At 39.3% G+C, this 127231-nt stretch overlaps 5 protein-coding genes across 14 annotated transcripts; 3 read left to right on the top strand and 2 right to left on the bottom strand.

Moving 5' to 3' along the window:
* Nucleotides 1–9234: 9234 nt before the first annotated feature.
* Nucleotides 9235–15477, bottom strand: mks1 (MKS transition zone complex subunit 1). Of its 2 annotated transcripts, XM_043239363.1 has the most exons (18): nucleotides 15190–15477; nucleotides 14877–15004; nucleotides 14744–14796; nucleotides 14067–14222; nucleotides 12812–12909; nucleotides 12575–12703; nucleotides 12373–12477; nucleotides 12181–12289; nucleotides 11832–11888; nucleotides 11693–11735; nucleotides 11511–11573; nucleotides 11228–11298; nucleotides 11084–11153; nucleotides 10860–10967; nucleotides 10085–10218; nucleotides 9916–9998; nucleotides 9730–9827; nucleotides 9238–9600 (listed from the first exon to the last, which is right to left on the bottom strand). In XM_043239363.1, exons 1-18 carry the CDS (start codon nucleotides 15264–15266, stop codon nucleotides 9497–9499), a joined length of 1686 nt encoding a protein of 561 aa, XP_043095298.1. In that variant the 5' UTR covers nucleotides 15267–15477; the 3' UTR covers nucleotides 9238–9496. The 2 variants fall into 2 exon arrangements, with proteins under 2 accessions (XP_043095299.1, XP_043095298.1); XM_043239364.1 differs by lacking the exons at nucleotides 14744–14796; nucleotides 14877–15004; nucleotides 15190–15477 and having other exon boundaries at nucleotides 9235–9600; nucleotides 12812–12937; nucleotides 14067–14166.
* A 55-nt stretch (nucleotides 15478–15532) lies between these two features.
* On the top strand, nucleotides 15533–18564 carry mrm1 (mitochondrial rRNA methyltransferase 1 homolog (S. cerevisiae)). Its single transcript, XM_043239404.1, has 5 exons — nucleotides 15533–16730; nucleotides 16851–16944; nucleotides 17352–17472; nucleotides 17564–17683; nucleotides 18112–18564. Exons 1-5 carry the CDS (start codon nucleotides 15937–15939, stop codon nucleotides 18153–18155), a joined length of 1173 nt encoding a protein of 390 aa, XP_043095339.1. The 5' UTR covers nucleotides 15533–15936; the 3' UTR covers nucleotides 18156–18564.
* A 43429-nt stretch (nucleotides 18565–61993) lies between these two features.
* On the top strand, nucleotides 61994–66979 carry lhx1b (LIM homeobox 1b). Its single transcript, XM_043239401.1, has 5 exons — nucleotides 61994–62591; nucleotides 63840–64063; nucleotides 64252–64526; nucleotides 65230–65395; nucleotides 65845–66979. The coding sequence occupies exons 1-5, from the start codon at nucleotides 62422–62424 to the stop codon at nucleotides 66204–66206; spliced, it is 1197 nt and encodes a 398-aa protein (XP_043095336.1). The 5' UTR covers nucleotides 61994–62421; the 3' UTR covers nucleotides 66207–66979.
* A 790-nt stretch (nucleotides 66980–67769) lies between these two features.
* Nucleotides 67770–77521, top strand: aatf (apoptosis antagonizing transcription factor). Of its 2 annotated transcripts, none has more exons than XM_043239366.1 (12): nucleotides 67770–67925; nucleotides 68547–68717; nucleotides 68865–69260; nucleotides 69364–69501; nucleotides 71733–71847; nucleotides 72075–72306; nucleotides 72428–72592; nucleotides 72763–72846; nucleotides 72954–73021; nucleotides 73095–73175; nucleotides 73302–73373; nucleotides 76417–77521. In XM_043239366.1, exons 1-12 carry the CDS (start codon nucleotides 67841–67843, stop codon nucleotides 76466–76468), a joined length of 1659 nt encoding a protein of 552 aa, XP_043095301.1. In that variant the 5' UTR covers nucleotides 67770–67840; the 3' UTR covers nucleotides 76469–77521. The 2 variants fall into 2 exon arrangements, with proteins under 2 accessions (XP_043095301.1, XP_043095300.1); XM_043239365.1 differs by having other exon boundaries at nucleotides 68862–69260.
* On the bottom strand, nucleotides 77520–116349 carry acaca (acetyl-CoA carboxylase alpha). Of its 8 annotated transcripts, XM_043239321.1 has the most exons (54): nucleotides 116165–116348; nucleotides 114433–114688; nucleotides 111533–111665; nucleotides 111198–111336; nucleotides 110786–110895; nucleotides 110400–110481; nucleotides 110193–110291; nucleotides 108635–108741; nucleotides 108442–108552; nucleotides 108151–108360; nucleotides 107802–107972; nucleotides 106931–107092; nucleotides 106020–106183; nucleotides 105682–105832; nucleotides 105405–105508; nucleotides 104959–105186; nucleotides 104282–104432; nucleotides 103924–104058; nucleotides 103673–103819; nucleotides 102524–102712; nucleotides 102331–102431; nucleotides 102151–102239; nucleotides 101410–101534; nucleotides 101036–101263; nucleotides 100463–100552; nucleotides 100249–100367; nucleotides 98485–98508; nucleotides 97862–97963; nucleotides 96211–96354; nucleotides 95946–96048; nucleotides 95318–95425; nucleotides 95163–95219; nucleotides 94931–94975; nucleotides 93972–94013; nucleotides 92855–93070; nucleotides 92619–92774; nucleotides 92315–92539; nucleotides 89584–89739; nucleotides 89149–89295; nucleotides 88526–88795; nucleotides 88330–88427; nucleotides 88057–88177; nucleotides 87533–87643; nucleotides 83518–83661; nucleotides 83325–83445; nucleotides 82669–82765; nucleotides 81771–81867; nucleotides 81553–81688; nucleotides 81299–81476; nucleotides 80921–81033; nucleotides 80033–80187; nucleotides 79743–79913; nucleotides 78892–79028; nucleotides 77520–78594 (listed from the first exon to the last, which is right to left on the bottom strand). In XM_043239321.1, the coding sequence occupies exons 2-54, from the start codon at nucleotides 114657–114659 to the stop codon at nucleotides 78531–78533; spliced, it is 7110 nt and encodes a 2369-aa protein (XP_043095256.1). In that variant the 5' UTR covers nucleotides 114660–114688; nucleotides 116165–116348; the 3' UTR covers nucleotides 77520–78530. The 8 variants fall into 8 exon arrangements, with proteins under 8 accessions (XP_043095256.1, XP_043095257.1, XP_043095259.1 ...); XM_043239322.1 differs by lacking the exon at nucleotides 94931–94975 and having other exon boundaries at nucleotides 116165–116349; XM_043239324.1 differs by lacking the exon at nucleotides 97862–97963.
* Nucleotides 116350–127231: the final 10882 nt, after the last annotated feature.

Raw genomic sequence — 127231 nt, 5'->3', positions numbered from 1 at the left:
TGAGATCTTTGGGTCTCTTAATACTACAGAAGCTTTAGTGAAAGAGATTATATGGCCATGCTTACACCACTATTATACAAAACCCAGTGCATCCACCATGCAGTTGTCCCTAAAATTAAGATTCCTGTTTGATTCAATCTTCTCATACCACATGTTACCGAACAGCTGCTGTGCAAAAAAAAAAAATTAATAAAAAAATTTAAGCGGAGGGGAGGCAATGCATTTATCACAGTGGGTGTCCTGGGAGGCCATTGTCCCTGCCAGAGACTGACACTAAATGTTCCCAACAAAGTTTTTCCTCAGTAGAACCCCATCATTATTAGCTAACAAACAAAGACTATAAAAATGGCACATTTATATGCTTATTTGCTATCGTTGATATAAAAAAGGTTCATAGCCTTAAGATGTATAATGTGCAAACGTGAAATGGTTTAAGATGATCAAACTTAAATGACATTTCTAAAACAGTGATATAGGCCATTTGCTGACAATAGCTACAATAACTGTTTTTCAACACAGGCAGAAATAATCAAATCACCACGGTCCAGAGATTCAGTACTCCTTCAGGAGATGTGTATGTGTCCCCTACAGGGAAAGAGTTCAACTTCACTGGCTAGCTTGTCCTCTCCTGTTTGTACTATAAACTTGAATAATACTTAAAATTGTGCAACTTTTTAAGAGTGGTCTTTTATATTTGTTGCAATTAGACATAAGATTAATGGCATATCAGGGAGAAAAATGTCATTGAGACCTGGGTGGGCTTTTTTGACTTATAATTTAATTGACCACACTTTCTCTTTTTTTCCAGACACGTCCTGGACACGACTATACTTTAAAATTGCTCCTGTGGTACTTTAATGACATGCACCATTTGGTCTGCACAGTGCTGCTTTAATATGAGCACATTTATATATTTATATTTATATTACAGAAACTATGTACAGACTTCTCAGCATTGGTCTTTGGTCAGGTGATGTCTACAGTGGTAGTCCAGGAATGCCATCTTTGGCTGAACCTGGCTAGATTCGAAATGCAGTTGAAGTTTATTTTCTTATTGTTCCCATCGCCCAGGCTCTTTGGCCTCATTAGCAATACTGTCAAAGGCTTCTCCTAGGAGTTTTCTGCAGTCCAGAAGCAGATGGATTCTGTTTCCAATGCGCCTCCAAGCTTGCTTCCTTTCCACCATTCCACCAGGTGCTCTCTTTTACAATGTGCCATGAGGCCACTACCTACACACAAGCTCTTGGCCAATACACTGTGGGGTCTGGGAAACCAGGTAGGAGTTGCACTACACTCTCTAGATTCACAGGCTCATTTCTCCTCGCTGCTCCACTGCTGGTGTGTTGGGGCCTGTCCAATGCTATCTCCCTGGCTTATTCAGAAGATTCGACCAAATGGTTCAATCTCCTGTCCTGTGTGCAGAAACTGCAGTCCTCTTAGTGAAGGATGAAATGGAGCTTGGTTCTCAAGTCGTGATGAGGTCTGGGTTTTACAGCCCATTCCTGAGAAAGGTAAATGTAATCAATGATGGCATGACTTAAAAATGATTGTGCCCAGTCAGTGCTGGCCTGACTGAATTAATAGAGAGGGAAGACTGAAATAACTTCTGAAATAATGTTTGATTGGTGTAGTGATTTGCCTCCTGCAAGAAAAGTTGGAGCAGAAGCCACATGCCCTCATGGCTACATCCCACCTTGGGATCTCTCTGTGGTCCTTGCTGGATTGCACAGAGCCCCCTTTGAGCCCCTGAGTCAGTTGAGCTTAATACCTTAAGACAGCACTACTGACTGTGCTCACTTCCATCAAGAGGGTGAGGGACCTGCAGGCATATTCAGTCAACGGAACGTGTCTTGAGTATAGGCCGGCTGATTCTCTCGTAATCCTCAGACCCTGATTGCTATATGTGCTCAAAATTCCCACCACTCCTTTTCAGGATCAAGTAGTAAACTTGCAAGCAATACCCTTGAAGGAGGCATTCTCAGCCCTTGCATGTTTGCATTTACTTGGAGCTTTAGCTCAGGTAATTCATTTTTCCATGGTTGGTTTCCCCTTTCTGGGGATCCGGTGCCTTTCCTCTGACAGTTCCTCTGTCTGCTCCTGCACTCCTAGCTGTTCTATTCCTAGAAACTACAGTGCAGTGCTTTCTATATGTTGTACTATTCTCCAACAGTTATTGCATCTGTCTTGGCATGCTTACTTGCCAGCACCTGCATCACTAATCCTCATAAACACAGTTCTTGGTTGTGGTACTTTCCATAGGGACCCAATAATGTCAGTGTTGACGTAACATTGAACATGACTGACTGAAAGGGGTCATCATAGTTACGTACATAACCCTCATTGCCTGAAGGAATGAACAGAAACATTATGTCCCTTATGCCACAACATTGAAATACATCTGACTGGAACTAATTCTTAGCTCATCAAGCACAAATCTGAATGATGATGTATTCTTATATACCTGTATGTTTGAGAGTGACTCACTTCAGACCATTTTTCATACTTCTCAGAGGTGATTGGGCTCCCAAGTGACACCACATAACATTAGTATCTCTGTTCCCTCCTTTAGAAAGTGAGGGTTACATAAGTAGCCGAGACACTTTCAAAATGCTGTAGATCTCACATAAATTTTGCGAACAATGACAACAAAACAGACAGCTACACAGAACAGAAGTCACAAGAGCTTGACCAAAGCTCTCCGCCGTTGTTGTGCATAAAGGCACAAAGGAAACAGGATCTTTACTTGGCAGGCGGCCTACACAGTGTTTTAATCCTCTCTTTGACAACACATTACCAGACGTACAAACACACTCTCTCTCCCCGCCAGACCACTGAGAGTAAGACATGGCCCTCTGGTATTGTGTGACAAGCCACCATATGTGAGCGTACATTGACAAAAATAGGATTAAGTCACCCAGAGGGTCATATGCCATTCAGAGTGAAGAATTGCTTGCTTGCTAGGCAGGGATTAAAGATATCCTTTGAGGCTTGGAGAATAAGAGGCATGCTGCAATGCCTTAGATTTATGCCCAAGAGGACCGACATAATTACAGTAATAGCATTAAAGGAATACTTTATCCAACAATAACTATTTTGTCATCATTTACTCCTCCTCCAAATATCCAAGCTGCTCTTTTACACATAATGTATATAATATAAATGGATGGCGACCAATACTTTAAAACTTTGATTCTAAAATTTTAATCTTTAAAAGTCTAGTGGGAAATATAAAGTCAGTGTCAAAAGAAAATTAAGTTGTTTTTAAAATGCACGAATCTTCCGAGCAATTTAAATTTTTCTCTCTCTCTCTCTCTCTCTCTCTCTCTCTCTCTCTCTCTCTCTCTCTCTCTCTCTCTCTCTCTCTCTCTCTCTCACACACACACACACACATTATCATTTTTAATCAAAATGTGAAAACACCTGACTTCTAATGGCTTACATTCATCTGCTTCCCTTTTTGGGTGCAATGCCCACACTTCATTGTTACATACATGCTAGGCTCCACTGCACTTATCACTCATCAGTGCACCAATTCAGTTCACAATAAAGTTCACACTCACAATTCATTCAGTGACTGGCCTCATATGGAAGACTCTTTCACTCAATCCTAGACTTCGCATTCAATTATCCTGTGATCTCCTGTTATCTCTAGTGTTTTCTCCTACAAATCTCCAATGATCTCCAGCGTCTTCTCCTATTGCTCTCCAACAATGTCTCTTTTGTATATACCCTTGTCTAATACTCTGCGCATGTCATCCACTCCAATCATCATCTGCACTCAAGTTTGTCTTCATTTCATTTTACTTGATTCTATAAAAAGCTGTGGTTCACTTACCTTCTTACCTTACCTCCACCTTACCTTACAATTAATGGAATAAATGTATGTATTAAAATGTAATGTCATTATTGCAAATGTGTACATAAGTTGCATGAAATATTAGTTCCTACAAATGCTTGTCAGTACGTTCTGCAGTAACATTACAACTAATTGTATTTGTTATAAATTCCACTTTAATACCAAAACTAAACTGCTTTCATTCTAACCCTAATAATGGTGATAGAGGCCGACTAGCATTATTTATAATCATCTTCTTAAGAGTCTGGGAACTGTACTTTCTGTGGCATGAATTCAGTTGAGAGTTCTTGATTTTTAGCTGGCACAGACTCGGCTGTGGCCTTGAATGCCAGCACACTCCAGCGCCTCTGGAAAACTCTACTGTGGGTTTCCGTGCCTCAAGTCAGTTCTTGAACTGAATCCGAATGGATCTCTACATACAGAAGCTGTTTGTCTCAAACTTTGCCTGAACCAGATGTACTGTAACCGAAAGTGGGTTTAATCTGAACTATGCAGCCACAAAAACACAGTTTCATCCGTGTATTTACTTTCCTTAATGGATCCCTGTAACTGACCCAGAGACGTTTATTTGCAAAGCTGATTTGTGGAAACAGGAATGCATTCCTTGCAGACATCAATATTTGCTTTTTGATTATCCCCTTTTTGATAGCTGGAGCGAGGTGGCGTGTGAAGTCGCAGGGCGTTGGGAAAAAGAAAAGCCGTTCACTTCTACAGTATTAACATCACAGACGTGGTGCTGAAGGTAATGCTGCTGCTCACAAAATTTGAGCTGTCGGATCACAACCCAACCTGTGTCCTTCCCCTATTCCCACACTTTCCTGTCTCTTTTACTGCTCTGGGTCTGATGGCTGAAATAATAATCATTCAGAAAATATTGTCCTTTAGTGTGTTTTTCATTGTACTGATCCTTTACCCAAATGTAAATTGTTTATGGAGCGAAGGCAAAGCACATGACATGCAAAAAATATTGTGGCCACAAATGAAGAATCTGCTCCCACTTGTATTAATTCATGGTAATAGTTCATTCATTTGTTCCTAGTAATGATTTGGCTAAAATGAGGGAACTAATTTTTAATTCATGGCCACTTTTTTTTTTTTTTTTTTTTTTTCCTCGTGTCACGTGCAGGGCTCTGCAAATGTTTGCAAAGATAAAAATGTATTGACAACAATTTTTTTTTTTTTTATCCAGAGAGCTTATTTCCTAATTTTACTTAAAATACTACAATAAGAGTTGATGTGATTTCTTTTAAGTCAATATTTACATTTAATTTTTTTTTTGTTTGTATTTTTTAAAGAACTTTTTCTATATTTTAAACTTCATCATTGTTATGTTATATTCTTTCTTGCTTTTTTTTCTTAATTTGCTTTAGATTTTATGGCTGCCAAGTTAATGCATTAACTAATTTCAGTTTAGATAAAATTAAACATCAGTTTTACCTCTTAAGACCCTGCATCCTCATGTGAGGACATTATATTGTATTAGTGAATTTCTCTTATATATAACTTATATTTAAAAAAAAATAACCACTTACTTATGAAGCAGCACGTTGATTTCATTCAAATTCAAATTCAAATTTTATTTGTCACATACACATACATACATGGTACGACATGCAGTGAAATGTTCTTTACAACCGTCCAGCATTAAAATAGAAACAAAATTTAAATGTGTATATATAAATATAAAATATAAGAAATATGTATAAAAAAGAAGTGTGTAAAGTAGAATATAAAAAAATAAATTAGAATATAATATAAAGTATAAGATATAAAGTGTAAAGTGTATAAAGTGTCAGTGCAAAGTGGCTAGTGCAATCATACATATCTTCATATGAGGACACGGGACTAAAAGCATGTTTATAATGCATTTTGGGAGACATAATAAATGAATAGGGAAATAAATTGTATTTCAGTAAAAAAATGTATTGGTGATTTTAAAGTCCTGATGTCTTCAATATATATATATACATTTTATTTTTAGATAATATTTATTTGATTTTAATCGACATAAATGTTGCAAATGTTAAGAATAATATCACCGTTTACTGCTAGTAACTTTCAGTACATTTTCGTGTACCTGTTATCATGTCTAAAGGTTTCAAATGTACAATAATATATGTGTCAAAAGCTAAAAAAAATAAGTGGTTGCTTTTATTTAGTTTTCCTAAACAGTAATACCACTGCCTGGAACTTTTAAATTACCACAGCAAAATAGAGCACGGACTGATTTGGGATGCCTTTGTGTTGTCCTTGTTCCCTGGAGATATGTCCCAGCTGTAACGGAGCGGCTGGGCTCCAGAGCCAGGGTGTAAAAATAAAGAACAGAACAGTTGCTCACAGCTGTGAGCTCTACTTTCACCCTTCACAGCTGCGCCGCTTCTCTTCTTCTGCTTTTCTCCCCGCCCACCCACCAGCGTGACTTTTCATCAGCGCTCTGCTATGTTACAAGTGTGAATGTAAATACTTTACTAGAGTTCTTTGGATGCTCTTTCCCACCATAGTAAATGTTTCCAGCAATAATAGTCTAATATAGACTTGCTTAGACTGAATGTTGTGGACCGGTGTGTGAGTTTGGGGTGGGACCGTCTTGGCTCGCTACGGCTAACAATCCCTTACTGTTTCTCATAGTTAGGGTTAAGGATTGAAGAACCCCCTAACTCTGCATATTCATTCGGTGGAGACATGAATAATACAGTACGTCAAATTATGCAAATTGTGGAGAAGATGCTGAAGCCCATGCGGATTCTGATTAGACCCTCGAATTTGTTTATTTATCATCACGAAAAAAGTCTTGATTTCAGTAATATCAATTTATTGTGTTATTTCTGTGTGTGCACTTATAGTACTTATTAAAAAAAGAACAAAACTGCTTTATAGCATGCTTTATAGCATCCTTGGAGTGATTTAAAAAAAGCAAGAAGAAAACAGAAGAAAAAAAATCTGTTCTTTTTCGAGCTATTGTTACAGAAATTGCACACTTAATAGGGACTCTGCATGCTTTCATGCGACTTCCCTTTTCGGTGGTGTGAGATACCAGTTCATCCCTATAGACAGAGCATGGCCATAACTTGCATTCTGGCGGCTGATCATTGGAGAGCGGGGACAGAGATGGGACTCGAGGTCAGCTGGTAATCAGCAGACAGCAGCGGGCCTCTCTAATGAAGATGCCTGGCATGGCTGACAAGCTAAAGCAGAAGCAGGGGGGATGAATGAGACAGAGACATATGCTAATAGATGTCACTGTGATGACAGGATGAGGTCATGCTGTGCTAGGCATGTCGCCTCAATGCCAGCCACCAGGAATTCCATTCCAATCCGCTTTGCGTTGTTTGCCATTACGATGATATTCTTTCTTTTGAATTTTTAGAACCCTCATTCAGAAATGGACAGAGAATTCCGTCGTATCTAAATGGCACAACGTTGACATATTCCAAAATCACCTCCGTTAATTATTTGGTTAAACTCTCATCTGTGTTACTTGTATTTTTGGAGATGTTGAGCCTGTGGCGTTGGTGTTGTATTAATACGATAGACTTTGCAGCACTATATATAGAGGCCATCAGCAGCTCTCCTGCCATGTACTGGGTACAGTGCCTATGACAATTTCATTAGAGACGACTGAACAATACATAGAGAAGACCTGTCTGCCTTCGACGGCCATCGGGACAAGACCACAGAAACCAGACCAGTCCTCTGCACAATCTCACTTTAAACCGCTGGATTCCTCTGGACAGCGAAGAACGGAGGAGTTTTAGAAGAGTTTTTTTTTTTTTTTTTTTTACTTGACACAAACTATATTGTAAAAACTGCTACATAAATATAGTGACTGGACTTTACTTGACTCTGTCGAACCAACACCTGTTTAATATTTCTAATATTTCTTCCTGACTTCATTATTATTTTCAAACAATTGTGAATTTTTTATTATTTAAACAAATGTAATGTTTTTACAACTTACAAATGTAATGTTTAATTTAAATAATTAATAATACAATAATAATATATATATATATATATATATATATATATATATATATATATATATATATATATATATATATATATATATATATTTTTTTTTTTTTTTATTTATTTTTTTCTTTACTAACCCTAAGGCCATCCCAGATGTCAGTGATTTTTTTACAGTGAAGATTTTTATCTGAAATGCTGATCCTCGGCGATTATACAAATGCAGATTGTTACTCATTATAATATGCGTTACACTGTTTGCGTTTTAGTGATTGTTACCAGTTAATAATTTCCTTAAATTCAGTATAAAATATAACTAAATAACTAGTTACACGGCAATTTCTTATGATGGCCAAATAATAAATCTGAGGTAAAATATAAACACACGGATATATAACTGACACAATTTGCTTTAGTTTTTTCATGTTTGACCGATTAAAACATTTTCATTAAACGTACACTTTGAAGACTAGTCACTAAATAATAATTAGTCGAAACCGCTGATTACGTTTATATGTGAATTTATAAATAATTATAAATAAACCAATTGTGTTTCTTCAGAAGACTCGTTTTCACAGTAAAAATAGTAGTGGCAGGACAAACAAATATGGCTATATATGGACGTTTTAATTTTTATAGCCTCTTTTCTAAAACAAAGAACTTCTGTGCGATGTTCCGTGGATTTCGACGGTTCTTCACGGAACTGTAGACCCTGACAAGGAACCATTTAAAACCCGTTATTTTTAAGAATGAGAACGGAGAAGGCTTCACACAGCAGCAGGTTTCTCTTCACTTTACACATGGACAGGTGTTCTGAGGGACAGCGAGCGGTGTTTTAATCCGCCTCAGAGGCGTCCTCTCTATATCACCCACGTCTGACGAAGGCCGTGTGATCGCGCGACGGTAACAAATCCCAAAAATCACGTCTTCGTTTTTATGACGTTTGGCTCATGTTTATAGATTAAATAGCGCCCTCTGCTGTTTGTTTATGTGCTTAGCACGTAAAGTGAGCTGGTCTGCAGCATAAGTTCACCCTAACCACAGATGCGGTTCATCACGTGTTCACGACCCACAAAGTGTACCGAGAGGGAAATAATTCAAACATAATAAGCCTCGCTGCGTGAAATTTCAGTTTGTGAAACATGCACAATTAGGCTCAGATTTAACTAGCGCGATCCCGTTAGCATTGAAACGCTACTGTCAGGATGTACTAAAAACAGAGACAGATTAGGGTTTGGACAGAGTTTCCCTGTCAGATGGAAAATGTATTGGAGAACTTTTAAATAAACCATGCGATGTGATTTACTTGGGTTTGGCAGCGTTATTTAATGCCCAAAAGCAGCATGTCGTGCTCTTGACATGGATGTGACTGTTACCAACATGAGTGTGTTCTTTCTTTGAGACTTCTCAGTCTTGATAACTTACCAAAGCAGTCCGGATTCGTTTTTACAGTACAGTACTATACAATATTACAATACAATACTATTTTTATTAAGTAAATTTGCAAAAAGTGAAAACTTTACCGAATTTACATACGTTAAGACAAGCAATGCATAAAACACCACTGGAAAAAAAATGTATACGTTTCAAACTATACAAAAAATGTACTGTACACATATAAACACTAATACTGTGAATAGTATTATTGCACACGTCCCACGTGTACTGTTGCTATGCCGAAGACTCAGAGTTTAACTGGGCAGAGGTGTTGATGAGATCTCTGGGTAAAGTCTCTCTTGCCTCCTGCATGCGCTTACGTGCTCTCTGAAATGCCTCTGAAATCACAAACGCAGAGCGTATATACATCTTGTGAAATATATATTTGTTTAAATCTCTAACTCTGAACAGTGACTGTAGCAAGTGGCACTAATTGATAGCAATAAAGCCATTTCGTCTTGTCTTACCCAGAACATTATGGACAGAGCCCTGCTGACTGTGTCCGCCCAGCTGATCCAGAACAGTCTGCCTCCTTTTCTTCAGGGTGTTGGCATCAATAAAGGCCCTGAATACAATACAAACAGCTCTTACGGTCTTAAAGGGGCAAAATAGTACTGCCGCAATCAGAAAATTGAGTAATTGCGTTGGCCAACCTGGCATGCTGGATACAATTAAGAGTAAAGGTCACGCTTCCAGTGGTTTGAGTGCGAAAGCCAATGCGACTCAACCGCTCGCCCTTAAAATAGAAGCAAGAGAACATTAAATTGTTAAACTGAATTACTGGGTAGAGCAGATCTTTACAGCAGGAAATGTATGAGTCACCTTGAAAGTGCCTGGCACTCTGACATAACTGATGTCCTCGAGTTCAGGTGCTCCACCGATGAAGAAGCGTCTCAGTTCAGCCACCGTACCAGACTGGAGCGGTCTCCATGTGTGGCAAGTCATCCTGTGATAACCTGAAAACATCGAGTCACTACTGAACAAGCTCATACATACATACATACATACATATACATATATATATACACACATACATGTATACACACACACGCACATATATATAAAAACTGTTCATTATATAAATGATGTCCGGAGTTTAAAATCTTTTAACACAAGTGCATTGTTGCCATTAATAAAGTGGGTCACCCAGGGGGTACATTTATTTATTTATTTGAAATAAAAATAGTTTATATTAAAAGCAGATACACATGTCTCAATTTGACCATGAATGTATTTTTACCAGATGCATTTTACAAAGATGTCTGTTTACAAATCGGTATGTATAATCATTTTATTAATTGTTCTCATTGGTGTTGAGGAAATTACACATGAATTTAAACGAATGTTTGTTAAAAAGTTTATGGTCGATATACAATTTAAATATGAAATATCTGTGCTATATATGGTAAATTGAACTAAACAACCTGTCAGATGTATATGGCGTTAATGTCACCCACATCACAATTTAATTTGGTTTTTCCAAACAAAATGAATGCTTTGCGAACTGGTTATCATTAGAAAGAAAAGTTTTAGGAGAACATCAGACATGAATGACACATTACAGTTTGAGATACGTCAGAACAAAAGACTGTCCTACCCGGCGTTGAGGGAACGACCAGGAAGCCATAGCCTTCAGTTCTGTAGCGCTGCCAGAAATCCAACGAGAGGACTTTGAAATACAGCACCGGCCACTGAGGTAACGAGCCTGAGCAGATTATCAGCATCTGTGTTTATTCACTGGTCATTTATTTTCATATCTTCAGGACGCTGTCCGTGTAATGTATTTTTCTATTCTTTAGTTACGTATGTTCTAGATCTCACCATCAGACTCATCTTCCTTATGAAAGAAGGACTCAAAGCTGAATGGATAGGAGAAGAAGGCAACGTCCTCCTATAAAACAGAGAACATGTTTAGCACAGTTCCGTGAGAACCGGTTCACGGGGTTTACTGAAAGGACATCTCACCTTTCCCACGCTGCGTGTTCGACACGTCTGAGTCACACCGGACAGACAGTGAAAGGGAACACTGGACCAATCTGAGGAACATAGAACAACCTCAACATTAATTACTGACGTCTGGCCACTTAATTCACGCTTAAACGTCAGAATGCCGTTTCGTTCATTTAAAAACCTGAATGTGCACCTCTGTTTTCATTTAAAAAAAACTGGCAATGCATACATTTATAAATGAGACTTAACTGTTTTATATTTTCTCCATTGTGTGTGGTTGAGAGTACTGTTGACTTACTATTTGGTAAATCCAGGAAGAAATGGACATAAAGATTGTCATACTCATAGCCCTGAGCAGAAACTGAGAGGAAAATTAGCATATTATGATGTGAACAATAAGTTCTTGGACTGTAATTTAAGCATGTGTTTAATGTAGTGATGTTACACTGCTTTGAGCACAATAAATCTGTCAATGCTCACCAATCTCTCCATTCACAATCAGGCGAAGGATCCCTAGAGGTGGCTAAAGAAAACGTTTGCGCAATCAGAATGAAAATGTTTTTTTTATTTAAATTACACGTATGAGACCGTAAGTCTGATTAAAAACTGTAGTTCTTACCATTTCAAAGTCTTGGCCGACCAGGCTGTTGAGGTAATCTTTGTGACGTGTGTACAGCTAAAAAAAAAAAAAAAAAGGAAAAATGTGTGAGAATGATGACTCCGATGATGAAGATGCTCGGGATAGACAGAGCTTATTTTAGCTCATTTTTTCTGCCTAAAAACAGAACAGAACATTTTTTCTGCCTTGTTTTTGCCAAAAATCTAACAGCATATCCTAAGTGAGTACTATATATAATAGTGTCAATAAATGACCGTTACTAGGAGTGCTTCAAATCTATCCCTCGTGTGACTCCGGGTCAGGATGCTGCCTTTCACTGTCTGAGCGAGTCAAGGACGAAGGGACCTACGTCTCTGTACATGCGCTGCTCTCTCTCTCTCTCCTCTGAATGAATATGTGCCGAGGCGTTCTCCAGATACAGCCTCCACACCTCCCTCTTCTCCCCCTGCGTTTCCAGCCTGGTGAGAGAGAAAGTCGGATACACCTTCTGCAATCGCAATATTTACTCCCAAGAGAAATCCCCAGAAGCGGTAGATCTTGCCTGTAGGCTCCTCTGCTGTTGTTAAAGTCTGGTTTTACTGTGATTACCCCATTACCATCTGCTTTTATGGCGCATAATACATATTCATTCTCTTTCAGGCCCAACCTGTAAAACACAGTCACGTGTCTGGTTATTTCACACGAATTTAAATGCATTATTAATGCCTCTACGGTCAAATAAAGAAGTGGATCGTCACGCTTACTTCCCTGAAGGGCCGAGATCTCCCATGATGTACATGGTCTGCACTGGTGTGTTGATAATGTGACTGTTCTTTATGAACTCCTCCGAAGGCTCCCATGTGATTAAACGGGACTTGGGAACATTAGCCTCTCTTAATCGTGCAAAAAAAAAAAAAAAAAAACAGTTAAACCTCCTTAACTTTACAAATATGATTAAGACAGAAAACTAACTATATTATATGCTTCTGGTGTACACTCACACAGGACGTCTCTCTTGTCTCCTGTGTCTAACGTTAGCCATGCGTTCCGCTAAAAAGGTTGGCGTAGGCTGAGCTGGGATCAGCAGGCTCTGAGCTTGCTGTCAATACAATCACAACCTCAGAAAACTGCAAAAAATACATCTATACGTCTATTGGTGAATCTCACCAAACCTGTAGAAACAGTGTCTGAGTCATATCTGACACCAAGTAGTTCATTACTTATTAAATAAATAAAAAATAAATAGTTCATTTTGAAATATTGAGTTTCTTTATTGCGAACAGGAAAATCTATTCCAGTCCATCCTACTTTCATTATATCAGCAAAACCAATCCAGTTCAAGTCACCGAGAACGGAAACTGTTTGGTTAACAGCATTCTTCAAAACAGTGCTGTGCAACGATTAATCACATCCAAAATAAGAGATTTTGTTTGCATGTGTGTAATATATCAAATGTGTAATCTGTATATTTATTTCGTCTATATAAACACACAGACATACAGTATATCTTTAGAAAGTATTTACATTTATACATCTACAATTTATATAGAAATGTATTTAATACATAAACATAACATTTTTCTTAAATATATAGATTATAGATTTTCTCTTACTCCAAATAGAAGGACGTTTACATAGTTAAACATTTTTAAAAAGAAAACAGGTCTTATTTTCATAGATGATTTTTTTCTTATTTTATATTATTCATATAATTATTATACACTTAATCCATTACACAAGCCGGCTAAGTTTTAATGTAATTATTAAGCTTTTATTTTAAATGAATATAAACATATAGATAATATGAATATAATACGGTACCAACAAAGCCAGATCGGACTGGTCTGGTTTTGTCAAAACTAATCCTGCAAATCCTGAAAGTTTGTTCAATCTCCATCACGTCACAGAACCCAATACTAGTATTTACATGTATATATTTTAATGATATAATTAATATTATTATTTTCTTAAATATATCCATGCATGTGTATTTATATACACAGAACACACACATATCTTTTGTAAAGAAAAAGATTATTTTAGATTTTGCACAGCGCTCTATTAAAATGTAGTTTTTTGTGTTCAGCAAAGATGTTTGGAATGCAATGGAGTGAAATTTAATTTATTATTTAGGGTGGACCGTCCCTTTAATGGTCCCAAAATTATGCTTTATTTTCTTTATGCAAATTACTTCTTTTGAAACACGTATGCATGTTCTTGTCGGGTTCATAAAAGAAAATGGTGTCGTGAAGTCACCTCTTCCCATTTGGAAAAGCGATCAAAGTCTGTGTAGGTGAAAATGCGCTGGTTTTGTCTTCTTTTTGATCTTTCCATTGCCACGATGTCTGTGTGATACTGACGCTCCAGAGGTGTTTGACAGTTTGCCTCTGTTTGATAAAGGTCCACTTCATACTGCACATGAACGACAAAGCACAACTCATCAGACGCACTATGAAAAAGTCATATTTAGTATAGAATGACCAGATGTGCTCATTTTCAGCCCTAGTTTTTGCCCTCGACTCGAACCAGCGTGGTTCAAAATAGCCAATAAAATGTACACTTGTAAAGCATTAAGTACTGCACAAACAGAAAATGATTAAAATACCTACAGTATTTATCATATGTTCTTATATAATGTGTTTTTGTAGTCATAATTGAATTTTAATATTGTTTTGCACTGCTTTCTTTTCACTGTGATTACCATCAACTATTCGCACAGTGTGAAAAATCATAATAATCAAACTAATAGAATAACACTTATATATTGTAATTAAAGAACAGAAAACCCGTAACAGTTAAAACACAAACTCTGGTTTGTCTGCTTTTTTTTTTTTAATTCTTTCCCCGATATTTTGCCCCACCATTTAAATAGAACATGTCCCCATTTTTGAAATCTGGTGGCACTCACAGCTTTTCCCTCACTAGCGGCCTACCTGACTAAAGAACTTCTCTTGCCAACCAACCACCAGTTCTTCCGCATCTGTGTCTGCGTTAGAAAGAAAAAGACAAAATTATTATCCGCTACATGGCAGCGAATTGTGGTTTATATCAGCATCCTTGACGTACTGGAAGCTGCTTGGGTCTGAGAGCTGAAGGTGTCCAGCTCTATAACTCCTCTCTCCTGCTGAGAAAGCACTTGCTGATGGAGATGTTGAGTCAAAGCAGCTGTGGAGGTCACACGTTGTATGCGCACTCTAAAACATAAACTGTAGTATTTTAGTGACTTGAAGTGCCACGCGCAGTAAATACAATCGCACATGGACTTCGTGGTAAGATGGGCATACTATGGTACATAGAAATGAAATTCACCTATTTACTTTGTTCTAGACGTCGTTTATAAGAATACCATAGTAGTAGACATGGTAAAGACGACACTTACCGTATTCGTAAGTTTTTAACTGCATCCCGGGAACGGTAAACCGATTCGCCAGTGTCGGAGCACCAACCGTCCGCCATGTCTGACACTCGGCCTCGAAAGATAGAAGTGTTCAGCTTCAGCGTGTCATTCGCATTGACTGACTATTTCAAAAACTCAAAGCAAGCGTGGAGGATGAACATCTTTACTTTTTAACGCAACGCTCCTGTAGGAAGACAATACTACACACCAGAGCGTCTCGTTGCATAGTAACGCACTGACGTTACCGGAAGCAGCCGGAAGTCAGTCAGTCACGCGCATGCTCGGCGCGCATATAACTACCGCTGTGTTCTCAGATCAGCCAGCGTCGGGCTTTGACGCGGTACCTCAGAGCGGAAGTGATGCCGTCGAACCGAAAGCTGTCCCACGTGTTTTTGTTTGTTGTTGAAAAACGAATATAATGAAGTGGAGTAGATATACCTGAGGTCGGTTTTATTTGATATCGCATTTTACGCTGCTAATGTTGAAAATTCTGCCTTATTTAATGAGCATAAAGTGATGCCGGTGCTTTGATTCTGAAGGGCATCGTATCCTGTTGGTTAGCAGCAGCTACTGTTTCATTAATAATTAGATTTTTAATAAATAAATAAATAATCTGTTAAAAGCCACATAAATTGTCGATATGAACCATGTAACTAGATTTTTTAGGCCAGCAAAAACCGACAAACCGTCTTAAAATGATTTAAGGTTCTGATTTTTATTGGGGGATATATGAGCAAGTTATTAAAAGCAAATATGCAGGCATGGAAAACAAGTATCCAAATACTCCTAGCGTCCAATCGAACTGGGATTAGATGTTGCTCAGCAGGGCTGAAGGACTTGCATTTCACACAACGTGAAGCCTATAGCTGCACAAGAGCGCTGTTTTGTCCGAGAGACAGTGTTTCGAAGTCAGGGGAGAGATTTAACCCTAGCAAACTCAAAAAGCAGTCCAAGCAGCATAAATACGCCTCTGCCAGAGAGGACCTTTCCAGATCGGCAAAGACGCAGAAGGGAAAATTGTCATCAGAGCTTCAGAAACTGAGGTTCGAGGATTTCAGCGAGTCAGAAAGAGGACGGGCTCTGAGGCATGCCGGAAAAGAATCGGAGTTAAACGAAGATGAACACTTGGAGATCGTGTTCGGCGTGGCCCCGTGTCTGCTGGCCCTCACGCAGAACCGGAGGAGGCCGAGTCGTCTGTTCGTGAAGAGCGGGGACGGGCCGCAGAGAGACACGCTCTTGAGGGTCTGTCAGGAGGCCCTCAGGCGGGGGGTGCAGGTACAGAGGGTCAGTAAGCCAACACTGGATAAGATGTGTGGTGGGAAGGTGCACCAGGGGTTGTGTCTGCAGGCCAGTCCTCTTGAGTTCGCCACCGAGGAAAAACCAGCGAGATCTCCAGAGGTGAAGAATCACCGGGCATTATGGCTGGTTTTGGACGGAGTGCAGGATCCAATGAATCTCGGTGCCATTTTGAGGTCTGCATATTTCCTGGGAGTGGATCGAATTGCCAGCAGCATCCATGACAGGTGGAGTTTAAAAAAAAAGTGTTTAACTGAATGTAGGACCATGTATTTTGATCAAATTGAATGTTTTACATAAAGCTCTATTAACCATTGACGTCTCCTTGTGGTTGTGTGTTGTGTTAGCTGTCCTCTGACGCCCACAGTGAGTAAAGCCAGTGCAGGTGTGATGGAGGTCACCCAGGTGTTTGGATACAGCAGCTTGAAAGATATGATTAAGGTCTGGAAACCGATCACGCCACTTTCAGTAGGATTTACATGTTTAGATGTAGATGTTCAGATATCGGGTGCGTATCTGATTTAAAACCTTCCGGCTCAGAATGGAAACACAAAAATGGATTTTGTGCAAATTTGTTTCACATAGTAAAAAAACTTTTTTGTGCCCGTCCTAACATAGCCTGAATTTCCATTTGCAGCCAGCAGAGGGCAGCTAAATGACACAAATGTGGTTTAGTTCATGGTTTTACAAATTGTGCAACATTCTTCCTTTGTTTCTGCAACTTAATAGTAGTGAATGTACCATCCCATCTGTAGCCTGTAGAGGGCAGGTAAAGAAAACCGTTAAGGTTTAGACTGTGTCTTGGTCCTTGTTTAAGAGCAATAACCAGTTTTTTCTTGATCTTATAGGTGAAAGCAGAAGAAGGTTGGCAAGTAGTTGGTACTGTTGGGTTAGAAGAAAGCAGTCCTAAGTCCACAGTTCTGCCATGTTCAGATTTCAAGATGTCCAGACATACACTACTGTTAATGGGTAACGGCGAGTGTGTGCTCAAACACATTTAGACTGGGAATTGTTGTTCTCTTTGCGTTACACTGGTGTGTGTGTGTGTGTGTGCTGTCAGGTGGAGAAGGTGACGGTCTTTCTCCAGAACTGCGTCAGATGTGTGACGTCCTGCTCACCATCCCTCCACGCAGAAACCTGCACCCTGGGGTAGAATCTCTCAATGTGTCTGTAGCCACAGGTATGTTTACACAGACCAATATTGCTCTTTAATTACTAGTAACCTGAAAATGCATTTGGTAGAAATGAACCGCAGCTCAGGAGAAACGTAAATTCATTTCTAAATTAAAAAAAAAAAAGAGATTAATTTTACATTTTTAAAGTAATGACTTTTAAATAAGATGAAATGAAAAATAACGAAAATACAGATAATCCTGGCTTATTTGAAAAACGTATTTTATGAAGCAGGCCCCAGGTTTAATGAAGTTTGGAGTTTTATACGGTTTTGGGTATGTTACGACAGGCCCCTTTTATAAGTGACGTCAGTTTTCATTGAGTTTCAGGACTCCGTTTATGAATACAGATAAATGAAACCTATTGATTAATTCATTTTAATGTAGTTAATTTGCTGTCTTCTTTTAATGTACTGCTAATTTTTCCTTCTCCCAGGCATTCTGCTGCACTCTCTTCTGTCCACACGCACAGGAAGCTGATGATGATGATGATGATGGCATCAACGACAAGGCAGCAGCATTATTTACTCAGACGTCTCTCATTAGCCCCCTACAGTGATTAATGACTGGATTACTTCATCAATTAACAGTCTGAGTGTCTGGAGAAGCTCATTGATCAGATAAAGAGAGGCTGGAGATTCATTCCGGACCAGTTACTGACTATGACCACCTTGTTTAAGACAAGACCTCACTACACGGGGTCACCGGCGGGAAACTGAATTTTATAAACAGAGGCGTAACGTTTTAATTATTAATTTTCTTCATGAAGGAGATTAGTTCACGTGCTTTATTAACTACAAGCTACATGGACTGATGAGAAGCTACGCTAAATATAGATGATGTTCATATATTTGAAACAGCATGGATTAAACGGTACAATACAAACAAATCCTTTTGTCAGTGTGGTCTGTTAATTTAATGCTAACTTTGTTAAATGTAGAAGGTCATCCAGGTATGTCATGTGTAGTTGAAATATGGGCCCCACTTTATATTAAGCGGTCTTAAGTCCTTACGCATCAAAAATAAATATGTTAGTTGTATTTCAAACACGTTCAATAGTGTAATCAATTACGTTTTTTAAAAATACAAGTTCAATGTAAAAACATATATAATGTGCACATCGTACCAAATAAATGCAAGTACACAGTTAAGGCCTATACCTGTATATACACTGCAGAAATAAAGCAAGGTCCATCCAGTCAGCAGGTGGCACTGCATTTATATAAATTAGTAGATGAACATGGAGTTTTTTTCTGTGACAATTAAAATGAGGGATTGACACATGGATACTGGTGCTAGACCAGTGATGTCTAACAGCGTTTACGTAAAGTTCACTAACTGAACACCTCCATTTCCCTTCACACTTCACGGGGAGATGCTGACTGCAGGTTATAGACTAAATGGTTTACAATTAAACTAAAATGTGCACGAGTGGCACGCCTGCGGGGAGCGGGATGGGACGATTACGCTGCTAATACTATAGACAGTTAGACCTCGCTTTAATTTACCCATAGCTGCAGGGGAGAGCGAGATATGAGATGAGATTGAATGTAATGAAGCACTCTATTGTTTTTGCGGGGAAGAATGATCTGAAGGTCTCTGGCTGGAACAGCTATCTGCTGATGTGTCACACCAGCCAACGTGTTAATCCTTCCAATAGTTAAATGTAATGGTTCATTTTAATAGTACTGACCTCTACGGGCCGTTTAGACCACCAAAACTTATTTTTTGTCTATTTTAAGCCAGAGATTCAGAGAGGGCAGTTGTTCAATTTCATCATAGAAGAGTTTCATTGCATTCACTGTACATTTTGATTAAATTTGATTGAAATTAGATACCTAAACACACACCCATGCATTCAGTGTGTGTATATATATATATATATATATATATATATATATATATATATATATATGTGTATATGTGTATGTGTATATATATATATATATATATATATATATATATATATATATATATATATATACACACACACACATGCCTTTAACTGTTTTTGCTTATTAATGATTCAGTGGAAGAACATTAATATCCAAACAGTTTTCCATAAAGAAAAAAGGTTCAAAATGTTCTTCACAATAAGAAAAAGTGTCCTTTTATGAACTGTTCACGGAAAGGAACCCAAAATGGTGCTTCTATGCCTTTGTCGCTGCAAAAACCCTCTGTAGGAACCTTGATTTTTAAACAAGTAGCTGATGAACAATAGAAACAGTAATGATGCTCGCTTTAGCAGGAACCCTTAATAGTCTCCACTTCACCGGCACTTGCTCAGTGAGCAAATTATTCAGATTCTCCCTCTGTTTACAAAATCGAAGGCGAAAGTCAACATTCCCAGAGTTCCACTTTCCTCTGGTGTGACATTTGTCTTTGTTTTATCAGCTCTCAGGATGAGTTGCGGGCGTGTCTGCTTCTCTCGCCTTTGTGTCGGCAGGTTAGATTGACTGGCATTTCCCCCTCCCCGGAGTGCACTTCTATTAATCTGTTTAATATGCCACAGAAAGGAGCAAAGTAATGGAACAGCCGAGCGTAAAAGCTGCCTGCTAGCTGTGATAGCTGGAGGTCAAGGCTGAGGGAATTTCTTACTTCTTTTAGCACATGCAGTAGGACCAGAATGGGGTCTTGTGGAGAGAAATAGCAATTGAACAGCTTTAGAAGAATCTGTCTATCTATCTATCTATCTATCTATCTATCTATCTATCTATCTATCTATCTATCTATCTATCTCCTTGAATCACTTCTGTTCACCCACACTCTTTGCGGTCCATGCAGTAAATGAGGCAACTCCATTGAGCAAATGAATATTCCTCATAAATTCTGTATGACACTGTTTTAGTTCATTACAGATCGTGAGTTATTAGTTAATTTGTTCATTAAAAGTGCAGGGCAAATTGGCTGAACTGGTGTGCTATGACTGGACTAAATGTGGAGCTTAACTGAGAAGTACAATTGAATTAGAGCTTTAAAAAGACACATTTTAAAGTTATAATGTTCTATTTTCATGATAAATGTTTAATAAGACAAGTGAAAGTTTTGCTCTAGTGAGTTTTATCCAATTTTATTATAGTTGTCTATTTATACTCGTTTATGAAATCATCTGTATTTTTAAATATATTATATTAGCACTGAACAATAATATAAATACTAAATAATCTACAATTGCTGCAGAAGTAAATATTTAAGTATTTTGCACTAGATAAAATTGATGTGTTTGTGTATAATACATCCATTAACTGAAACGCATTTAATTCTAAGGCTTCGGTCGATTACAAATGACATGATGTGTAAATAACACCGCGTTATGGCGGATGATCAGAAATTTCTTTAGATTTTATCACTAATTTGTGTTTACATTGCATAGAACAGCACTCTTGGCAATCTACGGAGAAGCTAGCCGCCAGGCAACAAAGTGAGAGATTGACGCGTTACACACTCGAGCAGCACGGTAAAGTACGGTAAAGTACGCGCCAAAAACGGTTTAACGGCTGCGTGATGCGTGACAAATAGAATCAAAGACTAGTTTCGAATGGGGGAAATTGCAACGTTTAAAATCAATCACAAGAAGCCCCGCCTTCTAAATAAAATAACCAATCGCTGATCTGCGAAGTCAGCGCGTCACCGCACCTGCGGATAGAAGTTCCTGTTGCTATAGAAACAGTGAGCGCTCTGAGATGTGCGCTCAGGACTGCGCATGCGCACTGGTTGATCTCGCCTAAGAAATAAGCTTTATAGCAAAAGAATATTTCAGCAAAAAACAATTATTGCACAGTTGTTGTAAAATTTCATTGGTGATTTAAAATATGAACTTTAATCCTAAGCTTATTCAACCGTTTGGGAGAATTTGATGTTTCCCAATAAAAGAGATAAGAGCTGCACTTGGATGCCCGAGAGGCGTTTCAAAGATGGCCGCCGAGTGACATGACTTGTCTTGAAGAGACTTTGATAGAATGCACCATAAACATGTTTAAATCACAAAGACAGAATCGCAAGAATGATTTTAAGCAAATCAATTAATAACCCACTGCTTTAAAACAGATAAGTTATACAGACAAAAGCAAGCACATAAACACATTTTGTAATGTAATGTTGTAATATTACTTTAAATGGCAGATTAAGCGGTTTATATTCTGAAATGAATTAATATATATTTTGTTCTGTGTGCATTAAATTACACTTGGATGTAAATGCTCCTTATGAAGCTGTCTGGGTCTGGAGTCGGCATCTTCATCTGTCCTTATTTTGGTTATGTTCAGATTCCTCTGCAGTTCCATAAAGAACAAAAGAATAACCATTCATGTCATGCAACAGCCAAGCAGTAATAGCTTTTAACCGCCCAAATGCAGATGTGTCACAACAACGTTTTGCGCAAATGAGATTGGGAAAGACATTAGTAGGGTTTTTTATTTATTCATTTATTTATTTACAATAAATAACAGTAAAATATCTTAAAATAGCTGCATTATTTGCATATTTACTTTTGAGCTGAAAACATTACTGATGAACAAATATTTAGTCAAATATTTCAATCATTAATCTGGGGTTTCATGACTCTTTAAGGTTTCCATGCTGATCAAGCCTTCAACTCCCTCCACAGATTTTCTACGGTACGAAGGTCTGGAGACTGGCTAGACACTCCTTGGCCACGTGTTTTGGGTCATTGTCATGCTAGAAAACCCATCCATGACCCAGTTCAATGCCCTGTCTGACGCTGACTGATTGTTGTCACCTTGTCACCCAGCTGCTTGAAGATGATCTTGAGGTCCATTCCAGCCTTGTGTAGGTCTACAGTCTTGTCTCTGACATCCTTGGATGGCTCTTTGGTCTTGCCCATGATGAAGATTTTGAAATCTGATTGATTGCTTCTGAGGACAGGTCTTTTCTACTGGTGACAAGCTCGTGACCTGTATAAAATGTTATATACATGTTGATTGAAAGGGGATCAAATGTTTATTTGACCCATTAAAATGCAAATCATTCATATTTATTTTAACAAATCAAATTATAACTTTTTAGAAATGCCTTTTCTGGATTTTGTTGTTGTAGTTATTCTGTCTCTCACGGTTAAAACAAACCTATCCTAACATTAAAATTATAGACTGATCATTTCTTTGTCAGTGGACAAACATTCAAAATCAGCAAGGGATCAAATCATTTTTTTCCTCACTATTACGTAACGCTAACTGTGCTGTATTGAGTCATTTGTTTTATTAAACAATTAGTACTACTTCAATTTCACTGAAAACCAAGGAAGACATCAGTTATGCTCTGTTATTCCATTTGACTTCTGGTTAAAGTGTCAGACAAAAGAAGGACAATGGGCTGTAAACTTGTGTGTGTGAATGCCTGCATGTGTCTGTATGACGATAATGCAGCATGACACATCTGAAATGAGACTGTGGTTGCTATGGCACAGAGCCAGGAGGGGACAGACTGTGCCATAAATGATTTGCATTTACATCATGTACTTGCTCACGGACAGTTTCTATATGATATTCCCCGTACAGGATCCTTCCGTACCTCATTTCCCTACCTGTCAACATATGCCCTCTTTCTCAAAAATCTTTTCATGTAAGAGATAAGACAAGTTTTTTGTGATCAATACATCATCTAATTTATAGAATATTTTGGACACATTACGTAAACTATCATTGTACTACAAGTTGATGAGTTGTGATTTGTGTTGAATGTGTCACCATAAACCTATGAAATCTTTGACTGAATACACAGTGGTTGACCATTTCTAGGGTGTTACTGTATGTCTTTGAACATGATCCGCTAACATTTGACGGAGAAAAACTCCACCAAAAAAGGAACATTTTGTCATTAATCACTTAACCCCATGTCATTCCAAACCTGTAAAACTTAATTCGTCCCCAGAACACAATTTAAGATATTTTAGATGAAAACCGGGAGGCCTTACTGACTTCCAAAAAATGACACTGTCAAGGTCAAGACTGAAAAACATCATCAGAATTGTTCATCTGCCATCATTTTTAATCAATACTTTTTGTATGCAAATAACGTACAAATAACTTTATTCAGTTATTCATCTTCTCTGTCTCTCTTCTCTTTACTGTTGCACCATTTTGGAGTGTATGCTGTTCTGTGTCTTCCGCACCACAAGAAGTTGCTTGTTTTGTTTGGAATCCACTCGTAAATACTCACAGAAAGCACATTCGCGGCTTGCATAGGTTGCGTTCATTGGATATTCTTCAATATGGCACTAAACTGACGAAGAGAGACAAATCATTGAACAGCAATGCGTTATTTATAATTGCACACAAAACGTATTCTCATCACTTCATGATATTCATATTGAACCACTGATGGCAGATGGACTGTTCTGACTATGATTTTAATTTTTTATGGACCTTCCCTGTTGAAAAAAACAGCATATGCATTTTTTCAACATAGCTGACAGTGTAATTTACTTGGAAGTCAATGGGACAGTCACAATTAAGCCTCCCGGTTTTCATCAAAATTATATCATGAATTATGTTCTGAGGATAAACCAAACTGTTACTGCTTTGGAACGACATGGGGGTAAGTGATTCATGACAAAATTTCATTTTGGGGTTTGGAGTAACCCTTTAAGCATTAAGATTTGTACTCACAGAAATTATAGTCAACATTTTCTTTAGAAGGAGATGTTCCTATGAGATTTTGGATGCAGCCCATGTATTCAGACAGACACATTACTCATTTGACACTTTTTTTTGCACACCATGTAGTTGGGAAGTAGGCAAACTGACTGTCAGACTCATACAATAACATGCTGCAACTGTCACAATGATTTGTCTTTTTATCACTGTCTTAAGATATTTTAGTGCTAATACTTCTCAGTAATGCTTGTACATTCACGCATTGCTTGAGATAAAAAGGTACTGATGTTTACAGACCAGTCATTGCTGGTGGAAGAAAATGCAGCGGTCTTGTTCCCTGACACTTGCTGGCAAGAAAGGATGTGCATCTATCATTATCTGCATCCACCCTATCTCTCCATCCACCCACATCTGTCTCTGTGGCCTGTCCTCCTGATCTGTCTTCTAACAGCATAAATCACGTTTCCACTATGATAGATCCTTTCTCAGCTGTGCAGGAGACAGGTGTCGCCAGTTATTGATTTCACCCAAGCCCTTTACCAGCACAGATACCAAATCATTACAGAAACCCCTGATCTGAGATTCATAGCATGCGTAATGAAGTATGCTTTAACCTTCCTAAATGTTGATGCATGGGGAAGGGAAGTAATGGGCAATATAAGAGCACGTGGCTTGGAGGTTATAGATCAATTAAGCGCATATAGGTTTGTTTCAGCATCATAAATGAGGACAAAGTATGATGATTGGTTTCTTTGTAGTTATGCTATTATTATTTTTAATTGAGCAGATTATGGTTAAATTTGGAATAAATGAGTAAAGTGGATCATAAGCTACACTACCAGTCATTCCTAACCCAACAAACTGACACATGTGCCAAGTTGCTAGGAGATCCATGATAAATATGAACAGTGTAGGTTATATGTCAAAATTATTGACATATTGTTTTTATTTATCTTAACAAACAAGATAACATCAAGTGGCTAATGTAATACACACTATAGTCACTATAGTCACTCTGATTGGTTAACAAGAACAGTTTTAAACAAAGCAGAACATTGTGTTTTCTAGCAACTGAAGTGTTTAGATATTGAATGAATCAACCTTTTTTGAGCAAATTAGATGAGTGAATGATTTAGTAATTGCCCTTATAAACAGGGTTACCAACTATGTCACAAAACAGCCCCAGTGAACCTAACCTAAGTATTAGAACTGTAAACATGCCACCTGCATACCTAAAATACATATTTTACAGTCATTCTATGCATTGTAAACAATTTCAACTTTAAAAAACTATATAGTAGCAATTAAACCAAACCAGGAGCTCCCTCCCTGGCTCAGTTTTGAGTTTGAATTGAAAAATATTTCAGTTCAAGAGTTTCAGTACAATATCCAGTTTTAGAAATCAGCCATTCCATTATACATTCAAAATGACCAAGATATACCTCTGTGTTCTCTTTTGCTGTGTTAATCGCTTTAAACATGAACCGGTGACTGAAGAGAGACAGAAAGCACTAGACAGGTCCAATTACTATGCCCCCTGCCATTAGCATCCTGTGATACAGTGCAGAGGTGCCAAGAGCTAATAGAGGGGCTGCTGGCCTCTCCTTTCACCCAATTATGGGCCACATTGGCCACCAGTGTCACCACAGCCACTGCTGCGAGACAAGACTGTGTGAGATGAGTAACAGTGCGAGAGGTCAAGCTGTGGGGCGGAAGGTTGCCAGTGTACTTTAATCTTTTGTGGTGTTTCTGCTCATTTGGACACTTGACATATTTCTGTAAGTTGTAGCTTTTTTACTGTTTGGCCTGGTAATGACATGCAATGCTTTTTCAAAAAACTTGACAGATAACCTTAGCCCATTTCAGTGGTTACATTGTAGAAATATGGGAATTTTATTTTGCAATATAAGTCCAATGACACACTAACTTTATATACAATTCCTTAGCAAAGGATCTCAAGAGACTCCTATTTCAATACCAATTTCAACCTCATAAAATAGAAACATTAAATTAGTGTTTGCTATAAATGACTACCTACACCTCCACCAGCTCCACCTGTCTATATCAAAAATGTGTGTATGTAATGGGAAGAGAAAACACATTAACATACTAAATACAGCATTTGTTGTCATGGTTGAAATATATATGCGACGCATCAATTGTTCACAGCTCAAAATTAGGCTAATATTATATATTTAGACATGCAACTATTGAACTTTTTTTTTAAGAAGCTGAATAGCAATTGCGACACAACACCAAGGAGTGTCCTAATGCATCTAATTAACAAATAAATAGTGTTTAATTTTACACATTACATAATTAGATATTAAAATATGATCTTTTGGCAACAGGCAGTACAAAACCGTAGCAATCTGCATTTATTTAACAATTGTAACATCGTGTCTGCTCATAGATTTATCTATTTTTGCATATCACTACTAGATTTACCTACAATTTTACGATGTATTTAATAAACACACCTATAATAACTGGGCAATTATGATGGTGCTAGTTGCTGTCTTTGGAAACATGAATGCCCATTTGGGGTTCAATTATGTAACCACATTGACTAATACTTTTGTGTCACTGTGCTCCTGTACAATGCCAGACGGCTCCACTTTGAGTGATGCTTCCTCACACAGCTCACTGTAACAAATGGAGTGTCGTTCCAAGCCGTGGTAAACCTGACCTGTATTGATTAATCCTCATCATCCAATTTCTCCCTCAGCCTTGATTTACGGGCAACTGTTGTTTTTACATTAGCTGTCAAATGTGTCTTTTCAGGTTACAATAGGCAGAAATTTTAATTTTATGTTTATCTGCACTGAGAGTCAAAAAAAAGCAAATGAAACCCTATGGCTCGTGACACATTACACACATTGAGCTGTTAAGACATGAAACCATCGGCCTGTGCAAAAAACTGAACAGTATTTATATAATTTTTTTAAACTATTATAGACAACAATCTCCTTAGCCCATTTACAATATTGTGCGTGTCACGGGTCAATGTGCTCTGGCACATAGATACTGTATATACACATAGATATATGCATAGATCGTTATGTATTGCGGCCCATAGAAATATTCACTAATAAGGCTGATGTGAATGAGAATGAAGTAAAAAAAGTCAATGTAACTCATATTTGGAATTTGTGCTCTGCATTTAAACCATTCAAAGTGCACACACACACACACACACACACACTTAAATACCCTGGGCATAAACCTAAGATAGACCTAAACTTTTCATTTTTGGGTGAACTATCCCTTTTATTTATTTAGTTATTTACAAAATTAATTATTTCAGAATGATTTTCAGAATGTTCTAGAGTCAACAATAGATAAGAAGTGATTGTGGATTGATAATAATGAAGGTGAGTCTTGTATTCAAAAGAAGGATCCAGTTTGTATGTCTTGGAAATAATAAAACTTTTGTCTTTTGGCCCCATCGTGTCTAAAAATACCTCTACTGAATTAAAAATGACTTATGTGTCATGTGACCAGATACATCTCACTGACCTCTGCATGTTCTTCACACATAGCTGTGAAACAGCTGTCATCTGGACAGAGATCTGGTGAGTCTATCAGAAAATATGGCCGCTCTTTACGGCAAAGGCCACACACGAGTCTGGAGAGTTATGAGTGCTCGCATGATATAACTGGGAATATTAATGGAGGGTGCTCCTTTCTTCTTTTATGTCGGTGAAACCCTTAAAAACGTGTTAGTCAAATGCACATTGTTAACTGATAAATAGTAACGCACGCTCTACTATCTACTATACTTCCCGCGTAAAATTACAATTACAACTTTGTAATTGCTGTCATTGTTTTGTTTTTAACAGCGTTAGTAAGGCGTATTCTCTATGGTGATTAGGTGTTAAATAAATGATAGGATTCTGGGTGGGCGGCTGAAGGGCTGCCAACACCATAAGATGATTCCTGTGTGTAGCTAGAGAATACTTGCCAGCATTTGGCAGCCATGATCCATTAACCATAAATCCCCTCTCCCTTTATAGCCCAACCTATTGTCTCAAAGCTCCATTAACCCCAACCAGCCTTTTAACTAATAAACACTGTTGTTGTCATAAAGCCAGACCTCTAAGGGCCTTACTGTATGTTTCCTTTTCAGGTCTCTAGTTAGTTAGTTAGACAACATACAGCCAAATGCTCAAACACAATTTCTTTTTCTTTTTTTTTTTTTAATTTGTATTCAGTCTAAAGCTGTATCCCAATATTGCACAAGTCCCTTATTCAAACTGTGTAGTGTATGTGTCATTCATAATCAATAAAGTCTACCCCTCCAAAACATAATCACAGCCGTGGCAGCTGCATGAAGTATCCAACGTTTTTTTTTTTTGTTTTGCACTATCCGGTTATTTAAATGCACTTTTTTTCTTTTTTTGCACACTATAATTGCATACTGCATAGAATAGTGCATGAGTGCATACATTAGGATTAAAAAAAGGATTTAAATCTTTCGTAGGTCTCTTATAGCAAAGTAGTCAAAACTTTAGTCTGGTGACTGAAGGTCTGGAATCCATGGTAGCTTTCATTGGCCAAGGAGCATCCATGAGGCCATTTGATCGACATGTCAAACAACCAATCACAGTTTGTTTAGTTCCACGTCACGTTTTGGGGGCTCTACAATAACAGACCAGTATGTGACAATCTCAGACATTTTTGAAAATGTAAAATATTTCACAGAAAATTCAGTATGTGGTTGATCCTCTGTTTGTTTCCAGGTGGAACGTTAAATAATGCGAAATCCTATATAATTCAACCAATCCAATGACGACTTTTAAACTCCTGAAGTGTTTCCACTTTTGTTCCATTTGCACAGACGTTTAACCGAAGTTCTGGGGGCGTTATGTCTGAGGCTGAGACTAAGAGCAAGTTTGCTCTGTGCCAAATTGTGATGATTTATTTAGGGTGCTAAAAAATGTGGCGAACAATTTATGGGTGCTAACAATGCCAAATGCTGCTGGAATCCATAGAGTGCTAAAGGGATGTAGTAGCTCAGTACTGCTTTTTGGTTTCATTCAATCTATTTTATGTCTATTTATCTGTTTTGCGTACAATACATATATTTGATGCATGGGTTTACATCTCCAAGGTGTATTTTATGTGTGTTTGCTTATTTGTCTCTGACGATGCCTGTCGGATGTTAAATAGAAATTGTCTTTAAGATACGTATGATTTAGATTGTATGTAAAGGCATTTATCTTGGAGACATACGTTTGCTGTGTTTAGTTTTATTATCTTTCATTTTTCATCATTGTTTTACCACTTAATTTCTGGGTAATAAAGTGCAATATGTTTGTGTGTTGTAGTTCTGAGTGATGTTGGGCAGTCAGAGAGCTCGCAGGAATCGAGTGATAATCGAGCTGAGAGTCTCTCAGAGCTCTGCTCAGTTTGAGAGCAATCATCAACGTGTAATTGCCATAATTGTGGTAACTTTGCATCAGGTTGAGTGGCATCATCATGTCAATGAGACAGTGTCTATACTGGAGAGCCCTTCCTGTTAATTAGCCTGAATTGATTTCAGCAGCTGACCAGAGCGATGTTGATATACTATGCATCCACTTCACATGCACATGCACCACAGGTTTACATCTCAAGTTATGGACATCAAGTCAAAACAAAGATTTCGGGTCACAGGAAAGCTTGGGTATTGATATGTTCACTTTTAACCAGGTTTTAGATGCGAAACGTTTTCAGACGCAAAAATCTGCTCTACCATGCTTTCTACGGCAATGATGATATGGTACACATGGCAGGTGAAATCATATTTTTTACTATGAAATGTTCACACTATCAGTCTTACTTTCTGGCACTATTTTGGCCTCTTTTTCACACAAAAGTGCCTATAAATATTTAAAATGGAATATGACATTGTGTCCATTTAGATTTGGAGATTTACCAATCACTGCACAATTACCACACTTCTATATTTAACGTTAATAAATACAGCGTATATGTGTAAACCAGTCTAAACTATGTTTATAATTAAACTATTGATTTTGTTTCTAAAGAGTTTCTTCTTTGAATATACAATTATTTAAACAACATTAGATGCAAATACAAGCCATGCCATTTTCCGCCAAGTGTTAAAAATGAGGATAAAAGGTACTTTTGTATGCAAACATCTCAAAATGACCCGCTGGACTCAATTTTCAACATGATAAGAAGAAAAATACAACAATCATTTTGTAAACGCCACCAAATAAACAGCAAATAAGCATGTTAACAAGTAAGCAAACAGCCTCAAATTGGCTACCGCTGAAATACTGAGAGGACTAAAGAGCTGTTCTCCTTCAGCAAATGGAGAGGTGATTATGGTAGATTGCTGTATTTCTCCACACTTCCTCTTCATCTGTACCTTCAGCACCACGTGACCGTGTTCAGAAAGCCTCCTTTAGACAAATGAGTGTTTACACTGTCATGTCCCAGCACTAACGTGTCATAAAGTCCCATCAGAGCCAATTATACCTCATATTGATTCAGACACGTTCTAAACAGTACAGACATCACCCATCGGCGGTCATTAAAGCTGTTGAACAGTGAGCGTTTTTTTGAATTGCCCTCACCTCAGTGGTGCTCGCCGTGAGTCCCATATACCATAATGTGTCCCCAATTTGAAAAGGTAAAACACATAAAATGTAATACACCAATTTCTCGACGCAACAAAAGCCGCACAGATTCAGCGTGCGAACAAAGGGGACAGCAACAAAACAGGCATTCTCGTAAAAAAGGATTGAAGCAGGGCGATATTTGCCCTCAATATGACCAGGGAAAATAAAAAGAATAACTTCGGTAAGGGTCAGTCCACTTTATTGAACAAAACAGCACAATTGTCCAAAGTTAGCTTCTATTTAGAAACACAGTCAGTGTGATAAACAGCAAAACAATGTTTTCACTATTTTTTATCAAATATATCATGGTGGTAAAATATTTTTCTAATTTAAGAAAATAATTTGAATTGACAATGATCGAAAGAGCATCTTGTGCTTCAAAAGAAGGAAGAACGTGTGACTTTCTGTACAAGGAAGTCACATGATCAACAGCAAATAGCCTTTTTCATGAAGATTTTTTCCTAAAATGCTCACATTCTATATAATAAGCATACGTTTATATATCAAACAGTACAGTGTACAAATTTACTGTAAAAAGTAACAAATATTTATTCAAAATATTGTAGCAACATTTAAGGTTTGAATTTTTTTACAGAAATTTACAGTTAAATACCGTAATTTTATTAACTGATGTAAGTTTAATATGCCAATCTTCTGAAGTATCGAAATCTCTTTTGTACTTTTATAATACAACGATAACCACCAAAAGCAAGTGGTGATGAGAGAGTCGCATGATGAACAATATCAGGTAACATGCAACATACGTACAAAACTGATAAGAAAAAAGATAAAAAATGATAACGAAAAACATTTGAAAATGTAATGCAGAGAATGTCAATTCACTGTAAATTATATTATACATTATATACATATTATACATCTTTTTCACTTCCAAAAACAATATAGTACTGTAAAATATATATTTATATATATTTATTATATATTTATTGTCCAATACAGTTCTTCACTGTATATAATAGGATAACTTACCATTAATCATTTAACAGGTTTTTACTGTATAATGTTTACTGACAGAAATGTAGCTAAGTTTGTTTGTTTGTGTGTGTTGTGGTATGATAAGTCTTTTGGTCAGTGACTATCATAACTTCATATGCATTTCTCCCAATCATCAACCAGCCTTGTTAGCAATTATTACATCTACTCCTGTTGTCACAAACAGTTTAACAACCTCGCTGAGATTTAGCACTATTCAATTAGCACAACAGATAATGTAGCATATGCTCTGGAGAGAGGGTAAAACTACTGAAGAGCAGAAGATGTGTTTATCCCAGCATGAGCGTGTCTCGCCGGCGCACAGCAAAGAGCGGAGAGTTGTGCGCAAACCCTGCTTCGTATTCACCACATGAAGCGCTCCCTCTCTAATAATGGAGAAACAAATAAGCGTGACCGCTCTGATGCGTATCTCTTGGTAATTTAATTACATTTTGATATGGTGCGGCGTGTGAGCTACAGTGTATGTTTAAACTCTGGCAGGGGGTGATTGTACTAAAGCGGTGACAGTCTAAATGAAGGGACTGCGCAGAAAGATGGTGTCTTGATGTCCAGCAAGCGTTCAGTGACTCTTAAAAGCTGATGTGAGAGATAAAAACTTTAGTTTATAGAACGTAAATAACTTTTTCAACTTCCATTTGCAAAACAGTAAATCACAGTAACCTTCACTGTACTGCAAATACATTGTAACATTAAAAATATGAATATATGCAGTATTTATATAAAGTATGTGTAATTGTAGAATATGCTGCACTCTATTTAGTTATTTAAACAATAATTGATTCATTTTATTATGGCCAGTCTCTATATATTTATTAATTGAATTTAGAAGTCATCATTTAATTTAAATTCGGCAGTATTTTACAGGAAAATTAGTTGCATATTATGCAAAGATAAACCTTTTATAGTTTTTACTGCATATTTTAAAGTTTCACGTTTTGTTTATTGTAGCATATTTATATTTTTACGCTAAATGACATTTACAGTAGCGTTACTGTGTTACTTTTTATGTAAAATGACATTTACAGTAGCGTTACTGTTTCTTGTGAGTTTCCTTTTGAGTATGTGCTGAAATGTGAACTTATAACCTGTTTGTAACCTGTTTTGGCTTTCTAAATCACGTGGTTTTTTTATGAGTTTTAATCAGGTACTATGCTGTAATTTATGGAAATTACCAGCTTTGGTTTGAACGAAAATAAAATGAGCAGCTTGAGCTCAAATGAAAAGCCGCTGTGTTGTGTTGGTCTTATATTTGGGCCACGCTCTGATGCAGAGGTTTTCGTATAATACCTTAAGCCTTTCCAGCCCTGCACGTTCCCTCCCTTACTGGAGACACCCAGCTCATTCATGAAGTAAATGTAATAATCAGCTGATGTCAAGTCAATCCAAAATGTGCAGCATTGGGATTTTCCACTAATGGTTTGAAACCCTCGCTCTAACATATCACCCAAATTAATAAGAGTCCAGCTTGTTAGTGTGCTTAATGTGCTGTCAGAGGGAAAACATTGAAGAAGTCAAAGCCAGCGCTTTTTGGCACTCTACAAAATACTCCTTCCTCCAATACAATGTTCTCACCTTATCCATCTCTGCTTTGTCTCACAGCCAGAACCTCTCAACAGGTTAGGCTTCCATTAACACCACACTCAGAAACGCTAACGAGAGAACAGCGGGTGCTAATTTCTGACCTGGGTTAACGAGGTGGTCTAGTAAGAACTCTGGAGGAACCCGTAGGGTTAAACTTCAGGTCCCAGGTGGCATATAAATGTGGGTAAAGGCCATGTGGCTTTTTTATGCTGTGTTCCATTCAAAATCAAACGTGAGATATTTCTAATTAATAGATCCACGACTTTTGTTGTCTTGCGTTTCTTTTGTCAAACTCTGTATAGAAAAAAACACATCTGTAGCAGAAACAGAAAAGAAAAGGTACGGGTAGATTTCTGCCAGTATCTAAAGTACAGACACTGATTTAACAAACCTATTTTCACAGTTTACGCTAATTCTAAACTAATTGAATTAAGACATTTTGAAAAAAAAATTACATTTAATAAAATGGATGAAAATAGTTTTTAGAATGTGCCATGATTTTTAAACATTAACGGTTTGGTGTATCCCGACAAATATGCAAGTTATCACAGATTTCATACAGATATTTATCTTTAGGCCTAAATACATCTTATGTGGCAAAGTTATGTTTTAAAAGTTTTATTAATATTCTGTTACTGATTGAATTGAATTTGTTCTATCTGAGTCATTGTTTTAATTGATTAGGTAGATGCCGCGCGGATATATATATATATATATATATATATATATATATATTTGTTATATATACAGTATATATATGAATATATATATGTCCTGTTTGCCTGACTGATGGCGAACAGGGAAAAAAAAAAATTTTTTCTATTCCATTTGATAATTCTACTGTCAAAGAACTTCCTTTAATAAATGCACTGTAGCTACCTTAATCACCTCGTGGCAATATTTGCATGTCGCTGCTGTTCAGAGCCACACTTGCCTGTTACTATGCCAACCACCATCACAGTGTCCTTTACCTCCCCGACCTCGGTGAGGGAAATAGGGGGATGGGTGTAACCTGGCTTCTCCTCTTCAACCCCAGCCTGAGATCTGGATTAACCCCCTACGTCCCATCACAATGGGGGCACATGTCCGCTTATCCACCGCAGGCCCATTCAGACCTGCTTTACTCACAGAGTAATAAGGATTAGTGTTAATGAGACATAAGGAATTAAGTATGAGCGAAGACCTCCTTAAGCAGTCATTCAATGCATTCTGCACCTCCTCGTTCTCCTTCTGTTTGAGCACAAGGTGTAATCCTCTTGAAAATCAAAGGTAGGCGGCTCATATGAATACAGGCTCAGATCTTACAGCGGCATTTGATTCAGCTTTCTGCCATCTGCCTTGTCTCTTTTCACCTATAACCCCTCTCAGCTTGCTACTTACCCTCGCTTCCCTCTCTTCACTTCTTTTTACTGCAGGGACGTTGTTTAATTCCTCCCTCTATTAATGTATGAAGCTTTTCATATGAATCTGATGAGCGCGCGCGCTCGAGGATTTAATGTGTCAAACCTTGTTCTTCACGCAATTTTGTAGGACATAAAAAGAGATATTTTGAAGAATGTTCAAGGTGCCCAAAATCAACAAAAGTAGTGGGCGCTATTGAACATGCAATGTTAAAAAATGTAAATAATATGATATGCAATGTGTGCGATTGTGGGTACAATCGCGGTATTTTTGCTCAAAGTGTGTGGCATTTCATAGAGGCTAATTTATTTTAGGAAAATGTTGACATAGGAGAAAGAAAATGTATGTGTTATTTAATTTATTTTATTATTGAGGTCACAGACTGTACATAACTGTACATAACAGACTTCTGTACATAATATTGTACTAATATTTATAGTAATACAGTATAAAAGTAGTTTGTACGCCGTACTGTACTTTTAAGAGCAGCATTATAATTCCTCCTAAAATGTCCTCTTGAGTTTCACAGGAGAAAGAAATTGAAACGGTTTTGAGACAACACAATGGTAAATTATGGCATAATTAACATTTTGGTCGAACCGTTCCTTAAAATGACTTAATTTCCTCGGCAAGACTTCCTGTCTGCTTTCTGTGAATGCATCCTGCGTGTCTGCCTTTACATTGACCTCTATTCTGCTCTCTGTTTGATACCGCTGCTCATTATGCACCTCTCTCCCTCCTCTCCAATTATTGCTCTCAGAAGTCATTTACTGAGGGGTCTCAGACGACTGGGACGCTCGCTGTGCCATTACCCAGAACTCCCCTTGATCCAGCCCACACGTACTGCCCAGTGCAAAAAAATGGGGCTTTATTGCATTTGTATATAATATTAATTCAAAGGTTAAATTATAAATGCACTCTTATTGTTGTTTGCTAGTTGCAAGGTTGTTTGTTTTAGATTGCCGTGAAGATATATATTTAACACCGCAGTCTAGAAACACAGATTCTCACTACTATTTTGCAAAATTCAGCTGTGCTTGAATCCACCATGTTCCTCGAGAATTTACAGAACGTGGAAGACGGAAAAGGGCAGAGCGTCTTCTAGGATTAGAAGGTCATGAGGAAAAGCTTGAGGGACCTCTTCTCCCCTGCATCCAACTTCATTTCCACTTCCATTTTTATCATACTCTCTCTGGCCTCTCCCAAGATATAAGATACACGCTCTGACATGAATTAGCCCTAGATAGACTGAGATACACATGTCCTTTGGGATTCAGAGAGCCCTTCACAAAATCCACCCTCCCTCCGCGTCTCCCCTCTTTTTCAAGAGGCTCTCTAATCCTTGTGCTCCATTTGTTCTCCACCTGTCTGCGGACTATCACCTGTCTTTTGGCTGGCAGAAAGCCTGTCTGTCTCCTGCAGATATGCTGTGAATTCAATACCATTCAGTAAGAGAAATCAAATACCGTCTGCATTAGCATATAGAAATATAACAGACTGCAGATCCAAAAATTCAGAGGAGGACTGTAAAATAAAGTTACTGACAAAGCCCCACTAATAAAGATATTGTTAAGCAGTAGTAGATGTTTTGAGCTTTGTGCTGAATTTTCATTGTCACTTCATAATTCCTACAGAACGTGTGATGTCCGTATATTGATATTTCATCAAGCCCAGAGAATCCCTCAGAACATGTGTGTAATATTCCATTACTATGGACTCCTGCAGCACATAATATCCTATTAATGAACACTCTAAATTCAAAGGCAGACACTCATTTTATGGGCAGTAACAGATTTAAGCAGAGGAATTGGCCTGTCTTTATAAATACTCAGATGAATGAGACAAACCAAGAACAGGCTTGTGCTGTAACTTGCATGTGATTTCCATTTGAGGTTATGGATCAAACGATATCATTGTCAATGGAAAACCGCTATCTGCTCTTTCCTAACTCTTTCCAGTGCGAGTGTTCTGGGGGCCTCGATGGCTTTCGCATCTCTTTATTTGAGTATTCATCCACAATTTACTAACCGAGGTCATTTGAAAAGCATTAAACAGACACGCAATTGATCATCACACGCGCACATTATATTTTCAGGTTGTGCGAGATGTTTGTTCATAGCACTGAGAAGCCCGATTCATTTAAACCAATTGGTTCACCTTGCTCTGCTGCTCTACATCAGGCAGGTGTACACGTGTTAAACTGTACTTCTTCACAAATTAACGTTACTACGCTGCAAAAAAAGGCTTTTGTGTCAATGAGAGAGGATGTCAGTGCTGTTATCTGGGTGATCTCTGGGGTGCAGTATCAGCCCTGAACAGCGCTGGCCCAGACACACGACTGATACAAACACACACACACACACACACACACACACACACGCATATTTTCACTCTCTCTTGTCAGAAAGCCCACAGAGAGGCCCTCAGCTCTACAGTTAATCAATGCAGTCCAAATAGTTTTATTGACATGACAAATGTTACATCTGCATCTCCAGAAAAGATTTGGACAAGCTGTGTACCTAGAGAGAGAAGACTGAATATACACCTGCACTGACAATATTTGTTTGATACTTTAATAAGAAACTGGTAAAACAAAAGGCATCACAAACACTGGCATGTGCACAGTGCAAGCATTTAGATTCTGAGCTCAATAGATAGAAGAATAGGGACAAAGCTGGTGAAAAAATAGCATTTTTAATGAAACGTTAAGAGTATGTGATCCCAAATTTAGCATCTGTGTTTATATATTTATATATAACCAATTATATAAAGCAGCATATACACCATTAGCTCTAGAGACATAAATTATGTATGTAAAATGCACAGTATTTCCACCAGGATTTAATTGTTATACTGCCTAAAGTATTGCAATCTTATTCTACTTTCAGTTACAATACGTTTGGAAGTGATATCATTTAATAAACAGTTTAATGCTGATGAAGTGTCTGAAGCGTGAATGTAAATAATTGAATACATTTAATAATAAATTACTGTGTGCCATGTAATAAGTTTAATAGCTTGTGTTCAATATAAAATATACATAAATATGTTCAATATAGTTGAAATTGAAACTTGAAAATATCAGTATAGTTAAACATATTACAATCACTGCTGTAAATGATTAATCATGATTAATCAGATATAACATTTCATGTTTACACAAAAATATATCATGCAAACAAAAACTTTTATTTTGGATGCGATTAACCTCGTTATCATTTGATAGTACTTAAAAAAATTTTTATCTTATATAAAATTATATCATATATATATATATATATATATATATATATATATATATATATATATATATATATATATATATATATATATATATAAAAAAAAAAAAAACATGGTAAAAATGTTGATGATTTCATTCCTTAAAATATGGTGGGATATCATATTATAAATAACTATGCATTTTCTAAAGAGGGAGGTTTCATAATCAGTGAAAGGATTATTTAATATCAGTATATCCAAGTTTGGATGGAATTAGATTTAGTTTTATTCTATACAACGCATCAGAATGTAAAGGTCTGCTCAAAAGAATGCCTTTAAAAACACACAAAGACATTTGTATTCTGGAAAGGACTGGAAGTGCTGTTCCGAGCTGTTGCCTCTCATTTCCCCTCTGAATCTCTTACTTCTGTTCCACTGCCTGCTTCCATTTCCTCTCCTCTGAGCATGTGAGAGAGAGAGAGAGAGAGAGAGAGAGAGAGAGCTGGGAATGAGGGAGTGATGTATGTCTTCTCCTCCGAGTCACTCTGTTTTGGTCTCTCAGTGGTTGTCAGTTAGAGAGTTACAGTCGTGAATGCAGTGGAAAAGTTGTGGAAATACTGAACACGTGACACTTTCACTGTGTCACCGTGTGCCACGAAGTCAGAAGATTTAGTGTAAGAAAAAAACGGCATGCTGTGAAAAAATACATCAGTTGACTCTAACTGGCAACTCCAAGGTCACGGGTTCGATTATGAACCGATATGCGCCCGATGCACCGTGGATAGAAATGCATGAACCTAAATGAAGTTATCTCTCAGAATTCACATCCGTCAACCATTTCCTGTAAGTTTTCTCTACTCCAGGTTTATTACTCCTCTCAGGATCATTAATGGAGCTCATATCTAGCACAGGTCTCAGTTTCCGTCTCACGGCTCATTTTTCACCTCCCAAACGTGCTCTGATGGTCTGCAATAATTCAATTAACAAATGACCATCCATATTTGATTAAGGCTTTAATAATTGCCAGCCATGGCTAGATAACTTTTGATAACTAGTGCCCTGTAAAAGATAATTCACTCTGAGATGTAATTATACTTTTCCATTAGAGTTCCCATGACGGACTTCACTCATTTGTAGGGATTTTGTAGAATATTTAATAGAAAATCACTTGAGCTTGCGAAATGAAACTGTTGCATAAGCATAACTTTAATTTTGATATAATTGAATAAAAAGGAATGTTGCTGTGTAGGGTTTCATTGTTTCGACTTAAATAACGAAAAACCACGTGATAATACATCTATTTTTATATATTTGCTAGCCAATATTTTTAATGTGTAACATTAAACATTCATTCGATCAGAAATGCAATAAAAACAGTATTACTGTGAGATATTACAATCTGAAAATAATGCTAATTTAATATATTTAAAAATGTCACATAATCCTTCAGAAATCATTTTAATGTTGATTTTGGTTTAATATAAGTTTTGAAAATGCCAATTTTCTTCCTTATTAAAAAAAAAAAAACAGCATTTTTTGATTACTGTAAAAGTTCAAAGAACAGCATTAATATGAAATACAGGCCTTTTGTAATATTATAAATGTCGAACTGTCAATGTTTACCACCGACCCCCGAACATTTGATGACAGGGTATACGTGACTCGTGTAAGATTTTTGATCTCTTTTATGAGAATGCACTTCTGGGTAATTCATCATTCATTAGCATCTGTAAGCCCCATCGACAGGCAAGCCAAGCCTGGTTTTAGACGAGAGGTCCTGGGAGTAGAATATTTATGCGCGTCCCCGCAGGCCTCTCTCAGTCCTCTGGCTCTCTCCTGCTGTGTGATGTATTGAGCGGGAGCTTTGAGCTGGACTCTGGACGGGCCTAAGGCTGTTGTCGATTGGCACCACCGTATTTGTGATGTTTTGTCCTGAGCGTTCGTGTTCTCCTACTCTGGGATCAGCTGTTCTTCACTACAGCTCCATTAGCACTAGCCCACCCTTCCTCACACCTCAGCCTGGGGTCAGCGGTCATCGCACCCACAATGCCATGCACAAGACCGCGCTGTCTCCTCAAAAACAAAGATCGCACTTCATTATGCTCCTTCTGTCATCAACAGCCCTCGCAGGATAGTAAGAGTTTTTAAATTAGTTTCTTTCTTGCAGCATTTGTGCATTTGATTGCTGGTTGGTAGGGACTTTTAATACTTTTATTCAGCACTAAAATACATCATTTTACACATCTGAGAAATGTAGAGATTGTAGAAACTATTCCGTAAATGCATATATGCAGCGAGCTATTTCTCAATATTTGCATTATATTAGTTGCGTTTATGATAAAGTTGAAGGTTCACTCGATTCACTTTAATTATATTCATGCTATTTTGACATGATTCAGCAGATTCAATATTCAGTTGATTCAAATTGTAACTTAATTAAATTTCATTTGATTTCATTCATAAAATAAATCTTTAGTGGAAACAATAAAAAGGAGCCTATATCTTTTCAAGTTTGCAATTTATGTAATATACATAATTAAAACACATGTTTACAAAAATTGTAACAAACATACATTCATTATGCTGCACAAAAATTAGTTAATATATAGACAGTAAATGTGCCATTTATTGGCTTATTTTGTGGGAAAAAAACATAATTTTATATGATCACAGTGGGTATTTATATGTTACAATGATAATTTTCACTTTTTACAATGTACATACATGTTGATATAGTATTATTTATATATTAGTTTTTAAACAATATTTTTCTTATATTTATGTCTTACATTTTTTATTTAATTGTTTAACATTTGTTTAATAATTTACATGCTTTTTCAAATTTTTATTCATTTTTGTATTACTTTGTTTTGTTCCATCTAAGATTTGTACTTTATTTCAGCTTGCTTTCTAAAAAAACAGGGTTAACTATCATTGCTAACTAAAACTAAAACTATTAAAAACCAGCATTAACTATAATGACCCTAATTCGTGCATGCAAAAACGGTCATTAACTAAATCTAATTTAGGCGCAGGAGATAAGTTCGAGATTTCTATATAATATATGAACCGTTGAATACAGTGGCTAAACTAAGGCTTTACACCTTCTGTGTGAAAGCCCGGTGAAGGAGGTGTTTTGACAGAGATGGAAGGAGCTGTGAAAGCCCTGGAACATTTGTGTGGAAGTCTGTGGAGATTGAGAGCAGATAATAGCCTCCGTGTTGACATTCCCTCTCTAACTGTGACCAATTAATGACGGCTGGCTAAAAGAGCATTTCATTAGTTTTTGCCCTTGGCTTTTGCGCATGCCTGCGAGGGCTCTGCTGAAAACAGATTAGGACATTAACTCACGAGGGGCTGAAGGACTTGTGGAGTCATGCCTTTAGGCTCTGCCAGGCTTCAAAGAGCCCGGCGCTATCGTATCGCTCGCTCCACTCTATCATCCACCGGCCTGCCAAACGCATTCATCACCCGCCTGCTTTAAAGGTCCAGACCCTCGCTTTCACCTTGGCTTCCTTTTTATGCACGGAGGAGAGCTTCGTGTTTGGAGCGGCCAACTGTATATACGAAGATTTCTTTATTGCATGATTTTATTATGACACGATGGCAGGAGATTTTGTCTTCAATTAGTTTCGATCTAAGCAGCCCGTCCTCCAACAAAAACGACCCTATAGTTTGTTTTTTGGAGTGGCGAAAACCATTTTAGTTCAGCTCGGTTTTTACTAGGTACATTTGTTTTTATTTGATTTCCGTTCAGACATGTTTCTCTGCTCCTGACCTCCGGCTGACCTATCAGATACACCTGCCAGAGATGCGAAGGCGGAAAGAGAGACAGAATTAGGTGGAGGAGTCATCTACTGTGCTTCACCGTATCTCCCTCTAGTCTTTGAGCAGAAGTGAGCTTTCAGCAGCAAAAAGGGACTGAAACACTGATACAACCTGTCATGTTGACTTGAGGATGCCATAAAAACAGCGTCCAGTGTGGCGGATAAGACTCGTGATTAATGGCCAGTCAACGCTAGCGCTCTCTGCTGAGGAATCAGGGAGCTTTATGAAAAATGAGTTTGGCAACAACAACAAAAAAAGCGCCTACGCTTAGTGTATGTGTTTGTGAATGTAAAATGTTTATAAATGTGATATGTTAAATTAGACAGAATGGGGAACGGCTCATTGACACTGGATTTCGAATTAATGAGGAATATTAACTTTCGAAATGATTTCCTGCTGTGAAATCCACGTTTAAATATTAGCAGTTCGGCATGTCCCAACGATTGGTGTGTGTGAGTGTGAATGCGTTCGTAAACACACTCGTGGAGGCCTGGAGTGTGTTTGTGCATGTCGTTCTGAGTTTATGCTAATGAGCCGCAGAGGGCAAAGAGGGAAGGATGAGCTCTTCTAACGGCTTTTTGAATGAGATGAATGGGTTACAGATGGCCCACTCAATATATTAAAATGAGACATGCAAAGCAGGGGCGGGACTTCCTCAAGATGGGGGCTTTCCTGAAGCAGCTCGGCACCTGTCTATCTTTCGTCATGGACGCATGCAGATGCACATATGCTTGCAGAGACGTGACTGATTCACCATAACAAATAAGCACACTCTGGCTTAAACCAGACTAGGAGAGCCGTGTAATCAACCCATTAACCCAACAAAACTGCATCTATTTATAGATCGCCTCGGAAGCTATTTTTAGGTCATTTTGGTGATCTCTGACACTAATCTCACTCTGGGTCAATAAAGAGTGGAAATATTACTGTCGTCATCATCTTAGTGTGCCATTGTGTTTGCCTGTATTTATCTACACTCATGGCAAAAATTCTTGGCGCCCCTGAAAAAGTATTTCTCACAGAAAAGTATTGCATTAACACATGTTTTGCTATACAGATGTTTATTCCCTTTGTGTGTATTGGAACAAAGCAAAAAAGGGAGGAAAAAAAGCCCAGGAAGACACTGAGACATAAAAAGGAAGACTACAGTTTGCCAAAATGTACCTGAGTAAGCCAAAATAGAGACCGAGATAGACCTTTTTGGTAAAGCACATCATTCTACTGTTTACTGAAAACGGAATGAGGCCTACAAAGAAAAGAACACAGTACCTACAGTCAAATATGGTGGAGGTTCAAAGATGTTTTGGGATTGTTTTGCTGCCTCTGGCACTGGGTGCCTTGACTGGGCATCATGAAATCTGAGGATTACCAAGGGATTTTGGGTCGCAATGTAGGGCCCATTGTCAGAAAGATGGGGTTTGTGTCCGAGATCTTGGGTCTTCCAGCAGGACAATGACCTCAAAAATACTTCAGAAAACACCCAGAAATTGGATGGCAACAAAGCATTGGAGAGTTCTGAGGTGGCCAGCAATACGTCCAGATCTAAATCCCATTGAATTGCTGTTGGGAAAAGGCACCCATCCAATATGAAAGACCTAGAGCAGTTTGCAAAGGAAGAGTGGACCAGAATTCTGGGTGAGAGGTGTAAGAAGCTTATTAATGGTTATAGGAAGTGACTGATTTCATTTATTTTTTACAAAGAGTGTGCAACCAAATAGTAAATTAATGGTGCCAATAATTTTGTCTAGCCCATTTTTGGAGTTTTGTGTGACATTATGTCAAATTCGCTTTTTTGTTTTGTTCCAATACACACAAAGGAAATAAACATGTGTATAGCAAAATGTGTTAATGCAATACTTTTAATGTGAGAAATACTTGATTTTCTGGAAAAATTTCAGGGCTGCCTACAAATTTGGCCATGACTGTAGTTGCATTTTGCCATATGATTTATATCTTGTGACATTGCCAACCAATGTGACATTATATCTCACAAATGTGACTCTATTTCTCATAATTGTGAGTTCATATCTTTCAATATTTTTGTTTTAATTTATAGTGTGACTTTAAGAGCTCTTTATCAAAATTGCACATTTTGACTTGACTTTGTTGCTGATAACTATGAATTTATACCACGCAATGTTTCTCTGCATCTAACAATGTGATTTTATCTCTCATTATTACAATATTATTATTATTATTATTATATTACTATTATTAACTATATTTTTCATAAATGCAACTTTGTTTATGACTTTCTATCTTGCGCTGTACTGTGACCTAATATATCCAGCAATTCTGACTTTGTTTCTAGTAACTGTGTTTTCATATTTTGCTAATTTATTAACCATAGAATAATCCCCCGGTTTCACAGAAAAGTCTTAAGCCTAGTCCTAGACTAAATGTAAATCTGAGTTGTTTCAACTGAAAGAGACCCACAGTGACTGATCCTAAAACGTTTTAGTGCCTTTGTTTTGTCTTAAGATGAACACCAGTAATGCATGTGAATGAAAATTACTTAAATGTCCTAATTGAACTATCACTTAATCCTGGTTTAGGCTAAGCCCTGTCTATGAAACTGGCACTATATATCTCAGTTATAATAATGTTTACTGTAATTGCAACTTTACAATTCACAATATGATTTTTAACAATGCAATATGTTTAAATCTCATAATTTGACTTCTTAACTGTAGCTTTGTGTCCTGTAATTGTCTAAATCCTGCATTCGTGGCTTTGTTTCTTCTTAACTGTGTGTTATATCTCACAATATGATGTTTTATAGTAGTTTTGTGATGCTTTTAAACTACTTTATGTGAAAAAGCAGTTTAGAAATTACAATAAATATCTTCTTAGACACATTAAAACTATTCCTGACCTTGGAACACAAAACCAATCATAGATGTAATTTTTTGTACATCATATGAAAGCTGAAAAATAAATAAGATGGTTTATGGTTATGGTTTAGGACAATATTTGGCTAAGATAAAACTATTTGTGAATCTGAGGGTACAAAAAAAATTAATGTTGTCTAAATGAAGTCCTTAGCGATGCATAATACTAATTTAAAAATTAGGTTTTGGTATTTACGGTAGGAAATTTCCAAAATATCTTTTAAGTAAACAATCTTTACTTAATATGCTATTGATTTTTGCCATAATAGAAAAATATATAGCTTTGACCCATAATATGTATTTTTAGCATGGTTACAAATAAACCTATGAAACTTAAGACTGGTTTTGTGCTCCAGGGTCACATATTATAATGTCAAGGGGGTCACCATTTGGCTTTTCAAGACATTTCCAGAGGTCTTTCTGAGTTGAAAGGTGGAGAGGAGGTCAGACTGCGAGTGTTTGGAGTAAATGTTTCTGATTCAGGAGCAATGAAGTGGAGAAATGGATGCTGGGATCGGGAGATTCAGCTGATTTTTCTGCCTGCATCTCTCCTTAGTGTCACTCTGACCACTGACACGTGCTGAGCACTGCCCTTTGTCACCTCCCCCCATCCCACCGTCTGTCTACACCTACCCTGGTATGACCCCTGTTCTCCACAAAGACACACTGACTGACTCTCTCTCTTTGACAAACACACCACCTGACCATTCTGTTGTAACTCAGAAGTGGGAGTGTATGAAACGAGATGAAAGGATTTTCACTTTTTTTAAGATTTATCAGACTTTATTTTATTATTTATTTTACTAAAGGTTACAAGAACATGCTAAAAAATGCAGGAAGAACATTTGACCTTTTTACCATTTTAGCACCTCTTATTTTCTTCCTAAACAAATCAGTTTTTTTCAGTCAATTGGTTGAGTGTATATAATGATTTACTCATAAAGACAGTAATTTGTTGCCACCTACTCTATTTTTGTTGTCAAAATCTGCATCACTAATTCACAGGCTGTTCCTTTTCAGTCAGTTTGTCACAATCTCTGGACTTTTGTTGTTGTTTTTTTTTCGTGTCTCGAGCCATGTGCTGTCTGTGCCCTGCCATCCCATTGTGTTTAATTGTCCTCCAGCTGTGTCTTGTTAATTTAGTTATTTCCCTGTGTATTTAAGCCCTGTGTTTTCGGTTGTTTTTGTCGGATCATCAACGTTACTACATGTTACTCAGTGTCTTTTCCCGAGTTGTATTCGTGGTTTTTGTTCTGCCTTTTGTATATTTATTTTGTCATTTTGGATTAAATCTATTTGTTTATTTTCGAGTCTCGAGCGCTCCTTTTCTCTCCCGAGAAACCACGGAAACGTGACAGGATGATCCGACCATAAAAGTAAAGCAGCGTTTTTTCCCCCTTTTTGTTTTTGGGTTTGTTTTGTCATGGATTCCCCCTACAACGACCCAAATTTCCTCATCCTCCTGCTGGAGCAGGAGGATCGATCTCTCGAGGGTTATACTAAGGACTTCCTCGCCCTCGGGAACGACTCGCGCTTCCCGGACAGCTTCCTGTGCTCGATTCACTTCCGAGGACTGAACACCACCACACGAGCGAAGCTGTCCGGGAACGGCCCTCGAGAGAGCGTCGCCGCTTACATCGAGTGGGTGCTGGTGTCCTGCAATTCGTCAATGACGGTTGCGCTGGAGGACAACGACACCAGCCCCACTCCAGATCCAGAACCCAGCCCATCATCTCCCCGCGTCGCGGAGGCCAGGCCTGTGCCCACGGAGGGCGCAATCACTGAGTCTGGGACGACCACGGAACCATCGTTGAGGAGAGCGACAGAGCCGTGGAGCGTCACCGGACCCGAGCCGATTGCGACAGACCAGGTGCGTGAGCGGGCATCAGAGCTTGCCGCGGTGGAGACAGCCGACAACGAGAGCGCGGAGTGGAGCTCCGCCCACTGCAGATCGGCTGAGGATAAGCTGATCATCCAACTGGGGCTGCTGGATCTACAAGAGGAACTGGATGATGTGGACTTAGACTGGGCACCTCCCGTGTATCCTGAGTCGCTGGTCCCGCCCAGCCGTCCTGTTAGCCCGCTGGTCCCGCCCAGCCGTCCTGTTAGCCCGCTGGTCCCGCACAGCCGTCCTGTTAGCCCGCTGGTCCCGCCCAGCCGTCCTGTTAGCCCGCTGGTCCCGCCCAGCCGTCCTGTTAGCCCGCTGGTCCCGCCCAGCCGTCTGTTAGCCCGTTGGTCCCGCCCCCGTCCTGTTAGCCCGCTGGTCCCGCCCAGCCGTCCTGTTAGCACCCTAGAGACTGTTCCCTCCCCGAGTTCCAGTGCCCGCGCCACGAGCGCCCCGTGTTTCAGTGCCCGCGCCACGAGCGCTCCCCGAGTTCCAGTGCCCGCGCCCGGCGCTCTCCCGAGTTCCAGTGCCCGCGCCACGAGCGCTCTCCCGAGTTCCAGTGCCCGCGCCCCGAGCGCTCCCTCCAGTGCCCACGCCTCGTGCACTTCCAGTTTTCCCACCCTCCCACCCTGGTCATACTGCGATGGATTCCAGCAGCCCCTGCGCTCATCCTCAGCTCACCATCACAAGCTCGCCACGGGTCTGCCGGTCCCCATCGCTGTCGAGGGTGGACGATCCCTCGCCTCAACGTCCCGCCTCCGAGTCCCGGACTCCTCCTCGCCTCGTAGACCCGTCGGCTCCCCCTGGGCTTCTAGCTCTCTCCTCTCCACCGTGGTCCGTCAGTCCACCAGCTCCACCAGGCTCCATCGTCCCTCCGGCTCCGCCTTGGTCTGTCGTCGACCATCCGTCGCCTCGGGATTCCTCTCCTCCGGCTTCGCCTCGTCCCTCCATCCCACCGGCTCTGTCAGGCTCCACCTCAGTCCTCAGTCGCTCTGGCTCCGCAGCGTCCTTCCTGTTCCCCGTCTCAGTGTCAGTCGCCGAAGCCGGCAGCGTCGCCTAGGACCTCCAGCGCCTCGACGTCACCTTGGCTCTTCGGCTCTCCTGCACCACCTGCTCCGCCGTCGGTCGGACCCATGGAGTCGATGGCCGCTCCTCCTCCATGGCTCCTCCCTCCGTCGGCGCCACCATGGACCATCATGGCTGGGCTCTGGATCTCCTCCTGCTCCGGATTCCTCCTGTGTTCTCCCTGGCTCCTCCCTCCTTCTGTGCCCCCCTGGACTCCTGTCTGCTTGCCCCCTCCTGGGGGCCGTCCTCCACCGGAACCTCCTCCCAAGATCCGGTATCCCCAGTTCTGAGTTGTTTTTTTGATGTTACTTTAGGTGCGAGGACTCACCTTCCGGGAGGGGGGCATTATGTCACAATCTCTGGACTTTTGTTGTTGTTTTTTTTTCGTGTCTCGAGCCATGTGCTGTCTGTGCCCTGCCATCCCATTGTGTTTAATTGTCCTCCAGCTGTGTCTTGTTAATTTAGTTATTTCCCTGTGTATTTAAGCCCTGTGTTTTCGGTTGTTTTTGTCGGATCATCAACGTTACTACATGTTACTCAGTGTCTTTTCCAGAGTTGTATTCATGGTTTTTGTTCTGCCTTTTGTATATTTATTTTGTCATTTTGGATTAAATCTATTAAGTTTATTTTCGAGTCGCGAGCGCTCCTTTTCTCCCCCGAGAAACCACGGAAACGTGACAGTTACCGACATACGGGATCTCGCTTTGAGAGATCATTCTACTTTGAGTGTATTAAAATGAGCCAATGAACACTGGCATGTGCTGATTGCATCCAGCTGCAGCTGATCACAGTGTGAGTATAAATGAGCAGCGGGAGCAGTGCGTATTCAGCTTTTCGCTTTAGAGTCGAGCATGACAACGCTCTGCTCCCTCTCCTGCTCCGATTTAAAGAGTACAGCGTTTTGTGCAGTGGTTGTTCCAGCGTCGAGTGGATTCCAAGGCCAGACTCATGTCAATCACTGCATCGGAGGGTGAGTCAGAAGGCTCTGGAGATGAACATCTGGCTAGTGCGGTGTTGGCTGGGCATTCCATCATGCCAGATACGGATCCAGAACTAGTGGCTATGCTTTCCTGAGCTGCCGAGAGGATCCTGTGGAGCCAAGGCAGCAAGCCTCCATGCAGGCAGCACCGTGGAGCTGGCCGCTGGCCCTGCCTGTCCAGGTCCCCGATGAGTGGTGTTCTTTTTAACCAGTGTCGTGCTAACTTTCTCGGAGCAAGGGTTGGAGCGAAGGCTGTCTCCCTCCACCCTTAAAGTCTATGTGGCTGCTATCACTGCAAACCATGACCCAATAAATGGGGAGTCCTGTTGGTAAGCATGACCTGATCATCAGGTTCCTTAGGGGGGCTAGGAGGTTGAAACTCCATTGGCCTCCCACTGTACCCTCTTAAAACCTGTCTGTAGTGCTGAGAGTGCCCCTTTTGAGCCTTTGCTAACAGTCGAGCTGACATTTTTATCAATGAACACTCTGCTTCTGCTCGCATTGGCCTCCATCAAGAAGGTAGGCGAACTGCATGCATTTTCGTTCGACGAATCATGCATAGAGTTTGGGCCAGAAGATTCCCAGGTAACACTGAGGCCAGCTCTTTGTCTGTCACAAAGGCTGGCAGAAGAGGAATGCCGTCTCCAAGCAAATGATGACACTCTGGATAGTGGATTCCATTACCCTGGACTACCATACAGTAGACCCTGTCGAGCTCCTCCATCCATTCGGCAGCCAGATGTGGAAGAACATCGAGTACCAGGCTCTCACTCGATGAATCCTTGAGAACCGATAGGTCTGGGAGCCATGTGAAGTACCCGAGAGGACTTCATATGTGTATTTCAATGGTATAGTTTTAGAGCCCCGTGTTTCCCCCCCAGCAGACCTTCTGTCAGATTAAGAGGGTTCAATCACGTACACATGAGTATACATTCCGAGACCTCCTGCAGGAAGGCAGGACTTCCATACTTCCCTTTTTACTAGAATGTGGGACGTTCCCCAGCTTTCCAGTCTTACTAAGTAGGTAGTTCTAACAACAGTAGCTGGCTTCTTGTGGTTGAACCCCAGCATACGCCAAACTGAGGGGGCTTGGGAGGCTTCAACATGACACTGGAAAGGACAGCATCCATGGAGTTTTGGTAGGGAACCAATTCGTCTGTCATATCTGACGTGACTCAGAGTGACCGACTGAAAGGAAACATCTCTGTTGCATATGTAAACTCATTCTCTGATGTAGGGAATGGAGATATCACGTCCAGTCCCCACGGTCCCTGTACCACAGCTGAGCGGCCGGGTCACTGGTTCAGCTCCTCAGCGAAAACCTGAATATGCAGACCACAAAACCAGTCATAAGGGTATTTTTAATTGAGATTTATATTTGAAAGCAGAATAAATAAGCTTTCCATTGATGTATGCTTTGTTAGGATATTTGGCTGAGATTCAACCATGTGAATATCTAAACGATATCTGGAAAATATTGAAAAAGGTGCCTTTAAAGTTGTCCAAATAAAGTTCTTAGCAATGCACATGTCTTCATGAAGCATAATCTTTACTTAATATCCCAATTATTTTTGGAATAAAAAAACAATTCGATAATTTTCACCCATACAATAATTTGCTACTTGCTACTGGTTTTGCGAATCAGGGTGGGATGATTTTATCTGTCAGAATTCACAGTGGGATGATTTGATCCCTATTGAGGTTGCCAATATTAGTCTAACTGGTGAATCGGATAATCCATACGTTCTTTTCACATTGTTGTCAACGTATTGAAAATTCCTCGATATTCAATCAAAGATTATATTTACCCACGGTTCCCATTCATCAGAGAAGAAAGCCTAAATGCGATTATGTAGACGAGGGATTAATGTGGAGATAAGCACAGGGTAATGCATGGTAATGATCTGACAGTAGTATTCCTCCTCCTTCATTTGCATATCTTAAAGTGCTGACAGGTGTGCCAGGCCATGAGGTAGAAATGAAGGCCAGTGGATGCCGATAAGACACCGTGGGGTGTTTTATACCTTTTGAATGTTGCTGATAATATGGACATTGGTTCTCTCTCTCACACACACGCAAGCACGAAAACCCTCTGAGTATGTTTGTCACAGATAACATACTGTAAATGGCTTGCTGGACCATCTCTATGTCTAATGCAGTCTGTCTGCAGCTCTGTTGTAGGCTGTAGGCTCTTGTGAGGACACTGATAAATCAAGGCAAATGTTATACGGAGGTATTTTTTGCATTCGCACACACATAGACTTTGCGGCTTGCCTCATGCATCACTTTATCTGAATCTGCCACATGTTGTTGATTTTTCTCCACCGACAGCCCTGTCTCATAATATATGCTTGGCTGGTGCTTATAACAGTACAGAATCAATCGTTGTATTGGCTACACACCACACTGGAAATGCTGAAATCTCTTTTGCGACAATAAATGTACTGTGGCGTGTTCAGAGGATAACCTATCCCTTACTGGGACCATTCAATCCATGTAATCTATATCACACAGCTACATCATTACAAGATAATATTCCTATATATTCTTATTGACTAGCAGCACGTGTACATATGTCAAATGTCAGCTATAATTGGCAAGAAGTGCAAATGGTAAACAGATTTATATTCATTATTGAGAATGCTAATGTATCTCCCACCGGGTTCTTAATGTGTTAAATACTCAAGTTATGTCTTAGGAATCTGTGCATTTCTGTCTCTTCTCTGTCCCTGTGACATCTACCGATATTAGTTATTATATTTAAAATGATAAAATCCTTTTTAACCAAACAAATGTAAATTTCACAGCAGCTTTTTGGCACAAAGAACAAAAAACGCTGTCAAACGATTAAAAAACGTTAATTACAGTCATGGATTGTGATTAATCACGATTATTTTCAAATGTAAAATACTGGGATTTGCCTGTAAATGTGTTGAAATGAAATGCACGACAAACTAGTTTAAGGAAACCCTCCGCCAGGTATGAGACATTATCCTTATTATTCTTTTTCATTCAGCCGTTCTCAGCTCTTATAGCGGAGACATTTTACATTGCTTTAATCCCAGTAAACATTTACCAAACTATTATCAAAAGTATTTCTTAATAAACACAACAAAATATATTCTTGTGACCTTGTGCATTACAAAATTATATATTACAAAATAGAATAACTTCTGTTCTACAGCTGCATTAGAGCTAATGTTAGCATCATGCTACATGAGACAATTTATGGATTAATAGTTCACTTTTACTCAAAACTCACTTTCAAGCACCATTGATTGTTTGTGCTAACCTGCTTTTGTGATCACGTGTGGAATTTTGTCATCCCACTGTTCTTAAACCATGCTATTTATAGCTCTTTTGCATCCCTGTACATATTCATTTCAGACGAAACATGAAAATATCCAAATCTTAAGAAAATCAATTACAAACCATGTCCTATCATAATCGTGTGTTTATTATAATCTATAGTGGTTCTGCTGTGTAAAAGCCTTAACGTGTATGCTATGGCTGAAACTCACGTTGTTTGTGAAATGACCCCCTCCTTTCCGTTCTTAAATTGCTATTTTTATTTACGTTTTTTGATGAATCGCATGAGTTTAGTGTTAAAGTCGACAGCAACTAATTCAAAGTAAATACTTTGGTGTGCTGCTGGTTGAGGTTATGGCTAGCTGATTTAACTCTTTTATGTTGACCTTTAACCTTGTAATATTTTTAATGTAACACTGTTGAAAAAACATGTTTGTAACAAAGATTTTCAACAAATTATTAATAATATGTAAGGTTTTACAAAGCAGTTCAAAGCTAGTTGATTTTGCCAGATTTTACTTCGCAAAATCACAGAATTTAAGTTGGTAAATAGCTATGAGTTGCAATATTATTTATTGAAATATTGCAAAATTTTATAGGTCTCCCAGCATTTATGGGAATTTTGGTGGGAAAATATGATTAAAAAAAAATAATAATTCAGGAACAAATTTTTTTTAGGATTCAACAATAACCATTTTAAAAAATACACACACACTTAAATATGTATTGTGCATATATATTGAAAAACTAACTATTTATTGATTTGTTGGTTGACACAAATGACACCGTTTGCTAAGAATGAGACACATACGCATATATCAGTCTTTCCACAGACTGCAGAAATCTCAGACAGTCACAGAAGAATAAGGTGTCTTCTGACCCTGCTCGTGCGGGGTCCCCAGGATTCACTGTATCAATTGTAGCGCTGTTATTGGAGTGTAATCGGGCATGAGAAAGGCCAGCTTGCTGAGGGTTGGGGGCTATTATGAGGGTCCCATCTGTGACTGCTGTGTGGAGAGGGGGGTACTGGCCTGGAGGTCTCTGGCACATGTCTATGAATGGTGGGTGTGAGAAGGGGCAACGGAGAAGCAGCTGATACGTCCGGGTGTGTGCGTGCATCGAACAACCTGTCTTCAACTTTTGCTCTAGATCCGTCCGAGAAGGCGTCCCTTTTCACAGTGTTTATCTTTGTTAACCAAGAAGAAGCTTAAAATACGTATCGATCTGTTGGCAGACGTGCACGCGTCGTTTCCTCTTCCGGCATAAAACTTCACGAGTCGTTTGTTGAGCGCGCATCCAGTGCCATCTCCACACAGAGGGTCATTTGAGAGCGAGAGTGGCGGTGGATTGATCCCGTGGCTTCCTCTGCAGAGATCGGCGGGTCAGGCTGCGGGAGATGATAAGCTGAGATGGAACAGGGCTATCAACGCTCTGGGGTCAGGACCCCTGCGCAAATTGAGCTGATTACTGCTGCTGCCGCTGGTCAGGTTCACGAGAAGACCGGTAATCAACAGCCAGGCCGGGGTACAGCAGCAGACTGCTTTCACAGACATTACTACGCATGCTGCAGTTTATACATGTACATGGCTGAATGTTGTTCGGGCAGACCTGCAGTGTTGTCACAGCACAGTACAGAGCAACGTTGCTTATTCCGCTTCTAAAATGGCAACTATTTAATAAACTGTTATTTTATGGCATAATGAATTACATGAAGTGCTATTTGTATTCCTTTTAGCCCTTTTATGTGCTATAGTTGCTCTCTATGGGTGCTGTTAAAGAGGTGCTTTTTTAGCATCCATCTGCCATCAGTGCTTCAACTGTAAAAGTGATCATATGTAAATATATATTAAAAATGTAATATATAAAGCAATACTTTTAAATGAAAAAAACAAAAAAGAAATAAAAATTTCGACTTTATGCAACATATTAGCACCATAGTGGCGTTTTTGAGAGCATCTCTACATGTATATGGCACACACTGTACTGTATCCGCCACAGATGAGCTGTTTTATTCAAATCGAAGCAGAAATACATGTATTCTATTGTTGCTGCTGACACAGAAGAGCATGTGCTATTTGTATGCTATTTGTTGTTATTTTTGTTTTCTTTCCTTACAAACAGTATTTTCGTATTTCCATTTACGGTTGAACCACTTATGGCAGGTGGACTAAAGATTGACTTAGACATTGTTCATTACTTGGCAGTATTGTTATACTTTATTCTCAAATTATGGTAAACAACATCAGTATTGCGTGACTGAGTATAGTGCGTATTAGCGAGTAGATTTATATTTATGTGCAGTCTAATTTCTATAATTGTCACATCATTCAAGTTTTACATTAAGAAATTATTTGAACCCAAAAAGCGAACTATTCTCCCTTCTAACTGTTGTCTTTTAAATACAAATCTGTAATCGGAAGCACATTTAAAACTGAAGCATAACTTAATTTCATTCACATATGTTTCATACTATCTTTTCTGGATTACAATACACCATCGAAATGATTTTTTTGACAATTATTATTCCAGCCGCTGTGAGAATAGACTATAAGTAAATGATGCACCACCTGGAGGATGCTCGGGCGAATGAGGCTATAGCCTAGTAGCCATGACAACTTCTTTATGTTTACAGACATGACCTAATGATTCCAAATACTCAAATTACCTGCGAATAATTAGGAAGCAGTGTTATAAGCTAACTGTGAATCAAGTGATAGTTATGTACTTGCTCAGATATTGATTCTGGATCATTTTTAACATGTTACTGCAGCTTTAAATCGCATTCCAAAGACAAATAAAGCTTTTACGGGTTTGGAATGACACGGGGGTATGTGATTAATGACAACATCTTCATTCTGAGGAGGAGTAACTCTTAAGCAACAATTAAAAATGCATATGTGTATTTTGCAATAAAAGATAAAATATTAAAACAACTGCCATTCGTTAAGGTGTGATTTTGTAACACTGATGCATAATCGGGTAACACTTTAGTGACCAGTATAAACTAGTTGCTTATTAGCCTATTAATAGCATACTGGTTGTTTATTAGCACTTATGAACTACATGCCAAATCCCTACCCAATACCTAAACTTAACAACTACCTTACTATTTATTAACAGCAAATGAAAAGTTTATAGAGGCAAAAGATGTATTTAATGGTTTGTTAATGGCGAGAATCGGACCTTAAAATGAAATGTGACTGATCTCTGATTTGAGTGACGGCTCCCAAGTCAGTATGATTGACAAGTACTAAACAAGCTGCAGCAGCTCTGGGAGATCTATGACGTGCAGTGTCCTTCTGGGACATCTCTTAACATCCCATTCACATTCACACACAAAACACAATAACTGAACAACTCAGATGGTCTCCACTCCCTATACTTGACACGAGCATGACCTGTGTGTGTGTGTGTGTTTTCAACCCTCCTCATTGCAGTCTGTCTCTGTGTTTCTTCTCTGTGCCAACTGCTCACAGCCAGGGCGATCATCCAGGGACAGGGTGCATCCTCAGGTCACCTGGTCCATTAAATTCAAATTGAGGATAAATGATCTGCAAATTATGTCCAAACAAGAAAGTGAATGATATTGACTTTAAAATAATTCTAAGGGGCTAGAGGATGCAAAGTTTTGCTAACAAAGTTGTGAAAACAAGGCACCACATTTTTTTTTATTATATATATATATATATATATATATATATATATATATATATATATATATATATATATATATATATATATATATATATATGTATATATATATGTATATTTGTATGTATATATACTCAAGACGCACAATTACGTTTATATGAAGTCTGTATATATTTTCGTATTGTTTCACAATGGGCATCACGATTACATTGTTCAAATCATTTACCTGATGCCTTACTTGCACAAAGGACATAAATAATAGCTGAATGAAATCACGGTCCCCTTCCTAAAATATTAAGTCAGTATGTATTTTCATGTAAATGAATGAATAAATCAATCAATAAATCAATTAATACGTCAAGTCAGTCGATCAATAAATAATAATTTTCTTAAAATATTGCTTTTATACTATTAAAGTACAATCTCGAAATAAAGGTACAAAGAGCTGTCACTGGTACTACCTTTTAAAAAGGTACATGTTTGTATCTTATTAGTACTTAAAGTGAACCTAATAGGTACAAAAGTGTACTTTTGAAAAGGCACCGCCCAGAGTGAGCTATATTAAAACATTAAAAACTATATGCAGATTTCCTTCAACAAAATAATCACCATTAATCTCTCTTTGACCAGTCTAAAGCGAAATGAAAAAGCAACGTTATAAAATGTGGTCAATGTAAACAACAAAACATCATCTTAAGCATTTATCTCTACAGCCGAAAATTCTTCTGTCTTTAATTGTGACATAGAGAACATACACAGAGAGAGAGAAAGAGAGAGAGAGAGAGAGAGAGAGAGAGAGAGAGAGAGGAAGAGAGAGAGAGAGAGAGAGAGAGAGAGAGAGAGAGAGAGAGAGAGAGAGAGAGAGAGAGAGAGAGAGAGAGAGAGAGAGAGAGAGAGAGAGAGAGAGAGAGAGAGAGAGAGAGAGAGAGAGAGAGAGAGAGAGAGAGAGAGAGAGAGAGAGAGAGAGAGAGAGAGAGAGAGAGAGAGAGAGAGAGAGAGAGAGAGAGAGAGAGAGAGAGAGAGAGAGAGAGAGAGAGAGAGAGAGAGAGAGAGAGAGAGAGAGAGAGAGAGAGAGAGAGAGAGAGAGAGAGAGAGAGAGAGAGAGAGAGAGAGAGAGAGAGAGAGAGAGAGAGAGAGAGAGAGAGAGAGAGAGAGAGAGAGAGAGAGAGAGAGAGAGAGAGAGAGAGAGAGAGAGAGAGAGAGAGAGAGAGAGAGAGAGAGAGAGAGAGAGAGAGAGAGAGAGAGAGAGAGAGAGAGAGAGAGAGAGAGAGAGAGAGAGAGAGAGAGAGAGAGAGAGAGAGAGAGAGAGAGAGAGAGAGAGAGAGAGAGAGAGAGAGAGAGAGAGAGAGAGAGAGAGAGAGAGAGAGAGAGAGAGAGAGAGAGAGAGAGAGAGAGAGAGAGAGAGAGAGAGAGAGAGAGAGAGAGAGAGAGAGAGAGAGAGAGAGAGAGAGAGAGAGAGAGAGAGAGAGAGAGAGAGAGAGAGAGAGAGAGAGAGAGGAGAGAGAGAGAGAGAGAGACAGAGAGAGAGAGAGAGAGAGAGAGAGAGAGAGAGAGAGAGAGAGAGAGAGAGAGAGAGAGAGAGAGAGAGAGAGAGAGAGAGAGAGAGAGGAAAGAGAGAGAGAGAGAGAGAGAGAGAGAGAGAGAGAGAGAGAGAGAGAGAGAGAGAGAGAGAGAGAGAGAGAGAGAGAGAGAGAGAGAGAGAGAGAGAGAGAGAGAGAGAGAGAGAGAGAGAGAGAGAGAGAGAGAGAGAGAGAGAGAGAGAGAGAGAGAGAGAGAGAGAGAGAGAGAGAGAGAGAGAGAGAGAGAGAGAGAGAGAGAGAGAGAGAGAGAGAGAGAGAGAGAGAGAGAGAGAGAGAGAGAGAGAGAGAGAGAGAGAGAGAGAGAGAGAGAGAGAGAGAGAGAGAGAGAGAGAGAGAGAGAGAGAGAGAGAGAGAGAGAGAGAGAGAGAGAGAGAGAGAGAGAGAGAGAGAGAGAGAGAGAGAGAGAGAGAGAGAGAGAGAGAGAGAGAGAGAGAGAGAGAGAGAGAGAGAGAGAGAGAGAGAGAGAGAGAGAGAGAGAGAGAGAGAGAGAGAGAGAGAGAGAGAGAGAGAGAGAGAGAGAGAGAGAGAGAGAGAGAGAGAGAGAGAGAGAGAGAGAGAGAGAGAGAGAGAGAGAGAGAGAGAGAAAGAGAGAGAGAGAGAGAGAGAGAGAGAGAGAGACAGAGAGAGAGAGAGAGAGAGAGAGAGAGAGAGAGAGAGAGAGAGAGAGAGAGAGAGAGAGAGAGAAAGAGAGAGAGAGAGAGAGAGAGAGAGAGAGAGAGAGAGAGAGAGAGAGAGAGAGAGAGAGAGAGAGAGAGAGAGAGAGAGAGAGAGAGAGAGAGAGAGAGAGAGAGAGAGAGAGAGAGAGAGAGAGAGAGAGAGAGAGAGAGAGAGAGAGAGAGAGAGAGAGAGAGAGAGAGAGAGAGAGAGAGAGAGAGAGAGAGAGACAGAGAGAGAGAGAGAGAGAGAGAGAGAGAGAGAGAGAGAGAGAGAGAGAGAGAGAGAGAGAGAGAGAGAGAGAGAGAGAGAGAGAGAGAGAGAGACAGAGAGAGAGAGAGAGAGAGAGAGAGAGAGAGAGAGAGAGAGAGAGAGAGAGAGAGAGAGAGACAGAGAGAGAGAGAGAGAGAGAGAGAGAGAGAGAGAGAGAGAGAGAGAGAGAGAGAGAGAGAGAGAGAGAGAGAGAGAGAGAGAGAGAGAGAGAGAGAGAGAGAGAGAGAGAGAGAGAGAGAGAGAGAGAGAGAGAGAGAGAGAGAGAGAGAGAGAGAGAGAGAGAGAGAGAGAGAGAGAGAGAGAGAGAGAGAGAGAGAGAGAGAGAGACAGAGAGAGAGAGGAAAGAGAGAGAGAGAGAGAGAGAGAGAGAGAGAGAGAGAGAGAGAGAGAGAGAGAGAGAGAGAGAGAGAGAGAGAGAGAGAGAGAGAGAGAGAGAGAGAGAGAGAGAGAGAGAGAGAGAGAGAGAGAGACAGAGAGAGAGAGAGAGAGAGAGAGACAGAGAGAGAGAGAGAGAGTAAAAGGCATGTAACGGTTCTCGTCCCTGAGGGCTTGATGACACTAAAGAGACACAGAGAAGAAAGGAGGAGGGGAAGCCCATCACCCTCTGCTCCATTCTGTTCTTTTACAACTTGACAAAATAGCCTTTTAATTTTGCTGAACGTCTGGGGCGTCTGCGGCTCTGCCTGCATCAATCTCCATCATCAGCAGGCTCCAGGCACTGAGTCCCCAGGGTCCTCTCACTGCCAGAAGACCACTGTCTCACCCCCTCCGGGCACACAGCAAAAGAGAGCTGCCAAGACCGTTTCTCTTCCTTGTACGGCCAGGATTAGAGTTCGCCGTCTTCTCACGCTCAAACTCTCCTAATCATTTTGAGACTGTAAATTCAGATTCGTATATAGGCCTTTCGAACAGCACCCATGTCCGCCATCACAGCGTGCAATATCCATAACGAAAACATTGCTCGCTTTCAAAATAATATATTTGAGCTGATGCCTTTGGGTTTGAGCTCTTCCAGCCTTTCTGGTATGACTGAATATAGTTTCCGTGATCTCCATCGGCAGGCTGAACCAGAGACAGTCAGTAGAGATTTCCCCATTGTTTACATTCATACCTGTATGCCTGAACAATATTATATACACACAACGTTTTATAGAGACACAGCTTTCATACACTCGGTCCATGTTTATGAGTGTGATATGAGGCTGAAGGTATGTTTTCTAATCTTATTGACCTCCCCCCGGAACACATCGCAGCTAAAACTGTGCTAAGTGGTTTCATTTGGCAAATCATAATCAATTATGTTTTCGTCAAATTACGTGAACGAGCGGTCCCTCCGGGTCGCCATCTCATCTTGTTGAACTCAATTAGCAGTAATTAACACGTGCTAATGAGACGAAGCGGGGTCCAAAACAAACAGTGGGAGCTGGGCCTCGTATCTAACGGCAGCAGAGACTACAGTCGTGCGGGGTTGAGGAGAAATCCCACCGCCTCAAATCATTTGGTACGAGTCGTGGGTCTAACGGGACGCGCCAGCTCTCGCGGTTCTTCATTTATTTGCTCGTTTTGAGGGCGCCATTCAAGCACGAACGACGTTAGGTTTTACTATCAGGTGTATTCCACAAAACTTGTGTATTGACTATATCTTTCTAGCGCTTGACGTCCATCCCAGGCATAAAGGTGCTTGAGAGATCACCTTCCCGGGGAGAATAAAGTGCACTTTTACGTTTATAGGCTATAAAATACAGCCTGTACTTCAGCGGTCAGGTGGATACAGAGCATCTTTGTCTCCGGCTTGCGCAACAAAAAGCCAAACCGTCCTGTAAGGTGGACATTTATCTCCTTCCGTGCTCTCAGTATATTTAATCGAATAATAATAAAGATTTGTAATATGATTTTAATAAGATTTGTAAAATATTTTTTGGCCCCGCGTTCTTTATTGGCATTTATGATTCCTGGAAAGTTTCCATTGCGCATTTTCCATTTTCCGTTGCTTGACAACGAGAAACGCTCTTTAGGTCACTAAAACGTTCCTCAAAAACGTGCTATTTTACTGAAAGTTTCTTAGTTAAGCTATTAAATGGTTTTAATAGTTTTTTTTAATTGTTATAAAATGAATGTTGGTCCAATCAATGATATCAGCTGTTCAATTTTCAACCTCTGTAATTTACACTATTAAAAATAAAAGGTCAACAATGGACTTTTTTTAATTTAAAAAAAAAAAAATAACTGTACACTGAAATGTTATTTTGGGAACGTAAACCTCTTTTGGAACCTCTACTTAAAAAAAAAAATTGTTTTCGTCTTTTTTTGTTTTTCTCGCTCTATAAGCAACGTTTAAAGCTGTTCAGTGTCACAAGTCAAAGAACCCCAACATCGGGTTTCCATACTATCCGCTAACAAAAGAAAACGAACCCCACCGACGCGGGTTTTCCGAGAATAGAAACGCGAAAGCCCACCGGAGCCTTTATTTTCACGGACGGCGGTGTTTCGGTGGATTTCGAGGTTCTGTCGGGTTTTGAACGATTGTATTTTCCCAACTTGTTCTGTCCGCCCTGCTATCGCAGGAAGCACGCACACGCACGGCGGTATCAGGGAGACGCAGACAGGACGCTTGTTCGCTGTCTGCTGCGGTCTATCTCCCCGCGCGCTGATCCTATCTCCAACACTTTATATTATAATCATTAGTGATCCTTGCCCTCTCACCCGTACTGAAGAACAATCGTAGAGGAACATTAATCTGAGCTGGAAACCGCCGTGTCCCTCTTTTCCCACATGGCTGTCCGGGTCGTGTTTTTTCTCGAATCGTGCATAATTTCTGGATCACTACGGCGGATTTCACACACACCCGCTTAACTAAAATATCTCAAACGGCATCGTTTTCATTAATGACCCCGCGTTAATGGGATTTAGTCTGAGAAAACGAAATTACAGCGCTGTGTATAAAATCTTCAATAGCCTATACAGCATATGACAGCCTATTAACCTATAGACAAAATATAAATAGTCTATATTTAATGCATTCTGTAACAGCAGTAATGAACCTGCAAAATGTAAAAGACTATTTTCTTTATTTAGCCTAATTTCGCAATAATAGGCTAATAATAATCATAATAATAATAATATTTTTATAATAATAGTTGTGCTTCCAAAGATCTTATTTGCTTAATTTGTAAACAAGCCTCAATAATAAGTAGAAAATTATACAGCCTACTGATTGAACTCAGAGAAAAATAAATAAATAAAAAAAGCACAAGTTAAATTTGCATTACTCATATCCACGACTGAGTACTAATGTGCATATGATATCCATCCTAAATGATATTTGATATTTTTAATACTATAGGCTATTTAGTAGTCTAGGTCCACTGGGACGCATGGCATGTCTTGCATTTCGCCAGACTGTCTTACGCGTCAAAAACAGAACTAATTATATATATTTTATTTCGTATTAACGAAAAACAGGCACGTCGCAGTCCATCAAAATTTCTCCGCGGTCAAAATAATTCTCTCAGTTCTCCCCCACTCCATTTCGGAAAGCAATTAGCCAGCATTCAAGTTTGTTTTGATAATACTCGATAACGTGTTGTTTCCAAATGGACCGAAGACCGCAGAAATTGCAGGGGAGAGCGCGTGCACCTAAATGGCTGTAATGTGATTGGTTCCGGTCCGAACTGACGTCACCTCGCCGGGAATAAGGTCTCGCGGCGGCGTGCGAGCGCGTGACAGAGACGAGCAGGGAGAAATGCCGCTGGAAAATACTCGCAAATGACCAGGGATGGACGCGATGCGCTTTGAAATCGTTTTTAATTTTTCGTGAAACGAATTAAACGCGTTCATCGTTTTTTGCTCAAGCCTTGGGAGCCCTGGAGACTCCGCGCGCAGATATACAACGAGCAGGCGAACCTTTCCACGACTCCGGCTGAAGTTTGTTTTTATTCATCTTAATGATAAACCATCAGCGTATGCTTAATCGTCAGAAGAGGAGCCGGCACTTGTCCGTTTCTGCGCTGCGGGCGAAAACTGGGACGCCGTGTTATACCCAATGCCTGCCTTTTTGATGACTTTTGTTTCCTTGGATCAAGGACCCCGCAGTGTTCTCTAACTTTTGGCACGAGCCGGTTTTTTCGCCTCTCGACAAGGACGGCAAAGTGGTGACCGGAGCCACAAAATATGGTCCACTGTGCTGGATGCGAGAGGCCTATTCTGGACAGATTTCTGCTCAACGTCTTGGACAGAGCCTGGCACGCCAAATGCGTGCAGTGCTGTGACTGTAAATGCAATTTAACCGACAGGTGCTTTTCTAGAGAAGGACGGCTCTACTGCAAAAACGACTTCTTCAGGTGAGCGTTTGACTCGGAGAAAGCCCCAAAAGACATTTTTAGCAACGCGCCTATACGGACCTTATTACAGCGTTCCCCTTATATGTAAAAAAATAAATAATAATAATAATAATATAAAAAAATATTCGTTAATAACGCATTTACGTAAACCTCTATATAAAACCCAGCATCGCTATAAAAATAAATGCACGCGCACACACACACACACACACACACACATTACATTTTACATTTACAACCCCTCGGATTCTAGACAACTTGTTAGGTGACAGACTAAAAGAGTTCTCTTTGTTTACAAGGTATGAGTGTCAGACAGGCAGGGGACGGATCTGCCTCGCCTCAATCTTTCTCAGCGCACGCGTTTGTTTGCGGAGGCTCGAGAGAAGACGAGATAAGTGGATTTGAATAATGAACGAGCTCGAGAGGAGAGAGGCGCGCGCGTCCAGTCGGCACGCGCATGCTCACGCGCGCCCAGAAACAAAAGAACGCGTACTGCGAAGTTTGCGAGAGGATATTCCGTTAATGCGTTTCCGTCGAAGCGATGCCGAGCATGTCGGTGGAAGAACGGAATTATTCTACCGGCTACAGGCCTAAAAAAATATATAGCAGAAAACTAAATTAAAACACGCTGGTTAATGGCCGGGGTTAATAATCATTACATAAACAAAATAAATAAATAAATAAACAAAACCGTAATCCGATTGTAAAATATTGTAAAAACGTTTTAGGTGTAAGAGGGTGAAATATTTTAAAAACAGCAAAGATAATTCGTTAGACTGAAGCTTAGCAATGCAGCTAAACAGAGACACAATGTGTATGCTTTAAAGGTAGGTTTGTTTGGATTTTATTTCAAACAGTATTGTTTTTTTCGTTATGTTTTATGCATTGCAATGTTTTACACGTTTACGTGTTGTCGTGTTACCCCGGTGCTCTTTATTATATACCAGTTATTGGAGAGGTGCAATTTTGACAAATGTTTTTTAGTTGCACCACTGTTAATTTTTCAGTAGCTTATATGCATCATAAATATTTTAATACCTCAATCATGTCCACACGTGAATATTAAGAGTAAGTTACCACTGTCTGCAATTCTTGTCACAATATTTATGGGTCTGGCAACCGCAACTGTCAGTTACCTTTCCTTTTACTGTAAATTAAAGTGACCTGTAGCTGCATACGGTTCAAGCAGGCATTAAATAATTCAAAGGCTCTAACGTTTAGGTGTGTGTTGATGTTGACTGTCTGCAGACGTTTCGGCACTAAATGCGGAGGCTGCGCGCAGGGGATCTCGCCCAGCGACCTGGTCCGGAAAGCGCGGAGCAAAGTCTTTCACCTGAACTGCTTCACCTGCATCATGTGCAATAAACAGCTCTCCACCGGCGAGGAACTGTACATTTTAGACGAATACAAATTCGTCTGCAAGGAGGATTACATGAATAACAGCATCGGAAAAGACGCAAACCTTCTGTCAAGTGAGTCGCTTAATTTGGGAGCCTGTAGCTTGCGAGATAAACAGCCTGTTGTTATTTATTTATTTTTTTATAAGAGCTGATTCAGATTATTATGAATCAGCTAAACTCGTATCGCTGTGTCCGGTAACGCGTTGTCTTTGAACGTGCGGCACACGAGGCATTTGCTGTTTTCGTCTGTTTTATTACAGTCACTACGTGCAGTGACCCGAGCCTATCTCCAGAATCTCAGGACCCGCAGGACGACTATAAAGACTCCGAGACCGGACACGTGTCGGACAAGGAGGGGGTTAACAATGAAAACGACGAGCAAAATCTGGGCGGCAAGCGGCGCGGGCCGAGGACTACTATCAAAGCCAAGCAGCTGGAGACCCTGAAAGCCGCCTTCGCCGCCACCCCCAAACCCACGAGACACATCCGGGAGCAGCTGGCGCAAGAGACGGGCCTCAACATGAGGGTCATTCAGGCGAGTGGCGAGGGTGCACGAAAACAAACGGTTACTGCCTACGTTTACAGGCATTTAGCACGGTGCGCTCCCGCGATGCAGGCCCTTTTTATAGGCTAGAATACACGCGTTAATTTAGTTAACGCTTGGCAACCCATTTGACACGAGGCCTTGGGTCGCGTTTATTAAACCAGAACAGTATTATAAAACATAACCGTGAAACTAGCCCACGCATTTTATTTTTCATCCTCGAGCACTGGATGCGTCTCGTGCGCGCGCGCTATTTCCCCCCGCCTCTCCTCGTCCAATCAGATTTTAGAGCCGGAACTCTTCTTTTATTATACCGGTGTTTAACTACTAATGGCGAGGGCTGCGGACCAATTCGGAAGAACTTAACCAAAGTAGTCTAAATTGATTGCCTGGTTATAATGAGTGCAACGAGAATACACTTTAAAGCTGTGTATATATAATTAGGCCCGTCCACTAGATGGGATAATAGGTATTCGCAGTCGTCTGATGTCTTAAAGAGCGTGCGCGCATACTGCTGCTGGGTCGTAACGAATTGGGAGTTTAGAATAATACAAGTAATTTGGGCTCGAACACCGTTTATTCGCATTTTATTTTGACATACATTTTGACCGTGCCTTAAAACTAGTTAAACGCGATTTTTTTGCTCTGAACGCTCTTTTTGGGGTAGCCTATATAAATGTGTTTCGTTGCGCAGGTGTGGTTTCAGAACCGGCGCTCCAAGGAGAGGCGCATGAAGCAGCTGAGCGCGCTGGGAGCCAGGAGACACATGTTTTTCCGCAGCCCGAGGAGAATGAGAGCGCTGGGAGACCGCGTGGAGGCAGGGGAGCTCGTGGCCAACGGACACTTCTCTTATTACGGCGGTTAGTTCACCTTCACCAATGTAAATTATACAAAAACGCATAACAACCGAATGGTAGCCTATATAAAAAATTATTGCACAATCGCTATTGTGGCCGTGCTGTGATGGGATACCATGCATGGGCTGAAACAAACATTTAAAAAAAAAAAAATAGAGACTACGTTTGATCATCCTTTATTCAAAACAATTTCTTTCCATGTTTATAAAAGCAAAATATATGCATAAAAGCTTAAATAAAGACGTTAAAATAAAACAGTTCATTTTTGCATGAACAGAAATAATAAAATGCACAAAAATATCGAGCACTCCTACTGTTGTTTAGTTTGATCCCCTTGCAATCACATCAACGCTAACTGAACCGATTTCAGCCGGCTGGGTTTTGCCTGTGATGTATTATGGTCGATGCATTAAGACTTGAATCGTAACATTTAACGACCATTTTGGTTGCAGACTATCAAGGCGAATACTACGGCCCGGGATCAAACTACGACTACTTCCCTCAAGGTCCTCCATCCTCCCAAGCACAGACTCCGGGTGACCTGGGATTCATGCCGTCCTCTGGCCCAGCGGGAACGCCTCTAGGGAGCATGGACCACCATCACGGAGCACACCACCCTTCCAATGAGACGCAATGCTTCAGCGACATGATATCTCAGCACCCAGGGGAGTCCCCCAGCCCGGAGCCCAACGCACACAGCATCTCCGCCGACATGTGCGACTCCACTCCACCCTTCACGTCCCTGAGCTCTCTCGCCGGCGGCGGATACAGCAGTCAGCTGTCCTCAGAGATCAACGAGGGCACGGTGTGGTAGCCAACGACAGACTAATGCAGGATACAGCGACGTGGAAGTGTACTGTTCATGTGTGATTTTTCTAGCGACGATATTTCTATTTAGTTAATTTATTGACATAATTGTCTATTTATTTGTTTACCTATTTATTTAATGTATTTATCTATTTAAGCACCATTTGTGTATTTTGAAAGCGGAATGTTAAATATCGGTCTGCAGACCTTATAGCTGTGCTATAGACAGCGACGGTATAAGAAAAGATGTTTATATTTACAACACCTGGCGTGTCTGTTCACATGTGTATCATAATTTGACGACGCAGACCTCTTGGCCTTTCGAGGCCTCGCCATAACGACACTTGAAATCATCTCGCACCAAAATCTTTCTCTGCTCTCCATGCGGTGGGGTTACATCTCCATAACGAATTCCACCAAATCTCAGAGCGTTTGCCTTTGAAAGGGAAACTTAAAACTGTTGGGACAAACCCTTTATTTGAAATGAAACATGACTTGAACTATAAGACAAAGTCTACCTTCTAAAAATGATTTCATATAGCCTAGTCAGTGGACAGAGAGCAGTCAATTGTTTACATGTATTTTCTTCAGGGGTTTGAATATCAACAATGACTTAAAAAAAACCCTCTTGATACTGACATAAACTTTTTCTTCAAGCAAGAAACCAAACTTTTGTATTAATTCAATTTATATTTGAGTTGTGATTCACTGTACTAGTTTGTATGATCATGTGTTTGCACAAAGAATACACTAAACTAAAGCATAAATACATGTTGACGAATGAAGCACAAATACATAAGTTGCGTTTCTTGTTCTAGTCTTGAAATGGACTTGCATGCGTTAGTCTCTGGATTAGGGTTATCTGATATCCTATAATATATATATATATATATATATATATATATATATATATATATATATATATATATATATATATATATATATAATTATCTGATAGTCCTATAATACAGAATTTTTCTCTGTAATAAAAGAAAGAACACTCACAGCACAGTCTGAGGAAAAAACAGCACATTTTATGCATTGTGAAACAATTTTTAAGGGTTATTTTTGCTGATTCTATTTGATGCCTTTATAATGTAAGTGTTAGGAGGTCCTCCTTGCAGCTAAATGTAATAATAAACAATGATGGGGAAAAAATTATATGTATATATATATATATATTTTTTTTTTTTCATAAAAACTATAAAACCTATAAAATATATAAAAGTTTTGCTTTTGTATCAGATGCTATGCTCAGTATTTGGTGCAAAACAGTCCTACTGCTTCATTTTTGTTTGCTTTAATGTTTTTGTTACACAGTAGTAACAAAACCAGACCTTATCGAAACAAAAAACATGTAGGCAGTATAAACTACAGCCTACGCAATCAATTGAAATAAATATAATTTAGTTCTATATCAAGTAATCTTACAGCAAATCTGTTCAATAAGTCTCTGTGACAATGAAAATGTACACCTACTAAGGAAAACCCCACAGGTTAGGTCACGTAAAATGACTAATATCTTCTAGAATTTAGTATGGATAGTATGCGCACTGCGACCCGGGCAACTTCTTTCTCCTCACGTTCACGTTTCCGGCGCGCTGTGATGACGTCGGCTTCGAGTTACAGCGTGGGACAAACATGGCAGCTTCTATATCGCAGCAACTCGAGGATTTGTTAAATCCTTTACCACACTTCTTGGATCCAGAGGACGACCAAGATGAAGGTATTATAAATTTAAAATAACGTCCGTTTATATATGTGTTGCTAGCCGTTTTAGTGTTATTGTAACGGAATATCTGTCACCTCTGGTGAGCGCGACGTGTCTGCATGCCCGGCTGTACTGACAAACAGTTTTATTTTACACCGATTAATTAAGACCAGTGACTCATGACATTAAATATGAGTTAGTCATTTATCGATGATTGCTATAATAATAACGAAAAGGATACGTTTTGGGATTTTTTTTCCACACTTTACTGAAAAGACTTTACTGTTAGAATTTATAATTGTTCATTACTTAAATTTCCACTAAAAGAATGTACCGTGTCTGTCAATGCTACTATTTTGTGTGCTGTGGTAGTATCGTGTTATTCTTTGAAGTAATTTACACGCACACGCACACACACACAAACACACACACACACGCAATTACAGAATATGTTTATGACAACCATAAAGGACATTTTATGAATTTCATTCAGTAATAGTATATAAATTGTTACTGTCTGGTGATATAATTAAAATCTTACATGCTGGTTCCACTAGCTGTTGATATGATCATGTGACCGTATGACCGTAAATGTGTACTTCGCTCAACTAAAAACATCATTTTTGTGAACTGCAGAGACGAAAGCCAAAGTCATAGAGAAGTTTGATGAAGGTGATGACGACGACGAAGAAGTTTTATCTGGCCATCTGCGGAAGCGTTCTGCTGTAATTCTCACTGATGGTGACCGTCGATATCGTGGCAAGGCTACATCCAGAAAAGATCTACTGAAAGAGTTGGATGGATCAGGTACGGTGGAAATATCTTTTTTTTTTAAATGAGTGATGAATTCGTTATAAAAAGGACTGTATAGAAATGCTGTATGCACTTTTTGCAAAATCTGCAAGTAATCTGAAAACTGGGTTTTATTAACATCTATATGAACATTTTCAGCAGATGAAGATGATGATGATGATGATGAAGAAAATGAAATGCTGGACAAGTACATGGAGTGTATCAAAGATGATGATGAGGAAGAGGATGAAGATGACACTGAGAACGATGAAAAAGAGCAATTCGATGATGATAAGGATCTTAATGGAGATGATAGCTCACAAATGTCCAGTCTAGTGTCTAAAATGAAGGGCACAGACTTTATGAAACTCACAGAGGGAATGGATGATTTGGGAGAAAGTGAGGATGAAGAGGAATCAGCTGACAGTGAAGGAGCGAGTAAGGAAGGCTCTGAGGATGAGGATGAGGAAGAAGAGGAGGAAACGGCCCTGAGAACATTCTCTAAAGAGAAAGTTGATGAAGAGGTGGAAAAAGGGAAAGCCGTGAAAAATCAGCTTGGTATGAATGTTTGCCCGCATTCAGATGAATAAATAACAAGAATACAATTATAGAAATTACAAAAAGAGAAAACCGTTCTCAACTTTATGCTTTACCTCCACAGCTCTTTGGGACCAAATGCTTGAAAGGCGAATTAAAATGCAGAAAGCTCTGGTGACAGCCAATCAGCTTCCACAGCCGCAGACGTTCCCAGAGTTCAAGAGCAGGGGAGGGGCCGAGTACGCCGAAGCTTTGAAAACCAGTAAGTTGAATGAAGAATACTTTCTACTTCTGACCATAAAGTTATTCTGTTGCTTAGTGTTTTGGAAGATTTTGTGGTTAGACCCGCCCTCCTTAGTTACTATGCAGCTCTTACATTACACGTGTGTTCTCACGCAGTGAAAAATACATCGCAGGGCAGAGAGAAAACTGGCAACACACCGACCAAAAACAAGACAGATCAGGTTACTTCTAATATTAAACAAGGCCTCAGGACCTAACTTTTAATTTTTGAGGAAATTCAGTACCTTTGATGCGTTGTGACAGATCGCCGTGTTCCTTCAGTTCAAACACGTCAACCGAACGTCTTTTTTATATTTACATAAAGCACGAAATGGGAAAGAATAAACATCAGAGAGTATTTTACGTAAATCACGGAACACATTACGTTTAAGTCCACTGAAGTTCTGTCTGATTGTGGTTAAGTTTAGAAGAGATCCAGGGCATGTGCACATTTACATATTTTCAGAGCCAACAGTATAACGTCAAACTTATGAAAATGGCTGTTGCAGTGAAAGCCTTTTTGCAGTAAATGACCAGTCATAGTTTAATGAGTGAGAAATCGTTGAAAACAGATGAGCAGAAACGGCTCCCGATTATTAGCTCATCTCCTTTACCGTGGCAACCAGGAACAGCACGGGTTGACCCTCATGGATTATGGATTTCTATGGAGAACGTCTGCAGCAGGGGCGGCACATAATATATCTGATTGTCTGTCAATCAAGCTCTTTGCGAGGGTCAATTAATGACTAAAGATATGTTTAAAGAAATTCATACTTTTATTCAGCAGTGTTGCGTGATATTGATCGAAAGTGTCGGTAAAGACTTGGAACAGTGTTGCAAACAAGTTACGTTTTTATTAAAAGCTTCTTTGTTTGAGAATATCATCGTTTCTGCAAAAGTAGTGAGCAGCACAAGCGTTGATGATAATATGAAAATGAGCTTCAAGGGTATGTGAATGATTTCTGAAGACACCAAAACTAGTTAAAAAAAATCTCACTGACCCCAATCTTTGAACATGTGTAAATGTATAGGAGTTCTCCTAAAGATGGCTTAAGTAGACATGGTTAAGGCATAAAACTTATTTTGAATTCTCCCGTGCTGCGTCTTCTCCTGAGTTAACTGCATGCAGTTTCTACCTTTTTTCATGGTTTAAATTTCACGTCTTCTGTGCAGTCAACAACCAGCCCCAACGTCACTTGTAGTTTTAATATTAGGATTCTTCTGGCTCTGAGCAATTAATACATTTGTGCACCTTCTTTCTTAAGCTGATCTGGCTGCTTCGAGAGACTGCCTGCTTCTCATTTGCATATTTATTGCGCCGGTCCTTTAGCCAGTGAATGATTGATGTGGGGCCGTCCTCCTGAATCCTGAACAGCGCGTTGCTTTGGGATGGAAGGAGAGGTGCATGTGTACTTTTGATTAGCTGTAAATATGCACAATCTCTGCAGCTCCCTCCCTCCCTCCCCCAAGTCTTTTTATTTGTTTGTTCTCATTATGTAAAGTGAATTGTAGCATAGGCTTGGCTGGGCTAGCCCTGCTTCGCATGTTGGCTCTGTAGGGATACTAGGAGGCAAGTTTTCTTCAAAATATGGTCCGTTTGGTTTGACTGTTTCTGACCGAACAAAAAGGCTTTTTGTTTTGTCTTTTGTTCTCCTTTTTGTTTTTGTAGTTATGCTGTGTTGGAGGTGGTTGCCAGGGCGTTGCTATACAATTTCTAAGGTGTTTTGAGTGGTTCTTGGTGCTTATTTTTTGATTGCTTGTGGCTTCTAGGGGGTTCAGGGTCATTGCTTACTGGCCCAAGTCAAAAGAGATGACCCTTTAGTCTCTGGTTCCTCCAATCGATGTCTGTGGATTGTTTGTTCATCATAAGACTGATAAAGTGTGGTGTTTAGTGAAATTATAGCATACCTCTTCTCACCCACAAATGGCTAGCTTCTACATGTCCCTGACAGCTTTTTAAAATCATAATGACACACTTCAACTTAAGCTTGTTTTCTGTGCTGCGGAATCAGTATCTTGTTTGATGGCTTGTCTGCCTCGGGCTGTAGAGTTCATTTCTTCGTGCGTTTTGATGTTTTTAGCTGGTGTAGTGCAGGACTGAGTAAGATCAGAGGGAGGCGAGTTGTAATGACCCTGCATTTATAGAAGTGGGCTGAATGGATGTTGTGGTCGACATGTGCTGTATGATAAGCTCATATCTGTGTGTGGTAGGTCATAAAGCCCTAAAGGCTCTACAGAGGTCTCTGCTGGAACTCCAAGATCTGCTGCTCTTCCAAAACCCTGAAACAAGAGCCATCTCCGAGGGAAAGACATGGGGAGCAAGCGGGTAACTAATTCTGCTTTTTAAAATCAGTTGTGTTATTAAAATGCTAATAGAAATGTAACTACCATGGTATTCTTGGTATTACTTTGGAGTGCTACTATGCTGTATACATCGCTCAATATCTTGTAATGTTAATGGTCTGTGTTCCATTTTCTTTTTTTTTCAGTGACCGTTGTCTAAACTCCACAAGCGTTCAGATCCATGATTTAAATGTCTATTTTCTCATGCAGTAGTGCCAAAGATGATGAAGAGATTAACAGTGAGGATGATATGGAGACTGGAGATGATGGCCAAGAGGAAGAACAGGAAGCGGTGCGAAATGGACCCCCCAAACGAAAACTGGAAATGGCAGAGTATCCCGACTTCATGGCCAAACGGTCTGCTGCTTTTCTGCCTTACCGGGATGCCACCCTGCAGAAATGGTACGACAAGACTCGACTCGCAACGGGCAAGAGCAAAAAGGTAAAAGCAATGTCGTTAAAGTTCAAATTAGCGTAACGGTCAGGTGTCCCAAAGCTAAATCTACCCTGTTCTGTTGTATGCACACGTGTTATATATGGGCTTTATATTTACCGCCAAATAGGGTTTCGGCGCATTCGACAGGAACATCCTCACGCAAGTGGAGCAGGTTTTAACGGACAAAGAGAGGCTGGTGAGACGGACACAGACACGCAGGTCTGAATACAGAGTCCTGGGGAAGCCGGAGCCCATCACGCCTGAAATAGACAGCAGCATCACAGAGGGAGAGGTAAAACACTGCCCTGCTTTTTTTAATTGAAAGAAAACCACAGTGCAAAGCATTTTTAATCTAATCGACCCAGTCGTTTCAGTAGGTTTTATGGGTAAAGCAAGCTACTTTTAAAAGTAACATTGCCCATCGTGCTAGAAGACGTGTTGAGCTAACCTCCGTTGTTTCAGGCAGCTGAACTGGCGCTGAAAGCTAACATGCACCTTAAAGATGTGGACGAGGAGATTTTCGATGATGATGACTTTTACCACCAGGTAAGAAAACGTTGTCAGTAACGATGCTGATGCTGTTGAGTAGTTATAAAGAAAGCAGTAGACTGTGGATGCGATGTTGGGGATCTCTTTCTCTTTTGTTTTCACAGCTACTTCGAGAACTCATCGAGCGCAAAACAAGTGCGACGGACCCCAATGATCAAGTGGCCATGGGAAAGTGAGTGTGCGTGTGTACTCGTTTATCGTGTCATTCACGTTTGATTGTGATAACTCCACCTCTGATCTCACAGGCAGTGGCTTGCCATTCAGAAACTACGTAGTAAAATTAAGAAGAAGGTGGACACCAAAGCCAGCAAGGGCAGGAAGATCAGGTGTGTGTTTGTCATGTAAACGAGTTCTGATTCAGTCAGTCTGTGAGCGCTCGCAATGAAACGTCTCAATACAGTTTTCAAGACCGTTTGCGTTCATATTTCTCATGTTTTCAAACTTCTTCTCAGGTTTCACATTCACAGTAAGCTGATGAACTTCATGGCTCCAATAGACCACAGCCGCATGAGTGATGATGCCCGGTGAGTGACGTCTTAAATACTCCTCGTGTCTATCCGCTGAAGTATCACTCAGATATCTGATACTACACGTGAGGTGCATGTGCGCTCTCAAGCCTGATTTAAATGAGGACACCGGCAGGAAGTTGTAGTTGAATGAATGGTTCAGTTGTGTGTTTCTCCGTCCTGTCAGCCAGCAGTAATCCTCCTCAAACAGAGAACAGGCTAATCAAACACACTCTGGAGATATGCACATACACAAACGCTCACGCATTTCAAAGATTTCACTTTTAATCCTCCTTTTCATTTGTTTTGTTTTCCAATGTTTCCACAAAGACCGCTGTGCATATCAGCTGTTTAGTAGCTACTCTACTCAAAACAATGTATTCCTATTAAATGACATGCCTACATTAACGTAAGATTCATTTCTTTTTTTTTTTTCAAAAGAAATGAATACTTTTTATTCTGCAAGGATGAATGTATTGTTCAAAAGTAAAAGTTCATGCATTTATAATGTTATAAAAATGTTTCAGAGTAACCCTTTTTGAGTCGCTTATTTAAGAATCCTGAAAAAAAAAATATTAAGCAGCACAACTTTTATTTAATAATGTTTTTTTTTAATAAAGTTTTTGAGATTTTAAATAGATTGTCCTCTTTCACACTAGTGGGAAGAAAACATCCAAAATACATCTTTAAGAGTTAATTTTTACATTTTATTTCTAAAAACATGCTAAAGATGTTTTTTTTTATTAGTACTGTCTTTTTGTATGGGTTATGTTCCATGAATAAGAGCTTCAACATCCCACTAATTAGCTACTTGTGTGTTCCTTGGAAGACAATCATTCAGGTCTGGAATGAAGGAGAATATGGCAATTTCATTTCATGGTGAACTTTCATAAAACCTGGAAATCTTATGCGAGACACAAAACGTCTCATGAAATCAAGCCTTAAACGCGTACTACTTGAACACGCTTATCTTCCCTTCGTACTGTCTTGTTTATTACGCTCCCAGTAATGTTCTAGTATGTGCCGCACTGGATTTGGAGATGCAGGATTAGAGAGGAGAGGATGGATTGATGAAGTGATGGAGGTGACATAGACTTGGCCTGGTGATCACGGTCACAGTGATGTGGTACTTGAGCACGCAGAAGACAAAGAAAAGCGCTCGAGAAGGTGACGGCAAGGAATTGTGCTGAAATATAATGCACGCACACTTAACTGTAAGCACAAAGCTTCTGGCGTGTTTGGGTGATTTCATGGTAGTATCTACGCTAGACGCGACTGATACTAGGTTTGCGATGACTTGAGGTTGTCTGTATGGGAAAGATGAAGGTTGACGATTATTCAGCCGAGGCGTGGAAGCAATCCTTGAAGAATAATTGGGCTTTTAGTAGATGGATAGATGTTTCACGTAGTACTGTCACTGCATCTGTGATCAAATAAATGCAGCCTTTACGGCTTAAAAACAATTCAATAATCGTATCCCACAAAAAGCGTGGAGCAATCGGTTGACAAAAGTCATACTTTATGTAGAAAATGAGTTGAAGTGCGGTGATAATGCTCAGAGATGGATTCATGTAGTGTATCGTGATTCTGGGCTGATTTTTAAACGGACTAATAACACTGAGACTGTAATCGGGGCTTGTAGAAGATAAAAATTGACACACACACACACACGCCTGCCGGCTTGGTCTTATTTACATGAGAATCGGTGAACTACAGTAATAATGATGTATGCCGATGGCATCAGAGAGTGACCGGTGACCTTTGACGATGAGAAATTGTGGGCGACCTTTTCCTCGTGCAGCCAGATACACTCGTGCACACAAACACACACTCCCTCAGTCTGCTTACACAGCCACTCTGCCGTATCTCAACTCCGGCTCCATAGCCCCGACACGCACCACTGGCCCCATGAATGTTAATGCAGACGTTGCAGGATGGGGTGCATTTTCTCTCTCTCTCTCTCACAAGGGCAAGCAAGCAGCCATGCAGCATACAAATTCTGCTGGGCTTAAGAGATAATCACGATGCATTTGGCCCTGATGGGGTGATGGCGTGAGCCGGGGATTCTGGGTAGTGTAAGGGTCCTGGGTAAACCTCATCAGCAGAGATGGTTCTCAACTTTCCCCTTTTGATGGCGAGCATCTCTCCTTACCCCTCTGCGTCTCCATCTTGCGTTCGGATCAGAATGTATGCGCAGTGTGACGGCGGCAGCGTGCTGTAATCCCGACGGCTGCTTGTGCATTTCTAACAGGGATTTGGGATTAAGGATGGGCCTGTTAGCCCGGCCTCAGCCCGGCCCCTCTGGGACATGAGCACCTCCAGCTCAGGACTGTGCATGTGTGCTTTTGTCCGCTGCGCATTAAATAGGGCCAGAGTTTATCTATTAGGATTTGCGGCCTTTAGTCATGGATGGGTTAAAGGGAGATTGAGTTCTTTGTGCCACTTTGATATAAATTCTTTTTTTCTTGTTTTATAGCAGGTTGTTTTCCAATTTCACAGTTTTGGTGGAAGCCAGGTTATGCTTAACACCGCTATAAATATAATGAGAACAAGCTTACAGCTGAAATAATACACAATACAAGTTTTAATAGTAGAAATAATGCAACACAAACAATCTTAACTTTTGTGATTTTAATTCTTTACTGGCTCTTTTTTTTTTATACAGTGCCCTATTATAAATGTAATTTATTCTACTAATAGGATTATTAGTGTCATAATCAGTGTCACATGATTCTTCTCATATGCTGATATTTAGAACTCTTTTTTTTACAATTACTTTATTAATTTCTTACGATCAATGTTGAATGCAGTTGTGCTGCTTAATATTTTTATGTGAACCGTGATGCTTTCTTTTCAATTAATAGAAAGTTTATGCGTAATGCGTAGTGTACTGTGATACTAGGTGTACAGTATTTCCATATGAACGTCTAAGACAGCATTACCATAATACAGTGTCTAAATTTTGTACTTTTTAAAATATTTTTTGACCAATAACATCATTTGTTGTCAGAATGTGTTTAACCTAATGTGTTTGATTATTTATTATTTTTTTTTCTTATAGGTCTGAACTGTATCGTTCCCTGTTTGCAAATGGTCCAGTAATGGCACAATGACCAAAACATTGTGTTTTAAACTCCTGTGTGTGTGTGTGTGTGTGCTGCATTGTTCTCACACACTCCTGCAGTTGAAATCCTTCAGGGATCCCAGACTCAAACCTAGGTTTTTGTGATTAGCTGAAAATGAAACATTTGATTTGTAAAAACTTTTTTTTGTGCCTGTTTGTATTAAAATCCCACTTTGTAAACCAACTCATTGTTTTCACTGGTGCTTTATTTTACACTTAGAACATGGTCACATGTAATGAAACTAATATGCATCTTTATTTTTTTACAGTACCCTTAGTACCATTCATAACTGCACCCCTTGTTTTCTGGTTAATCCCCTCTAAACTAAGTTGTTCTGAGTTTCACACGCTTGCAGATCTACCTAATATAATCAGAGAGAGAAAAATACATGCAGACGGTATAAATAAGAGATGGATTTATCAGGACAGTGATAACTGCTCTGGTTGGAATCTGTCTGCATTAAGTGATGCAGAGTAAATGAAGAGTAACAAAACTAAAATAGCAACAAGTCTATGTTGGCTTAATATATTTAGCTGCTTTTGCAGTTAAAACCCTTTTCAATGTTTTCTTTTTAAGGCAAAAAATGTAGTTTCTATATTAAATCTGCTTAATGCATTATTATTTAATTGTACCTGCTGTATTATATTACTCCACATTTTCGTCATCTGCATAAACCATCCTCAGTTATCCACTTCAAGCCTTGGTTATTGTGGCTTCCATAATTTTAATGGTGTATTGAATTGGCGTGATTCAGTTCGGTCTAGTTGGTAGGGTAGTGTGAGAACAGACTGAAACACACACCAAGGAGACTGATTACTGAACTGATAAATCAATGAAAAGGTGTTATTTTTGATACAGATTTTGTTCTCCGTTTTTTTTTTTTTAGTTTGAGATCTTGGGCCTTTTTTTTGTTACAGTATACTGTATTTACGCCATCTATACGTGTGTATTTCAGAGAGGAGGGGAGTCTCACATAAAATAACCTCTGGGGTACCTCAGGGGTCTGTGCTCGACCCTTTTGTATTCAAGAAAGAGCTACAACGTGTCAGAATTTGGGTTTATTAAGTTATTTTTTAGAGAGAATCACAGCTTGCAACAGTAAACAGAAAATCATTTTGACAATGTAGACAGCTGTTGATCTCTTCGGTAACATGTTAAGCAACACTTACGGACGCGTGAGACAATCTGTCGACCGTTTGGGTGACAGCGTCTTATATTTTTCACCTTTCGACAAGTCAAACGGTAGCGTTAGCACTGAAGTGACGGCTTGTTTTCCAGTAGTGGAGACACAAGATTGTGCGTAATACTCCAGCCTCCTCTGCCACCTCCATTGCTTTCGGTCATTCCTGAATATGTATGTTGTAATAGTAACGTTCTACAGTGAAGCACTTACATTACAGTGTACCATGTTGAACTACAGTGTGCAGCACTTAAATCACTTGTTTAATAAGTTATTAACGACTTCTCAGCATTATATCATCTATTCTAAAAAATAAATCATATTTGTAAGTACAATGCCAGCGAATACGCTTTTTGTTTTTTATTCATTAACTTTTTGGTTAAGCCACAAGGGAATGAAACGAGCGTAGTCATCTGACGCGGTTATACGGCTCAGTCGACAGCGAGTGATCGCTTAGACGGGTGCCATCAAGTTCTCTCTTATACATGAATCTACTGCCTTTTATACAAACCAAAATGTCTAAAACCCCCCCCCCAAAAAACTAATAAAAATAATAAAGTGTAACATCCTGGGAAGCTCGTTTCTGCAGTTGGTCTCTGTTCAATCTAAGTCTCAAAGTGCACTTGACTAGATTGCTAACTCTAAACTGTACTTTAGTGTTTCTAAAGGTGCATTCGTAGGTACTGACACGGAGTATCTCCGTTATAGCGTACTTTCAGAATCATAGCCAACGACGCCGCCGCCGCGCTGGCTCCTCCGCTTTCCAGTAACATCATGCCTCTGAGATGACTGCGTGTAAACTGGGCTCTATGACGACGCAGGGGCGTCCATGGTGGACAGGATTCGGACCACCTCGGCACGCTGCGTCGGCTAAATATGCTGGGTCATGTGAACAATGGAGTCCATGGCCACTTCAGGGTTAGCTTGAACCAGGCTGAGAAATGAAAACAAAAATACATTTATGAACAAATAGGGGTGTAAAAATGCATTGTGGTGCTGATATTGAAAATCAGATTATGCATTGATTAAAAATGCATTGATCTCACAGATCCTTTTTTTAGCTCTATAAATGCAACGCTGCTGCAAAGACTCAACTTTTTAACTCTGAGGGAGTTGGAGAATGAGCCCATTTTCAAAAAAATGGAGCATTCCTTTAAAGTGTTAATTCTGACAGCCATAATGTAACCCATTTCTAAGTGCATATATATATGTGCTGGTTTCTGTATGTTACCTGCGGATCTGTTTGAGGATGTGATCCCTGCGGATATATTTGATATTCTCATCAATGACAGATCTGGCACCCTCTTCTTCTGCCAGCTGCCTCTCCAACCACTCCACGACATCCTCATTGCTGTCCCACAGATAAGCCTGAGAGAGACAAACAAAAAGAATAACACGTTTAATACACAGAGCTTGTTCGAAACGTCCTGCCAAACAAACTTTGACAATGTTTCTATTTGAAAACCAAATCACAACCCTAATCAACGGCTCTTCATTTAGGCTTAGACTGATAACATCGGGCTCATCTGAAACAAAGCTGGACTTGTGCTTGTGAAGATTTGTCGAGGCGTTAATGGGCTTCCGTGCTTCTAAAAAACGCGAGCACTTGTAGTCGGCAAGAACATTTAATGCCCCATATTAATCATTTTTAATCCGTTTGCTTTTAATTAAGAAACAGCGTGTTGCTCTGCTATCTGCGCGTGGCAGGGTGGAGATTAATTGTAGCTTAAGATAGCTTGCTCTGATTAGGGTAATGTATTAGTTGTCCAGACACCGTCTTCTACAGATACTTTAACCTGCCCTGGGGGCTTGGCTCTGCTCCAGGACCTGGTGTGGCGACTCTTCTGAGGCCTGTTTGGAGCTCGGGAACGTTCATCCACTGCTAAATGTCATATATTTCAACACACTACTTCAGGAAAACAAAGGGATGCTATGGTTTTTGCTACGGTTACATTACTTCGTCGCTCGGACGCAACCTCCACCAAAACGTATATTGAATCTGTGTCTCTGCACACACGCAAATGTGTTCTTATCTTAACACGGTCATATTTGCAGGTCACTTTTATTGGTGAGTTTGCGTACTTTCACAGCTCCTTCCGCTTCCACGAACCAGCGGCGGAGCATGGCCTGAACCTGCCCGTCTGTCAGCTCGCTGTTAGCACACTGGATCTTCCTCTTAACCGTGTCCTCCAGCAATAACCGCCGCAAGCGCCAATAGAAGAACAGTCGAGATGTCCGCCACTCCAGGACATCCTGAACACACACACACAAAGGTCCAGTTTCACTTACAGCACAGCTCATTGATTGAGGTCTTATATTAGTCTCCTCCATAGTTGAAGAATCAGAAGCTACTAAAAGAGCCGAGTACTGACAGTGATGACTCCTTTCTCCTGCATGCGGCCTGGTGTGTCATGGAGGTCGGCAAACTGCACGGCTACTTGATGATATATAGGCAGCAGGAACTCTTCTCTCTCTTTCAGTTTACTCTCCAGCTCTTTACGCTCAGACACACTCAATTCTGGGGTGCCTGAAAACACACAAACACACGCAGAATGGACAAACGTACCAAATAAAATGCATTTAAAAACAACAATAATAATAATACTGAAACCTAATTAAAATTCAAGCATTTCTAAATTTAAAAAAAAAAAAGCTAAACAAAGGCACTATAATAATGTATAAACAATACTATAATAACACAAGCATGTTATTATAACACCTATAGAATAAAGCTATAGGTAAACAGTGTAAAAGAAGCGTGCATTTTACAAAAAAAAAACTAAATTGCCTCTTTGTTGTTGATTTCATGTTGGCTTAAGCTAATAATCACAATTCTGCTGTTTGGCATCCAAGTGTTGGTCCCTCATTCTGTACGTGAAAATCAGCAAGAATAGCACCGCCACAGTGCCGCCAACCGAGGAGCTCTCCATGATCTCACATCAGCCCCGTGGCTGTTCAAAAGAGATCGATCCCATCAGAGCCAATCATTCAGCATGGCCGCCTGCAACACTACAGGCCACTCTGGTGGCACGGTCCACTTTAGTGAATGCTGAGGGGGTAATCGATCGAAGGAGGTACAGAACAGCAACAGCGTCTGATTGATCCGAGACCGCAGTGATTGACACGTCTCCTCGGGGAGGAGGGAAAGGGTCGACACGATCAGCAGAACGCAGCGATGAGGTGCTTTAATATAGCACTTATACACGGCCAATAAAACTAAACAGGATTTGAAGGGAGAGACGGCACTCTGAGAAACTTACCCAGTCTTTCTGCAAGCCCCATGTACACAGGGTCCACCCGTCTCATGGTCTTCACCAGGTCTTTTTTACGGAACTTGATCTCCACCGTGCCTTCAGGCTCCAGCACGCCACCACTGCAGAACACACACTGATCAATTATTACAATGAATTTGTTTGAAAAAAATGACAATGATTTTCTTCCACCATCACTAAAAATGGCTTGCTTATAAGGTCGGACCACTTTTTTTGGTTTTATTTATCTATTTTATTATGTAGTGTTATTAAAAAAAAGAAAACACATTAAAAATAAACATAACTGTGGTAATGAACTCTTATTTTTAGATAACAAAAAAAACCCCAAGATGAAATGCATGGACAAACAAAAAAGATGGTTCTTACCGGCTGTCTTTATCGGCATACATCTCCATGTGGCGAGGGTTGATGGTGGGGTCTATGACGACCCATGATCCTCCCCTGAGCTCTGCTTGTGGAGGGATGTACACCAGCACCGGCTGTCTGTATTCTCTCAGCCCGTCCACTATATACGCTCCAAACTTCAGCACCTGGTCATACATGTCTGAAGATGGGAGGAGTTAGCAGAGATCATCATAGCTCACTAAAGCGCATCCAACTTGATTTCCTGTATCACTGACCTTTCATCCCTCCAGAGAAGCCCCTCCAGTTGGCAAACACCATGAGTGGAAGCCCCTCCCTGTTGAAGTCTTTAATGGCCTGTGCAGTCTTAAAAGCAGAATCGGGGAACCACACTTGTCCTGCTTGTTGGATGATCTACCAGAGAAAGCGCAGACCGCTGGTCATCTCCCAGAATGAAATCAAGTGGCAGAGTTTATGAGTGTTTCTAACTGCTCACCTTGGCTTCGGAGTCTAAATTGGCCGGGTCTGCTGGGATAGACAGCTCCACTGATCGGGTTTCCACTGCAACCACTCCAGTCGGGATCCCGCCCAACCTACAAATGACAAGTCAGAATGCTTGTTAAGCAAGATTGAACACAAAAAGTAGAAATTAATAAATGAATGTTACACATTTTAATATGGCGTTAAAGGGATATTTCTAATTTACTAAAAGGCATCATACGGACTCAGGTTTTATATTTACAGCTGTACAGATGGAACTAGGTTTAGGGATATAAGAAAAAAATGTTTCATCTAGAATGAGAGCGAGTCAAGCTGACTGACAAGAAGAGTGAGGTGAAAAAGACAAAAAAAAGAGTGTGTGTGTGTGTGTGTGTGTGGTAAGTATAATTTCCTTCCTCACGCATTTTCTTTCATTATTTGATTGTTTGAATGTAAATTACAAATGTAAAAAGCGCAAATTAAAATATACAGCAAGATTAGGCTTTATCATGCAGACAAATACTCTGGAAGGTCAATAAAACCGACACATTCATTGTCAATCTGTATTTTGGCAGACAACTAAAAGGGTATTGACTAGAAGACTGATGTGAAAGTAATGTTCCCCACAGGAGCATTCACAGTGCATTTATCAGAGCAGGACCTTTCTAACTGACAAACGCTGCCCTTTAGGAACCGAGGTCAGAGGTCAACACAAGTTCACAGAGGAGAGTAAAGGATCAGATTGTGTGGTTAATCATTAGAAAAATACGTTTTGAATGTGCAATAAACAAAAAATAATTCTGTACAAAATGTTAAGTTCTAAAAGCTCAACAGCTGCTTTAGATAAGACATCAGATCAAAGGGTATCAACAATGACGAAACCTTTTGGGGTCAAATCATTCCCTTGTGCTTACCTGGCCCGTCCGACGATTACACTCTGTGCCCACGGCTGCATGATCTCCTGAAAAGAGCCGTGGTCAAAGAACCCGCTCACCCACGCACCCTTAGTGTCTGTATGGAAGGAGAGAGACTGTCAGAGCTGCATCCTATCTTCATCAGAGATACGCAGAGCTCAACCGAGAGGAAGCACATGCTTTCTGCAGGAAGAGGTTACCATTCAATTACACCGAGACCTGTCTCTGCACCGAGACAAAGATTTTTCTCCCTGCCACCAGCCCTCGATATCTCTCCACCTCACTGTGGCAATTACAGTGATGTGTAATCTGTCTCGCCAATAAAAAACACTCCATATATCCCAGAGTGTCTTATCTCTGAGTGGAGAGACCTAGTGCTGTGCCTCAAACATAAACCCTCAGACCACACTCATCCATTACTGGACGCTTCCATCGAACTGCACATTCCTCAGCGCAATTAATAAACACAACACAAAATATCACTGCAGGGAGCCTCAACGCATTGTCAAGTTGAGCTCACAAAAAACTTTCCACCCTTGGTCTTGGTTATTAAAGTAGAATTACATATAATGAAAATGCACCTGATAAAAATGATGTGAGATGCTATCAGCAGAGCTACTCGTGTAATGAGGTCTAGGGTTACAGCATCTACTCACTCTGACTGGGACGTCCCGCTAACATCCAGCGTGGGTCATAAGGTGCCTTGGTAGGAACAAACTCCACTGACCGGTCGATGGAATCCTTAGCACTGAGCATCGGCACAGGACTCGACTTGGTCTGAAGCAGAACAGCGCTGTTAGGCTCGGAATCGCATTCTCTGGGTTACATTTCACAGTGTTTTCTGCATACCTTCGGCATGTAAGACAGCCAGAGCAGTAACGTAAACACTCCCTCAAAATCGTCGCACACAGTGGTGTGTGTGACTCCATTATTGTGCATGATCTGTACTCCACCCAGCTGGTTATTAGAGGTGTACACCTCGCGACCCAGAACCTGTGAAAAAAAGAGCAAAGGTGTGAATGAAAAAGTTTTGTTCGCAAGTTACAGAGCTGCTATACGGAGTACTTCTGAAGAAAAACTTGCTGCGGGAAGTACATGAGTGAGATACGTCACATTTAATATATTTGTGGCAGTATACTCACAAACTTCTCTGGTTCTAGAAGAAAAGCCTTTGGTTTTGTCGATGAAAGTTAAAAGAATAGTTAGTAAAAATTACAGCATATTTTACTCACACCCAAGCCATAGGTGTATATGACTTTCTTTTTCAGAAAAACACAGTCTGAGTCTTCTAAGCTTCCAATGTAATAATAACTTACACACCTCAAATGTCCCCATTAGAAGATCGATAGGTTTATGTAACTAATTATTTTTGTGAGAGTGCCATGTTCTGACTGAGACTCGACGTATGACGTAATTGTGTCATACGTCGTACGCCGAGTCATAGTTCAGCCACGAAGCCGGAACTTGCCGTTATAGTTTGAAAACTAGAAATATTTTTGTTACAAAACCCCATCGATCTGCTTAAGAAGACATGTGATAACCCCCCAAAGGTGTACAGGTTAGTTTCATGATGGATACAAAATGGACACCACCCATGAGCATTACCAAGCTTGGAAGAGCCAGGATAACTTTTTAAAAACTCCTGACTGTGTTCGTCTGAAAGAAGAAAGTCATATGGATGGCTTAGGGGTGAGTAAAATATGCAATAATTTTCATTTTCGGGTAAACTATTCCTTTAAGGCCGCATTATACTCTTGGTTATACCTGAAATGATTTCCAAGTCAAATAAGGTGTTGTAGCCACTCTAATGCAAGGACCATATAATGCAATTCAGTCACTTACTACTACGTTTTAATGCGTCAACCTATTAAATTATTTAGCGCGAGAACACTTTTCTTTAACATTTCTTTAACATATCAAAACTCAAACCTTCGGATCAAGGCCTTCTTCAGTGACTTCATCCATTATTAGCCAATATTTAATCACTAAAGTGATCATTAAAATGTGCTGTCAAGTTTTTTCCACAATGTTCATATTACAAATATTTTCAAATTATAGAGTGAACATTTAAATACAAAATACCATTCATTTGGCATTAATAATTTCTTTGCTGCTTCTAATCTTCATGCAGACTGATATGTCATTGTGTAAATTAGAGATCACTTGGGTGCACACAAGTCTAAGATTTTGTAACCATCAATTTCGTATTAACCTCTGCCCATAAATGGCACATAAAAAAATTTACTGTGGTTGGACATTTGACATGTTCCACTATGCTTTTCTTATTACTGCTATTGGACTCTATGGATTCAGGAGCCAAGCTACTGCGCTACCTCAGGTGACAAGTTGCCCGCAGGACGAGCATTGCAATGATGCTCAAAGTCTAAAGAACTCCAGCTTTGACCCTTATGATCGTCCAAACAATTCTCATGACATAACTGATAGTGCCACCTTGAGAATAGACTGAAATCCGCCATTCTTGGTCAAAATAATGAAAAAAAATTTACAATGATGTCACAAACTCTTTTTTGCTTCTAACTTGAAATAACACAGAACTGGAAAGCGTGGCAGGTGTATTGTGTGTTTTGGCAGTGTCAGTGCTAGCAGAGGTCCTGGGGTTGTGGATCAATACCATCACAGGCAGTCAGTTCAGTGCTGGAGGCCAGTGTGTCCTGCTCAATGCTGTTAATGACCTGGGAAGTATGAACGTGTCACTGAGTGGTCAGTGGGGGAGAGTTAGGGGTCATTTATGCCTCCAGGACTCAATACTCAGATTTCACCATCCTTTCTCCATTCCAACACTGATTAAAGAATCAAATACTAGGATTTCTATAGTGATGTAATGCAGACCATAAATAGCCTTAAAGTTTGTTTGAACTTCTTGACAACTTCTGGTTCGAGAAAGTTTGGAGTGAGACCGACTGTTGGGCTGTTGGTGTACAAGCCTGTACCTGGAGGATCATGGTCCTACTTAGTTTAGCTACAATCCCAGTTAAACAGACCTGAATCACCTAATCAAAGTCTTCAGGATTACAGCCAACTTCTAAGAAAGTTTGCTGGTGCAGTTAAAAGCTAGACTCTGCAGAGAGGTCACTGGTTTTGCAATTTTGTTTGGTGCCCCAAAGAGACATTTTTAAAACAAAAGTATTTTTATTTTAGACACTTCCTTTGCAACCAAACTCAGACCACCTCTTTTTCTTGGGGTACCGAACCACAGGGTGCTCCCCAATCTGCAAGATGGCGTTCATATTACCAATTGTTCAATGCAATCCACTGTTTGCAACAGTTGTTTGGCTATGTACAGTATTTGGGATACAGGGAATCTAGTTTTGGTCTGGGCCTTGACTCCAGCTCCAGTTTTTATGTGTGGTATGTCCCTTTTGTGCCAGTGGTTAATGAAAGTGAACTCTTTTATATCTACCACAGTAACACAATCACAGGTTTGACCATGCGCACAAGAGCCACTCTAAACTCTGAGACTGACACCTTTGTAACAGGCAGAATCACTTGCAGACCTGATGTGCTCCGAGCCCTGTGTGGTGATATTTATCATAGTATTTGTAAATGAGCGGATCACAGTTCTGCTCTAATTAACACAGTAATGGGACTGTAAAGAACATTTTAGATTGAGATAGATGGGCGTTCCTGCACTTCCAAATAGGACAAACAGACAGTGGCCGTGACTGAAATATCTGAACACCGTTTTCATGTCCACACCGGACATTCAAGAATCATTAACGAAAATTGTTCTGAATAGGAATTGTTTCTCGGTTCCCAACCCTAATCTAGACTGCTGCAAAGAGTGATGGGAGAAAGGCAGAGCGAGACGGGGATATCTGTAGCAGTAGAAGTGCTCATTCTGTTCTCCGAGGAATGATATGGGTGTCCCTCCCCGGTCTCAGCCCCAGGCATCAGCCTATTTCTATGCAAATAACAACTTCACGCTTCTCTTTCTATTATTCCTGCAGGAGCTGTAGTATCATGACGGGGTGGGGAGAGAGAGAGAGAGAGAGAGAGAGAGAGAGAGAGAGAGAGAGAGAGAGAGAGAGAGAGAGAGAGAGAGAGAGAGAGAGAGAGAGAGACGGGGGATGCAGCCACTGAGGGGTGAATTATAAACCTACAGAAACACATTTTTTTCTATTTTGGCAGATGATTTTCCATTGACTTCTATTGTCTTTATACTGAGATATCAGTTTGAATGCTGTCTGGCTTTCTGATTTAATTTCTGTTCCAAATTAAGCATATGTAGTGCTAGGGACAGGTTTACACATAGTGTATAATATATTACTCAGTTATCATAATCTCTACCATACAAATGTACCATACAGGACATATTTTGTCCTTTTGTCTGAGTCATACGGGTTTGGAATGATGTGAGGGGTGAATAAATGATGAAAGAATTTACGTTTTTGGGTGAGCCGTTACTTTAACACATACTTGAATGCACAGCCAGCCACATCCAAGCGCTGTCACCAGTAAAATAAAAAAAAAAAACTGGCTGATTCATAAAAGTCATATTGTAATGCAGTCGTGGTAATTGCATGAATTAGGGATTCATTTATTTGGGTCATGGTTGAGTGCACACAAGGCTTTTGGAGTTCACGCTAACCTGTCACAATTCCTGCCTCGGACCAATCAAATTACTTCAAGCAATTAAAAGAGAGGCCAATTAAACTGCCCTTATCAGCAGAGTGAATAGGTAATTTATGCACAAACGCCATCTTTCATAGCAGCAACTAAACAACAGAGAAGACCTTTGAAAACATACAAAGCATACTAGGCAAATTTGAACCTGCTTTGAGGAGGCACAGTTGGCTTGTGGATTCTAAAACCAGAAAACATGTAAATGAATGCAGCTGCTGACCTTATTTAGAGCTCCAGATCCAGTCAGGATGATGTGGGAGTTCTCCACCTGAATGGTTCTTTGGCCCAGTCTCACAAGATATGCTCCGATTCCAATAGCTCTGCATGTTACCTAAGGGCCAGCAAACACCGGGTAAGACTATATTTATTTTTTGAAAGAAGTCTATTATGCTCACCACAGCTGCATTTACTTGGTCAAAAATAAAGTAAAACAGTAATACTGTAAAAAAAAACTACAATTTAAACAACTAATATTTTTCCTTAGAATTTAAAATGTAATGTATTTCTATAATGCCAAAGCTAAATTTAAAGCAGCCGTTACAGTCACAAGATGCTTTAGAAACCATTATGCTGATTCTTTAATATTAAGTCTGTTGAAAGCAGTTGATAAATTTCTTTAGGGTTCTTCGATCAATTAATAGAATAGGTAATTCTATACCAAATGCATTGCTTATGACCTTTTGTGAATAGTGAAACTTTTCAAAATCTTCATCATAGTCTATAGCAAGTGTGTTACGAGCATACCAGGTTCATGGTGATGATATCCTCATATGCCAGTGAAGATTCACCCGCGATCATGCCAGAACCTCTCAAATTCTCCACACCCAACCCCTCCTCTTTACCAATGATATCAGTGATCTTATACCTGGAAAAACACACATTACACATTATAAACTGAAAGCCTCCTCCCTGTCCAACTATTTACTGACATTGTGCCACAAAACCCACTCTTGTGTTAGACATAAAACCACTAGCGATAAAAAAAAAAATCTGTGTATGGGATAATATTTAACTCACCTGGATTCACCCTCATCTTCAACATGTTCACAGTGGACTGAGTTCAGAGCAGACACCTTTTTATAGTCCTGAGGTGTGAGGTACAGGTACTTAAAGCCCTATCATTTAACAGCAAAAAGACTGATTAGCACACAATTCCTAAAGATACACACTATATCAGTGATCACTGATCCCTTCCCCTGGAGCCGCTCCAGACCTTGTATGGGTCTGCTGGATCCTGCCAGGCCACATGGAACATGTGCCTGATCTCCTCTGCCAGGCCAATCCGGGCTCCGCTGTTGGCAGCGATATAGATTCTTGGGATGCCGCTTTCCCGCGCCATCTCTGAAGCCTGCTGGAACAGCACATCCTCCTGCGGCCCGAAGGAGCCAATCTTATGCGTGATGTCATTGCTGATCACGATAATCTCACGGCCAGCCGGGTACTCAGGGGTTCGGAGAGTCATCCGCCATGCTACCATGCCAATCTAGAAAATCATGGAATCGTGAGTTAATTTTCTATCAACAAAAAAAGTGTGATAACTAAAATGCTTGTGAATCCCTTCAAACCAACATTTAAGAAGCAAAGGGGCCCCCTGCTGTGTGAAAGGTTTACTGCATGTGATCATTTGAGCAGGAAATGCCACACACTAGGTTTGAGCTGCTTAGTTCAAGTCAAGTCACCTTTATTGCTGTAGTAGTTTATACAATACAGATTGCTTCAAAGCAGCTTTACAGTGCTCAACAATAAAATGATGATTCGCTGATGCAAACAGAATTTAATTCTGCTGTAACGTGAAAAAGACAATAGCCTTTATTAAGTTTTTTTTAAGATATTAACCTCATTTCCTCCAGGTAGGCGGTTCATCTGTACCAGCTGACCCTGAGAATCCAGAACCAGCTCTGTGAAGGTCAGCAATTCCGACGGAAGAGGACACTTGGGCAAGTTGGCGTGTGCGTCCATGGACTGCCATAACTTCCTCAGAGCCTAGAGGAAAATGGTCACATAATGAACCAATCATATATAAATCAAATATTTCAAGCGTTTTAAAAGTACAATGATAATCATTATTAACCATTATTAAAGTATTGCTATTAACAAGTATTAAAATAAATACTGTGGTTCAAAGGTTTAGGGTCGTTATGATTTTTACGGTTTTTCTTTGTTCACCATGACAGCATTTAATTAGTCAAAAATACAGTACTATTGTGAAATATTATTATAAGTTAAATAGATTTGCCATCACAGACTACAGTGTCAGGTTGTGGACGATACCTGACGGAACATCTCTGGGAAGTCGTACACATAGGTGGTACCGAGGCTCTGGGCCTGGAAGCGTTTGGACTGCAGGAGGTCTTTAGTGACGTAGGGTGTGTTGATGAGCATGCCATGAAGAGGACCCTGCTTGTCTCCATACGCCTGGAACATGATCTGATATGAGAGAGACAGAGGGCAAAACAGAGTCAGTCTGTTGGAAATAGGTAAAGAAACAAACAACCGTGTAGAAATTGCTAATTTTCCCCATGTCTAGACAAACAGATAACAGTTGGCCAATGATACAAAAAAAACAGCTGATGTTACAATGACAAAAGATCGTTTTGTAAAAATTTTGTTTAACTCCAAGAAAAACATTTTTACATTCAGACAGAAAAAGTCATTACATCAGTGACAAATGAAACTAAATGATGACCAACAATGACAATGTCTAAAAGGACATTATTGCAACAACAAATTTTACAGTACCATTTATATGTTTGGACACGTGACTCAATAAAATGTTCTTGTGATAAATATAAATACTACTTTTACTGCTTTTTCATCATTATTAGTAATAGCATACATACAATCTTATGCAAAAAAAAGGCACCCCTTGATAAATGACAGATTTTGGTGATTTTCAATTGAAAAGATGTCAACACGGTCTCTTTTGGAAATGAAAAAAATGCACAATATTTTCAGCAAACATTGGTGCATAGCTACTTTTTATTTCACAAATTGAACAAAGATAAAAAAAAAAAAAAAAACATTATTGTGGCACTGTGCAAAAGTTTGGGGAGCCTATATAATCAGTACTTAGTAACACGTCCTCTGGCAGAGATCACAGCCTGCAAAAAGTCTTTCAATTCCTGTACTTAGGATTTTCTCCCGTTCTTCCTTGCACAAGGCTTCTAATTCTGTAATATTCTTTGGTCTTCTTGCATGCACAGCTCTTTTAAGATCTACCCATACATTTTCAATGATGTTTAAATCAGGGGACTGCCATTCCAAAACCTTCAGCTTGCATCTCTTGAGGTATTCCATAGTGGATTTGGAGGTATGTTTAGGATCATTGTCCTGCTGTAGAAGCCATCCTCTTTTCAGCATTAGCTTTTTTTTTTTTTTTTTTTTTTTTTTTTTTATTACAGATGGTGTGATGTTTGCTTCCAGAATTTGCTAGTATTTAGTGCAATCCATTCTTCCCTCCACCCGTGCAATGCTTCCGGTGCCAAAGCATGATACATCCACCGCTTAACAGTTGGGAAATTGTTCTTTTTATGAAATGCTGCCCCTTTTTTCTCCAAACATGCCTTTGTTGATTGTGGCCAAAGAGTTCTATTTTAACTTCAGTCCACAGCACTTTTTTCCAAAGTGCTTCAGTGCTTCTGTAAATTTTCTGTTGCATACTTCTGACATAGATTTTCATGATGGGGACGCAGGTAAGGTTTTCTTCTGCTGACTCTTCCATGAAAGTCTTGTCTGTGCAAGGAACAGTGCACCACCACTCCTGAGTCTGCTAAATCGTCCTGCAGGTTTTTTGCAGTCAAATGGGGGATTTGATTTGTCTTTTTGACCGGTATACGAGCAGTTCTCTCAGAGAGTTTTCTTGGTCTTCCAGATCTCATCTTGACCTCCACAGTTCCCCTGAACTGCCATCTCTTAATTAAATTTCTCACTGTGGAAACTGCAAGCTGACAATGCTTTGCCATCTTCTTGTAGCCTTCTCCTGCATTGTGGCATCAATAACTTTCATTTATTCACAGTCTTACAAAGCTGCCTGGAGGATTAGGCTGTTGAGTGTGCACAAGGTTTAAAGAGTCAAACTGATTGAGGTCTGAAACCTTGTAAAAAGAATCTGAGACTCTGGAACTCTTAGGGTGCCCAAACCTTTGCACAGTGCCATAATAATATTATTAATATTTTTGTTCAATTTATGGCATAAGAAGTAACTGTGCATCAATTTTTGCTGAAAATATTGCACATTTTTTACATTTCCAAGAGAGACATCTGTTATTTATCAAGGGGTGCCTAAACGTTTGCAAAAGACTGTATATACAATGCCATTCAAAATATTGGGTTTAGTAGGATTTTTTATTAAATTAACAGATTAAAAAAAAATACCATCATTCCTAATTTTCTATACTTTAAGCAAACCTGAAAACAATGGATTGCAGGTTTCCTAAAAATACTGCAGAAAATGCTTCTTTCAAACAAAAAAAAAATCTGACCAACCCCAAACTTTTGAACAGAACTGTATTTTAAATACTTTTTTACATTTTATAAAACATTTTTAATTATAATTAAATAAATAAAATAAAATAAATTAGCAAATTTATACATTTACATAATATCTACATCTTACATGTTGCATACATATTTGACATTTTATATATTAGAAAAATATCTAAAAATGTAATCTACATACGTCATGAAAGGGTGCCAAATTTCAAAAGAAAAATAATAATAATAATAATAATAATAATAATAATAATAATAATAATACGATTTTCTTTGGTCACCACGTAATTCGTGTAACTCCCATTTGCATTATTTCCTAGCTTCGACCTCCATATTTGTAAAAGGTATGCAGTTATAATAAACAAACGAAAAGAATGTGTGTCCAAACTTTCTATTGACAGAAAATTAACATATATTTTTAACAAACAATGAGGGATGTTGTTCAGTTTTAGCTGTCTGCATATAATATGTGTATGTGTGTTTGTGTTAATGAGAGACACGTGAGCCCCACCTGTCGGTCTTTGTGCCCCACCTGTCCTGTACGGGAGTCTGTGACCTCCTTGTACAGGCTGATGTCCAGGTAGTAGCCACTCTCATTGGTCAGGAAGAGGCGGATGGGGATCTGTTTGCCAGTGGGTGTCAGTCGGATGTTGATCTTCAGCTCGGCTTGGAGCACGCGGAGCTTCCAGAGACGACTCCCGTAGCGCATGACCATGGAGCGCACAGACTCCTCGATCTAATGACAACACAAGAGCTCAACACGCATGCAGATACGCACCTTCCACAAACAAAAACCCATCTAAACTCATTAAAACCTTAGAAGGGTCCATGATGACGGTTGGGACAAAATTGAGGAAGATATGATTGCAGTCGGTGCGCACTGTGGTGTTGTTGAAAGCCACTTCCAGCTCATCCATGGCCTCCAGCAGCAAACGTTCTGCCTCGTTGTGCAGGTACTCAAAAGATGCTTCCTACACGGTGGGGAACCATACAGCGTCACACACGTAACCGAGTTTATGGATGCCAGCACAGACCACAGAGATGCTCCTACCTTGGTGACCAAGTCCGAGTGGCGGATGATGGCCCGCACAAAGAAGCGGTAGTCTGTGACCTCTGTGCCCACTTCCACGCGGGCGGCTCCTAAGTACAGGTGCATCTTATGGTTGGCGCAGGGGATGGCCGTCAGCGCAAAGTTACGCATGCGGTTGAGCTCCAGCTGGAAAGCCAAAGCAGGTTCCAAGTGCCTGTAGATACGGTCCTCCTCAAACTACAATAAAGAGGCAAAAAAAAAAAAAATAGTTCTACAAATATTATATCAATAACTTAATGAAGCGCAAAATAAATTTGACTGTGAAAATACCCACAAAAGAATAAAGATATTTTTGCGTTAAATGAGAAAGTATCAAGTAGACATTATGCACTGTATTTCTAAAAAGACATATTTCATCTGAATAAACTTCAGCGAAAATTTAAAGGGCCAGTGCATTAACTGGGTTAAAATATTCTAATCATGTTATTTTTCATAACTAATTAACCTAATGCGTTAAACCGACAGCCCTAATTATATTATATTATTTATTTTCACTAGCTACGACAAATTTGTGTGCAAAATGATATTTCCATATCATAAAAAATTTAAAAATGTACATTGGGATTTTTGCCTGATCATGAAAAAGCTGAATTATAATAATAACAACAATAATAATAAGACTGAGTAAAATAGAAAATACAAATGGGATGAAATTGGTGATTTAAATTTAGAGAAAGTGAGTCTACAGAAGCAGAAAGTGCCCGTGAGCTATAATAGCAGGCTAGATTTAGTAAATGTAGGTAATCACAGCTGCTAATGGATGTCATCCCTCTCAAATGAGACAAATAATTAAAAAGTTCATTAATGTAATGAGCTTTGCTGGAACCATTTTAGCAAACTATCAAGGCTGAAGGAAGCCAGAGAAACGCCATTGATCGTGATGGAGTGTCTTGCACACCAAAGACAAGAAATGGAGGAATATAACAGCTTTTTCTTTTCCTCCTCCTCATTTCCCCTTTGTACCCCCGCCCCCTTCCCCTAGACACAAAGCTGCTGATGAATGTAACGAGCACTTGCATTTAAAAGCGTTAGTCTTTTGTGCCTGTCACTAGGTAGTCTTGTGTAAAATATAACTCACCTTGTCTCGAGCTCGAAAAGTGAAAAATTTGGGGAATTCTCTCTACGAAACAAAGACGTTAAACATTAACTGTGAAACAGCATTGTATTCAGTACATGTCAACACGGATCAGGAATACCAGACCGATATTAATACTACAGTACGTTGCATTCAGTATTACAGGAGATTTCCAGAACAGTTTAAGTCTGTAACTTAATTAAGATACCATTTATAATGGCTCTGTTCCAAAACCTAGGAATCAAAACGTTAATAAAATAAGAGAACAATATTTCCAATAATACTACATTCATGATATTGAATTTATGAAACAATACAATTTTATTTTTAATTATATAAGATTTATATTAGATTTAATTACACAAAACAAATAATACTGACTTTTTTTTTCCCCAATTTGGATTCAAACATTTAATATCAAAAGATAATTCGTACACAGTCCTGTATTTCTATTTGGGGACTTTTTGGGAACATCAAAATACATTAATTATTGGTGATCATTTTGATTGATTGATGAGCGTATCATGCAATAAATTTGATAGCAGCTTTTAAAATCAAATAACTGCATGAATTTTCTTGTAAGAGTGCTGTCATTAGTCAAGCAACATGCTAACATCCAAGACGAACATGAACATGATGACCAAAAAAAATATAGTCAATTTTATTCAATACTACTAAAATAGTCTTATTTAAATTTAACTGACTGCTTCGTGTATTACACATTTCATATAGGAGTCTTGTGTTATTAGCTTCTGCCGGAACCAACAGTGAGCTAAAACCAGGTTTCTCATGCATTTCAGACAAGTGGTGTCACTGAGGTTACCTGCGTGATAGTCTAAGTAAGAGCGTTTCAGCTCAGTCACTTTGCTTCCGTTTGAAAAAAATGGCTGCCTATAGACAGCGAGGCACCTTGATAGGTTGTGAAACAGAGCCAATGTCTCAGATATTCCAGAACTACTTACATGGAACCTCTGGTCCACCTCACAGTTGACTTGCTTCCTGAAATCCTGTTATTAAAGGCGTCGAGAGCGAAGGAGAAAAGACATGCAGTGGGCGTACCCGATTTGAGGTCAGTTACTAAGAACTGCAGTTATTCAAATAAACATTCAACCGATTAAAGATTATTTCACTGAAATTCGATTGAGAAGGAGTGAAAGAACGGAAGCATGCTTAAAAATCGTTTAGAAAGCGCACCTTCTGAGCAACCAGGAAGGTAAGTCTTCGGATGCCGTGCTCAAATAACAGAGATTTCTGTGGCAAAAATGATGCAAGAAAAAAACAGTTATACACTATACGAGGACGTTTTTAACAGAAACGATTAACCGTCAGAGAAGAGAACTCCGTTTCACCTTAGATTGCGTAAACTCGCGGAACATGGCTGCTAGGCCATCATCATCGATGTCGCTGTCCGTCTTTATGGCAACATTAAGGATATGAATTGGTTCATCTTGAATGCTCTGCAATAAAGACAAACAAAACAATATAAACTATAGTTAGAAAATAACTATTTTTCAAATAATAACTTCATTTCATCAAACATTAGGGCACCTATTAGGCCCTTTCTTAAAGATTTAATTGTCTCCAGAGTGTGTAAGTGAAGTTTCAGCTCAAAATACCCCACAGATCATGTATTATATAACTTTCAAAATGCCTATTTTGTCACAATTCGTATTTCATGCCTTATCGCATTTGAACTGTCAAATACACACACGTTTATGATAACACAGTTGGTTATGACCGTGATGAACACGGTTCAGTCTGGGAGGGGTTTCCGCTAACATGGCAAGAGTCAGTTGTGGATGGAGCTCGAAAGATGTGTCACACTGAGACACTGAGACGAGTAAAAGGATTCATTTTTGTGCACACATACCAACAATACACATTTGTGTTCAAATAATATTTAAATTTTGCACAATGGGCGGCCTTGCCCGATCTTAACCTCCCTCTTTTGACAGATTCTAAGGATAAACAGTTCACCTTGTTGTCCTCCTCTCCGTACAGCACGGGGTTGCCCCCCTCGGGAAAGGTTGGAGTAGAGGGGGGAGAGTCTGAGAAACAGCTCAGCACATCTTTAATGTTCCTGTGAGAACAATCCCATCATACACGTAGTCAGCATGTCAATGTCAACGCATGTCAATTTTAAGAAACTTGCTATAAAAGACAACAGGAAACTTAATAAGCAGGGGAATAGGTATAGTTTCGATTTCAAACGCCCGTCCAATTGCTGTAGACGCACACGAACCTGGTGAACTCCTGGAAGGAGCGGAAGGACACCATGGCGCCCATGCGCTGACAGGGCGGGGTGAAGGAGGTGTCCAGGAGCACATCACTAACGCTGGCCACGTGGACCATGCCGTAGTGGTTCAAGTTAGAGGAGAAGGACATTCTGAGAGAACAACACAAGCGCACAAATAAAAAGACATTATTAACACAGCCGCATATACCTGACCTCTCACAATTGTGGTAGACCACCCCAGGAAAAAGATCAAATCATCACCATCACACATCGGTCTGGATCAGAGGAGTGAATGGAAGCAGCGTCGCCTCCTCACAACTGAACGTGAACACACGCTGACGTGTAACATGTTATAAAAGGGGCCAGTTGTCAGGAGGCAAGTAAACCAGATGTTAAGACTTAAACTTCACTGTATGGGTGAATTCATGCATTCACATTCATTTATTTAAATTCGTGGTGGAGGTACGGGTTAGTTAAGAATATTCCAAGTTAAACATAAGCTAGTTGCTGCTTGCTGTTTATCATATCATGATTACCATAATTTTGGGTCATCCCTCAGTTTGTAAAAACAAAAGAAATGGGTTAATCGTGACACATTTACTTCGGAAGTCTATAGGGCACGCTGTCAAAACATTTTAAATGTTAAATATTTAACATAACTTTTAACTGAACTGACAAATTTTAATTTTAAATCAGCAGGCCTACTTTAACTATGGAGCCACGCTATGTGCAGGGCTCCATATACATAGTGTGTGCAGATCATATTTTTTTTTTCCAAGAATATTTTACCAATCCCACACCACATCAATCTTAATAACTACTATTGATTTAGTATTTAAATCATATATAAGTGATATATAATTGTCCAGGAAGGCTAAAAGTCAAAAACTAATTATATATATAACAAATTATTAGTCATTTTTTTTTTCTGTTTCCAGATAAAATGAGCCGAGAAAGAGAATTTCAACTTGCCTAATAATTTGGCACTCTAACAGACAATGTTAACTAAAAGTAAATATGTTCCAATATTTGATTTATAACATTGGAACATTTTACTTACAAATAAAAGGTTTTCATGCTGTACGTGAAAAAAAAATCCCTGCCGAGGAGATCAAGGATATCAGCACAGTACAAGCTCTCTACCTTCTTTTGGGCAGCGAGTGGATTCTGGCTCACTGAAAGTCCTCCGATTGGCCATTACGTCACAGAAACCAACTCGTATGTCCGTGATGGACTACACCGTAAAGACGGTGCAAACGAAATGCACATTCTACCGTGAAGTGAATGCGTATTTACTTAATAAAGTTAAGTTTGCTGGTTACCGCTTGAACTTTTTAACATACATATATTTGCTTTTCTTAAATCAATAAATGCATTTTTTTCAGATTTCACAAACAGAGGGACAGGAAGTCAAAACGATGTCAGGTGGAAACATTGGACACGGTTTGAAGTTATATTTGACCCAGAATATTCCTTTAATAACACCCATAATTAAGCTTAATCAGCACATTTACCAGAAATGGTCGCAATTTCAAAAGGCGACAAGCATCCTGTCTGATGTTAGTATGGACGGCAATCTCTAATTAAAAGATTCACACCCAGATATCATTAAGAAAACCCTCTCTGTGATTAAACCCTGTAGTCTGTCCTGCTCTACCTGTCCTCATTCTGGGCAGACTCATTAGCCGCCCCTGTGGCGGCACTAGTGTTAGCGGTCATATCTGGAAGTCTGTAGTCCTGAAGAGGGGCGGACAATTTCCTGAGAGGACAACAACATCACACAAACATACAAACAGCAGATTTAATGGCCACTATTATGTAGTTAAAACCAGTATGAGGTCTAAATTTTATTTCACTTAACATATTACGGGGGATGTCTTTAATTGCATGCGCGCGCACACTGACATCCTTTCAGACAGACCCGCACACATTTGTGTCGAGAGTGGTGCAATAAGCCATGCAAATTAGTTTGTATTTACTGAGATCAACAGAATAAAGCGCCAACGAAGAGCCTTTTTCAATAAAACACAAACTTACACGCATATTATCTGCAAATCGATAGATATTCGGAGGCACGCAAAAGCTTCGATCATTAGATCCATCCGGTGCGGGCGCGAATGCATTTCATCCAAGGTTGCTTATGTTTTAAAATTTGAATTTAAATTCATTTTGAATACGCAGCCGTTGCGTTACTGCGTTTAAAATGTGTGTGTTTGACCATGCTGCTTTTCTATTCTAATTCTAGATTTTGGTTTATGGAAGAAAGAATGTGTACTATACCTGTTTAGAGTGGGGATGTTCCCTCTGCAATCAAACAACATTGATTACTGATTGGTTAGTGTCAGGCATCAATGGGAGGGGTCAGTCAGGCATCAGAAGTGTGTGGCCCTTTCACGTATAATCTGACACATCCAATCTAATTTCAATGACCTTGATTAACTTGGACCGACAGATTGCTGCTAACGAGATGTGGCTTCAAGACAATTGTGTCACATTTGTACAAAGTTGAATTGAATTCTAAAAGTGTCTCACGCGTTTATTTGGTCAGTGCATAAATGCATATCTGCCTTTTATCATTTTAAGGCAAATCTTATAAAACCTGTGAAGAACACATCCTGGTCACGCTTTACTCCAAAATCAAATGGAAAACAATAAATTATATTTGTTTTCTTTTTTAAATCTGCTTAAATCCTTTTCTCATTACTGCACCAATTTTATTTTAAAAAATGCAAAAAAAATTTAGGATCAGTAGGATTTTAATATTTTTAATTTAGCAATGGAATTATAAATTGATAAAAAAGTAATAGCAAAATACTTTACATTGCTACAAAATTTTTTTTTTTAATACAAATATCTTTTCATTCATCTAGTCAAAGAAAGGGAGAAAAATGTATCACAGTTGGCATAAATATATTAAACATCACACTTAATAATTAGACAATGCTTGAGCACTATATCATTATTTTGAAATTATTTCTGAAAGATCACGTGACTGTGAAAACTGCTGTAATGATGCTGAAAATTCAGCTTACCAAATTTCAGGAATAAATAGCATTTTAAAAAACACATTGAAATAGAAAATGGTTTGTTTTAAGTGCAGTTAATTAAGTTAATCCCAACACTAATCATTTGATAACGCTTGAAAAAAAAATAAAATAAAATAACATTTAGAATATCTTAATCATTTTTATTATTTTGAAAGATTGTACTTGTCCTATTAAATAACTGGCCATATCATCAAAATACATAAAGGCTTGTCTGAAACAAAGTCAGCTCATCCCTACATTAAATATAATTTATTAGATTTTTTCCTCTTTTGATTTTAGGACCGTGACCAGGTCGTGGTTTTGTAAAATTCGTCCACTAAGCCACACAGTTCACAAACGACCGCCCCTCCCTCACATGCAACAATTCAGCACTTAATGAACTGCAGTAAATGCAGCCAAAATCTCTTTCATGTACTTAAACACAGTACAATGCAAGAGCCGCTCGAGTTACACAAATCACAGGTAAAGCAGCTGGAAAAGCGCATGCTAGGAGTAGGAGCAAAAAAACACAAAAAAAACCCAAAAAAGCTAATATTCAAGTAAATATGACTAAAAATGCTCTGCATGCATCAGAATAGACTACACTGAATCAGTTCACGTGCATAAATCAGCAGAGAAACAGAACAAGGAGAGCGAGCCGGTAGTCAGCCAATCGCTGAGCGTATCCTATTGGTGGCATTCTTTGGTTTGTCACCTGAAACACACGGATGTGGCCAACACAGACGAGAGACACCTTAAAGAAGAACCTGTTTTGGCCCTGTGATTCACTAAATAACGCTTTTCTACTCCTACTTCATACAAACCTTCGGATCACAGCAGACACTAAATCAGTGGCATAGACTGCGCACAGATAGAGCGAGGGGGACTGGATCGTGGCACAGTGGAGGAGTATTTGTGTGACAAACAACCGCTGGCTTGTATGGCGACGTGCTCCTCCACAGTCCCAGCGAGGGGTGGGAGAGCGGGGGAAGCAGGGGCGCGCTACGTTTTAGGGTACCTGTTGGGGTGGGATGTGGGCAGCATGAACTGGAACTCCACGATGCAGGTGTTGTCCTTCAGCTGACGGTGCTGGACGCTGTTGAGCTCATAAGCGATGTAAGCTCGACGGACATACACCTGAGAAGTGACGGCGAGAACCATGGTTTCGACTCTTAACGATACATAAACAAACGCTTCATTTCTCGGATGGATGTTAAATGACACGGTCTTACCTCTAGAGCAGCCATTCGTACCACCTGATTACTGTGGTAAAAGAAATTCGGCAGCACATCAAAGATAGATGTCTCTGACAGGATCAGTTTCTAGACCAAAAAAAATGTATTAAAGCAAAACTTTAATGCAAAAAGTATATTTATGTGCAAGTAGAGGCAGCAGATGAAACTTTAATTGTACACTACACTTTAAAAGTTTTTTTTAATGTTGGAAAAAAACTTACAGTATTATTACACTACATTCTTATATTTTTATAAATTATTTTTAATATTTATATAACTATAGTATATATTATTACACTAATATAGTGAAGCATAAAGTGTGTTTTTAGGGCTAAATAAAATAATTTAACATTAATGAACTTATTAAAGTGTGTTTTTAGAAAAATGCATTCTGCCTACTAGGGAATCATTCATTAGCTCACATTAATGGTGTAATTAAATGTAACCAATTTTACAAAAATGTTTTTACTATTATTTAAATTGCAATTTGGAAAATTCTGCGCTTGTAAACTTGTTAACGGCGAAACACAGTCTGGCAGATGGCACTATAAGCCACCTAGCTTGACCTACCTGCAGGTTTTCGATGCAGAACTGGTGGCCATACATGTCGATGGCAGACAGGAAGATGGATTCCACCTGATTGTGTCGCAGCTCATACGACGGGAGGTGCGAGGCGATGAGGACCTGCCGTGCCCGCAGTGCCACCTTGGCATTAGTGGTCTTGCTGAGCTGTGTGAGTTCTGTGAGTATTGCCATGAGCTCGTCTGTCAGAGTGGGGTCTCGTCCGCACAGCTGATCCTACAGAGACGAGCGAACAACAGCTTGATCAGAGGAGTCAGACGAAATATAAACATGCATTTATTACATGGTGCAACATCTACAAAATAGCCTTCTGAAGAATACATTTATTAAAGCGTTTCTTTTTAAATTGGGACTGCACTCACAATCAACATGGTGACCAGAGAGTTCTTCTTCGTGACTTTTGCATGAGAGAAAATGTAGTTGAGCACATTGGCCATGTCCCCTTTGTTTTCCTCTCGTAGTGCAAATACACACTTGTCATAGTGACCTGAGAATAATACACACGAATAATGAATAAACAAACAAAAAATACAAAATAAAATAAAAAAGCAAAGATTCTTAAACGTATTCAATTAAAACTAAAATTAACATTTTATTCAAATACCTAATGTTTTATTTTAGTAGTATGTTCATACGATCATATTTACTCATATTTTGGATGAGCTTTTATTTCTATATTATTAGTTTAGTTTAGTTTTATTTTTATATTTCTATATTGCTTTAATTTTTAGTATTTGATCTTCAAATCAAAGCAGCATTTTTTTTTGGGTCTTAATTTTATTTCAGCAAAAATGTAATTTCATAGCTTTAGATTTAGTTAACAATAACATCACTGGAAATTATTAGGAAAACACCAAAACACACACACACACATACACACACACACATAAATGTTATTTCATTACTTTCATTAATACACATCTTTCTGTTCTTTTTCTATTTTGATTGAGCAAGAACTTTTCATTTAAACGCTTTAATACATAAGTATGAATAAATTAGTGTTGCACTGCCATCCAGTGGTCACACAATAAAATCAAATATTGAAACATCGTAAGTCTCCGGTGATCCCTCATCACTTGTGGGCACAAAGCAAGCTGCCTTACCATGTTGAAACTGAACTTCCACTCTTAAATACTGCCTGAGGAGGTCCATCACCACCGCCTTCATGTGCCCTCTGATGCCACTGCGGTACCTGAGCACACAACACACACGAGAGGGCCGGTGAACCTGTGTATTTGTGATCGAGTGTGTGCATACATGTGTCGTTTGAAAGACAGACTAACTTCTGAACCAGCTGTACAATGCTCTGCGTGTTCATGAAGAAAACCTCTCTTTCTGACTTCCTGTTCAGCGTGGCAGCATGACTGTCCAGTATATTGGCAATCTGAAATGAAAATTTGACGACATTAATAAACATTAATAAACACGGACTCGTAGCTTCAGAAAGACGTGAACCGAAAGCAGCACAAGCAGCACCTGCTGACTGGGAAACTGGCAGAGGACAGAGGTGATGTTGCTGGCGTACTGAGCCATTTCTTTCTTGATAGACTTCTCTACAGCAGGAGGGATACGGCCTGAAACGCTCGTCATGATGTCCTGAAGCTCCAGCAGGGGCAGAGAGGGGTCCCTCAGAGTCTTCATCAGACGCTCCACCCATTCTTTCAGCTAGAACACACACACACACACACACACACACACACACACACACACACACACACACACACACACACACACACACACACACACACACACACACACACACACACACACACACACACACAAATCTTAACGCTAGTGTATATTATATATAAATAAAAAAATCTATTAATGGCCATATTGTTTGAGACTGCTGATTTAAAAAAGTTACAGTTTAGTCACATTTCATTCTGAGTGTTTTCTTAAAGTTAAACGTCACTATTGATGAGGATTGTTTGATCTTTTGAATAAAATTGGTTGTACAAGATATTTAAAGTGTTCCTGAAGTACTTTAGCATAATTAAATATACTAAAGTATAATCCACTCAATTTAGAAAATTGTAGCACACTTAAATACACCACTTTAATACATAAAAAGTAAAAAAAAATATTAAGCACACAAATATGTATTGATAGTGATATTTATTTTTCAATAGGGTTTTTTTGTGATAGCTAATGAAATATGAATTTTCTTTTCTTTTTTTTAACCGCAGAAAAGTTGTACATGACGCTAACATATTTCTTAGTCGTCCAATAATGAAACTAAGGGTGGTCACAATTATTATTATTATTATTATTCATAAATATTATTAAGAAGAAACTTAACATACTTTTTCTTCTTGTATTATTTTTTAAACTTGGTTACTCTTCTTTCATCAATATCACCAGTCTCTTGTGATTTCATTATTTATTACTGTTCATATTTTTATTTTTGAAAATAGCAGAAATGTGTCCACATTTGGCACAAAAATAAACAATTAAACTAATAAACTAAAAAACAAACAAAAACCAAATTATTAGACGAAGTAGCTTTTAGACCTATGATTCCCAACCAAAAGCTGGGGCCTCAACAAACTATTCAAATAACCTATTTTTAAGTAATAAGCTAAAACAAACAAATATTCTACTGTTCATAACAGGTTTCCTCACCTTGGCACTGAAGAAGGGCTCTGGTAGACAGAAGCCGTTCATTATGTGCACTAGGTGATCCAGAGTGCTGTGGAAGACTCTGTGAAGCTTCTCTCCCCTGAGAGCCACTGACTGAACACTGGGTAATGTTCCTGTAAACAGCTCCGCCTGAAACAGACGCACTCATTTTAAAAACTAAACCATTTCATTGCTGTAACTTCTGTAGTGGAACCTAACGCAACGCGTTTCAGGCATGTAACACGTGCATATACCTGCTGTACTCTGCTGGGATCGTCCAGTTGAAGTTTTCCGATGACGCAGCCCGGCTCCAGCACTGCACCTGCTCTCTTCACATAGTGAATACAGCCAGACTCCGAGGCCGTCAGGGTCATCACCATCTTCATCACCTACAAGACAAACACATCATGCTCAGAATGAGTTAAAGCTTTATTTTAGGTGGCCTTGACTACTGCGTAATTGCATTTAATTTGATCCTTTGGTACAATTGTACGCACTTAGTTTTTTACATTGCACTTATATTTGTAGAAATACCATATGTAATTACATCTGTAATCCATTCATTTGGGAACATTTATGCCCCAAAGCACTTGAAGACTTGAGCCTACGCACCTCGATTTCTGCATAACACTGTCCAGCAAACACATGTCCACCGTCCTCCACAGTGTACTGGATGAGTTTCCCAGCGGACGGTGAGCGCAGGAGCGAAGGGTCATTCTCTTTTTCAAACACGCATGTCTTGTTACCAATAATGATGCGATACCTAAAGAATAAAATAAAATGCATACTCAAGTTGTTTTCTACAGGTAAGCATTTATGTAAAAAAAAAAACACATTGCATGAAAAGTAACATGCTAATACAAGTCATATTTGTAAACGAGAAGCGTCGCCATTAAGAATTTTAACTTCTGATTGGATGCTCTTCTGTTCCGGTCTCCATAGGAAACCATTGAAATAGCGTCTATCTCTTTTTAAAATAGCTAACGTTGGCAGCTTTGCATCATCTGCACATCCATTAAACTTTGAGGAGGGACGCACTGATGCATGATGGTCGTTCAGACTGTTATTAACTTCAGAGTCAGCTCTGAAAATACACTAATTTGACTAAAAACACTGGACACTGGAAATGCAAAGCATCCTTTCAGTTAAGAGTCAGGCATGACTTCCAGTAATTAATGCAATTAATGCAGAATCCATTTATTGAAGTTACAGATTAACAGATTAAGCACCCTGAACACTCTTCACATTTAATGTTCAGAATATTGATGTATTTGGTCTCAGAATCCTACCTGTCCACTTCCTCCTTCATGTAGGTAGTGTAGCTGCTGCCGTCATATGAAAGCAGCAGACCACCGTCGCTCAACCGATGAACATCCACCTCCGCTGAAGAGTTATTCATGATGACCACATAAGAGTTAGGAGACTGTCTGGTCACCTTGAGAACATATTTGGTCCCCTCATAGATCAGCTCAACATCTACCGTGTTTAACAGCGTGTGTGCAGGTAAAACCTGACCTCTACAGACAGGAGAAAAGAGCAAAACATCCTGTGAATGAATGAATGAATTCTTAAAACTTCAAAATCATTCTTTTTACAATTGGTTTCTGCTATCGAGGTGATATACAAATATTAGTTTAAATTTTATTGCTTTACCAAAACATGATTGTAGCGCGCCTCCCACCCAATAACTGCAATAAGCTTTATTATTTAATACAATATTAAAGCGGTTCGTTACCTCTCCAACGAATGCAGGAAGTTGGAGACACTGTTTCTGAGGTTGACATCAGCCACATGCAGAGCTCCACTCACTACACCCAGCATAGTGTCAGGACGCTCGGCCTACACACACACACACACACACACACACACAGTACAATTATGTGACTGACTGGTAACTAGTATAGTGAACTCAATATAAGGAATTATATTTGAGCACCAGATAGGAAACCTCACAGGTGATGCGACTGAAATGGCAGGAAGCAAGTGATGTGAAACGAAGATGGTTCACGCACCTGCATCTTCTCTGAGATGAGTCTATCCAGCCAACCTGTGTCGATGCTATTGTGCTGGAAACTTTCTGTTTCTAGCAGCTTTATGAGATACTCCACCGTAGTCCTGAAGTCTCCTCTGATAGAGAGCTCCTTGAGGGCCACCACCATGTTTCTAAGATGACGCACAGAGCAAAATAAAAAGACATTTCTCTTGTTATCTTTTTCTCAGTGACTAAATGAAGAATCAGCTGTAAGTAATCCGTTTGTAGATCTTGTCAAACAAAAAGGTTGTGTATGTTTTACAGAGGATACGGTGTGAAATAACATTGTAGTGGTGTAAGATGACTGGCGGTACTCACGAGATGGCTTCCTCGCGGTTCTCTCCCCAGGAGAAGCAGTGGCCGAACTGAGAGTCCGCGAACTCGTGCAGACCTCCAGCAGCCGCCACGCTGAAGTAGCCCCACACATTCTTGTTACTGCGGAAATTCAGCTCCTGAACGGTCCCTGAGCTGGGCTTAAAGCCCTAACACACAGAAAAAAACACGCATTTTATTTTATTATAGTATTCACAATATTTACACCACTACCATTCAAGAGTCTTATGTTCAAAAAAAGCATCATTTTTTTAATAATAAGTATTATTGTTTTAACTTATACTCTATATATAGTAAATAGAATTTATTCCTGTGATTTCTTGAAAATCGTTGTGATGCTTAATATTTGAGGTTTTTTTAGGGTTCTTTGAAAAAAATGTCTTCAGCTTCCCTATATTTACTTTTGATCAATTTAATATGTACTTGCTGAAAAAAAGGATTAATGTAATTCTTTAAAAAAAGTGAATAAATAAATCTAGTAACTTTAACTTAATTCTGATTATAAACTAGATGTTTATTAGCACACATATCACTAGCATGCTGGCTGTTTATTAGTATTTAAAAAGCATATATTAAATGTCTTTTTCTGCATGACTATGTACCCCATACCTTAACTGAACAACCACCTTGCTTTCTTTTAATATGCAGCACATTATGAGCTTTTGTGAAAGTCATAGTCAGTAGTGAGAATAGGTCCTTAAAATAAAGTGACCAAAAATCTTTCTAACCCCACATTTTTATACAAACATTCAGAATTTACCCATGACATCTACTAAGAATATTAATCAAGGCTTCTTTTCACAAAATATATGTGGCACAAAAGACTTTTGCTGCTGCGTCAGAGCTTATTAAATTTGCACATTATGACACTTTAAATATGAGTGAACATCACACACCTCATCTGGGTTCTCGCTAGTAATTCGAGCTGCAATTACGTGTCCCCGCGGAGAGGGGGTGGTGGAGAGTCCATCAAAGTCAATGGGGGAATCTCCCCAAGGCTGCGTCCCATACATCACCCGGATGTCTTTAATGCGATGAAGGGGGATGCCCATAGCGATCTGAACGGCAGAACATAAGCGTCACAACATGATCAAAGACAAGTAAATTAGTAACAACATCGTTAATTTCACTGTTAAAAACTGCATAAAATTTAAAACAGTCCACATGCAGTCTCTGTGATATTCTAGCCATTTGATACGAGTAAAATATGCAAAAGAAGACGTTATTTCATTTTTTTAAACCATTAACTATGTACTTTCCTTCTAATTTCTACACTCCCTTTCATAGTGCAATTAACGAACGCCTCCCACCGCGTTCCTCTCCCCGTTGCCCTTGTCAGTCTCTCCTTTTCTCTCTCCATCAATTTCTCATTCATGTGCAGCGGTCTTTGTGTGTTACATAAGCGTATTAACCTCCCTCTCCCACTCCCACTGGACCTATAGCACACTGGCCTCAGCCAAGTGACCTACATAGCAATGACACTGGTCACGTGGTCAAGTGTCTGCCACAGAGACTGTACTGTATTGTACACTAGATGCTGACAGTCTAGCGTTTGTTAAGATCCACGGCAAAGGTTGCAGTGTGGCAAAGTTGCAGTCTGCTGTCACTTTAACTCCTGCACGCATCTAATGTAAGGTACGGATCCGTTTTTGTACATTTTAATCGTACACAATCAAAAAAAAGTGAAATCGTGCACCCCTATGATATTGATTTTAACTGTTTGTTTAACCTTCAATAGTCCTTTGTAACACAATTTCACATGCAGACCTGCAATTGGGCCGCAGGGAGGTTAACATCAGCCACCATCTCGGTACAAGGATGTTCCACTTGAAGACGAGGGTTGAGCTCTAGGAAGTAAAAGCTGCTGTCTTGGCTGTAGAGATACTCCACTGTACCTGCACTCACATAGCCCACCATCTTTGCCAACCTCACTGCGCACTGAAACAGACAAAAACAAAAAAGAAAATGTGCAGAACTGTGCATCTCTCTGTTTAAGTATCCCAATATTTCATGTTGGCATATGCATCGTTTACATTCGTAAGTTGAGGAAAATACAGTATTAAGATCCGACTTCTTCAGAACCTGATGCTCAGTGATCGTGATAGTCAAGAGATACCTTCTCCATATCCTCAAACACATCAGAGGTGGCAATAGTAGCCGGAGCCTCTTCAATGATTTTCTGGTGTCTGCGCTGGACGGAGCAGTCACGGCCAAACAGGGAGATGGCGTTCCCGTACTGATCGGCCAAAATCTGCACCTCCAGATGGCGTGCATGTTTGGCCAGCTGCATAACAAAGATCGGGGAACCTGGAACCTCAGCTTGAACCTGAGTAAACAAGTATTGGTAAGTTTTGGAAAGTTGACGGGTGGGTGAGATTGTAGTATGGCTATGAAGAACAACTCTGACCTGTCTAAAGAGGTTGGGGAAGTCTTCCGCACCGTTGACTTTCCGGATACCTTTTCCTCCTCCGCCTTCAGACGCCTTCACCATCACGGGGTAACCTATTTGTTCAGCCGCCTGCCAATCAAAACACGCTCTCTCACTGACTGGACTAATTACGAACGCCACATTTTGCTTGATGTATACGCGTTTAGTATACCTTCAGTCCAGCCTCCACGTCATGTACACAGCCCTGCTCGTACAGATCGGTAGGGACATTAACAATTCCTTTCTTCTGGTCATTCTCGGTCCACTCTACAGTCAGCCCTGAACAAACAAACAGACTCGTTCGTGAACCAAACAAGCATCACAATCTACTGTTCGCAGAAGACTTCATGATCACAAGTACAGAGGATAAAGCAGAAGATGCAAACCATTCATTAGCAAGAAGAATAGGAAGGCCAGGCCGGAATTTGCCAAAGGGTACAGAGATGAGCCTCAAAAATTATGGATTGATGAGACAAAGATTAACCTTTACCAAATCTGGAGAAAGAAACAATCTGCTCATGATCCCAAAAATACAAGCTCATTTGTGAAACCCAACCTGTCTAGGGTTGGGTACCTTTCACATTTTACCAGTATCGTCAAACGATACCTTTTTTCGGTACTTTACTCTCCGTAATAAACAAAAACATTTAAGTCCAAAACTCTCAATTTCACTATTTTCAACAGGGCCCTATCATTTTTCTTTTTTTTTTTTTTTCAAACAATTCTAAATGAAGACATGAAACACTGATTTATTTTTAATCAAAAGAAAACAAAACCCTTTTATGTTACATGTTAAATGTTAGAATTGTGTGAATATTTATAGAAAACGTTTTAATAATAATAATAATTGTATTTTTCAGACTAAGTGGTTAATGAGGCTGTAATGATTATTTTATAATTTAATTGTTTTATTTAAATGTGAATATGTAATGCAAATGGAAACCCATACATTATACTGTACAAAAGCAATACAAGAGGAATATATTTCATTACCCTAGTAATGTCATGGCTTGCATGGCTTTTTGTGGGACGGGCTCATTAATCTTCATTGTAACATTGATGTAACACATCATGGCAGCAGCAAAATTAACTCAAATTTAAAGAAAGATGCAACCAAACGTCATCATGCTAAACGTCTTATTCACTTTAATCTATGTTAATTGCATGTCTTCCGACACTTTTCCTCATAAATGGGCGTGTTCAAACACAAGGTGAAGTTGTTTGCTAGATTCAGATGTAAATACCTGGAAGGAAAAGCAGTCTTAAATTTATCTTTTGAGGTCAAACCCAAATGTTTTCAGTCTACAGCAAAAACCGACTGAAAAAATGAATTGGCCAATGAATTGATCGTATATTGTTTTCTTTTTGTAACCGGACCAAACAAACCAAGAGAACCCAAGTACAAGTGTGAACGCATCCTAAAGCCCAAAGAGTTTTTTTCTTTTAAAGGAGTCATATGATGCCATTTTAAAGATCATTATTTGGTGTATTTGGTGTAACAGAATATGATTACATGTTCAAAAAACACATTCGTTTTTTTTTTTTTAAATACTGTACATTACTGTAGCTCCTCTACGCCGCGCCTCTCTCAAACGCATCATTTTCTACAAAGCACATCTTTCCGACAAGCACAGTCTGCTCCGATTGGCCAGCTGACACAGTGCATTCTGATTGGCCATACACCACAAACACATCTATAAACAGTTCTGTGAGTAAGACGTTAAACTAACCTGTTCCACTCCAGGGCAGCGTGGGGATACCAGCTGTCTGGGCCACAATAGAAGAAGCGATCTTATCCCCAAGAGCCCACATAGCCTGACTTGGTGGACCTAACGAAAGATACAAATCATTCATTTAAGAGCAGTACCGTGACACAATTTAAAAAAATAATTAATCTATGTCATATTGTAAGGTTTATTATAATAGTTGAGACTCACCCATGAAAGCTATGCCATTCTTGTGCAGCAATTCAGGGAGTTTGGGATTCTCAGAGGCATGACCCCAACCGGCCCATACAGCCTAAAGACAGGACCATTACATTTATGCATTCAGCAGACAAATTCATACAAATGCAAGATACAGGACAACCAGATTAGAAATCAAGATAGAGAAAATGAGAAACGCAGAGAAGGAAAAAAGAGAGAACAAAAATGATGTGTCAATAATAGGTTTAGACTGCTGTGAGCAAAAGTAGCTTTGGACGCCTCAGCTGAACCCCTCTGAGTTTCATTTTCTTGAGGTATATATATATATATATATACACATATATATATACACACACACACACACACACGCACTATAATATATACCAGTCAAAGCTCACCTGAACAGGAATCCGTTTCGCTATGTCCAAAATGAGTTCCACATTAGCATAGTTGTTGTTGTTTGTCCCTCCCGGGACAGGTACGTAGTGATCTGCCATCTTGATATACTCTGCGGACAGAATTGTACATGTTTACATAAATATTTCATTGAGTACATTTGAGATTACAGGCCTATTCATGAATAATGTTCACTTCATTGAACCCTTTCTATGCTAATTAGGCCAGGTCTGCCCCGACAAACTGTACTGACATAGTTTAAACAATGAAGAGAAGGACCGAGACATTCCTTGCTAAATACATTTTATAAATACATGTCTTTTTCTGTATTACACCACGATACAGCCAGCAGTGGGGGGAAGGTTTCCTCAAGGTATTGTGACTTAACAGTTAAGCTCAGCGTTTTAAACGCACCTGCATTGGCTTTAAGGTCCTCTGGGGTAACCATGACTACAAAACGTATGGCTCGTTCATTCCGAAACATCTCATAAGCCCAGCGACGAATGGAGCGCATGCACTTAACTGCAGCGATGCCATTGTTAGCAATGAGAACCTGTTACAAAAACATATGATATTATATATATACACACACATACATATGTGAATCCACAAAATTGTAAGTTTAAATTTGAAAACGTTTTTTCTAAAATATACAAAAAATATTGAAAAAATAAAAGCTAGAACATCTCAACGACACTACAATGTAACACTGAGCCACACACAGAGCAGAAGTGCAGTCAGGATCTTACCTTCTCAATGACTTTGTTGCCCCCGAATCGGGTGACAAACTCAGCAGGGGAAGCCACAGTAAAGTCCCTCTGCAGATCGATGCGTCTGCGGTCCCTGCCCTGCTTCACGAGGTGAAGTCCTGACATGCTAGGCCTTGAGAAAACACACAGTACCATCATAAGTCACAGCCTAAAAAAAAAAAAAAAAAAAAACGCAATGCAAAGAAAAATACAAACAGATGAACACTATAGCAATACACACGCCAGGAACTGACGGCATTGCTGATCGTTTTGGATTGGATTATTCGAATTTTGAGAATGAGAGTACAAATCAGCATGGGAAAAAAAAAATTATGGAACAAATTATTTCTTGGGAATATCTGTCTATTTGTTCCTCTTCATGTCATGTCATGTACTCCAAAAAATAAAAAAAATAATAAATGATGAAAAATGCATGTTTTTGTTACTACATAAGTTTGTTTATGTTTTCTGCATTGCAATAAAAATGCAAAAATCTATATTCGCTATTTTAACCATGATTTTAGGAATTTTTCCCAGGGATTTACTAACTTTCATGAATTTCTAAAGCCTGCAAATCGACCCTGTAAATATATCCCCCTTGACTGCTATATTTAAAAAAAAATGTTAATAAAAAAAACCGATAGATGGGTGAAATAGATGGATGTCTTCAAAAGTACAGAATAAAAAGAAAAACACAATGGAACACTAGCACACTGCATGCTACACAATATATACTGTATGCCACCTAAAACGGTAATCATTCAGGAGTATGCTACATGCTGCATATCAAACAATAGCACGCTGCGTGCATGTTCCATTTAGGCATCCAGTTATCATTTGGACATAACAGTTTGCATATCCAGGTTTTTGTAAAAATGTCTTATCTTTTAGAAGTCTGATTCTTGAATCAAGACGGCAGATATTACTTCTGGTTCTGGTTCTTCTGGAAACGGAAGGTCAAGTGCATTGCATTGTGGGATACAGAATATCACACAATATCCCCGGGTTGGCACATGTGGGTCAATTGGTTATTCAAGACAGAGAAAATGCATACTTTGCATAACATACATACTGTATACTGCATAAATAGAATTAGTAGCGCAGTACTACCCTATCCTTAACCTATCCCCGCGTGTAACCTGAAGTTAAAGTATTGCATCATGTCGGAAGTGCCGGCACATGCAAAGCGTTTCTTTAAGGGGGAAGGACTGGAATGGCTTTCCTCCTCGATTTTCCTCCCCTAAGCCCAAAAGAATGTTTTGTACTTCCTTTGCACTTGCCCAACACAGCCCCTCCCCTCAACCAATAGTAGAGCGATCCGGGGAGGAGGGGCATATTGGCCCACTCAGGCAGTTTCAGCACCGCCACCCCGTCCTATAAGACTTCTCTGAGCAGCTCGTACGAGACTGGAGTTAAACACAGAGGCATGACATATTATGTAAATTAAATCAACAGAGAATCAGATCAGAAACAGACGGATATACACTAAGTGGCTGAGTGTGTTATTTAAGTATATATATATATATATATATATATATATATATATATATATATATATATATATATATATATATATATATTCACGATGCAGCCATTAAATAGCAGATATGTGCAATCTGTCTTGCCTGCATGTGGTCTGGTGACTGTAAGGAGTGACCACATGTTCCCAATCCCCAACGGACACTTTCATTTATCATAGACAGTTATATTCTTTTTCACAGTAGTAATAATGAGAAAAACTGACTAAATTAAACTGAGTTGTTTAGACCCAACAACCACGTCTTTATAAATTATTTTATTATTTATTTATTTATTTTTACAGAAAAGTGAGAGCGCTGCAAGGGTAATTTTTTTAAATATTATATATTTTGCTTTTTATTTATTTATTTTTAAATCAAAATTAAATAATTCATTATTAACTCTAACGATCAGAGATCAAAAATGGAATATATATATATATATATATATATATATATAAATAAATATAATATAAATAAATATATATATATATATATATATATATATATATATATATATATATATATATATATATATATATATATATATATATATATATATATATATATATATATATATAAATCAAATTCACAAAACCAGCAAAAACTAAAATAGTATCATCAATGACTCTAAAATAAACGTCAAATATAATTTATTTACATTAAATGTATTTAATTAAATTAAAACATTAATATTAGCAATTGGTAGTTACATAATAAACTATTAAGTAAATACATTTTGTGGGTTAATAAAGAAAAAAATGCTTTGAAAATTTAATTCCAAATTTTAAAACATACATTTAAAACACAAATTTAAGTTTGGTAACAGCGGGAAATGTTCTGGAGTGTAAACTGTAGTTAAAAGTCATGACCTGGTCCTGGAATTCTGTGAAGAACTGAACATAAAACCTTTTGCCGGCCTTGAGATCCTTTACACTATCACTATTCCAGGGCATGTCAACAGCCTGCTCTCTGACTTCAATCTTTTCCTAAAGAATGCTACTTTGACCTCTTTCATGGCATGTCTGTGTGAGACCCCAGTGGGCAGGGAGATGGAAAACACTGCCAAAGACCGGCAGCGCAACCGAAGTTCCCCAAACACACAGAGAGGCGCTTGTGCACATTTTCACACAGCATAGCGATGAACCCAGATGAACCTCGAAAAGCCCAGTATCCTCCAGCCACAACTACGCTGCCGCACACCTCCCTCAATCACACACGGGCTAAGAAACTCAATCGTTTATTTAGACAACCAGCGCTAGTCTCATCACGAAACTATTTTTTCTAAAGGCCGTGATCCTGGGCGCCAGGCAGAGCCGGCGCGATACAGACGTGGACATCCATGTCACAATATCTGCAAATGAGCGCACAAGCATCTCTGACCTCATGTTGTGCAAGGGTCCGTCCAGGCTGTCGAAGCCCATCTCGTAAGTGCTGTCTGAACTGACGGACGAGGGGGAGAGGGAGCGCGGGTTGTCCTCCATCTGCAGGTCTATCTTCCCTGCGGTCTCGTCCTCGGAGTTTTCCTCGGACACAGAGCCCACGATGAAGTGAGAGTGCAGCGCAGCCACCGCTGGGAGCTTCTTCCCGCCGGAGTCCTGCTCTGCCATACTTGGGCCACGCTGGCAGGCTGAGAGCACTGTGCAAGGACAGAGAAGATCGAGAGCGTTACACGGGCAAATAACTTACATCGATCGTAGCTGAACTAATCAAAGTTAAACGGGGGGATTCGTAAGACTTTACGGTTACATTTGTGAGTGTTAGTTAACAACATTAGTTTTAACAATAAAAAATATATCTAAAGTATTTATTCATTTATTTAATAGCAATGTTTACTTAATAAATTGTTTAATGCAAAGGTTATGAACGAGCAGCGAACAGCTGTATTCAGTCTTTTCAAAATCTTTATACTATAATTGCAAGCAAATAAAACTAAACACTGGTCCTAGTACTTTGATATCGTCTTAACTTCCCGCTTGATGATTTATGGCGAAGGTGGCTTTCAAAGCCGTTCATGAAAACGATAAAAGCATTTTCCAGTGTGAACTTTAAGAATGTACCCTGTTGAACCGAGAACATGCAGAAACTCTGTCTATCGCCGCTGGAATTCAATAAATCACAGCGACAGCTTGCCAAAATAAATGTGGTATGCATGGTATTGCATAAAAGAATATGGAATTTATGTCACAGTAAAATTAAAGATTCATTTGCTTCAAGTTATCATTATTTTTAGGTCATCTGTTCTGGAAGATATAGGTTATTTAGGTAAGAAATGTAATTAAGAAATTTTTTGTAGTATTAACTTTTCACTTGACCCCATGAACTAACGTTTTCATTAAATATTTAAATTGTTTTAATTGTTCACCAAGATTTTAACAACATGATAAGCTGCTAAAATGTAGTTAGTATCATAGTATTTTGGGATCAGTGTGTAAGTTATGTCCTATGGGCACGGTACCGTAACGATATCATCATACACTGTTTCTGGACGTAATATACAGTCTCTGAAAATACCACGGAAGTAAATATCGTTATGGACTACCGTGTTACACATGGAAACAGCAGGGTGCTATCATCGGTTCCCATCGATGTATCACAAGTTGTGCGACAGTAGCTCTATTGTATCTTGCCCATATCTTTGACTCGGCGTGAACCTGTCTGATTACTGTACCTCGGTTTAGCAACTCACCTGCAGAACCGACACTCGTAAAAATACAACCGCACCTCATCCGTCCTGACGAACCTGATCAACGAGTCTCACCATCGCGGACCCTCAGCCAAACGCGTGAAACGCGTGAAACGCTTCTAACGCTTCCGCGCGGATCTCGTGTCTGCTCTCGGTCCGCAACCGGCCGGCGCGAGAGTTAGCGCTTTTTCATCCTTCAAACCTGTAAACCGCCTCCCCCCGCCTTTAGCCAGAAACAGCGGCATCGCTTCGACCTAGCACGCGTGCTAACTCTTCCTACCGTGAGAAACCCTCCTGTCATCCGACGCGAGAAGCTTCGCCAGCCAAAGCCGCTGTTGATGTTTCAGAAACCCGTCTAGTATGTACAGTGTCATATGCAGCCTTACAGTTAGCAGGCGCTCTGTCCCGGTAATAAGCTTACGTACTCACCGTGCGAAAAGAGTCTGCAAGCAATTCTGAGGCGTGTAAACTGACGTTTTAATATCGACTGAATCCCCTCCTAATTGAAGCCCATCTCCGCTCCGGTGATGGCTAATAGGCTATATAGCAGCATAATGGTCCAGGCTCTTGAGTTCCAGCCTCTTTGACAGCAGCATCACGGTGGTGTGATGCGAGGGGGGTTACTTCTGGACGTCGTCCTTTGACCTCGACGACGCAGGCGCTCACGCTCTAGCGACAGGCCAATCGTATTGCGCGCCTCGCTGGGGGCCGGGTCACGCATGCAAATAAATCGGAAGGTGCGCCCAATGATTTGACGCTTCGTTAGGCGCACGTGTTTTCTGTCATAGAAGGGCTGTCGTTGTTAAATACGTGCTTTTTGCACACAAGTATGTAAACTCTAAAGTATACTTAGGCCGAATGCAGTTTTTTTTTATTGTTCAAAGCTTTTGTGTTTATTAGGGAGGTTTTCTAAAGTGGCAGCTTGTAGACGGGTTAAGTGTAGACTCCATAGTAGCTCCATAGTAAAGTATGGCTTCTCGTAGTGGGGAAAGGGGCACTGAGCACGGGGTTCAGGGGGCACTGTACCGTCTGTGAGTTGTAAGAAGTAACAGTCTTTTTAAAGGTTTTTAAATCAGTACATCAGCCAAAACATACTTTGATCATACTATCAATACAAAACAGACTTGGCCAGAATTGTTGGCACCCTTGATAGATAAGGCTGGATAGGATAAATATCTTTCATTGGAAAACATGAATTTAAAATGGGTGGAAATATCATTATGAAAGATTTTCTCCTATAATACCTGATGAGGTTAGAAACACCTGACAAGAGATCAGAGACCTTCATCCAGAATCACTCCAGACCCTTTACATTCTCAGCTCAGTGTTGGTGCTTCTTCTCCTTATTTTCTACAGGGTTGAGGTCAGAGCTTTTCTCTGACATTTTCTGTTGATTGTAAATTCTCAATTTTTTCCTTGATGGTTCTTAAAGCCACATCACTAATTTGTGAAAGTCAATTATTTTTTGCTGCACATCAGAAATGTATTCTTTGGTTTTTATCATTGTGATGGATGATTAACAAAATTTGGACTTTGTTTTCCCTGCCTATACAATACTTTTCCGTGAAACAGGAAGCCATGGCTGGATATTTTCATATTCATAATCCCCCTGGAGTGCTCAAAATTGTAAATTCAGAATAAAAATTCTAGGAGTCCCAATAAATGTGTTCAATGTCTATTTGGCAAAACATTTATTTCATAATATATATTTTTATTTCAGTTTAAATTCTTACTCTCCAGTGACATATTTACCAAGGGTGCCAACAATTCTGACCACGATATGCAGAACAGTCCATTTGTGGGCATTCATTGGAAACATTAAATGAGACACAAGTTACAGGTAAATACCATACTGTGCAACTGTGCATTAATGTATAGAGCTTGCATCCTATTAGCTACATTCTGCATTAAGGGAACTGAATAAATCGGCTAGCAGGTACTGTGTCTTTCGTGTTGACTGTACAGTGGAGATCAACATTTGAGAACAGTCTAAAAATACATGATATTAAAAATACATGATATTTTTGTGAGTATGCCACTGATATACTTACATGTTTGAAAAACAAATATCTAAGGCATTTCAACATTTACTTTGTGGAAACTACAGTGATCAAAATTAAAGAAAAAAGTAAACACTATCACTTAACAAAAAAAACAACAACAACTCATATTTTAGAGGGTTAGGGCTGCGAGAAATTAATAGTGTAGAGGCTGCTTTGTTGCCAAAATGTTCATTTTGATCAGACTTCTTTTTCAAAAAACTCAATTAAGGTTATTTTTATACACTGTGCTACAAATAATTAAAGAAACGCGTTTACCAAAAACTTCCCTTCTACTGTCGTTAGGATAACTTCAGAAAGGACCTTTTTTATGACACAAAAAAGAGCGCGCCATTTGTCCGTTTATGGGTATAGCATCCAGTCTCGTCCGCGTCCAGCTTTTTGTAGCTGTGAATGTAAGTCAATGACAAATTTTGGTTGTGGAAAAATCTTAATCCATGTTTGTACAAAAACAGCCTCTGTCACTCCAACACAGAAAATCCCTCAGATTTTATGGGCACCCAGCAGTTGATAATCATTGTTGTACTTTAGAACATGTTTCTGATTTGTAAGCAAATTTGCTGATTTGATCAGAGTATTTCAAAAGGTACAACCTTGACCTGTTCGGCCTAACTGGAGACAAAAAGCCTGATCCAGATATTGGGTAAATCATTCAGTTGAAAATCACACAGTTTTACGTTGTGAAACATACATTGCAACACCTAATACAAAGTCGCAACCAGATCAAAATCATATTCACGTTTAGCGCACAATTTATTAATACTTCCAAGCTGGTTAAATATATAATATATAACACTTTGTATCTTCAGCTAGGGTGAGTAATGGCCGATGTATAATTTTCCAAACCGCAGATCCTCCGTTGGGTCATGCAGTCGTAAATTAATTGATTTAATTGACATACTTTATTCAAAATGATTACAAATATTTCGTATTCGGCATTGAGTGTCAATTAGCGCTGTGTATAATTTGTTTTATCACTACTTTATGCACAAACAAATGAATCTTTTCTGTCGGACAACCGCTGTTCATTAAAAGAGATATATCATTGGTCAGTTTCATATTCGGCTATCAGATTATTTTAAAATATTATTGGTCAGTTTCTTAACCGGGTCCTATTGAATCCACACAGGATGTTGACTAATCTAAAGTTTAGGCTGATAGATTTCATTGGTTTTCCTCATTTATTTACTTTGAATTACCGAGGCCTGAGATGTAGCAACATGTACTTTGACGACAAAATGCACCTTTATCCTCAGTTGAGCATGTGTAAATGTAGTAAGACTTTAACATTTGCCAAATGGCAACATAATGAGAGTACATTTAGAAAATGTCGCGTTTCAACGCCATTTGATATATTTGGGGAGAATAGTCGAAACGTCAGAGCTGAACTACAAAACCTAACTTAGCGCTGCCATCTGCTGGCAATATTGTCACACTACTAGAGACACTGAGGGCTTTAGGGATGTTTAACGTAAGGCTGTGTAATCTCAGTCCGTATGGTTATATGTTTCTTGCCCTGTATATTTTTAAGGTACAGTACATGTGCCAAAAACATAAAACAAAAACAAAAGATGCTAATGATGCTAACTTCCTCATTAGGGCTAACTGCCCTGTAATCTCCTATGCAATATCAACAAAAGTGATGCGTGATAGGAAATAGACACAATTTTGCTCATGTTTTGGAAGCTTGGGTTCAAAGGCAGAGGAGCGGATCGCAGTATTTAATAGTTTATCTAAGTGCGTCTGTGCTGAAGCCATTCTAAAATCTGTGTCCGGGTGCACACCTCTGTTTTATCCATCTCTTAGCTTTCTTGGGGCTAACTTGTTGGTTTCCAAACATTTCACATGTCAGCCCCAGCAGTTCTTTTAAATGCCCGCATTTCTCTTATGTCAATCTTTACTTTCTTGCTTTTTGACCATTCTTTTGAAAGCTCGGTCTTCTGCCACTGACTGATCTTTATCCACAAATCGCACATTTACTTTATAGGTCTTGTGTAGGTCTTTATAAGGTTATAAAAACCCTATACCCTCAGCACAAAATGCACAGCTGATAATTGTCCAGGCTGAGACCTGTTTAGAGAGAAAAAGAGCACCGGTCTAAGTTTAATCTCTGGGTTTGGTAACTAGTAAATGACTTTTGGGACAGATACTGGGAAGCAGATTTTGTGGTCTTGCATTATATTCTGAATAATTTTCACAACACATTGATTTGATATTGTTTTATGCTTGGAATGAAGGACATATGTTTTTTGTATCATCTGTACTTTACTAGCATATTTGTTCCATACACCAAACTAAGAACCACAGATGTTCTTTCTTTGGCTTGTTTTTTTTGTTATGAATATTAAGTTAAAGTCAAGTCAGAAGCAACACAAGACAGAAATTTTGAAGTTGTCTCAGTTTGAAGCATATAATCACAGCTATTGGCATTATGTACTTATTAATTAATGAATTATTTAATTAAATAACTAGTAAAACTCTGGCTGCACTTTATTTTTTTCCAGTAGAGGCCAGCAAAGACCACAGTTCACACAGTAAATGCTACCGCTTATCCAAGGTATGGTAATGCTAACTTATACGTTTCATCAAAAGGTATGTTTTATGTATCTATTTATTTTGTCCCTTAATTGTAATTATTAGAAGTTACAAGACCTATCAGATACACCCTGTATCTTGTAATGTTATCAGATTCCATATTGATCACATGATCATATTTTATGATATGATCCTAAATATGATAGAGATCTCATTTTACTTGTATAATTCACCCCAAAACTAAAATCATCATTTACACAGCCTTGTGTCTTTCCAGACGTGCACTTTTTTGGGGTTTTGTGTTTAGCTACATACATTTTTATAAAATTCCCAAAAGGTATCCATACAATTTCAAGCCAAAATAAATACTATAAGTAAAACACCAACATATTTTTATTGCAGTTCAATTATTATTACAGGGGTTTTTGCCATTTAATTTTTTTGTATGGTTCATGTACTCAATACAAGACCATAATATGTGTTTTTACCATAATATGTAATTTATGAACTAATATATTTTGATGTTTGCATCTCATAATAATTGGGCATAATAATAATTTCCATGCGCATAGCTTTTCTAAAGTTGTCCTGTGAAACATTAAAATGTGTAGAAGCGTGCTAAAATGGTCGCTACAGAAAGTTTAGATACAACTGACCATGTTTTAGTAGATCTAATCAAATGATTAGTTGAATGTATTTTACAAAATATGATACTTCATTTTACTTGTATAGTTCACTCAAAAATGAAACCGTCTTCCCAGACATGTATTTTTTATGCAAAGAATGACTCTTTTTGTATTCAGTGAGGTCCGGTGTTGTTTTGTTTCAGAATATGTTTGTGTGTGCTTCACAGAAAAAGTCAGTCATACTTCGGAATGTTTGCAATGACACGAGGGTAATTAAAAAAAATGACTACCAAATTTTCTTTTTTGGATGAACAAGCCCTTTAATTACACACTATTAAATGAGACGTTGCAACATTGCGCATTACACATCGTTTTTTCCCTTAAAGCAGACGCCACAAACACCACTGAAAAGAATCTGTGTTGATGTCTTCACCCATCACACAGTGGAACATATTGCTTACTAGTGGCACAATGAGGCTGGGTGACTTTAGTTACACGTTCCTGTGGACTGGCAGACTGTAACAATGGCTACAGAGGCCCCGGTCCCTACATCTCCGCGATAAGGCCGCGATCCGGTTTCACTCCATCCTGCCGGTGCTGATTGACGTCCTTGAATGCGGCTTTTGATGCGAGGCTCCAGTTTAATTAAAGCATTTACCCGGAGCTTTGCTGATAAATTCTGAATGGAGTTCATCCGCTGGTGTCCATGGCGCGATGGGAACGGACAGGCGCTTTGTGCTTAGATACGACTCGGCGGATTTCTGAGTTTTGCAGTCTTCTCAGATCCGGTTTGTAGTTTTTTTTTTATTGGGTCAGGGTGCAGAAAGTAGTTCTGGATCGGAACCTGCCAACAGAACAGGATCTGCCAACGCGCTGAGCCTCCGTGGCCCCCGAGTAACGGGCAGTGTGAGATTTCACACGGTCGAAACATGGCACTGACTCTCTGGTGTCAGGGTGGCAGTGTTAGAGCGAGGCGGGATCAGCTCTCTATCCACTGGGGCTGATATCAGGGTGTCAGGCTACCTGTGTGGGCTTGCGGGAGTGTGATAAAGTCACCAGCAATCCGTCCGCCCGCTGGTGCGACCCCTGAACCCCATAGTCGCCTCCGAGCTCGAATGCTCACGGTTCGCCCGTGGCTTTGAAGCGAGGCACTCTTGCGGTGCTCTTCTGTCCCGATGTGTGACGGTGATGAAATCGACGGAGAAAGGGAAAGCTTAATGTAGACTCTGCTATCTGCATTCCACGGCGGCTGCTGCCCGACGACAATGCGTGCCGGGAGTTTGTATGGCATCCGAGCGGTCGCAGGTAACAGATACCCTTCTGTCACCTGTTCCTTACACCACCACTGACAACAAGGACCCCCATTCACAACCCACCCTCCTATTCTTCCCTTCAACTATGAATAAGTAATCATTCCATCCAAGAGGCGAGCAGGGAACTTGGACCGGACCATTTCATGTGGCAGCCGCGGGTAAAGCGATCCCCCCCATCACGGGCAACCGGAGCCGGAGAGGGCCTCTTCTTCAGCTGGTCTGTAACCCAAGCTGTGGCTCTCGCTCTCTCTGTTTACCTGCCGCATCAGGCTGGCCCTTTATTCCAGTGAGTGGCAGCTCGGAGGGGCTCACTTTCACCTCTGTACTATGGCACATTGTAATATTTAATGGCAAACAAGCTCAAGGGGGAGCGTGGGTAACTGGACCCTGTGCTTTCCACCAAGAAATGGAAGCTTTAAAGACGGTTTGATCTCAGCGCAACACGGCGTTTGTTTTAGGGATGTAGTTTTGACATGCTTTGACATGAAGATAAATAGGAAAGATTTCCTTTTAGAAGATATGTTGTAACGGCCTGTGAAGGGTGTTTTGTTGATACCGTAGAAATAAGGAGTTATACCATATAAGTATTCAGGTTTTTGAACGTCATGAACGTATGGGAGTCCCGCGAGTCGGAAAGGCTGCCTGCATCTGCAGTAGAACTTAGAAATGGTTTTATTCATCATTAACACTCTTGTGCTCTGTGATCTACAGAAAACCCTTTCAAACGAAGAGTCAACAAAAGAAGAAAATCTGAAGCACGTGAACACCCTTTCAGCAAAATATAAAAGTGATGTGATTTCATCACCTGCAGGTAAACACTTTACCACACAATGCAGGCCTGGGAGAATGAATTATAAAATGGATGGACGAAAAATCACATGTGAAATGAGTCGACATACAGCACAATATACAGCACACACCCTGTACACCTGATGCATGTGATAGTACTTTTTTTTATTGAGATTTGTGTGTGTATGTATATGTGTGTGTATATGTATATATATAGATATAGATATAGACATGCCACTGCACGTAAATGAACTGAGTATTATTTGACCTGCTACAGATGTGATAAGAATTTGCCGATATAGTATCTTAAACATCCAGAATACAATGGCTGCCACAGTTTCCCTAGATCCCCTTACAGCCTCTACACACAGTCCACTTTCAGCTTCACACTGATAAATACTGCAGACAGCAATGTTCAGCATCAATTATTCACTGTCTTTCCAGCTGCTAGTTCGCAGGTCAAAATGATCTTTCTAACACACGTAATCGCGATAGGAAATAAGAAAATAGATTTCATATTGAACACTTGTCCTCGTGCATACATTACAGGGCAACAGGCAGGTATGGCGCACAACTGACCTGTAGATGTAAAAAGGATATCACTGTGACTTCGTTGTAGCTTTTTCAACCATAAAGCTCTGAAACAGACTAAGAAGATGTGAGTCTTGTGGAGGTCTCTTGCTTTCTCACTTGCTGTTTTTCTCAAGCGGAGCATTCGAGCACTGCCAAGAGAAGTTTTCTGCTGACTGTGAGAGGAACTTGTACTTGACCTCTTCGCCACATTTCCAAGCCAGTGAAGATGTTTTTTGATTGCTCAGACACGCTCAGTGAAGAGGAAAATCCACATTGCAAAGACAGGAGGGAAGATCGACAGAGTCCAGAGGCTTTTAGATCAATGCTTTCCCCTGGAGAACCACTGACTTTTCCCATGTTACTGCCTCGTTCGAGAGGAAGAAGCTTAATGATTTCGTTATTGGGGAAAGTGAGAATTCACGGATTCAATCTACTACTGTATGTCTGTGTCACTCGACTAAAAAGTTATTGCAAAGATTGTCACATATGAAGTGGGTTAAAGGGTTTATCCTTCAAATGAATCTGAAACGCTCAGTAATCGTTTAGAAGAAACCCACGGACTGTTCTTTTAGTGGTTGCGGCAGAAATTAACGTTTTTCCTTTATCTTTGCTTACTAGACTAGGTGAAAAATAACTGATCTGCTGCAGTGCAGCTTGCTTGAAGTGACAGGAGGACCTTAGGGAAAACACCCTCATCTTCCACTTCACTGGATCTAGGGCAGGACACTCAGGTTGCATCTCATTTACATTTGACAGCTCACCCCAATCTTAAAGTTGAACATAATCCGACCTAAATAGAGTTTTAACAATTATCAAAATTCACCATTAAGAATTTTTATCACCCTTACCAACAGTAATGCTAGGAAAAGATAGGAAAGAGTGCAGAAAAACGAATAATATTTTTATTTCTTTATATATATATATATATATATATATATATATATATATATATATATATATATATATATATATATATAAATTAGATTTTTTATATACATACAGTTGAATTTTTGCATTAAATAGCGTTAAAATTCATAAAATTCTGTAACAAAAATATTGCTTATTTAATATACACATTTTATATAACACATTTAATATATAAACACATTTTTTTAATTTATGCATGCATGTGTGCCTATTTAAATATACATAATAAATATACACAGTACACATATATTGTTCACACATTTTTAGAATCACGATTAATCACTTGACAACACCTAATAATAATAAATAATAATGTTTTATTTATATAGCACCTTTCAAAAACCCAAGGACTCTTAATATCAATAGATAACATAAATACAAATATACAGTCACATGATTAAACCAGAAAAGTAAAGAAAGCAAGAATGAAACTATTTTTACATAATAATAATAAAAACAAATCAATCAATACATGCTTAGTTTATTATATGTTAATGCAATAAAGATCCACTCCTTCATAATGATTCAATATTTGTGATTTTAACAGTATAAAACAATTAGCATTTTTGACAGTGAACATTTTCATCAATTATATAACATATAGTAAAAACATTTTTTTTTTGAAAAAGTAAAAGTTTTTGCCAGAAATAATGCACACAGCATACATAAATAAGCAAACAACAGTTACAATACATTTTCTATACAACATATACATCAACATGGATCTAAATTGCATGGTCATAAAAAAACAGTTTGAACATTATCAATGTTGGTCAAAAGCGTAAATCAAAGCGTAAAAGGACAATAATGAATAAATGACTTTAATTGTTGAATCAGACAAACACTGACATAAAGCCAACAAGTCCGGCCATGGCCTGACATAAAACACAAACAACATGAATAGAGCACTTAGCTACAAAACACACCTTACAGTCAACAGTAGGATAATACAACCTAGGTAGAGAATTAAAAAAGTATCGTCTGACATTTCAGCTCAATCCCTGCTAGCATATGGCGTTTAAGGATCATTGCCAGTGGTGAGGACTGCCTTTTGCCTGTATGTGAGCTGTCAGATTGAATCGCGTGCTTCTTTCTGATAGAATCTGGATGATTTAATCCCTTGGGCTGCTGGCCTTTTCTTTTGGTGAAGAGATCCCTCATACAAGTCACTTTCAGCCCCTGGTGCCCCAAAGATAGAAACGCTCCTGTCAGGAAGCTGATGGCCTTTAATGGTCCACTATTTGACTGGTTGAATGATGGGTCTTCTGCCTGATTGCCCATGCTAGAGCTAGCTCTGCGGTATTGCCACCCGTCTTATGATTTTCATTAACATCAGTATTGACGAGGATCCGATAGCATGCATGATAGCGTGCCGTGAACTACATACGCCACCTGCTTGCTATTTCTGCGTGGAGTATTTGTGTGTAATGTGGGTGTGGACTGGCCCAGATAAAACATGGATTGGAGAAAACGTGCTATTTAATAAATACATTTAAAGTATGGGCATGTAAGATACGCTGCCGCTGCATGAATAGGCATAAAACTCATAGTAGATCTAGACAGGTGGAGCTGGGGGAGGTGGAGGGTGACGGCGCGCTGCAGGGCTATACAGCAAACAATGAACCAGACCATTTAACGGCAAACAGGCTTATTGGTAAAATCAGCAGAGACCAATCAGCTTGTGCCATGTAGTAAATGATGGGGTCGCTATACTATATACTATACTTGCCGAGCTTAATGAAAAAGTTAAGGTGCATACAAATAAAGTCTGGAAAGTCGGACACTTCATGCACTCAACTGTCGCAGCTATAGTGACATCATAAAGGGGGAGGGGCTATCAGACTCAAATTATTAATGACTAAATAACCTTGTAAAATACACACACTACGTTGTTGAGTAGTGCATTCGTGCATAGTTTATAAGGGCATAGTGTACAGTGCATCATCTGGGAGTTATATGCTGGTAGCTGTGTCGCTACATTTAGTTAGCTACTCAACAAAACTGTAAAAAAGCCTCATCATTTTGGTAGCGTGCATTTATTATCAATGGCTAGTTGGGTGGATAGATATAAAGATCTGGGAAACTCAAAGAAACACTCCTTCAAAGGAAATGATACTGTGAGCTCACTGGTTCATTGAATTAAAAGACTCTACATTTTAGGATCCCAACAAACAAACTTTTTTCCATCCACAACCACTTTTTATAACTCGACCTAGAATCATAAAGTGCACTACCGGTATAAATCGATCATATCGTGATGGAAAAATGTCTAATCCTCCAATCACTAGGTTCCAATTTTAAAATATAGTTGTTTTTTTTCCATTTACTGCTGGCATTGGTATTCGGGGTAAATGGTACTTTTTACTTCGGCTGCTAAAACGTAACATATTAACAGTTCTCCGAACAGGTCTTAAGACTAATCCACCTTAAGATGTGTACAGAGTACACATAATACAATACAGACAAACAAATAGATCAGCTAATCAAACCAGGCATATATCTTTAAGATTACCCCAGGATTATTCCCGTATAGACTTGTTGTCTGCCACTAACTGCTAACATTACAAAGCCAAACTTATTTTCTGACCATGATTAGTAGAGTCCCCTCAAATTTCAAAAGACTTGTGGGTTTTGTAGAGAGTTTCTATTAATTACTTTTTAATAATTGAGATG

Source organism: Puntigrus tetrazona, chromosome 5 (assembly GCF_018831695.1).
Source record: "Puntigrus tetrazona isolate hp1 chromosome 5, ASM1883169v1, whole genome shotgun sequence".
Taxonomy (NCBI): domain Eukaryota; kingdom Metazoa; phylum Chordata; class Actinopteri; order Cypriniformes; family Cyprinidae; genus Puntigrus; species Puntigrus tetrazona.
This window is presented reverse-complemented; position numbering and strand designations above follow the sequence as displayed.

Excerpts from the sequence above, each read along its gene's own strand:
- acaca (XM_043239321.1), bottom strand. The coding sequence starts at position 114,659 with ATGGCAGAGCAGGACTCCGGCGGGAAGAAGCTCCCAGCGGTGGCTGCG. Across the intron at positions 89,740-92,314 it reads TGGGGCACAAAGACCGACAG|ATCATGTTCCAGGCGTATGG; the intron begins GTGGGGCTCACG and ends CTCTCATATCAG. Across the intron at positions 79,914-80,032 it reads AGGAGAAAGGAGTCATCACT|GATGTCCTGGAGTGGCGGAC; the intron begins GTCAGTACTCGG and ends GTGTGTGTTCAG.
- aatf (XM_043239365.1), top strand. The coding sequence starts at position 67,841 with ATGGCAGCTTCTATATCGCAGCAACTCGAGGATTTGTTAAATCCTTTA. Across the intron at positions 72,593-72,762 it reads GCAGCATCACAGAGGGAGAG|GCAGCTGAACTGGCGCTGAA; the intron begins GTAAAACACTGC and ends CCGTTGTTTCAG. Across the intron at positions 72,847-72,953 it reads ATGATGACTTTTACCACCAG|CTACTTCGAGAACTCATCGA; the intron begins GTAAGAAAACGT and ends TTGTTTTCACAG.
- mrm1 (XM_043239404.1), top strand. The coding sequence starts at position 15,937 with ATGAGCAAGTTATTAAAAGCAAATATGCAGGCATGGAAAACAAGTATC. Across the intron at positions 16,945-17,351 it reads GCTTGAAAGATATGATTAAG|GTGAAAGCAGAAGAAGGTTG; the intron begins GTCTGGAAACCG and ends TTGATCTTATAG. Across the intron at positions 17,684-18,111 it reads CAATGTGTCTGTAGCCACAG|GCATTCTGCTGCACTCTCTT; the intron begins GTATGTTTACAC and ends TCCTTCTCCCAG.
- mks1 (XM_043239363.1), bottom strand. The coding sequence starts at position 15,266 with ATGGCGGACGGTTGGTGCTCCGACACTGGCGAATCGGTTTACCGTTCC. Across the intron at positions 15,005-15,189 it reads GTTAAAAACTTACGAATACG|AGTGCGCATACAACGTGTGA; the intron begins GTAAGTGTCGTC and ends TTTATGTTTTAG. Across the intron at positions 10,968-11,083 it reads TAAGGAAGATGAGTCTGATG|GCTCGTTACCTCAGTGGCCG; the intron begins GTGAGATCTAGA and ends TAATCTGCTCAG.
- lhx1b (XM_043239401.1), top strand. The coding sequence starts at position 62,422 with ATGGTCCACTGTGCTGGATGCGAGAGGCCTATTCTGGACAGATTTCTG. Across the intron at positions 64,064-64,251 it reads AGACGCAAACCTTCTGTCAA|TCACTACGTGCAGTGACCCG; the intron begins GTGAGTCGCTTA and ends GTTTTATTACAG. Across the intron at positions 64,527-65,229 it reads TCAACATGAGGGTCATTCAG|GTGTGGTTTCAGAACCGGCG; the intron begins GCGAGTGGCGAG and ends TTCGTTGCGCAG.